The sequence below is a fragment of the Salvelinus fontinalis genome, chromosome 37 (assembly GCF_029448725.1).
Source record: "Salvelinus fontinalis isolate EN_2023a chromosome 37, ASM2944872v1, whole genome shotgun sequence".
NCBI classification, from domain to species: Eukaryota; Metazoa; Chordata; class Actinopteri; order Salmoniformes; family Salmonidae; genus Salvelinus; species Salvelinus fontinalis.
The window spans coordinates 19450002-19555658 of record NC_074701.1 but is presented as its reverse complement, the minus strand read 5'-3'; the positions used below and the strand labels follow the sequence as shown (position 1 = coordinate 19555658).

The following is a 105657-nucleotide window of genomic DNA, read 5'->3' as shown; positions in this document are numbered from 1 at the left end:
GTCAATTTGTTGAGGTAATCTGAAGAGATTTCACCCCATGCTTCCTGAAGCACCTCCCACAAGTTGGATTGGCTTGATGGGCACTTCTTACGTACCATATGGTCAAGCTGCTCCCACAACAGCTCAATAGGGTTGAGATCTAGTGACTGCTGGCCACTCCATTATAGACAGAATCCCAGCTGACTGCTTCTTCCCTAAATAGTTCTTGCATAGTTTGGAGCTGTGCTTTGGGTCATTGTCCTGTTGTAGGAGGAATTGCCTCCAATTAAGCGCCATCCACAGGGTATGGCATGGCATTGCAAAATGGAGTCATTGCCTTCCTTCTTCAAGATCCATTTTACCCTGTAAATATCTCCCACTTTACCACCACCAAAGCACCCCAAGACCATCACATTGCCTCCACCATGCTTGACAGATGGCGTCAAGCACTCCTCCAGCATCTTTTAATTTTTTCTGAATCTCACGAATGTTCTTCTTTGTGATCCGAACACCTCAAACTTAGATTTGTTTGTCCATAACACGTTTTTCCAATCTTCCTCTGTCCAGTGTCTGTGTTCTTTTCCCCATCTTAATCTTTTCTTCTTATTGGCCAGTCTGAGATATGGCTTTTTCTTTGCAACTATGCCTAAAAGGCCAGCATCCTGGAGTCGCCTCTTCACTGTTGACGTTCAGACTGGTGTTTTGCGGGTACTATTTAATGAAGCTGCCAGTTGAGGCCTTGTGAGGCGTCTGTTTCTCAAACTAGACACTCTAATGTACTTGTCCTCTTGCTCAGTTGTGCACAGGGGCCTCCCACTCCTCTTTCTATTCTGGTTAGAGACAGTTTGTGCTGTTCTGTGAAGGGAGTAGTACACAGCGTTGTACGAGATCTTCAGTTTCTTGGCAATTTCTCGTATGGAATAGCCTTCATTTCTCAGAACAAGAATAGACTGACGAGTTTCAAAAGAAAGTTTTTTGTTTATGGCCATTTTGAGCCTGTAACCGAACCCACAAATGCTGATGCTCCAGATACTAAAGAAGACCAGTTTTATTGCTTCTTTAAATCAGCACAACATTTTTCAGCTGTGCTAACATAATTGCAAAGGGGTTTTCTAATGACCAATTAGCCTTTTAAAATGATAAACTTGGATTAGCTAACACAACGTGCCATTGGAAAAACAGGAGTGATGGTTGCTGATAATGGACCTCCGTACGCCTATGTAGATATTCCATTAAAAAATAGCCGTTTCCAGCTACAATAGCTACAATTTACAACATTAACAATTTCTACACTGTATTTCTGATCAATTTGATGTTGTTTAAATGGACAAAAAAAAGTTATTTAAAAAACAAGGACATTTCTAAGTGACCCCAAACTTTTGAACAGTATTATATATAACAAACATAAAAAAGGAAACGCTGATACATTTAACCTCTGTTTGACAAGTGATTTTGAAAGGTCAGGAAATTACCTTTCAAATGATATATAATATCACCAACTTTGAAAACTTTGTCTAAAAATAACATTGTGCCATTGACAATAGAATGTTGGTACACTATATATACAAAAGTATGTGTACACCACTCAAATCAGTGGATTCGGCTATTTCAGCCACAGCTATTGCTGACAGGTGTGTAAAATCGATCACACAGCCATGCAATCTCCAAACGTTGGCAGTAGAATGGCCTTACTGAAGAGCTGTGACTTTCAACGTGGCACCGTCATAGGATGCCACCTTTCTAACAAATCAGTTCGGCAAATTTCTTCCCTGTTAGAGCTGCCACGGTCAACTGTAAGTGCTGTTATTGTAGAGTAGAAAAGTCTAGGAGCAATAACTTCTCAGCCGTGTAGTGGTAGGCCACACAAGCTCACAGAACGGGACACCGAGTGCTGTAGTACGTAATGTGTAAAAATCGTCTGTCCTCGGTTGCAACACTCACTAACGAGGTCCAAACTGCCTCTAGAAGCAACGTCAGCACAAGAACTGTTCCTTCGGGAGCTTCATTAAATCGGTTTTCATGGCCAAGCAGCCGCACACAAGCCTAAGATCACCATGAGCAATGCCAAAGCGTAAGCTGGAGTGGTGTAAAGTTCGCTGTTGTTGGACTCTGGAGCAGTGGAAACGCGTTCTTCACGCTTCACCATCTGAAGTTCGATGGACAAATCTGAGTTTGGTGGATGCCAGGAGAATGCTACCTGCCTGAATGCACAGTGGCAACTGTAACGTTTAGTGGAGGAGGAAAAATGGTCTGAGGTTGTTTTTCATGGTCAGGGCCAGGCCTCTTAGTTCCAGTGAAGGGAAATCTTAACGCTACAGCATACAATGACATTGAGGCAACAGTTCGGGGGAAGGCCCTTTCCTGTTTCAGCATGACAATGCCCCATGCACAAAGCAAGGTCAATACAGAAATTGTTTGTCAAGATCAGTGTGGAAGAACTTGACTGGTCTGCTCAGAGCCCTAACCTGGGGCAGCTATGTTTTTGGATTGTAACTTTGGTTATAGAGGCACCACATTTCACACACAGCTAGAACAGGATTTAAAAAATATTTGTAGATATAGGGCATCACAGGATATACATATTAACCCCACAGAAACGTTTTCCAATATTACCACCAAACAACTCAATGGCGTCTTATTGGATCAATTTAGCTTGACCATACCTGTATGAAATATAATTGTAGTAGGCTCAATGATGTCTTAAGATGTTCATGGTGATGTAGAATACACAACCAAATGAGCCAGGTGTGTCAGATATGTAAAGATGATAAATTATTCACATCATTTAATCAATCTTCAAACATTAAATGTATTTGTACATTTAAATAGTCATGGATGTGGGCAGATTAAAATGATAATCAATGTTATCCTTTAACTGTTTTCATCATGGGGACTATAAACATGCCCCATACATTCAATTACAATGTAGTAAAATGCAACGTTGGGACTGTTGAGGCCAATTATATTTCTTTTTGTATTCTAGTAACCGGCCCGTGGTAAAAATACATCTTAAATAAGACTAATTGTGTGTAATGGTTTGCTGCTCTTATTAAGATATTAGGTTAAAAGTATTGTCATTCTTATGGAATTTTACAAGTTTCTAGTCCTCTGTTTTATGAAAACAGTTAACGGGATAACATTGAATACAATTTTTATCAGCTCACATCCATGACTATACTCTTGTACATATCCATTTCACATGTTTAAGATGAGGCCCGAGTCCCCGACTTGGAATTCCGAGTTGGATGACCGTTCAAAACGACTTTCCCAATCAGAGTTACATTTTTTTCCATAGTTCCCAGTTGTCTTGAACGCACTGAAGTCGGAGGTCTGAGATTTTCAAGTTCCCAGTTGTTTTGAACGCGGCAAAATATGCAGTCAACCCGTAGGAAATTATTGTTTTGTTGGTGCTATTGGGAAATGTAGTTATTCTGGCCTTCCCAACGAGGAGGCTCGATTAATCTGGCCCGTAGTACACCAAGCTATGGCCCGGCACGTCATCAAGCCTTCTCAAATTGAACAGTAATCTGCGCAGTTTGATAATGTTGTCAACAAGGCAGCATGGTGCATTGTCCAGAAACATACAATTATTGTATAAAATATGTTTGAATTTTCAAACTAGTTTTAATTGGAAATGCCACTAAAGCAATCACTTTAACATGCGAAAACACAGTATCTTATTCATTACTATACGATTTTAATTACATCACTTTTGTTTTGAGCCGACTACGCCGTCGGACAAAACGGGGCACCTGGCTCACGCCCGAGAGGAAACCCTGTTCCAAATCGAATGCAATCAACTTTCAGCCGCAACACGGGCGCCCGAGTGAGATTAATCGAACTCCCTCAATGTTCTCGCAACATTACTGTGACGTTGTTGCAACGTGATATCGTGCTCTGGCTGTGGACTGTTTGATAACCACTTCCGTTTTTCCCTCACTAGTCCACATTTGCGTTTACCTTGAACGATAGAAAGACATTGTAGAAAGGTTTTTGTTGGTTTAAACTAAAGTTTAGGAGGTCGACTGTTTGAGGAATTTTATGGAGCATAATAATGGAGATACTTCTAGCTGGGCGATGCAGCGACGTATGGAAGGTTTGGTCAACAAACACATGGCAGACATAGCTCTAGAAACACTCCAGCAGAGACTTTCAGCTGTGTCCGACGAAATGAACAATCTTGCGGAACATGTCTCGAGACGCTCGGAGGATATTCCCAAAGATGATATTTCAAGACGACCTGATGTCAACTTTGACGTTGAGTCGCTGAGTGCGACGTTTAGCACGGGTGGTGTTGGGGAAAAGTTGTTGATGCCTGGCACCTCGTCATCAGCAGGTAACGTTTTACCCTGATTAAATGTAGTTCTAATATTACCGAATTCTTCACTTTGTTTTGTATCTAGCCTACTTGGAAGTAACAAGCAGCGAAAAAAAACGAATAATTACATACATTTTTCAGCTGTGTGACCAATCAGATTCGCAGGATTAATCAAATCGATCTCAGGCTAAATGTTTTAATTGCTACAGTTTGTACGCCAGAATGTGATATAACCAAAGATGTTTGTTGTCCAGTACTGGACGTTACAGGTTTGCCTATACAAAACGTCGCCATCGATTTTTCAACTAATCTGGTGTTGCCGACACTCAATTCTCGATTCTGGAAAACATTAGTCTTATAAATGTCCAGTTGCAGGTGGTTCTACAAACGCCAGATAACTCTGAAAGATAATAAGTCCATGTTTTGAACCGCGCAAAGAGGTTCCTGACATTAACTGCTGCACTTCTAGCATTTCCCAGCATCTTTGCAGGAACTAGTCGTAGCAACAAAAGAAAAGTTGAATGAAGAGTAAGCTACAGTAGCCAATGACGCTTACACTCTGTTTTAGATTGATGGGGGAAATGACTAACAACACCAGCTCTGTTACTGTTCTAAAATGTGACACAATATGAAAAATCAACAAACTAACTGACCAACACAACTTTTTGGGGCCCCTACCTTGACCCTGGTGTCATCCCAAATCCGTTCCTGTCCACTGTTCCTCAGAGACGGCTGCCCAGCGTAAGATCATCTCCTTGCTGGTGGAGATCAAGGAGGAGCAGCAGAGACAGTGGTCAGTGTTGAGGGAGCTGCAGGCCAGGGTTCAGGGCCAGAGCTTTACGGAGGCAGAGGAGGAGGTGGAGGCTCTAGACATCGACATCCCGCTGAGGACCATGGAGCAGCTAGATGACACAGAGAGGCACCTGGAGGATGCCGGAGCACAGAAGAGAATGGTAGGTGGACCGAGTGACCCGATAGGGCTTGAACCAGCAACAAGCACACTACCTACTGTGGTATAATACTGTTACATAATGGTAAGTGATTGTGTTATTAATGGCGTGTGTGTGTATATATATATATATATGACAGGTGTCTCACCTGTCACGGATGGGCGGGGCCACAGTGGATGATGCGGTGCGAAGGCTCATGCAGGCTGTGCTATCTTTCGCTGTGGGCTCTGAGCTCAACTGGGTGGGCCGCGGCCAGAAAAGGAGCTTCAGAAACACCCGCCTCCAAGGGGTTCTCTTCCGTAAGACCCTATAAAAGATATATGTACACTACCGCTCAAAAGTTTGGGGTCGCTTAGAAATGTCTTTGTTTTTAAAGAAAAGCAACAAAAAAATGTCAATTTAAAAATAACATCAAATTGATCAGAAATACAGTGTAGACATTGTTGATGTTGTAAATGACTATTGTAGCTGGAAACTGCAGACTTTTAATGGAATATCTGCATAGGCGTACGGAGGCCCATTATCAGCAACCATCACTCCTGTGTTCCAATGGCACGTTGTGTTAGCTAATCCAAGTTTATCATTTTAAAAGGCTAATTGATCATTAGGAAACCCTTTTGCAATTATGTTAGCACAACTGAAAACTGTTGTTCTGATTTAAAGAAGCAATAAAACTAGCCTTTAGACTAGTTGAGTATCTGGAGCATCAGCATTTGGGGGTTGGGTTACAGGCTCAAAATGGACAGAAACAAAAAACTTTCTTTTGAAACTCGTCAGTTTATTCTTGTTCTGAGAAATTAAGGCTATTCCATACGAGAAATCGCAGAGAAACTGAAGATCTCGTACAACGCTGTGTACTACTCCCTTCACAGAACAGCGCAAACTGTCTCTAACCAGAATAGATAGGAGTGGGAGGACCCGGTGCACAACTGAGCAAGAGAACTGAGCAAGTACATTGGTGTCTAGTTTGAGAAACAGACATCTCACAAGTCCTCAACTGGCAGCTTCATTAAATAGTACCCGCAAAACACCAGTCTTAATGTCAACAGTGAAGAAGTGACTCCGGGATGCTGGCCGCTCTAGGCAGAGTTCCTCTGTCCAGTGTCTGTGTTTTTTTGCCCATCATAATGTTTTCTTTTTATTGGCCAGTCTGAGAGATGGCTTTTTCTTTCCAACTCTGTCTCGAAGGCCAGCATCCCGGAGTCACGTTTTGTTGACGTTGAGACTTGTGTTTTGCAGTCACTATTTAAACGAAGCTGCAGTTTCCAGCTACAATAGTCATTTACAACATTAACAATGTCTATTTCTGATCAATTAGATTTTTTAATCAACTTTTCTTTTTTTTTCTTTTTTTCAAAAACAAGGACATTTCTAAGTGACCCCAAACCTTTGAACGGTAGTGTGTGTGTACCTTACCCATACTGGGAGGGATGCATGGATAGATGGATGGATCATTAGAAGGATTCCGACCAGTCTCCATACAGACAAAAAGAGACATTTGGAAAGTAAACCTCGGAAGTTAATTTGGATGCAGCACTGACCTCTACTTCTGTCACTTTAGGTGCCCTGAAAAGAACCCCTGTGGGCAAAGAGGCCACACATCATCAGTTTGCAGATGTGGTGAAGAAATGGCTGCGGTACACCCCGTTCAGACAGGGAGGGAGTGGTCGACGGCTTTACAAACCACCTGTTGACTTCCTGTGTCCAAATGAATGTGTAGGTCTGCCTACACATCTGCCTACACATCCACAGTAACGCTCAACCAGCTTACCGTAAAACTTCAATTACATAGCCCGGGCATTTATTTGCTTAAATCATTGAACACAACAGGTGCTTATTAGAGACAGGCATTTATTTCCTTAATGCATACAGAGTAAAAAAAAAAAAAAAAGTTTACCCTTTTATTTAACTAGGCAAATCATTTTTTACAACGACGCCCTACCCCGGCCAAACCCGGACGACGTTGGGCCAATTGTGCGCCACCCTATGGGACTCCCAATCACGGCCGGATGTGATACAGCCTGGAATCGAACCAGGGACTGTAGTGATGCCTCTTGCACTGAGACGCAGTGCCTTAGACCGCTGCGCCACTCTGGATCCCAACAAGCAGTTTCTTATTTACATAGTTAATTGTTTAATTTCAGCTTTAATTTCCATCTGAATAAATTTCGGTATTTCCTGCACTGTTATCATTTACACACGTCATGTTTTTTTGTCTTAGTATACCTCTATTTTGGGGGGAGGGGGAATTTTCCTTGACCGAATACAGTCGTGGCCAAAAGTTTTGAGAATGACAAAAATATTAATTTCCACAAAGTTTTCTGCTTCAGTATCTTTAGATATTTTTGTCAGATGTTACTATGGAATACTGAAGTATAATGACAAGCATTTCATACGTGTCAATGTTATTGACAATTACATCAAGTTGATGCAAAGATGCAATTTGCAGTGTTGACCCTTCTTTTTCAAGACCTCTGCAATCTGCCCTGGCATGCTGTCAATTAACTTCTGGGCCACATCCTGACTGATGGCAGCCCATTCTTGCATAATCAATGCTTAAAGTTTGTCAGAATTTGTGGGGTTTTTGTTTGTCCACCCGACTCTTGAGGATTGACCACAAGTTCTTAATGGGATTAGGGTCTGGGGAGTTTCCTGGCCATGGACCCAAAATATTGATGTTTTGTTCCCCGAGCCACTTAGTTATCACTTTTGCCTTATGGCAAGGTGCTCCATCATGCTGGAAAAGGCATTGTTCGTCACCAAACTGTTCCTGGATGGTTGGAAGAAGTTGCTCTCGGAGGATGTGTTGGTACCATTCTTTATTCATGGCTGTGTTCTTAGGCAAAATTGTGAGTGAGCCCACCCCACACATGAATGGTCTCAGGATGCTTTACTGTTGGCATGACACAGGACTGATGGTAGCGCTCACCTTCTCTTCTCCGGACAGGCTTTTTTTCCGGATGCCACAAACAATCGGAAAGGGGATTCATCAAAGAAAATGACTTTACCCCAGTCCTCAGCAGTCCAATCCCTGTACCTTTTGCAGAATATCAGTCTGTCCCTGATGTTTTTCCTGGAGAGAAGTGGCTTCTTTGCTGCCCTTCTTGACACCAGGCCATTCTCCAAAAGTCTTTGCCTCACTGTGTGTGCAGATGCACTCACACCTGCCTGCTGCTATTCCTGAGCAAGCTCTGTACTGGTGGTGCCCCGATCCCGCAGCTGAATCAACTTTAGGAGATGGTCCTGGCTCTTGCTGGGCTTTCTTGGGCGCCCTGAAGCCGCCTTCACAACAATTGTACCGCTCTCCTTGGAAGTTCTTGATGAGCCGATAAATGGTTGATTTAGGTGCAAACTTACTGGCAGCAATATACTTGCCTGTGAAGCCCTTTTTGTGCAAAGCAATGATGACGGCCCGTGTTTCCTTGCAGGTAACCATGGTTGGCAGAGGAAGAACAATGATTCCAAGCACCACCCTCCTTTTGAAGCTTCCAGTCTGTTATTTGAACTCAATTAGCATGACAGAGTGATCTCCAGCCTTGTCCTCGTCAACACTCACACCTGTGTTAACGAGAGAATCACTGACATGATGTCAGCTGGTCCTTTTGTGGCAGGGCTGAAATGCAATGAATTTGTTTGGGGGGATTCAGTTCATTGCATGGCAAAGAGGGACTTTGCAGTTAATTGCAATTTATCTGATCACTCTTCATAACATTCTGGAGTATATGCAAATTGCCATCATACAAACTGAGGCAGCAGACTTAGTGAAAATTAATATTTGTGTCATTCTCAACTTTTGGCCACGACTGTAATTATTCTCCTCTGATTGCATTTTCAGTTCTTACTTTCGCCACTAGAGGGCAACCAACATTTCTGGAGGTCTACTCCTGAAGTTGACTGTTTTTGTGCTTGCCAGTTAGCTAGCAGCTGTTACTTACCAGCGATTAAAAATGTATGATTACTGTTTTTAAAAGTCATTAAACAATGATGTAATGTAACAAATCCAACGAATCCTCGTAAACAATTCATGGTAACCTCCATAAACAGGTGAAACAGGTGTTTATTTGCTGAAATGTGTCTTTGCCCTGCTATTAAAAGGAACATGCGGCTATTTGATACTCAGCTTTTAATTGAAGTTTTACGGTATTTAAATATATTCCAGTGTTTAAAATTGATGTATTTTCTTTAAGTTTGTTACATTTTGTAAAATAAGACCTAAATGAATACATGCAGGTTGGCCCATATTACTTCATACAGGGCCGAACCTGTGATCTACTTAAGTAACTTGGACCCGGCCTCCCGGGTGGCGCAGTGGTCTAGGGCACTGCATCGCAGTGCTAACTGCGCCACCAGAGTCTCTGGGTTCGCGCCCAGGCTCTGTCGCAGCCGGCCGCGACCGGGAGGTCCGTGGGGCGACGCACAATTGGGCTAGCGTCGTCCGGGTTAGGGTGGGTTTGGCCGGTAGGGATATCCTTGTCTCATCGCGCTCCAGCGACTCCTGTGGCGGGCCGGGCGCAGTGCGCGCTAACCAAGGGGGACAGGTACACGGTGTTTCCTCCGACACATTGGTGCGGCTGCCTTCCGGGTTGGAGGCGCGCTGTGTTAAAGAAGCAGTGCGGCTAGGTTGGGTTGTGCTTCGGAGGACGCATGGCTTTCGACCTTCGTCTCTCCCGAGCCCGTACGGGAGTTGTAGCGATGAGACAAGATAGTAATTACTAGCGATTGGATACCACGAAAATTGGGGAGAAAAGGGGAGAAAAATTAAAATAAAATAAAAATAAATAAAAAAAGTAACTTGGACCCCTGCATGAATCATGCATTGATATAAATTGAGGATTTCTACTCAAAGTCCAGTTTCTCACACAGTTCTCAAAATTCTGCCCACTATGCACCGTCTCCAATAGACACACCCTATGAAGCTCCTCACCATCACAGATCTGTCCGGTGTGGTGTGCTATCTCTGTTAATACCTGTGTAATTAATTCAAACCAAATATGCTGCAAAACCTGTTGATAAAAGTTGTATTGCATTTAATGCTTTGAAGGTACTGATTAGGAAGCTTTCCTGCAGATTTGGCCTAATTCTTCTAATGAGAGTATTGGCAAATATATAGTTAACCCATTTGGCCTGCATAGCTCATAATATGCCATGGACGTTACAGTTTGTAGTAGGCATATGTTTTCATCATGAAAACCCAGGCTTCCAGGTTATTCAAATCACCACCTTTCTGCACATTGTCACTCAGTGTTATGATTGAATGTCAGAGCAAATTACTATGTTAGTCATATAAATGTCCATATAAGCTTTCTTGTAACAGACATAATACATTGTAAATGTCCATAAATACATTTTTGAAAATACATATTTCTCATTCATTCCTGTTTCCTTGTTTTTGTAATGAAAACGTGGGTCTTTTGCTAGAATACAATACAATCCCAACAAAGTGGGGTGAATGACCCTGGCCAGAACATTGGCATTAGCAAAAAAAATGTTTCTGTTGGTAAGAATGAGTGGACGAAGGTGATAAAGAATAATGGAGCTAAAAGTTGGAAATTAACATCAGTTTATTGTTGGAGTGCGGTTCATCAAACTTTTTTGGGCTGACCTGTATGGAGTGAGATTTGTTTATTTGCCAAGTATGTCTTCCAAGATCTGTGTGTATATTCAAGATAACTCACAAATACATTAACGATTCAACAACGCACAAATAAAACTACAATTTTATCGATTTGTGAGCAAATGATCAGAAATCCCTAACATTTACACCTGGAACGTGCATTTGCACATTCAAAAAGTGCTTATACATTTGTATTCTACAGAATTGTGGAAAAAGTACTCAATTGTCATACTTGAGTAAAAGTAAAAATACATTAATAGAAAATGACTCAAGTGAAAGTCACCCAGTAAAATACTACTTCAGTTAAAGTTTAAAAGTATTTGGGTTTTAAATATACTTAAGTATCAAAATAAAATGGAATTGCTAAAATGTACTTAAGTATCAAAAGTAAAAGTATTAATAATTAAAAATTCCTTATTAAGCAAACCAGATTGCACAATTTTAATTTTTTATTAACGATAGCCAGGGTCACACTACAACACTCAGACATAATTTACAAACTAAGCATTTGTGTTAAGTGAGTCCGCCGAGTCAGAGACAGTAGGGATGACCAGGGATGTTCTCTTGATAAGTATGTGAATTGGAGCATTTCCCTGTCAAAATGTTACGAGTACTTTTGGGTATCAGGGAAAATGTATGGAGTAAAAAGTACATCATTTTCTTTAGGAATGTAGTGAAGTGACAGTAAAAGTTTCCAAAAATGTAAATAGTAAAGTACAGATACCCCCAAAAAATGACTTAAGTAATACTTTAAAGGATTTTTTGTTCAATTTAGTTAAATATTTTTAGTTAAAGTTTACACGACTGCCTGTCAATGTTTAATGAACTAAAATATTAACTCAACGTGCAACAATTTGAAAGATTTTACTTAGTCACAGTTCATATAAGGAAATCAGTCAATTTAAATAAATTCATTAGGCTCTAATCTATGGATTTCACAAGACTGGGAATGCAGATATGCATCTGTTGGTCACAGATACAGTTGAAGTCGGAAGTTTAAATGCATTTGGCTAAGGTGTATGTAAACTCAGTTTTTAACAATTCCTGACATTTAATCCTAGTAAAAAATCCCTGTTTTAGGTCAGTTAGGATCACCACTTTTTTTTAAGAATTTGAAATGTCAGAATAATAGAGAGAAGGATTTATTTCAGCTTTTATTTCTTTCACATTCCCAGTGGGTCAGAAGTTTACATACACTAAATTAGTATTTTATAGCTTTGCCTTTAAATTGTTTAACTTGGGTAAAACATTTCGGGTAGCCTTCCGCAAGCTTCCCACAATAAGTTGGGTGAATCTTGGCCCATTCCTCCTGACAGAGCTGGTGTAACTGAGTCAGGTTTGTAGGCCTCCTTGCCTGCACACGCTTTTTCAGTTCAGCCCACAAATTTTCTATAGGTTTGAGGTTAGGGCTTTGTGATGGCCACTCCAATACCTTGACATTGTTGTCCTTAAGCCATTTTGCCACAACTTTGGAAATATGCTTGGGGTCATTGTCCATTTGGAAGACCCATTTGCGACCAAGCTTTAACTGCCTGACTGATGTCTTGAGATAATGCTTCAATATATCCACATAATTGTCCATCCTCATGATGCCATCAATTTTGTGAGGTGCACCAGTCCCTCCTGCAGCAAAGCACCCTCACAACATGATGCTGCCACCCCCGTGCTTCACGGTTGGGATGGTGTTCTTCAGCTTGCAAGCATCCCCCTTTTTCCTCCAAACATAACGATGGTCATTATGGCCAAACAGTTCTATTTTTGTTTCATCAGACCAGAGGACATTTCTCCAAAAAGTACGATCTTTGTCCCCAGTGCAGTTGCAAAGCGTAGTCTGGCGTTTTTATGGCGGGTTTGGAGCAGTGGCTTCTTCCTTGCTGAGCGGCCTTTCAGGTTATGTCGATATAGGACTCGTTTTACTGTGGATATAGATAATTTTGTACCTGTTTCCTACACTATCTTCACAAGGTCCTTTGCTGCTGTTCTGGGATTGATTTGCACTTTTCGCACCAAAGCACGTTCTTCTCTATGAGATAGAACGCGTGTCCTTCCTGAGCGGTATGACGGCTGCGTGAACCCATGGTGTTTATACTTGCATACTATTGTTTGTACAGATGAACGTTCAGGCGTTTGGAAATTGCTCCCAAGGATGAACCAGACCCAGGTCTACAATTCTTTTCTGAATTCTTGGCTGATTTCTTTTGATTTCACCATGATGTCAAGCAATTGACCCAAATTATGTCAATTAGCCTATCAGAAGCTTCTAAAGCCATGACATAATTTCTTGAATTGTCCAAGCTGTTTAAAGGTTAGTGTATGTTAACTTCTGACCCACTGGAATTGTGATGCAGTGAATTATAAGTGAAATAATCTGTCTGTAAACAATTGTTGGAAAAATTACTAGTCATGCGCAAAGTAGATGTCCTAACCGACTTGCCAAAACTATAGTATGTTAACAAGTAATTTGTGGAGAGGTTGAAAAACTAGTTTTAATGACTCCAACCTAAGTGTATGTAAACTTCCGACAACTGTACCTTACCATGATAAAACATGAGGTGATGGCGGCGGATGATTGGCACGACAATGGTCCTCAGGATTTCGTCACGGTATCTCTGCATTCAAATTGCCATCGATAAAATGCAATTGTGTTTGTGTCCATAGCTTATGCCTGCTCATACCATAACCTCACCGCGATCACCAGCCCACAGGACTGCCACTGACTACACCCCTCAAACTCAACTGTGGACCTCGAAGCCAGTTCCACTGATTTATACCTGGGACACTATGTGGGTGCCGTTAATTATCAGGTAGAAATGAAAACCAGCAGGCTCCGGACCTCATAGAATAAGATTTGAATAACCCTGCCCTAGACATTGTTGTGCATGAAAAGGGGAGCCATTTCTGAGATACTGGATCCGGTGTGCCTGGCAATGACGATCATACCACGCTCAAAGTCGCATTGAACAGTAACTGTATGTAATCGAACAGTAACTGAATGCCTCGATGCCTGTCTGCCTGCTTTATTTAGCAAGCTACTGCCATGTGACTCTGTCTGTATGAGCGATACATTTTCTTGAACAGGGTAGTGTACCTAATAAACTGTCTGGTGAGTGTATATACAGTGCATTCGGAAAGTATTCAGACCCCTTCACTTTTTCCTCATTTTGTTACATTACAAATGTTATTGGTCACACACACATGGTTAGCAGATATTATTGAAAGTGTAGAAAAATGCTTGTGCTTCTAGTTCCGACAGTGCAGAAATATCTAACATGTAATCTAACAATTCCACAACAAATACTTAATACACACAAATCTAAGTAAAAAAAGAATGGAATAAGAATATATACATATAAATATATGGATAGGCAATGACAGCGCGCATAGGCAAGATGCAAAAGATGGTATAAAATAAAGTATATACATATGAGATGAGTAATGCAAGATCTGTAAACATTATTAAAGTGGTATTATTAAAGTGACTAGTGATCCATTTACTAAAGTGGCCAATGATTTCAAGTCTATATGTAGGCAGCAGCCTCTCTGTGTTAGTGATGGCTGTTTAACAGTCTGGTGGCCTTGAGATAGAAGCTATTTTTCAGTCTTTCGGTCCCAGCTTTGATGCACCTGTACTGACCTCGCCTTCTGGATGGTAGCGGGGTGAACAGGCAGTGGCTCAGGTGGTTGATGTCCTTGATGATCTTTTTGTCCTTCCTGTGACATCGGGTGTTGTAGGTGTCATGGAGGGCAGGTAGTTTGCCCCCGTTGATGTGTTGTGCAGACCGCACCAACCTCTGGAGAGCTCTGCGGTTGTGGGCGGTGCAGTTACCGTACCAGGTGGTGATACAGCTCGACAGGATGCTCTCAATTTTTTATTTTACCGTTATTTTACCAGGTAAGTTGACTGAGAACACGTTCTCATTTGCAGCAACGACCTGGGGAATAGTTACAGGGGAGAGGAGGGGGATGAATGAGCCAATTGTAAACTGGGGATTATTAAGTGACCATGATGGTTTGAGGGCCAGATTGGGAATTTAGCCAGGACACCGGGGTTAACACCCCTACTCTTACGATAAGTGCCATGGGATCTTTAATGACCTCAGAGAGTCAGGACACCCGTTTAACGTCCCATCCGAAAGACGGCACCCTACACAGGGCAGTGTCCCCAATCACTGCCCTGGGGCATTGGGATATTTTTTAGACCAGAGGAAAGAGTGCCTCCTACTGGCCCTCCAACACCACTTCCAGCAGCATCTGGTCTCCCATCCAGGGACTGACCAGGACCAACCCTGCTTAGCTTCAGAAGCAAGCCAGCAGTGGTATGCTGTGCATCTGTAAAAGTTTGTGAGGGTTTTAGGTGACAAGACAAATTTCTTCAGCCTCCTGAGGTTGAAGAGGCGCTGTTGCGCCTTCTTCACCACACTGTCTGAATGGCTGGACCATTTCAGTTTGTCTGTGATGTGTAGGCCGAGGAACTTAACTTTCCACCTTCTCCGATGTTGTTCTGTCGATGTGGATAGGGGGCCTGCTCCCTCTGCTGTTTCCTGAAGTCCACGAACATCTTCTTTGTTTTGTTTACGATGAGTGAGAAATTGTTTTCCTGACACCACACTCCGAGTGCCCTCATCTCCTCCCTGTAGGCTGTCTCGTCGTTGTAAGACCCAATTGTACAGGGCGGGGTTGAGACCCAAGGCCTCAAGCTTAATGATGAGCTTGGAGGGTACTATGGTATTGAATGCTGAGCTATCGTCAATGAACAGCATTCTTACATAGATATTCCTCTTGTCCAGATGGGATAGGGCAGTGTAATGGCGATTGCATCGTCTGTGGACTTATTGGGGCGCTAAGCAAATTGAAGTGGGTCTAGGGTGACAGGTCAGGTGGAGGTGATATGATCCTTGACTCGTCTCTCAAAGCACTTCGTGATGACAGAAGTGAGTACTATGGGGCGATAGTCATTTAGTTCAGTTACCTTTGCCTTCTTGAGTAAAGGAACAATGGTGGCCATCTTGAAGACTGTGGGGACAGCAGACTGGGATAGGGAGAGATTGAATATGTCCGTAAATACACCAGCCAATATATAGAATACTGCCTTATTCTAAAATGGATTAAATACTCTGTTTCCCTCATCAATCTACACACAAAACCCCATAATGACAAAATTGAAAAACTGTTTTTTAGAAATGTTTGCAAATAAATTTAAAACAGAAATACCTTATGTACATAAGTATTCAGACCCTTTACTCAGTACTTTGTTGAAGCACCTTTGGCAGCGGTTACAGCCTCGAGTAAGACGCTACAAGTTTGGCACACCTGTATTTGGGGAGTTTCTTCCATTATTCTCTGCAGATCCTCTCAAGCTCTGTCAGGTTAGATTGGGAGCGTCGCTGCACAGCTATTTTCAGGTCTGGGCTCTGACTGGGCCACTCAAGGACATTCAGAGACTTGTCCCGAAACCACTCCTGCATTGTCTTGGCTGTGTGCTTAGGGTTGTTGTCCTGTTGGAAGGAGAACCTTTGCCCCAGTCTGAAGTCCTGAGAGCTTTGGAGCAGATTTTCATCAAGGATCTCTCTGTACTTTGCTCCATTCATCTTTCCCTCGATCCTGACTAGTCTCCCAGTCCCTGCCACTGAACAACATCCCCACAGCATGATGCTGCCACCACCATGCTTCACCCTAGGGACGGTGACAGGTTTCCTCCAGACGTGACGCTTGGCATTCAGGTCAAAAAGTTCCATCTTGGTTTCATCAGACCAGATAATCTGGTTTCTCATGGTCTGAGAGTTCTTTAGGTGCCTTTTGGCATACTCCAAGCGGGCTGTCATGCTTTTTACTGAGGCGTCGCTTCTGTCTGGCCACTCCCATAAAGGCCTGATTGGTGGAGTGCTGCAGAGACCTTCTGGAAGGTTCTCCCATCTCTACTGAGGAACTCTGGAGCTCTGTCAGAGTGACCATCGGGTTCTTGGACACCTCCCACCTCCCTGATACATCTAAGTATTTTTTAAATATTCGATGAGGGTTGTTGACTTTAACAGCCTGTATTCAATTGAGAGAGATGCTATGCTACTAGCTTCATGCCATGGATATGCATAGCCATCTTGAGACAGCTCCGATATAAACGTTTTTTTCTTAAAGTTGCAGGGATGTCACGTGTCCTACTTATGTCAGTACACTCGTAACAACTTAAGCACTGCAAAAAATGTATTTGATCAAATTAACCTCACATAGCAAATAAGCCATACTTTTTTTGCTGACCAAATTTGACATTGTCTCATTGACGTCCATACAAAAATTCCTTGCTTGGTAGGCAAAACAATGAAAGATAACTTTTCTGCTGAGTTGGGCCTAACCCTCTTCCTCTTCTTCTCTGTCTGATTGAGGTATAAAATAACAAGTACCCCTGCCTAAGTAATTCCAGAACGTGGCTAGAATGGAAACAGCTTTTGTGAAATTAAAATCAAATCAAAGTTCGATTTATTTTTTGCATTTTACCTAACCGTAACCTAATTATGCTAACATGCTACAAAAAGTCAAATAGTCTGACAAAAACGATGTATTCCATCGAATAAAAACCGTAATTCCAGGTGAAGACGTGACGTGAAAGGCAACAGGGATTAAATTTTGGCCGTGCCTACGGATCATTGAGATATGCTACGATATGGAGTTTTCACATGACTGGGAATACAGATATGCATATGTTGGTCAGATACATTTTTTTTTTAAATGGGCCTCAGGACCCCTGTATATAGCCCCCGCTATTGTTATTTTACTGCTGCTTTTTAATTATTTGTTACTTTAAAAAAATATGGTTTTTGTATTTTTCTTAACTGCATTGTGGGTTAAGGGCTTGTAAGTAAGCATTTCACTGTAAGGCGCATGTTGTGGTCAGCGCATGTGACAAATACAATGTTGATTTGATTGGATCTCGTCACAGTATTTTTGTGCATTCAAATTGCTATTGATAAAATGCAATTGTGTTCGTTGTTGCTTATACCTTTCACCATGGGGTACTCTGTTCACAACATTGACATCAGAAAATTGCTCAACTCATACACGTGGTCTGCAGTTGTGTGGCCAGTTGGACGCACTGCCAAATTCTCTAAAACGATGTTGGATGTGGCTTATACTAGAGAAATTATCTGGCAACAGCTCTGGTGAACATTCCTGCAGTCAGCATGCCAATTGCATACTCCCTCAAAACTTGAGACATCTGTGGCATTGTGTTGTGTGACAAAACTACACATTTTAGTGGCCTTTTATTGTCCCCAGCACAAGGTGCACTTGTGTAATGATCATGTCGTGTAATTTGCTTCTTGATATGCGACACCTGTCAGGTGGATGGATTATCTTGGCAAAGGAGAAATTCTCACTAATATGGATGTTAACAAATTTGTACACAACATTTTAGAAAAATAAGCTTTTTGTGCATATGGAACATTTCTGGGATCTTTTATTTCATCTCAAGGGACCAACACTTTACATGTTGCGTTGATATTTTTGTTCAGTTTTTTTATGAAGTTACAACCTTCTCTTTCTGTCTGCTGTAACGCATATTGCAGTTACACAAGCAAAACACATTCCTTACACGGGGCAAAAACAACCAGCGTTTGGTCTGATGATGTAGGCCAGGGGTGTCAAACTCATTCCACGGAGGGCCTAGTGTCTGCAGGTTTTTGGTTTTTCCTTTCAATAAAGCCCTAGACAACCAGGTGTGGGGAGTTCCTAACTAATTAGTGATGTTAATTCATCAATCAAGTATAAGGGAGGAGCGAAAACCCGCAGACACTCGGCCCCCCGTGGAATGAGTTTGACACCTGTGATGTAGGCTAATCTTTATAGTTGTTGCCAAATTGTAGTTATCGTTGCCCAGTGCCATATTTATGCCATATACGTTGATATCATGGCAGAGTAAATAACTAACACAGCAGCTAAGAACATGAAATCAATAGACTGCCTGTTTGATTCGTGCTTATGTTTGCAATGCTGAGAACTGTTTGTACGAACATGTTGATAATGTATTTTGTGTAAAACATGTGAATAACTTATCCCCTCATGAAAAAAGAACATGAAATCGTTCTTATGCTTAATGAGGCATGGAATGAAATAGCTAAAAACAGTTTTGTGAACAACATTAAGTGTGTAGGAAATCGCACTTTGGCTTAGTAGCTTACTGAGGGAAGGCAATAGTTCGAACAGTTTAGTACAACATAAAGTTCTGTGACGAGACAAAGGCAATCAAGTACGTGGGCGGCAGCGGAGCACTAAGTACAGCAGCTACGTTAAAAAAAAAACATGCACATGCGCAGAAGTAGCGTTTGCAAATGAACATACAAAACTCCTTATCCTGCCACTCCGTCAGGCTTTTGTTTTGTTCTCCAGACGTTGATGCCTGGAGAGGTCGCTTGCGCGGTGGATGAAGGAAAGAAAATGGAAAGGCACTAGGGCAAATCTTGGACGGAGCCGACTCGGGAAAGGAGCCCAACTTTCTACGATGAACTACACCGTCATTTCAATGACACAGAAATAACTTTTTACTTATTTTTTAACTTCATAATGATAGGCTATTATATAGGCCTACTTACAGCAGGGTTGTCGGTTTAGGAATTCAGTTCTGCCGACTGGGCGTGCACCTATGAAAGAGGTAAGTTTTCAGTGTGTTGACAAATAGGGTTCAGCTCACACAACTTTTTTTCTCATTATTTCTCAATTTTCATGCTAACAAGCCTGTCTGCCAGTCTAAAAGTGCATGTTTTGACAGTAATAGGTTCGACTGCATTTGTTTGCCAGTATTGTCCCTGACAATCCTCCATCACGTATCTCTCTCTGAGGAATGGAAACTGAATATTTCCTCCGCTACTGTACTAAGCTACACTTGTCGCTCGAGACACTTACGAAATGGCGTGAAAGTGTGTTTATATATTTTACATATAAAAAAAAGGGTTTGTTGAAGCTGTAGGCTAGGACACAGTGGAGCGAGGCCGAGCAAGCCCCCCCCCCCCCCAAAAGCTAATCTCATACTATTTTGAAAGCGAATTTCATTCTATTCTACACATTTTGCAATGATGCGGAGATAGAATTTAGCAGTTTTAATTCTATTGTCCTGTAATTCGATAACGGCTAGGGTGTGGTAATTCACCACCAATTTATTGCCTGCGGTTTTAACTTCGATAGAGAGATACAATGTAGTGAGCGCTGAGAGACTTCGGTCAGGGATAGAGATATTGTAACTGTAAATTGAACAGTGGCCAACTTCATTTGCTCAATTACAGTGCCTTGGAAAAGCATTCAGACCCCTTGGGTGTCTTTATTTTTGATTGTGTTACAAAGTGGAATTAAAATGTATTTAATTGTCAACAATCTACGCAAAATACTCTAATGTAAAAGTGGAAGAAAAATGATGTAAAAATAAAAATGACTGACATGGTTGACATGATTTTTTATTAATGACTAAACCTTCCTCGGTCCCCCATACATGCAACATATATAATGTCACTCAGTCAATTATTGCATTTCAAGCACAAATTCGACTACAAAGACCAGGGAGATTTTTGAAAGCCTCATAAAGAAGGGCAGTGATTGGTAGATGGCTAACAATAACAAATCAGACATTGAATATATCTTTAACCATGGTCATTTTAATAATTATGCTGTCGATTAGGGCTGGGTGATATGGCCAAAGTCTCATATCCCGATATAGGTCATTTCATATCCCGATAATGATACATATCACGATGTAGCACATTTTCTGTGAATTCAATATATGAATAGTTTATATAAAATGACCACATGTAAAGGCCTTTTTCTTATTACATGTTGAATTATACTCAACAAATAAATGGTACTTACTCATTTAATTATTTCTCCTTTTATTTACAACCTTTGGGCAAATTTTCAATTAAGCATGTAACAAAATATAAATTATTAATGTATAAAAGATAAATAGAAGAAATTTCAACTATAGTTGCAAACAAAATAAATATAGGCCTAAAATATATATTTTTGGGGGCTTGCCTGTTTTGCATGTTATTTTTGCATTAAAACATCACACAGTTGAAGTCAGAAGTTTACATACACCTTAACCCCATACATTTAAACTCAGTTTTTCACAAGTCCTGACATTTAATCCTGTGTAAATTCCCTGTTTTAGGTCAGTTAGATCACCACTTTATTTGAAGAATGTGAATTGTCAGAATAATAGTAGAGAGAATGATTTATTTCAGCTTGTATTTCTTTCATCAAATTCCCAGTGGATCAGAAGTTTACATACTCAATTGGTATTTGGTAGCACTGCCTTTAAAGTGTTTAACTTGGGTCAAATGTTTCGGGTAGCCTTCCACAAGCTTCCCACAATAAGTTGGGTGAATCTTGGCCCATTCCTCCTGACATAGTTGGTGTAACTGAGTCAGGTTTGTAGGCCTCCTTGCTCGCACACTCTTTTTCAGTTCGGCCCACAAATGTTCTGTCGGATTGAGGTCAGGGCTTTGTGATGAGCGGTATGATGGCTGCGTTGTCCAATGGTGTTTATGCTTGCGTACTATTGTTTGTACAGATGAACGTGGTACCTTCAGGCATTTTTAAATTGATCCCAAGGATGAACCAGAGGTTTCTTTTGATTTCCCCATGATGTCAAGCAGAGGCACTGAGTTTGAAGGTAGGCTTTGAAATACATCCACAGGTACACCTCCAATTGACTCAAATTATGTCAAATAGCCTATCAGAAGCTTCTAAAGCCATGACATAATTTTCTGGAATTTTCCAAGCCGTTTAAAGGCACAGTCAACTTAGTGTATGTAAACTTCTGACCCACTGGAATTGTGATACAGTGAATTATAAGTGAAATAATCTGTCTGTAAACAATTGTTGGATAAATGACTTGTGTCATGCACAAAGTAGATGTCCTAACCAACTTGCCAAAACTATAGTTTGTTAACAAGACATTTGTGGAGTGGTTGTAAAATGAGTTTTAATAACTCCAACATAAGTGTACAGTCGTCGCCAAAAGTTTGGAGAATGACACAAATATTAGTTTTCACAAAGTCTGTTGCCTCATTTTGTATGATGGCAATTTGCATATACTCCAGAATGTTATGAAGAGTGATCAGATGATTTGCAATTAAATGCAAAGTCCCTCTTTGCCAGGCAATGACCTGAATCCCAAAAAAACATTTTCACTACATTTCAGCCCTGCCACAAAAGGACCAGCTGACATCATGTCAGTGATTCTCTCATTAACACAGGTATGAGTGTTGACGAGGACAAGGCTGGAGATCACTCTGTCATGCTGATTGAGTTCGAATAACAGACTGGAAGCTTCAAAAGGAAGGGAGTGCTTGGAATCATTGTTCTTCGTCTGTCAACCATGGTTACCTGCAAGGAGACACGTGCCGTCATCATTGCTTTGCACAAAAAAGGCTTCACAGGCAAGGATATTGCTGCCAGTAAGATTGCACCTAAATCAACCATTTATCGGATCATCAAGAACTTCAAGGAGAGCGGTTCAATTATTGTGAAGAACGCTTCAGGGCGCCCAAGAAAGTCCAGCAAGCGCCAGGACCGTCTCCTAAAGTTGATTCAGCTGCGGGATCGGGGCACCACCTGTACAGAGCTTGCTCAGGAATGGAAGTAGGCAGGTGTGAGTGCATCTGCACGCACAGTGAGGCAAAGACTTTTGGAGGATTGCCTGGTGTCAAGAAGGGTAGCAAAGAAGCCACTTCTCTCCAGGAAAAACATCAGGGACAGACTGATATTCTGCAAAAGGTACAGGGATTGGACTGCTGAGGACTGGGGTAAAGTCATTTTCTCTGAATCCCCTTTCCGATTGTTTGGTGCATCCGTAAAAAAGCTTGTCTGGAGAAGACAAGGTGAACGCTACCATCAGTCCTGTGCCATGCCAACAGTAAAGCATCCTGAGACCATTCATGTGTGGGGTTGCTTCTCAGCCAAGGGAGTGGGCTCACTCACAATTTTGCCTAAGAACACAGCCATGAATAAAGAATAGTACCAACACATCCTCCGAGAGCAACTTCTCCCAACCATCCATGAACAGTTTGGTGATGAACAATGCCTTTTTCCAGCATGATGGAGCACCTTTTCCATAGGCAAAGTGATAACTAAGTGGCTTGGGGAACAAAACATCGATATTTTGTGTCCACGGCCAGGAAACTCCCCATACCTTAATCCCATTGAGATCTTGTGGTCAATCCTCAAGAGGACAAACAAAACCCCACAAATTCTGACAAACTTTAAGCATTGATTATGCAAGAATGGGCTGCCATCAGTCAGGATGTGGCCCAGAAGTTAATTGACAGCATGCCAGGGCGGATTGCAGAGGTCTTGAAAAAGAAGGGTCAACACTGCAAATAATGACTCTTTGCATCAACTTTATGTAATTGTCAATAAAAGCCTTTGACACTTATGAAATGCTTGTAATTATACTTCAGTATTCCATAGTAACATCTGACAAAAATATCTAAAGACACTGAGGCAACAGACTTTGTGAAAATTAATATTTGTGTCATTCTCAAAACTTTTGGGCACGACTGTGTAAACTTCCGACTTCAACTGTATATCAATACCTTGGGTCGAGTGTTAGCACCAACTCATTAAATCCCTGTTTCTCGACGTGTAAATTGGGGCCATATCTTTGCAGATGTAAGTTGTAAAGGCAGCTGTTATCTCTTTCCATCTTTGATTCTTTGCCATATGGCGTGCTGCAGGCAAAAGCCTCTTGCAACGTCTGAGTCGGTGGTTTGTTTTGAGCACTCTACTGTACTTGTTTGGGTCTCATCTTAGAATCTCTCCGTACTGTTTCACATGATTCATGTGTAGGTGGTAAAAGAGGTTAGTGGTGTTTGAGGCTGTTGTCGGGACCGGCCTGCGGCATATTTTGCAGAGGACGATTTTCTGGTCTGTCAGACTTTTCATACCCAAACCACATCCATGCGACGGAAGTAGCCCCTCTTTTAGGTACGAGCTCTGTCTCCGTGCTCTGTGTCACTTTCACTCTCCTCCTTTTTTTGTTTTTTTTGTTGCAAATTGCCATGTGGAAGAACACGTGTCGTCCAATTGACAAAAAATATTGCCGTAAAGAGTGTGATTTGCGACACAACGAAATAAGCGATAGAGCATAATATGAAACGATAGATGTTTTTCTATCGTCACGCGATATATATCGTCGTATCGCCCAGCCCTACTGTGGATGATTTATTAAACCACCCAGACACATCAAAGATACAGTCATCCTTCTGAGCTGCAGGACAGGTATGAAACTGCTCGGGGATATTACTCCAAAACATGCATCTTGTATGCACCAAGGCACTAAAGTAATACTGCAAATTAATACACTTTTTGGGCTAAATGCAAAGCCTTATGTTTGGGGCAAACAGAAGACATCACTGCCTCTTTAAAAAAAAAAAAAAAAATTAAGCATGCTTGAGATCGGCAAATACTGGGGAGTTTTTCAGGATAAAAACAAACAGGATGGATCTAAACACAGGTGAAATCCTAGAAGAAAACCATTCCTCTGGGAGAGGAATTCATCTCTCAACTTACAACACAAGTCCAAATCTACACTGGAGTTGCTTACAAGAAGACTGTGAATGTCCCTGAGGGGCCAAGTTACAGTTCTGACTTAAATCTGCTTGAAAATCTATGGCAAGACTTGAACATTGCTGTCTAGCCGTGTTCCTCCAACATAATGACAGAGCTTGACTTTAAATATAACAAGTTGTAATGAGCAAATATTGCACAATCCAGGTGTGTAAAGCACTTATAGACTTACTCAAAAACACTCACAGCTGTAATCGATAGCAAAGGTGTGTCTAACATGTATTGACTCAGGGAGCTGAATACTTATGCAGCAACTATTTTAGCTATTTAATGTTTATGAATCTTTAAAAAAAAAAAAATCTTCCACTCTGACAGAGTATCTTCTGTAGATTGTTGACAAAAAATTACAATTAAATCTATTTGAATCCCACTTTAACACAATAAAATGTGAAGAAGTATGAAGACGTTTGCAATGCTGTGCAATTCACTCTAGGACTATGGACTGTCATTAATGTGCTACAGTAGAGGCACTAAGCAAAGTTCAAAATGGCAACAGGGGAATATTGTGTGAGTTGTTAAGCAAGGTGTGCTGCAATCAACAAGTGTAAACTGTACATTGGAATATTGAAGTAAGCCTACTGTAGTGGGCCTGATAAGATATATGAAGACATAGCCCCCAGAAGGCTATAACCAACTTTTACTAATAATATAAATAGAATATAGATATTGTGTGTACTTATCCCAATTTACGCTCACCACCCTCTAAATTGCCCCTAAGTGATCAGCGGTGTGTTATTTCACCCTGTGAATTTAGAGAAAGTATGGAGAATACAAAGGAGTTATACAGGTGGAACAAAGCTCATTGTGACTCGGTACTGGGAGGTTAGCTTTCTGTTCAGCTGGGTGAGTCATAAGAGGGAGTCACAGATAGACCTTCACTTGAATGTGTGATCTAAGGAGTGGTTCAATTTTTTACAGAGATTACTTCTGTTCTAATGTTCAACTATTACAGTTTCTGATAAAAAAAAGGTTTATCTAGAGTTGGTTGCTGTCACCCTATAGATTTCCAAACTAGACTGAAAACCTGTTTTCATTATTTTCCACAATCTTCTCAAACCTCTCACTTTCTCTGCAAAAGAGTTACCTTTTTTTTTTTGCCAATTACATACTTGCCAAGGTGCCTGTTTTCCAGTCTGCTCTAAAATATGTTAATATGCTTAAGCTTAGCTTTGGGGGAAAAACAGACTGGTTTTGTAGAACTTTCGTCACCGGTTAGGAATTTAAGAAGTGTGCTAAGACTGGCTGTTCGTTACTTAGAAAATAGTTTTTTACCCTCTCTCCTTTAGAGACTAGCAGGTTCCCTGTGTTCAAAGCTCCCTGCATGGGCAATTTGTTTTAAATCATGTGTTGTCAAGGTTACAGTGTAGCTTAGGAGCAGATTGTGTGAGCCAAAGTGTGTGCTCTCGGGTCTTCTCAGTTGGCCAATGGCAAGGCAAACTACATAACGTTTCAAATATTGGAATGCACTGAACATTTTACAAAAAACATAAAGTTTGGTAACATAATTATGGTTTCCAAACTTTGTATCTGCACAGAGACTTTGCATCTGCAGTTTTTCCAGCAAATGTTTTTTTGTCAATTGTTCAAAGTAGTCATTGTGCATAGAGTTGTATGTTTTTTGTTTTGACATACATTTTTAAAGTGAAAAATGCGAGTCTGTGTAAATCCATTAATGTGGAATTGCCCAACTGCATAACATAGCCAGCTGTCTCTACACATTGTTCCTGTCACTGTTGGACTGTTGCCCTATAACATTCTGACATATCTGCCCCTGGAACAGTTATTAGTGGTTATCTGCTCCTCCAAAACAGGCCACACATCTACGACAGTATTTCTCCCTATCACCATAGTGTAACTGGCTGTAGCTCTCGTTCCTTTGTCTAGCAGCCCCCCACCCCCCATCCCCATCAGTCTGCTGTGTTTGTGTGCAGATCACCAATAGAGAAGTGTGTTTGTCATCACTTGAGACTCCAACCACAGAAACCCTATGATATACTTTACAAAACACACGCTTTATGAGAGACTCGGTCAAAAGTTGGAGTTTCTCAATTTAGGATTCAGCCCTGAGAGAGGAAGAACGTTTCAACTTCTGAAAATAGTAGCCATAAATGCTGTCATAAGGGGTTTGGTTTAAAGCCTACCATAACAAGCTGTCACAACACTCACAGCTCATAAACCTGTGGTCTTTCACCTCACACATCTGTCTGCTTGCCCCAACTAAATATTACGGTAGATGTGCCAGTGCAGGAAATATGTTGCTATCAGAGCAAGAAAACCAGTCTGTTCACATTAGTTTGGGGTGTGGGTTGTTGGGGTGTGGGGAGAAGAGGGGTGGAGGGAGTTGGGTCTGGAGCTGAGATTTTAGGGTGTTACATGGGATGCTTTGATAGCTGAAAGAGTAATCGGAACTTTAGAACCGGGGGGGGGGGGGGCTCTACCGATAGCTAAAAATCCTAAGCTTTTGCGTCTACTCTTTCAGTTTCTGAAGGAAAAGACTACCCTGTTGAATTTCAGTGAAGAATGGAGAATGGTCCTCGTCTAGTTAGGTCAACGCTGAATCAATGTCTGCAAGATCACATAATGATAGTATTCTACATAACAGAACCAAATTAAATAGCATAGTATAACGCTACTGTAATTCTTCTCATGTGTCCAAAACTCAACAGCTCGCACCACTAGACAAAATGTATTTTGATTGAAAGAAAACAGTTATGCTACAGTCTGCTCTAAAAGTGTGTGTGTGTGTGATTCCTGTGAATCTCTTTGGCTGTGACCTCCCATGCAAGTAGGTACACACCCAACCCAAGTGATAAGAGGCTGAATGCGACTTTGAGGGAGACGCATTTGGCTAAAAGCTTTGACAACCCAACACACAATAATTATCAAACTGTTCCACATAGTTGCTTTATTTCTGTTTTTATTTATATAGTACATCGTATAGATTTAATGCTGAAGCACAGTGGTATTCAACCAGAGGGGTCTGCAAATATATACAGTACCAGTCAAAGGTTTGGACACACTTACTCATTCAAGGGTTTTTCTATATTTTTACTATTTTCTACATTCTACATAACCAACATTTGCCTTGATGACAGCTTTGCACACTCTTGGCATTCTCTCAACCAGCTTCACCTGGAATGCTTTTCCAACATTCTTCTTGGTAAGCAACTCCAGTGTAGATTTGGCCTTGTGTTTTAGGTTACTGTCCTGCTGAAATGTAAATGTATCTCCCAGTGTCTGGTGGAAAGCAGACTGGACCAGGTTTCCCTATAGGATTTTTCCTGTGCTTAGCTCCATTTGGTTATTTTTTTTATCCTGAAAAACTCCCCAGTCCTTAAGGATTACAAGCATACCCATAACATGGGTGGTAGGTAGCCTAGGCATTGGGCCAGTAACCAAAAGGTCGCTGGTTCGAATCCCCCGAGCCGTCTAGGTTAAAAATCTGTCTGTATAAGAGCGTCTGCTAAATTACTAAAATAAATAAAAATGATGCAGCCACCACTATGCTTGAAAATATGGAATGGTACTCAGTAATGTGTTGTATTGGATATTCCCCAAACATAACACTTTGTATTCAGAATAAAAAGTTAATTGCTTTGTTGTTTTACTTTAGTACTTTATTACAAACAGGATGCATGTTTTGGAATATTTATTTTTATTCTGTAAAGGTTTCCTTTTCACTCTGTCAATTGGATTAGACTTGTGGAGTAACTACAATGCTGTTGATCCATCCTTCCATTAGCCTCATGGTGAAATTCCTGAATGGTTTCCTTCCTCTCTGGCAACTGTATTGATACACCATCCAAAGTGTAATGGGTCCATTTAATTCATTTGTAAAAAATGACAAAAGTTATTCTACTTTGATATTATCGGTTATTGTGTATAGGCTATAGTGACCAAAAAAATCTAAATTCAATCCATTTTCAATTCAGGCTGTAATGCAACAAAATGTAGAAAAGTCAAGGGGTGTGAATTATTTCTGCAGGTACTGTACATCTCAATGATGAAGAAAAGACACAGCACCAACACACACTATCACATTATCAACCATATCGCTAACATGTTGTTCATTATTCCATTTTCTTATTCTTCCTAAATATTTTACATGAAATATTTAACTTGTTCAGTCACAATTACTTCAAAAATACAAATAAGCTCATAACATCAACAAGGTATAATCAAAATACTATATTTTCAAACGTTTAACATGTATGCAATGTCCATTAAAGATTTATACAAGATATATTTAATGTTGTAGAATTGAGACAGAACTCAACCAAAGCAGTGAAAACAAAAATACACCTCGGTGATAAAGGAAAGGCACAGCACCAACTGTGTGCATTTGCTTTTGTGCTGTGAGTCTTTTCTTTATCATTGAGATGTCTGTTTTGGTTGAGTTCTGTCTCAAGGTTAGGTTATGACTAGTCTTTGTAATCCCTGACCTTGGAGCAACAGCACAAGGTCTGGAGAGGGTGTTGGATTCTCTTGGGAGGCTTCAAACGACTTGCTACCAATTTTGTGTCTGGTGGTAGGCTAATGTTTACGGCAGGGCATGGACTGATTTCCTGCGCGAGTGTCATTTCCGCCTCCGGTCCAGCCGATGCATTGGCTACATTATGTTAGGCAACCTATCTGGCCAGTCTGTGACTGGTAGATCAATTAAGGGTATGATGGCCTCCCCTTTAATTGTGGTGCTTACTTTTCCCATCAAGGTAGGCATACTCTTAAATAAAATGTAAGGATGAACTTCTTGATTTAAAAAGCCCTTGTCTTGCCATTTCTGTAGAAGGCATTCTTTAAAAAAAAATGCATATTTATACTGAAATGCCAAGGATATAAACGCTTATCGAAAATAATAATAAACAAAACCATAAACAGATAAATGGGATACATGTAATATTACAACAACATTGAATCCAGTCACAGCCAGGGGGAAATGTGGAGGAATCACATGATAGGACATCAGAGTGGATGGAGAATACATGGATCCCTGAGTAGGGTGGTTTGATCAGAGGAAGCAGCCAGGTGGGTGGACTGGTGGTTGGATCCCTGACTGGGTGGCCCCACAACCGGGGGATAGTGAGACAGGAAGGGTGTTATGGAAGCAAGGATACAGAAAAAGAGTCAGTAGAAAGGCCTCTTTTTAGTTTTCAAAGTTTTCATAACTGTGGCCTTAATTGCCTACAGTCTGTAAGTTGTTAGTATCTTAACGACCGTTCCACAGGTGCATGTTCATTAATTGTTTATGGTTCATTGAACAAGCATGGGGAAACGGTGTTTAAATCCTTTACAATTAAGATCTGTGAAGTTATTTGGATTTTTACGAATGATCTTTGAAACACAGGGTCCAGAAAAAGGGACGTTTCTTTTTTTGCTGAGTTTAGTTGCGGAGAATCCCTGTAATCTTAGATTCAGATCATTCAGGCAAGACAAAAACATCACCCAGATAGGCCAGTCATGTGAAACTCCATCATGCAAGCAGTCAGACAAGTGAAAATGATGGTCAGTAAATTTAACTTTTAGCTCGTCTCTCAATTTAAAAAATGTGTCAATACTTTGCCCCTTGATACCCAGCACACTTATGTATGTTGTAAAAGCGTTACATGGTCGCTGCCCATATCATTGCATAATTCAGAAAATACACGAGAGTTCAGGAGACCTTGCTTTAACAAAGTTAACTATTTTCACTATAGTGTCCAAAACTTCCCTTGGCAGCAAGAGCCTCTCGGTGGATGCTGCAGTGTACCCATGTGGCGTCGGGAGCAACTGTGTGCATGCGCGTTACCAATCCACTATGTCTCCCTGTCATGGCTTTTGCGCCATCAGTTCAGATACCAATACATCTTGACCACAAGTCCATTTTGATGTCACAAAGCTGTCCAGTACTTTAAAAATATCCTCTCCTGTTGTCCTGGTTTCCAGTGGTTTGCAGAAGAGGATGTCTTCCTTAATTTACCCCCCATAAACGTAACGGACATATACCAGGAGCTGTGTCAGGCCCGCCACGTATGTTGACTCATCCAGCTGTACCGTATAGAATTCACTGGCTTGTATGCGAAGCAGTAATTGTTTCACAATATCTCCTGCCATGTCACTGATGCGTTGTGAAACAGTGTTGTTTGATGAAGGCATTGTCTCTCTAGTTTTTGGGGGGGCCTTTTCCCCCAGCATTGTCCCAGCCATATCTGCGGCAGCAGAAAGTATCAAGTCCTCCACAATAGTCTGAGGCTTGCCTGTCCTAGGTACTCGGTAGCTCACCATATAAGAAGCTTCTAGCCCCTTCTTATTAATGGTATCTGTTGCTTTTATAAATGTCTTACTACTCGAAAGTCGTCTTAATTCTCGCTCAAAACTCCCGTGGCTTATTTTTCCAAATTGGCATGTTTTGTTTATAAATGTCTGCGCAAGAGTGAAGGTTTCATCAAGTTGTGAGATAGTACTAATGCACATATAACACACTGTGGCTGAGGAAAGGCACTACTCCCAATATAAGTGAACCCCAAATCAAGGTAGTTCTCATCATATTTGCGCCTCTTCGATGTCCAACGTCCCTGTCTGTTGTTTGGTGCTTTCCAGGGTAAGGGGGCAGTAGCTCTTCGGCTGCATCAGATTCACAACTGTCAGTGTCCATGCTAGCTGAGCTAACAACAAATGTAGAATTACTGATGCTAGCTTTGGATGTGCTCGTGGAAGCAGAACAACTTGTCGTCGACAGGTGAAGGTGGAGTAGTGCTGGTAGTAGCAGTACTACCAGTAGAGCTGGTATGTGTCTCTATGGACGCGGGCCTTACTAAATGGACTGTTTGCAAATGTGAATAAAAAAATAAAAATAAAGCTTTTATTACAATCTTTTTCGTATTTAAAGAAACAAACATGTGAATCACATTTTTATTTGGCGTACCCCAGTTTGGGAATACCTGATATAGACAATTGGGCTGATGAATGGTGGTACAATGCTAAACAATAGAATTGTGATATGCTTCATACACCCTTGATGAGACAAGTGAAAGGACATAGTTTGCTCTAGTACCATAATAGTATGCAGGTTGCTCTGTAGATTATTGGCATCAGCTACAGTGAACATGAAGAAATAGAAGGGTACAAACAGTTTTGAACAAGATTTGGAGAGCCACTGCCCTGTGTGCCTCCAAGTACATGCATCCACAACAGAAGCAGTAGATTGTTATTGAAAGAGTCATGATTATAGTGGGAGGGCCATAGAGCAGTACCATTTCCATAGCACTGAAGCTCATAGCTCATGCTCTCACAATTCCAGGCTCACAGAGCAGCCCTGCAGTGGCTCTGTTAAAATGAATGCATCCTGTGGTTTGAGCAGGACAAGATGATTACTGCCAACACAGACACTCAGCACCCAGATTAGCCCCAAGGCAAGCTACACGTGCCTGGGAGTTTTGCTCCGGTAGTGGATTCTGTGGAAAAAAACACATATTTCTACTGCCATGAGATCCATAGTCATCAGCTCAAAAACACAGTAACCATAACAAAAGAATGTGCCGTGCACCATTCCCCTAAAATCACAGTACGTCTGAGCAGAAGATGGTAGATCACAGGGAACGCTATAACAAAGCTTTGCAAAAGACCACAGATCAATGAATTCTTAAACAATATGCAGGACTGCTGCCATCCTTTAAGTCTCACCAATCTAATGAGTAGGTAGCTGGTAACCGAGAGAGGAGAAAAATAATCAGAAAGTACAACGTTTCCCTGAAGCGATGTTCCAGAAAACACAGGCAGACAGATCAAGCTTGTCTTGACGAGTTGTCATGTTGAGATAGTGTGAGATGTTGAGAGGGCACACAATATTACGGTTGAGCTTTGTTGAAGTCCTAGTATAACTTGAAGTAAGGAATTTAAGAAGTGTGCTAAGACTGGCAGTTAATTACTTAGCTAATAGTTTTCCCCCTCTCTCCGATAGAGAATAGCAGGTTCCTTGTGTTCAAATCTTTCTGAATATTATTTAGAAGTAGAACTAGTCCTTGGATCTTGGAGCGATAGTTCAGATTGTCTGCTCCTCTAACTACAGTCCACAGTCTCAGATGTGTCATGTCTTATACTGTGTGCTGGCCAGTGGTGGGAGTTTACTCGTTCACAATTGGTTAACCACAATACTTATCAAAGCTTGTCCGCTCAGAGGAAATGCATGTTTATGACGAGGCTGCCCTCACATAGAGAAGGGACAAAAAGATACTGCAATTCTCCAGCCCTACCTTAACATTAGCATATGAATGGCTTGTTTTGTCTTTTCAGATGACATATTCCACCCATTTACTACTACTGCTACTACTGCTACTACTACTACTACTACTACTACTACTAAATGAGTACCTTTTGCGTCCCTTTGATATTTTAGGTAGAAATTGTGCACAAATATTGCATTTTAAAAGCCTGTTATATTAAATGAAGTGCTCTTTTAATAAAGGCTACATTCAAATTCAATTAATCAAATTTATCATATGAATAAAGACTTGGTAAAGTGCCAAAATTCAGCATTCCTTCATTTTAACATTTCTCCCAAGTTTTCACCATCATTGTAAAGCCATAGTTAATTTGTTGCTTTGAAAAGTAATTCCTGATGATTTATTTATTTAATGTGATTTTAAGGTAAAAAATATATATACAACCTGCCCCTCATTTTAAGGTCAACCCTGTTATGTGAACTGAACTCTTTTTAATATGGTAAAACTATTCCTTAAAAGAAAATGTCTAAATAAACATTGAACATCTAATAAAAGAGCTGATTCTACTCTTTGGCCATTTTCTGGTGTTTTGTTGTGGAAATCTGAGCAGGTCGAGCATAAGTCAACCCTGTTACCCTTAGATAGATAGGCTAGAAATATTTAACAATACATTTTTTTGAAAAGCTTGCGTTCATTTATCCCTCCCTGTTGCACACAACACGCTTCCATCCATTCCCCCTGTGACAAGGGTATTTATGTTGGATTTATGGCACTTTATGACAGAATGTAACATTTTTGTGAAATCAAAGTTTTTTTTCCAGCAAGTTACACTACTCAAACTTGTAGCAGGCCTAGAAAGACACCTGGGAAGAGTTTGGTTGAATATACTTTATCCCTGAATCAAACATCCGCTTTCTGCCAAGGGTGAAAGGCACCTAATTGGTGGAACGACCCAGCATTTTTTGCCTTTCGAGCAAAGGGTTTGTTTTGATGGATATAGTGCTCAGTACTTGCACTCAAATCATAAAAAGGAAAAAACAAGAAGCCTGAGATGCAAAAACAATAGAGCTGCAAGTGTAACCTTCTGCTTCTTACTCCTAACCAAGGCAACCAGTCAGCAGGCACGAACATGATGGTACTGGAGCTCATGTAATTATTTTCTTCTGCGATGATTGAGCACAACAGATACAGGGCTCGATATTATTGCATGTCCACTTGTCCGGGACAAGTAAAAAAATGGAAGGTAAAATAATCACACCATATCAATATCAAACACTTATACTCCAATCAGAATTGGACTATGTCCTATGGATGTGATGTATTGCTGTTCTCCCAATTTCTGCAGGGCGCTTCGAGGAAGACTGTAGGCTATTGCATCGACAGGCAGGAGCAGTCTTTCAATCATCGCCAGTTGCGAGCTTTTGAGATCACGTTATATATTATTGCACACAGTGAGTGCATGCAAGTTACTGTAACGACCCTGGGTTTATAAGCACGGAAATCAACTCTGCCGCACGAGCATGCTTTTGCGGCACAGCCGATAGCGCGCCGGACTTCGGGCTAGAAGGTTGAGGGTTCGAGACCTGCTCCCTGCTGTTTCATTACATTATTATATGACTTGTTAAGCACATTTTTACTCCTGAACTTATTTAGGCTTGCCTTAACAAAGGGGTTGAATACTTATTGACTCAAGACATTTAAGTGTAAAAGAATTCCACTTTCACATTATGGGATATTGTGTGTAGACACACTTTTTTTTAATCCTATTTAAATTCAGGCTGTAACATGTCAAAATGTGGAAAAAGTCTAGAGGTGTGAATACTATCTGAAGGTACTGTATGTGATCGTATCCCAATGTAATCCAGGTTTGAAATAATTCTGTTTTTGTCAAATACTATATCTGAAAAATCGTCTCATAACTGAATGTAATTGGGGACGCCTGAACTAGACAGTACTGGGCTGTACTGGAGGGCAGACACTAGCCTAACTGGATTTAAAATGTCACGACAGGCCTGATGGAAACAGCAAATTTACGGACATTCCAAATGTCGACAAAACAAAATACGCTAGGGTGCGATCTTTTTGTGTCGTTAAAATAAATCATGTGAAAAATAGAAATATTGATATAATAACCATCATATCGAAGTAAACTTGGAGTCTTGCGGTTCTCCCACTACGACTCGGGAAAGCGTGCAGTTTATTAGGCTACAGATGAAATATGTTATGATGAACTTCACTGGGTGGTGAAAGTGCACGGTGATGAGCTTGATGCTGCTGTCCAATAAATACAGAGGGTCTTATTCTGGTGACACGATGATCGATGCTTGACTGTCGTTTGACAATGAAAAATAATCTCAGTCTTTTGTCCTTACTCATCATGTAGGGTATAACTGCACTGCATCTGTGAGCTGTTGGCTAGATAGGGCACACTCGCTATTTAACGCAACATTTTTACAGACAAAACCACCAGTATAGTTGAAATTGCGATGGAAACCTGTTTTTAAACTTGTATTTTTTAAGTTATCTTTACATGCACTACGTCATCACGTGCATCCTTTCATCCGCAACACGTCAGTTTGATGTAAACACCCCGCCGATGGGAAAATTCAGATTTTAAATGATTTGAATGAAAATCTGTTGTCAATTGTATGGAAACAAACCCAGCTAATGACATTTTTCTCCCCCACAGAAACAAACACAGGCACGACGAAGGACAGGAGGATAGCATGTCAACAAGTACACTCATCCCACCCAGCCTGAGGGAGAAGAAAGGGAGCTTCTTCAAGGTATGGAGGGAGAGAAGATAAACAAAGGAGAAGATTAGGAGGGGGGTAGATAGGAGTCAACTTCCTGAAACTCCTTGTGGTTTGTTTTGTTCTGTCCTTAACGACCTGTTCTAGTTCTGTTTTGTCAAGTTACTCAACGACCTGTTCTAGTTCTGTTTTGTCAAGTTACTCAGTTGATACTTATTTGAGAGGAAGTTTGGGTTAGTTATGTTAACAATAGTCAGTCCCCATGTTCTTTCTTTTTCTCCTCTCAATGTCCATGCATCAGATTTATAAATACCCTCCATATGAAATGTGATGTCATAGGCTGAAGTGATTTAGTTGTAGTTTAGCAGGCCTTACCATAGAGTCACAAACTCACAGCTCAGAGACTAATCTCTCTGTAGTAATGACATCTACCACATTTAAGCTGTGAACTCAGTGAGAAGCTTCTCTTTCAATAAATCTGGTGGTTAAGTGCTGGGAACTTGCTGGGACTTTAGCTAGTGAGTCTCTTTAGCCTAAAAATGCTTCAGGAGGTCAAAGGCCTACTCAAGGACCCATATCCCCAGCCAGGCATATATTATGGCTGCGTTAACTGTGTAAACCCTGCTATCTCACTCGGGGGAGAAAGAGTAATTATAGACCTACACACTGCACCACCACACCACACCCCTTATTGCTGTGAAAAGGGGCAGAAGATCTACTGATTCCAATAAACACTCTATAGATCTTCACTCTGAATGGGCTTTCATGGGGTTGTGGCGTTCAATAGGAAATACAGTAAGGCTGCTGTAACAGCCTATCGTACATGTGATGCTTTAGCAGGGGAGGAGGGAAGAAAGGAAAGGGATGAGAGGTAAATGACAAAGAAAGAAAGAGGAGATAGTATAGTCTGGCTCGGGCAATTCTAACTAAGTGCTACCCTTCCACATATTAGCCTACTTAAGGCATCTGCATGCTAGGTTTGGTTTGCTCCTAGCAGATCTCGGCTAGGCGAAGTGAACATCTGTGCCTCGAATACTCCCTTAAAAGACCTTTGCTTGAAAAATGTGAAAAAAGCGGCAAAAGTACTTGTCCCTCGAGACACGGTGGCCAGTATACATTTCCTCAAAATAATCATAATTAATCTAAAATAACTAAAGAAATCATATACATTTTTCCAGGGATGTGTTTGGTGCAGTATTTATCAGGAGAAAAAATGTACATGAAAACAAGTCGTCTCTCGTTGAATGACGAGAAACACTTAATGGAAGAATCCCTACTGTTGACAAATCAGATGAAGGGGCGTAGACTTCAGCTACAGGACTTCGGCTAGCCTCAGGAAAAAATACAGTCTGCATGAACAGCCGTAAAAACCGCTTGCCGAAGACCAAAATGTTGTCATAATATACGCAAGAACTTTTTCAGTCAAGAAGCATGGGGGCACCTTTAATCATTGCTTTGAACTGCTGAATGGTCGGTACTTGTGGCTGTTACGAAACCAATAACTAGCCTGATAAAATTGTTGCACTCGCTAGGGGTCTTAGAACTAGTTAGCTGGTCTGTAACCTGATGTAAGATGGGTATCTATGTGAGAAATCAGCAGAATGCACCTAGGTGTTGAATGTAGATGTGCACCAGGGAGAGTGCAACCTTACCTTGGTCCAGTGCCAGCTACACTATATATACAGAAGTATGCGGACTCCCCTTCAAATTATTGGATTCGGCTATTCCAGCCACACACGTTGCTGACAGGTGTATAAAATCGAGCACACAGCCTTGCAATCTCCATAGACTAACATTGGCAGTAGAATGGCCTTACTGAAGAGATCAGTGACTTTCAACGTGGCACCGTCATGGGATGCCACCTTTCTAACAAATCAGTTTGTCAGATTTCTGCCCTGCTAGAGCTGCCCTGCTCAACTGTAAGTGCTGATATTGTGACGTGGAAACGTCTAGGAGCAACAATGGCTCAACCGCAAAGTGGTAGGCCACATCGCAAAGTGGTAGGCCACACAAGCTCACAGAACGGGACCGCTGAGTGCTTAAAAATCGTATGTCTTCGATTTGAACACTCACTGCCGAGCAGGAGCTACCTCTGGAAGCAACGTCTGCACAAGAACTGTTCGTCGGGAGCTTCATGAAATGGGTTTCCATGTCCGAGCAGGAGCCTAAGATCACCATGTGCAATGCCAAGTGCCGGCTGGAGTGGTGTAAAGCTCGCCAGCATTGTACCGTGGAGCAGTGGAACCGCGTTCTCTGGAGTGATGAATCACGCTTCACCATCGGTCAGTCCGACGGATAAATCTGGGTTTGGCGGATGCTAGGAGAACGCTACCTGCCTGAATACATGGTGCCAACTGTGAAGTTTGGTAGAGGAGGAATAATGGTCTGGGCCTGGTTCATAGTTCCAGTTGTATTTTAATTTGAGTTCACCTTTATTTAACGAGGTAGGCCAGTTCAGAACAAGTTCTCATTTACAACTGTGACCTGGCCAAGATTAAGCAAAGCAGTGCGACAATAACAACAGTTATATTAACAGATAAACAACGTACAGTCAATAACACAATAGAGAAATATATATACAGTGTGTGTGCAAATGTAGTTAGATTAGGGAGGTAAGGTAATAAATAGGCCATAGTGGCGAAATAATAACAATTTAGCATTAACACTTGAGTGATAGATGTGCAGATGATGATGTGCAAGTAGAGATACTGGGGTGCAAAAGAGCAACAAAAAACAAACAATATAGGGATGAGGTAGTTGGGTGGGCTATTTACAGATGGGCTGTGTACTGGGGCAGTGATATAAGTCTCCAGCTTCAGTGACTTTTGCAGTTCGTTCCAGTCATTGGCAGCAGAGAACTGGAAGGAAAGGCGGCCAAAAGGTGTTGGCTTTGGGGATGACCAGTGAAATATACCTGCTGGAGCGTGTGCTACGGCTGGGTGGTGCTATGGGAACCAGTGAGCTGAGATAAAGCGGGGCTATACCTAGCAAAGACTTATAGATGACCTGGAGCCAGTGGGTTTGGCAATGGATATGTAGCGAGGGCCAGCCAACGAAAGCATACAGGTCGCAGTGGTGGGTAGTATATGAAGATTTAGTGACAAAACGGATGGCACTGTGATAGACTACATCCAATTTGCTGAGTAGATTGTTGGAGGCTATTTTTTAAATGACTTCACCGAAGTCAAGGATCGGTAGGATAGTCCGTTTTATGAGGGTATGTTTGGCACCATGAGTGAAGGAGGCTTTGTTGCGAAATTGTAATTTTGGATTGGAGATGCTTAATGTGAGTTTGGAAGGACAGTTTACAGTCTAACCAGATACCTAAGAATATGTGGACAACTACAAATACCAAGTCAGAACCATCCAGAATAGTGATGCTAGTCGGGTGGGCGGGTGCGGGCAGCGATCGGTTGAAGAGCATGCATTTAGTTTTACTAGCATTTAAGAGCAGTTGGAGGCCACGGAGGATATGTTGAATGGCATTGAAGCTCGTTTGGAGGTTAGATAAGTGTCCAAAGAATTGCCAGAAGTATACAGAATGGTGTTGTCTGCGTAGAGGTGGATCAGAGAATCACCAGCAGCAAGAACAACATCATTGATATATACAGAGAAAAGAGAATTTAACCCTATGGCACCCCCATAGAGACTGCCAGAGGTCCGGACAATAGGCCCTCCGATTTGACACACTGAACTCTGTCTGAGAAGTAGTTGGTGAACCAGGCGAGGCAGTCATTTGAGAAACCAAGGCTATTGAGTCTGCCGATAAGAATGCGGTGATTGACAGTCGAAAGCCTTGGCCAGGTTGATGAAGACTGCTGCACAGTACTGCCTTTTATAGATGGCGGTTAGGATATTGTTTAGGACGAGCGTGGCTGAGGTGCACCCATGACCAGCTCGGAAACCAGATTTCATAGCGGAGAAGGTATGGTGGGATTCGAAATGGTCGTTGATCTGTTTGTTAACCTGGGCTGTATCACAACCGGCCGAGATCGGGAGTCCCATAGGGCAGCGCACAATTGGTCCAGCGGGTTAGGGTAGGGTTTGGCGGGGGGGGGGGGGGGGCGCTCATAGTGCTCTAGCTACTCCTGTGGCGGGCTGGGCGCCTGCAGGCTGACCTCGGTCGACAGGTGAAGGTGTTTCCTCCGGCACATTGGTGCGGCTGGCTTCCGGGTTAAGCCAACGGGTGCTAAGAAGCGCGGTTTGGCGGGACATGTTTTGGAGAACACATGACTAGACCTTCGCCTCCCGAGCGCGCTGGGGAGTTGCAGCGATGAAACAAGATCGTAATTGGGGAGAAAAAGGGGGTAAAAACAAACTTTTTTTTTTCTTAAATGAAAGAAACCAACACTCGATCCCTCTGTCAAACTATAGACCGGAATCCCCTCTTTCTTTTCTTTACTAAACACTTGAGCGTGCTGTCTCTGACCAACTATCTAGTTCTCTCTCAGAATGATCTGCATGGCCCTAATCAGTCAGGCTTCAAGATGGGTCAGTCTGTTGAGACTGCCTCTCTCCTCTGTTCTCATCTTCATAGATTTATCCCTCTCCTCTTTTCTCTATACACCAAGTCACTTGGCTCTGTCATGTTCTCTCCTGGTCTCTCCTATCATTGCTATGCAGATGACACTCAACTACTTTTTTCCTTCGCCCCTTCTGACACCAAGGGGGCGACACGCATCTCAGCTTGGATGTCGACCCACCACCTCAAGCTTAACCTCGACAAGACGGAGATGCTCTTCTTCCCGGGGAAGGCCTGCCTGCTCCATGACCTCTCCATCACAGTCGACAACTCCACTGTGTGCCCCTCCCAGAGAGCAAAGACTACTGCATCGCTCTGTTGGCTGGGGTCACCGCTTGTGCCATAAAATCCTGCAACGAACGTTGCAGCCCGTCTAGTATGCAATCTTTACCAGTTTTCCCATGTCAACCCACTGCTCCATACACTCCACTGGCTTCAGTCTAAACCCACTACAAGATCATGGTGCTCACCTACGGAGCAGCAATATGAACTGCCCCTCCCTACATTTAGGCAATGCTCAAACCCTACATCCCAACCTGAGCACTCCATTCTGCCACCTCTGGAACTGTTGGCCATCCAAACCCTTATGGGAAGTCAAATCTTGCTCAGCCCAGTCAAAGCTCTTCTCTGTCCAGGCACCTCAGTTTTGGAACCAGCTTCCCCTTGATGCTACGATAGAAGAGTCCCTGCCCATGTTCCGAAAACATCTGAAAACCTACATCTTCAAAGAGTATCTTAAATAAGACATATGTTTCACCCCCAAAGAATGTATTTAAAAAATAAGAATAAAAAACCTTGCACTTATCTTTTCGTACTGTCACTGACTTTGCTGTACTTACTACAACAGTGAATATAAGTGGTTGTTTCACCTATCTTAAGATGAATGCACTAACTGTAAGTCGCTCTGGATAAGCACGTCCTGTTAAATTATTAAAATGTAATAGAGAGGAGGATGAGGAAAGTGGAAAAAAGGGAAGTGTCACTAGGTCCACTCCAGACTGAAATTCCAGGAATCTGTCTGACTTCAACCTGAGTCTTATCAGTCCATTCAAATCAGTTCCTGTTCATGTGGCTTACCATACCAAGAGAAAGATGAAAGACTACACTGTATACTTTGGACAGTAAAGCAACATTTTTTATTTTGGCTCTGTACTCCAGCATTTTGGTTATACGATCAAATGATTACTATAAGGTGATAGGACAGAATGTCACTTTTTATTTGAGGGTATTTTCATTCAGATCTGTTTGAAGAAATCATACGTTTTTGGACAAATTCACTTAGTGTATTCAATTAGTCTAAAGTTTAGTATTTGTTTCATATCTCTTGCACGTAATGACTGTGAGTCATTGGGTGCATTTAAAAAATATATTTATTTACCTTTATTTAACTAGGCAAGTCGGTTAAGAACAAAATCTTAGTGTCAATGACGGCCTAGGAACAGTGGATTAACTGCCTTGTTCAGGGGCAGAACGACATATTTTTACCTTGTCAGCTCGGGGATTCGATTTTGCAACCTTTCGGTTACTAGTCCAATGCTCTAACCACTAGGCTACCTGCCGCCCAGTTTCTTGCCCAATAGTAACTGAATGATGTCAGGTGTAATTTTGTATTACATTTTTTGTAAGTGAGAATAGAAGATGTTTGAACTAGGGCTGTGAAACAATTAAAATAATGAATTGTGATTAATCAAATTATTTTGAATTTGATCAAATTTGATCCTAAAGAAAGATTTGTCCATTTTTAAAAAGCAGTGCATTGCAGGGACGGAAACAAAATTAATCTGCATCATAAACAAAATGCTCCCAATATTTAAGTAGGCCTACTCCACAGGAGGTTGGTGGCACCTTCATATTTTTATATATATATATTTTTGCCTTTATTTAACTAGGCAAGTCAGTTAAGAACAGATTCTTATTTTCAATGAAGGCCTAGGAACATTGGGGAGAACGGGCTCATGGTAGGGGCTGGAATGGTATCAAATACATAAAGCACATGGTAACCATGTGTTTGACGTCATTCCGTTTGCTCCGTTCCAGCCATTATTATGAGCACTTCTCCCCTCAGCAGCGACCTGTGACCTACTCCCTGTTATCAATGTTCTTGAAGGTTAACACTTGCGCACACACACACACGCGCGGCCGTAGCTACATATGAGGACCCCGAGGTCGGGACTTTGTATTTTTTTGTTTAGGAACTCCGTTGGCAGCTCAACTTGTTGATCATTAGAATAGTAGAATACACAAGGTGCAATTTCGAAACTTGGTTGTGTATCAGCAGTTTTCCGCTTGTTATATGTCACTCACTGACAGTCACTCAATTAGACAATGTCAGCTAAACATTTTTAGATTGTTAAATTAGTCTAGTTAGTCTAGCCAGCTATTTAAACTTGTAGTAAACATCGGCGAATTGGGCCTCCCGGGTGGCGCAGTGGTCTAGGGCACTGCATCGCAGTGCTAGCTGCGCCACCAGAGTCTCTGGGTTCGCCGGCCGCGACCGGGAGGTCCGTGGGGCGACGCACAATTGGCATAGCGTCGTCCGGGTTAGGGAGGGTTTGGCCGGTAGGGATATTCTTGTCTCATCGCGCTCCAGCGACTCCTGTGGCGGGCCGGGCGCAGTGCGCGCTAACCAAGGGGGACAGGTACACGGTGTTTCCTCCGACACATTGGTGTGGCTGGCTTCCGGGTTGGAGGCGCGCTGTGTTAAAGAAGCAGTGCGGCTTGGTTGGGTTGTGCTTCGGAGGACGCATGGCTTTCGACCTTCGTCTCTCCCGAGCCCGTACGGGAGTTGTAGCGATGAGACAAGATAGTAATTACTAGCGATTGGATACCACGAAAATTGGGGAGAAAATGGGATACCAAATTTATTATTATTATTATATATTTTTTTAAACATGGGCGAATTACCGACAGGGCATGTTCCCGGGGGCCCTAACTAACCCTAACTAACCCTGCGAGCCTGGTCGGTAATTCATGAGCGTTTACTCGGATGTCATATTAACATGGCATAAGTCATGGCATTTTGTGTAGAATTGCAGGAAATTAGCTTTTAAAACTGCAAAAATGTCTCCCCGCTCCAGACAAAATATGTAGAATTGCAGGAAATTAGCAGTAAATCTGAAAAATAAATATTTCAAGTAAATGTATTTGTTTACCATATGTTAATAATGTACCTTTTCTGCTAACTTTTCTGTACGTGTTAAATTATAGTTTTTAATCCGGTGATGAGTTAATGGGAATTCATGTAGCCGCTAATAGGCTATCTGTTTGTAGATTGGTTGCTGTAGCTTCTTCATTCACGCCAGCCAATGTGATAATGGCTGGGGTAATTTTTGTTTGTTTTTGAGATCTCCAAACAGCATTTTAGAGTTTTTAAATTGTGTAGAAATTGCTGTAAATGAGCGTCAACTTTCTTAGAATGTTATGGATGGGGGGGAACCATTGTGGAAAATTAGAGCTATATTAAGAGGCATTCAGCCATGGCATAGTAAACAATCTTTTGGTTAGCTAGATAGCTAATGTTAGCTTAACTAGCTAGCTACTTCTGTACAAATTGTTTTTGCTGTTCTCTAATGAAACGCCTGTGTTTATGGTTGAACTCTTAAGTTCTCCTTTAAAAATTGTTGCTCAAAACTGCACACAGTGGATTTTTAAGACGGAAGGTGCTACATAACAGCAGCTGTCATCGAGTGCAGTAACGTGCGTGTTAAGGTCAGTGCGGTGAAGAAATAGAGACGCGATTAATGGAGTCAAAAATATTTACAGCATTAAAAATGTAACACAATGCGTTTTAGTTTGTTAATTTTGACAGCCCTAGTTTGAACACATACATTCACTTGGATGCTGGTATGATTATGAAAAATCATGAATAATGACAACGTGATACCCCCAAAAATGCTAACCTTCCCTGGTAATGGTTAGAGGTTAGCATCTGTTGTTGTAGCCTATGTAACTTTATTAATTGTCTTAACTATTGCAGAATCAGGATGAATTTAGAAGTGTTCAGAAACATTGTCTCTGCTTTGTTAGAAAGAAAATTCCTCCAGACACCATTCACAAGACATGTCCCATAAACATCCCAAAACAAACAGCAAATGCACCCAACAGATTGACGTTTGTTGTCATTGGGTACAAGCAATATGGGACCAAATACTAACCTTACGCCGCAACTTTTTCAAATCATAGGTCTCACACCTCATGTAGCACGCCTCATGATAAGGTTTGTATCACAACTAAAGTGGCCAAATAACTTCTTAAAATGAAACACATTAATCCACTTTACATTGGATGTAGACCCTTACTGGCATACATATGCAGCGTGTGAGTTTCAATTTTGGGGAAGATAATTTACCATAAAAATACTCCTTTATAATAAAAAGCATTACGTGCATAATCGCATTTGTGGTCACTTTGAAGCGTGGTGGTTTCCTGCTAATGAAACATTCGCGATTATAGCCTACTTCCGTGTGCGCATTGCTGTGCTTATAATGTGAAGAAATAGCGTAATAGTTTATCAACATTTTAATCTAAATGTTCTTATCTTTGCATCAGACTCATTGCTTAAAACAGGTTTTTTGATGCTAGTGGTTGTATTAATTAATCTATCGCATCCCATAACTGTCGCAGACTATGTTTGGAATATTTATTTCTGGCACAGAAGAGAATAGGTCAACTTTTGTACTAAGGAATGTGCATGTGTCAGCATATGGTCTCACAAGGGGTCTGAGGATCTCATCTCGGTACCTAATGGCAGTCAGGCTACCTCTGGTGAGCACATGGAGGGCTGTGCGGCCCCACAAAGAAATGCCACCCCACACCATGACTGACCCATCGCCAAACCGGTCATGCTGGAGGATGTTGCAGGCAGCAGAACGTTCTCCACGGCGTCTCCAGACTCTGTCACGTCTGTCACATGTGCTCATGTGCTCAGTGTGAACCTGCTTTCATCTGTGAAGAGCACAGGGCGCCAATGGCGAATTTGCCAATCTTGGTGTTCTCTGGCAAATGCGAAACGTCCTGCACGGTGTTGGGCTGTAAGCACAACACCCACCTGTGGACGTCGGGCCCTCATACCACCCTCATGGAGTCTGTTTCTGACCGTTTGAGCAGACACATGCACATTTGTGGACTGCTGCAGGTCATTTTGCAGGGCTCTGGCAGTGCACCTCCTTGCACAAAGGCGGAGGTAGCGGTCCTGCTGCTGGGTTGTTGCCCTCCTGCGGCCTCCTCCACGTCTCCTGATGTACTGGCCTGTCTCCTGGTAGCGCCTGCATGCTCTGGATACTACTCTGACAGACACAGCAAACCTTTTTGCCACAGTTCGCATTGATGTGGCATCCTGGATGAACTGCACTACCTGAGCCACTTGTGTGGGTTGTAGACTCCGTCTCATGCTACCACTAGAGTGAGAGCACCGCCAGCATTCAAAAGTGACCAAAACATCAGCCAGGAAGCATAGGAACTGAGAAGTGGTCTGTGGTCACCACCTGCAGAATCACTCCTGTTTTGGGGGGTGTCTTGCTAATTGCCTATAATTTCCACCTTTTGTCTATTCCATTTGCACAACAGCATGTGAAATTTATTGTCAATCAGTGTTGCTTCCTAAGTGGACAGTTTGATTTCACAGAAGTGTGATTGACTTGGAGTTACATTGTGTTGTTTAAGTGTTCCCTTTATTTTTTTTAGCAGTGTATATTCAGCCCAAGGGCACGACGCCCACTGGCCGCAAAAGGCATTGCTTTTTAAGGGAGCATTACAGCCACACACGGGATGCAGCCGGGAAATTTGAGGTATTATCAAGTGCTTGTCAAACTGTGAATAAGAGACTGATGAAGTGTGTTCAGCCTTTCATGCAACTTTTTTCAAAATCATCGTTTTTTTGCATCATGTAGCCTTAGAATGTATTAAAAATCATAACATATAGCCCAACATTTGTATCACAACTAAAGTTACATAAATAACTCTAAATAAAGCATATAGGAGTACCTGTTTCTTTGTTAACCGCTCAACACAGAATAGAATGTGAGCATTCCCTCAAATCGTTTGGAGAAAATATCATTTCTAATTCATTCAGCTATTTAATTTTATTCTTCATACTATAAAAAAATGCCATGGAATTCTAAGCAAATCTTGTCTGCTAAATTAACTAGTGTAGCCCACAGCCATATGACATAGCCAGATCAGAGTATGCTATTCTGTTCTTCTGAAATAGACTACAAAGACAAACATGTCATGTTTCTTTAAACATGCCTAAAAAAAATAATGGATTTATTGTGTAGTATATATTACTTGGATTTATTAGACTTTTTAAAATGTAGATGTTCCATAGGTCTGCCTCAGTAGCTTGTAGGTTATGCGTGGAAGCCAGGAAATGCAAAATGTGTTTATGTTTATTACCGGTCAATTACCTTGAGACCGGCAGTTATTTGCTTGAAAATCACCGGCTGACAAAATGGCATAAACGCTTCAGCCCTAGGTAGGGATGTAACAAATAAAAAAAAAAACGTTCTTAATGTTTAAAAGATTTTTTTTAAATCTTAAAATTAAATGATGTGAATTCACAATGCAGATATGGTCCTGGTTATGACCGTGAGGTAACAGTGCAGTTCCATTTATCACAGTCATGGCTACCAGACGGAGCTGACCTTACTGCTGTCCCGCACACAATGCTGTTTTTAGGTTCTTTGCTGTGTGCCTCCTCCATGTTCTCAGTGGTCAGTACATGGGACTACATGTCCTACTTCTCAGCAATGTGATGGCTCGTTGCAATGATATGACGGCATGTTCATAGATGTTCAACAATCTGTTAACACCACGTATGCAGGGCTCTAAATGTATTTTTTCATTGGTAGCACTGATGTTCCTAACTTCAAAAAGTAAGGACCAGACTAAATGTTTTTTTCACCCTTTTTTTTACTGCAAATGACATTACTATCATTCTCAATTGTCATCAGTTGTTACCTTGAATGTGTAGAACACATCACTAGAGAGTGGGCAAGACATTAGTATAAAAACAACTTTTTATAATTTTATTCAAAAGTGCAACTGCAAACATATTTACATAGGTGATTTGTTTTGGATAAACATATGTAACATACAAAACATAACATTGATTGTATTCAAAAGTATAACAGAAAACTGAACTGTTATCCATTAGTGCATTTGGCTAACAGATGATGATGATGATAATAATAATGTTGTAACAAGGCAACATGCTGACTATGAACTCATACTTGGATAATGAAATAAATGTTTAGTCTCCTCTCACACTAACTAATCAATTTCTTTCCTCTAGAATATAGCTAATAAATAAATTTGCTTTTAGGTTTAGGGTAAGGACGTCAAGAATCCCAGATAGCACTAACCCGGTTACCGGATAGTGTCTGCGATGTTACCAATAACATTTGCGCAGGACACCATGCTTCCATATGTCGGGTTGATTTGTAATCCATTATTTTACTGGGTTGAGAAACATGGGCATGAATTTGGTAAAAAAACATCTCCTCTTTGGCAATGCAGTATTACATTTTATCTTTAGTTTTGCCTGTCAAATATATATCTGGTAGCTAGTAGACATAGTGATGTTGCTCCTGCCCCGATGCACTTGTCCTGGCACTCAATGTGCTTTTGGCTTAAGTTCATTTTTAGCAACTACTCGTGTTTTATGTTGTTGAACCCAGTGGCAAAAGAAGTCTTCCCTACTGCTATTACTCCACATTTTCGACAGTACACACAGAACATTGTGTCGCAAGTTTTGTCCCTCCTCAGCCACTTGAAATTGCGAAGCGACCCCTCTCGAAACATGTTCAACTTTTTCTGAGGAGGTGGATCTGTAGCAGCATCTCCGACACTACAATCATCATCTTCTTTTGGTTGTGGTTGATCATGTTCATTTGTTTTTTTGTAAAAGAAAAAGCTTCAATTACACCACATTTCATTGTTCTTGCTATCTAGCTACTACTTAGCTGACAAAAGAGCGGCACAGATCTGAGGGGAAATCTGCGTGAAATGGGATTGGTTGTGTGCCTGGCGTGTGATTGGTTTAATTAGCTACATTTAAACATTTGTAACAATACTTTGTTTTTCAGTTTTGTATTTTTTTCTAAATGTTAACGATCCCAATTTTTGTTTAACTTCAACACCTCTACTAAATGGTAAAACAGATATGTATGAAAATACCCTCAAATTAAAGGTGGCATTCTGTACTATCATGTAATTTTGCTAATTTGATCTCTAATCCAAAATACTGGAGTACATTCACGTTTACCTTCACTGTACACATACTGTACATATGGTGAGGACTGTATGCTAACATAAATAAGAATGATTTATAGGATGGTCATTATGACCAAACAGTTCTATTTTTGTTTCATCAGACCAGAGGATATTTCTCAAAAAAGTACGATCTTTGTCCCCATGTGCAGTTGCAAACCGTAGTCTGGCTTTTTTATGGCGGTTTTGGAGCAGTGGCTTCTTTCTTGCTGAGCGGCCTTTCAGGTTGTCAATATAGGACTCGTTTTACTGTGGATATAGATACTTTCGTACCTGTTTCCTCCAGGATCATCACAAGGTCCTTTGCTGTTGTTCTGGGATTGATTAGCACTTTTCGCACCAAAGTACGTTCATCTCTAGGAGACAGAATGTGTCTCCTTCCTGAGCGGTATGACGGCTGTATGGTCCCAAGGTGTTTATTTGCGTACTATTGTTTGTACAGATGAACGTGGGACCGTCAGACGTTTGGAAATTGCTCCCAAGGATGAACCAGACTTGTGGAGTTCTGCAAAAAAAATTCTGAGGTCTTGGCTGATTTCTTTTGATTTTCCCCAAATGTCAAGCAAAGAGGCACTGACTTTGAAGGTAGGCCTTGAAATACATCCACAGGTACACCCCCAATTGACTCAAATGAGGTCAATTAGCCTAACAGAAGCTTCTAAAGCTATGACATAATTTTCTGGAATTTTCCAAGCTGTTTAAAGGCACAGTCAACTTAGTGTATGTAAACTTCTGACCCATTGGAATTGTGATACCGTGAATAATAAGTGAAATAATCTGTCAGCCAATGATCAGAGATCATTTCCTTCTTCAAATTGGGTTTCCAGGAGCCAAGGCCAAGATTTATACCAGGATATTGGTCCCAAGAAAGACCCAGACCCAGTGAGTTGAGACCATGACAAATTAAAGACCGAATTTGTGGTCTTGAGTGGTCTCAATACCACTAGATCAAGAGTCAATGGGCCCTTTAATTGTAAGAATCTTAAGTACAGTAGAGTAGGGTACACTATAGTAGAGCACAGCGACAAATCTTATTTGTCACATACACATGGTTAGCAGATGTTAATGCGAGTGTAGCGAAATGCTTGTGCTTCTAGTTCCGACCATGCAGTAATATCTAACAAGTAATCTAACCTAACAATTTCACAACATCTACCTTATACACACAAGTGTAAAGGAATGAAGAAGAATATGTACATAAAAATATATGAATGAGTGATGGCCGAACGGCATAGGCAAGATGCAGTAGATGGCATAGAGTACAGTATATACATATGAGATGAGTCATGTACGGTATGTAAACATTATATAAAGTGGCATTGTTTAAAGTGGCTAGTGCTACATTTATTACATTTTTTTTGAGTTGAGTCAGTATGTTGGCAGCAGCCACTCAATGTTAGTGATGGCTGTTTAACAGTCTTATGGTCTTGAGATGGAAGCTGTTTTTCGGTCTCTCGGTCCCAGCTTTGATGCACCTGTACTGACCTCGCCTTTTGGATGATAGCGGGGTGAACAGGCAGTGGCTCGGGTGGTTGTCCTTGAGGATCTTTTTGGCCTTCCTATGACATCGGGTAGTATAGGTGTCCTGGAGGGCAGGTAGATTGCCCCCGGTGATGCATTGTACAGACCGCACTACCCTCTGGAGAGCCTTACGGTTGTGGGCGGAGCAGTTGCCGTAACAGGCGGTGATACAACCCAACAGGATGCTCTTGATTGTGCATCTGTAAAAGTTTGAATGTTTTTGTGACAATCCGAATTTCTTCAGCCTCCTGAGGTTGACGAGGCGCTGCTGAGCCTTCTTCACCACGCTGTCTGTGTGGGTGGACCATTTCAGTTTGTCCGTGATGTGTACGCCGAGGAACTTAAAACTTTCCACCCTCTCCACTACTGTCCCGTTGATGTGGATAGGGGGCTGCTCCCTCTGCTGTTTCCTGAAGTTCACGATCATCTCCTTTGTTTTGTTGACATTGAGTGTGAGGTTATTTTCCTGACACCACACTCCGAGGGCCCTCACGTCCTCCCTGTATGCCATCTCGTCGTTGTTGGTAAACAAGCCTACCACTGTAGTGTCGTCTGCAAACTTGATGATTGAGTTGGAGGCTTGCATGGCCACGCAGTCATGGATGAACAGGGAGTACAGGAGAGGGCTGAGAACACGCCCTTGTGGGGCCCCAGTGTTGAGGATCAGTGAGGTGGAGATGTTACCTACCCTCACCACCTGGGGACGGCCCATCAGGAAGTCCAGGACCCAGTTGCACAGGGCGGGGTCGAGACCCAGGGTCTCGAGCTTAATGACGAGTTTGGAGGGTACTATGGTGTTAAATGCTGAGCTGTAGTCGATGAACAGCATTCTTACATAGGTATTCCACTTGTCCAGATGGGTTAGGGTAGTGTGATTGTGATTGTGTCGTCTGTGGACCTATTGGGGCGATAAGCAAATTGGAGTGGGTCTAGGGTGTCAGGTAGGGTGGAGGTGATATGGTCCTTGACTAGTCTCTCAAAGCACTTCATGATGACAAGTGAGTGCCACGGGGCGGTAGTCATTTAGCTCAGTTACCTTAGCTTTCTTGGGAACAGGAACAATGGTGGCCCTCTTGAAGCATGTGGGAACAGCACACTGGGATAAGGATTGATTGAATATGTCCGTAAACACACCAGCCAGCTGGTCTGCGCGTGCTCTGAGGACGCGGCTGGGGATGCCGTCTGGGCCTGCAGCCTTGCGAGGGTTAACATGTTAACACAATGTTTAAATGTTTGCAATGGCTGCAGTGAAGGAGAGCCCGCAGCTTTTGGTAGCGGGCAGTGTCAGTGGCACTGTATTGTCCTCAAAGCTAGCAAAGAAGTTGTTTTAGTTTTTCTGGGAGCAAGACATCGTTGTCCGCGACGGGGCTGGTTTTTCTTTTGTAGTCCGTGATTGAGTGTAGACCCTGCCACATACCTCTCGTGTCTGAGCTGTTGAATTGCAACTCTACTTTGTTTCTATACTGATGCTTAGCTTGTTTGATTGCCTTGCGGAGGGAATAGCTACACTGTTTGTATGTCATGTTTGTTTGTTCTGTTTGTTCGGTCATGTTTCCAGTCACCTTGCCCTGATTAAAAGCAGTGGTTCGCGCTTTCGGTTTTGCGCGAATGCTGCCATCAATCCACAGTTTCTGGTTGGGGAATGTTTTAATAGACGCTGTGGGTACAACATCACCGAAGCACTTGCTAATAAACTCGCTCATCGAATCAGTGTATTCATCAATGTTGTTCGACGCTATGCGGAACATATCCCAGTCCACGTGATCGAAGCAATCTTGAAGCTTGGAATCCGATTGGTTGGACCAGCGTTGAACAGACCTGAGCACGGGTGCTTCCTGTTTTAGCTTCTGTCTATAGGCTGGGAGCAACAAAATGGAGTTGTTGTCAGCTTTTTCGAAAGGAGGGCGGGGGAGGACCTTATATGTGTCGCGTAAGTCAGAATAACAATGATCCAGGGTTTTGCCAGCCCGGGTCGGGCAATCAATAGGCTTATAAAATTTATGGAGCCTTGTTTTCAGATTAGCCTTGTTAAAATCCCCAGCTACAATAAATGCAGCCTCAGGATATGTGGTTTCCAGTTTACATAGTCAAATGAAGTTCGTTCAGGGCCGTCGATGTGTCTGCTTGGGGGGGAATATACACGACTGTGATTATGATTGAAGAGAATTTTCTTGGTAGATAATGCGGTCGGCATTTGATTGTGAGGAATTCTAAGTCAGTTGAACAAAAGGACTTGAGTTCCTGTATGTTATGATCACACCACGTCTCATTAATCATAAGGCATACAACCCCGCCCTTCTTCTTACCAGAGAGATGCTTGTTTCTGTCGGCGCGATGCGTGAAGAAACCAGGTGGATGTACCGACTCCGATAGCGTGTCTCGAGTGAGCCATGTTTCCTTGAAACAAAGAACGGTACAGTCTCTGTCTCTCTGGAAGGCAACCCTTCCAGAGAGGACATTGGCGAGTAGTATGCTCGGGAGCGGTGCGTGATGTGCCCTTCTACGGAGCCTGACCAGAAGACCGCTCCGTCTGCCCCTTCTGCGGCGCCGTTGTTTTGGGTCACCGGCTTGGATCCGATCCATTGTCCTGGGTGGTGGACCAAACAGAGGATTCGATTCGGGAAAGTCGTATTCCTGGTCGTAATGTTGACGTTGCTCTTATATCCAATAGTTCTTCCCGACTGAATGTAATAAAACCTAAGATTTCCTGGGGTAACAATGTAAGAAATAACACACACAAAAAAAAATAATACTGCATAGATTCCTAGGAACGTGAAGCGAGGCGGCCATCTCTGTCGGCGCCGGATGTTCATGAATAAAGGATGGTACCAACACATCCTCCGAGAGCAACTTCTCCCAACCAGCCAGGAACAGTTTGGTGATGAACAATGCCTTTACCAGCATGATGGAGGACCTTGCCATAAGGCAAAAGTGATAACTAAGTGGCTCGGGGAACTAAACATCGATATTTTGGGTCCATGGCCAGGAAACTCCCCAGACCTTAATCCCATTGAGATCTTGTGGTCAATCCTCAAGAGGCGGGTGGACAAACAAAACCCCACAAATTCTGACAAACTCGAAGCATTGATTATGCAAGAATGGGCATCCATCAGTCAGGATGTGGCCCAGAAGTTAATTGACAGCATGCCATGGCGGATTGCACAGGTCTTGAAAATATTGACACTCTGCATCAACTTCATGTAATTGTCAATAAAAGCCTTTGACACTTATGAAATGCTTGTAATTATTCTTCAGTATTCCATAGTAACATCTGGCACAAATATCTAAAGAACCTGAAGCAGCAAACTTTGTGGAAATTCATTTTTGTGTCATTCTCAAAACATTTGGCCATGACTGTACATCCCAGCAAACAGCCTATTTTAGTACCAAAACCGTACTTTACATATTTCTTGATATATTAGATGTTTTGGAGAAAATTAGTGGACTGCTCACCATGTGGCCATTGTTGAGAGGGGTGCAATCCCATCACCAGGTGATATTTGTAGGGGTGTGGCTTAAGACACATTCATTCTACAGTCTTTTAATGTGTGTGTTTTCAGTATTGACATCAGAAAGTGGGACATTTTTTTTAATGTTTAAAAATAAACAAAACGACTAATTAGAACGGTATCTTTCTTTCAATATAATAAGAATACTCTATGTTCTATTTGAAAATAATATATATATTTTTTAAATGCATTAATTGCTTTATTTTCAAACATGTTTAGTAGTCGGGGTTTGGGACAACCACCTTTTTAATAGAAATAGGTGTATAAACATTTACTTATTACTATATTAATTTAACAATATGTTTGCTATTGCCTTGGATTGAATTAGGTTTTTTAAAATAGTTTTTTGGGTGTGGGACTGTGGGACTACACCACTTCTTTAGAATCAACCATATACGTAATTGAGCAATACATTTGTCGCCTCCATATGAAATGAAAACACCCAGAGGTGATGGTTGTCAAACTGGGGTCTTTGTTCGGTGGTAGTGATGCTAGACCATTGCTTAATTTACCTAACTCACTTTCAAGGTAAGCAGAGATTTACACTAGATATTGTGAACTATTGCTAAAGGAAGTAATTCAGTATAGAAGCTGATGTCATTTAAGCATAGCTAATGTGGTTATTTAGGGAAGGTTGTATTGTCTAGATCTATTGGATTCTAGGATTAAGCATGTGTTAAAGCTTCCGTTTGCTCTTCTCCGGCTGTGTGTCTTGGCAGTGAACTGTAGTGGAGTGGGAGAGTAGCAGGCAGTGCGTGTGTGCGTGCATGTGCGTGTGTGTGTGTGGTTTGCTGACTGGTGTTCATTTATGGTTAGACTAACAAGGAGCAAGGAATGGCTGTAGAAGCATAGACTCTGAGGATGGGGTCTGGGAGAGTCCAGTCAGATTTCATAGTTGTGTGTGTGTGTGTGTGTGTGAACTCAGTTAATTTTGTGTTCATGTGTTTGAAACAGTGACCTATACTGGATATGACTGGTCTGTGGAAAAATTCAAAATTGAACTATTTGTTTTGCATGGCTGGATTTATTTATCTTGTAAAGTTCAGTATCAGCGTGAGATGTTTTAGGCTAGAGGATGTTATGTGAGTTTGGCGTCTCTTCTGGTTTGTTTTGTCTAGGAATGGCTTTTTTTCTCTTTCCTTGTAGTCTTGGCCAGTCAGTAAAGGGGAAGTGGCTCTTCTGAGGAGAGGATGGACACACACACACACTGGGAGGTGACTAACATTTTCCCAGTTCCTGAGTCTGCAGGAATGAGTGAAAAGTAGTCTCACGCAAATACAAGAAATGTACTCACACTCGGTTTCATTTTTTTCTCAACTTGGTTGCTTCTATCACTCTGCCTTTATCCCTCATCACTGATCATTCTCCCGTCTTTCTGTACTGTAGCTGATCGACTCATTTGCCTGGGAGATCGGGACTCTGAAGAGGGAGGTGGTGCAGAAGGCTGAGCCAGCAGAGAGGGACCCAGAGCCTGTCATACTACAGGGGTAAGTGTATGTGTTTAAAACAGACAGGCAAACTGACTAACAAAATTGTTCTTCCTGTACATCCGTTTACTCTAGTACCAGTATGATGAGCAGACTTGTTTCAGCCTCCTTCATGGGCTGATGTAGAACTAACGTTAGCTGTGCATGTAAGAGGGAGAGGAAACAGTGGAACACATTCAAACGGTGATTGTTTCCTTAAGGAAGGAGTAGAATATCCTTTCAGACCTCTGTTGCTTGTTCAAATGTAATAACAGTTGTTAAATTCATTGTTACTGGATGCTTGATAGGAATGATTGATGAGGATGATGATGATAACGAGGATGAGTGCCAGTTTGAGTAACGTTGACTAAAGTTCCACTGTAATTCCCTGTGTCCACCAGCAGGTGTGGATAGTGTACTCTGGTCATTCACGTAGTGGAGTTTCATCATGTTATTGTGTTGACAGGATGTCAGAGGGATCTGACAGTGGAAAGAGTATAAGAGTATAGGATTTTCAAAGTGAACACCAAGCATATTTGTGTAAATTAGATTATGGGTTACAAAAATGGGTTACAGGTTACCTGACATTAGGTACATAATAATGACATGTAGATTATAATCAAATATACCCAGTATCGGCTTCATTTTGTAGTTTGCTAAATATTAGTGTTGAGCGATTAGTGATTTTGAGGTCGTTTCGGCTCGATTATTGCGTTTTTCTTACTGTTGTGAGTGCATACATTTTCGTACTGGTCACCTGTGGGAATTGAACCCAGAACCCCGGCGTTGCAAGTGCCATGCTCTACCAACTTATTGTGTGGGTTGAATGCTGTAACAACACAGAATAAAATAACTAATAAAAGTCCCGTGATGGTGGTGCCTGCCCATTACTGCTTATCACTTATTAACCATAATTTATTCATATTACTTTACTTTACATATTACTTTAGTTATTGTGTAAATTACATTTGTTTTATTTGATGACTTTATTATTTCATCCAACTCATCTCTATAGAGCTGCTGTCTGACAAAGTCATTATTTAGTAGTTCTTCAAAGTAAATAAGGCATACTTTTATGACTGCTGAATACTAACTATCAGTCACTTAGATCAGGGATGGGCAACGCTGATGGGGGTTCGGGCCCCCCAAAAAACAAAACTCCTAATGAGGGGCCGCAGTGGCTCGTGGGTCTGCGTACCCAGCACCCATTTCTGAAGAAGTATGAGTGGTGAGGGATACAAGCCTCAGTATGCGTGCTTGCTTTGCGTCATTTCATTGTTAGATGTTGTTGGCTACATTTGTCCTTCTACACTGAAGTACTGTTCCTCCTGTGCCATTATGCTTTTCTCAGTATTGAAATCCATTTATAACTAAGATTCATCTCATTATTACTAGTTGACTCTCATGCTAATGTATTACATTCCAGTTTTTATTATTAGTCTGTGTGTATCTATTTGTGTATGTGCACTTGTGCATGCTTGCTTTTCTGTGTGCGTGTTCGTGTGGGTATTACTATCAGGAAACATAGGATTTGAAAGGTATACTTCTAATTGTATCTCTTCCTCTCCCCATCTCTCTCCCTCTCTCAGGCTGGATGGGGAAGTGGGAGGTCTGTTCCTACAGGCTCCTCCCTGTGTTGGTGTGGGGGCACGGCTGGCTGGAGCTAGAGATTCAGGCTACGACTCGTTGCGTAGAAGGATGAGTGTGCTGGACAGGCTGGTGCAGACGCACGTTGTGTGGCTGCAGCTGGGACTTAACCATGCAGACTCCACAAGCATACTGGAACCGCAGCCCACCGGGGTGAGACCAGATACACTCAGTCATTCTAATATTATTTATTTTTTTATTCTCAAAAAAATTGATTGTGAAACAGGAGTCACTCAAGTTTTACATGGAGTTTCCATGCATAAAGCTTACACTGTTTTACAAGATAATCAATGATACAATTCTAAACTACTGTGTATTTAGATGAGATGTATCTCACCACTCAACCATTACATTTTGATCACTTATTAAAAAAAATGTTGATCCTTTATTTAACCAGAGGTCACACTGTGATTTCCCTCTCTTTTTTAAAGCTGCATAGATAGTCAACACGACATAAAACATCTCACATAGATGTTCAACACAACATAAAATAGCTCACATAGATGGTCAACATAAAACAGCTCACATAGATGTTCAACATAAAACAGCTCACATAGATGTTCAACATAAAACACCTCACATAGATGTTCAACATAAAACAGCTCACACAGATGTTCAATATAAAACAGCTCACATAGATGTTCAACACAACATAAAACAGCTCACATAGATGTTCAACATAAAACAGCTCACATAGATGTTCAACATAAAACAGCTCACATAGATGTTCAACACAACATTAAACAGCTCACATAGATGGTCAACACAACATAAAACATCTCACATAGATGTTCAACACAACATTAAACAGCTCACATAGATGTTCAACATAAAACAGCTCACATAGATGGTCAACACAACATAAAACATCTCACATAGATGTTCAACACAACATAAAACATCTCACATAGATGGTCAACACAACATAAAACATCTCACATAGATGGTCAACACGACATAAAACATCTCACATAGATGGTCAACACAACATAAAACATCTCACATAGATGGTCAACACAACATAAAACATCTCACATAGATGGTCAACACGACAAAAAACATCTCACACGGCTGTTTCATTCCATTTTTAAAGAGCAGAGCCATTTATTTGACAGCCATTTCCGTGTAGGTAATAGGAGGAATACAGAAACAAGTTTTAGGTGCATCAGTTACTTGACCCTACCATTAAACTCCTATTCATGCAACAACAACCTCACAATACGCAAAGACACCTTGACAATCTCACACAATGGAGGACTAATGGAGACATATACTTTCGAAGTATCTGATATTCTGCATTTCAACTTTTTTATTGTTGTCTGTGTTTCTCAAGTTGCTTTTTTACCCTGGCTGCAGACGTTTCTGGTGAGGAAGTCGACTACCTTGCAGAGGAAGGTGATCTCTCTGCGTATGCATCAGGACTCTGAGACACCCGTCAAAGACTTCCCTGTGAAGGAGAGTCAATACAGTAAGCACCTGGCCTATTCATTCCCATCGACTATGGAGCTTTATCATCCAAATGTATCCTGCAAATACCTGTGGTTATTATAAGCTTATTCTCAACACAAAAAAAGAAAGAACAATTTCCCTCTGATCATTTGAATATTCTATTCTAATCTATTCCTTTTGCTCTGTGCATTTCCCCTTGGGTTTTTCACCCTCCTGAATCAACACCAGTGCTGAGTGTTGCTGTCACAGTTTACCGCTGTCTAGTACAATATGTGACGTCATCCTGGGCCTCAACATTCTCTTCTCTCTTTCTACTTACATGTGGAAGACATTTCAGTTTAATGCATTCAACTGACTAGGTATCCCCCTTTCACTTCACTTTCCCTACTCCGAGGTCAATGCCGAGAGCATTTGGAGTTTCCCAAAAACCTATTTCATAATACTTACCTAGTGAAAGTAGTTATGTAGTTAAGAGTCACACAAAAGCTAACCTTTAACAAGGCTTAATATAGCCACATCTTGTTGATGTTCTTGAAGTGAATAGAATAATCTTATTAGGCTATTTGTTGGGTGTGTTATCCCAGAAAATGTCTCACCAGGGATTTTTGCCTTTCTTTACTAATGCGATGTAGCCTGGTAAGTCTGATGGCCTGTTGCAGCTTGTAAATGCACCAAATGCCTACTAGGTGTAGGCACACCCACTCAGCCATGCCAGCATGCCAAGAAAACAGACTTACCCTTCTGCAAATATGTGAGCAACAGTTAGCTACTCTCATGATAATGCTAGTGGTGTGTGTGTATATAGTATGACATAGTAGTTCCCAAGTGAAAACATCACTCCAACTCCCTTCTCCCATCTAGGAATATTGCCATGCTTTTGTTCGGATTATGCAAGTACAGCCTTGCTCCTGATTTTGAAGTTCCCTAAATATAAATGTATCCCTTCACAGCATTCTCCTTGGAGGGATCGGGCCTCGGGTTCGCAGACCTGTTCCGTCTTGTGGCCTTCTGCTGTATCAGCAGGTACACACACACACACACACACACACACACACACACACACACACACACACACATACCTCAAGAAACACTACCTTTCTCATCCTAGTTATTAACCACATATTCCTTTTGAAGAGGAACACATGGACCCCAGAAGTTACTGAAAGAACCATGCTTCAGTTGAAGTACAGAGAATGGCATTTACTGGCTACCTCATCACTTCATGTTGTTGCACTGAGACTATTGCTCTGTTTTCTTAGAAAGCTAACCATGTCAGTCGAGTCTGAAGTATAACAATTCTAATTACAAATTGAACAAACTCAAGGCTTTTCAAACAATACTATTAAAGCTTGGCTAAAACTTGGAGGTTGAGCTTGATTGAAAACACATTCTTGTCTGGTGGTGGTGAATGGCACCATGTCAAGGTCACAAATCAATGGGGGTGGAAAGCAGGAAGTGTCGATGAGGAAGAAAACAGGCCTTGAACTGTCTGTAGCTTGTGTTTACGTATAGAGACTGGAACAAAACTGCAAACAAAACATAAGGGGTCAAAGATATCATGAACTTTGTACAGTATGATTTCAACTGAGTGCATGGCTCAAAGTTCTCAAATCGGTTCAGAATTTTTTGTATTTTATTAGGATCCCCATTTAGCTGTTGCAGAAGCTATCTTCCTAGGGTCCACACAATACATGAAACAGGACATAATACATCAAATGAATAGACAAGAACAACTCAAGGACAGAATTACATTTTTTTTTTTAATTAAAGGCACACGTAGCCTACATATCAATGCATACACACAAATTATCTAGGTCAAATAGGGGAGAGGCGTTGTGAGGTGTTGATTTATCTGTTTTTTTAAACCAGGTTTGTTGTTTATTTGAGCAATATGAGATGGAACGGAGTTCCATGCAATAATGGCTCTATATAATACTGTACGCTTTCTTGAATTTTTCTGGATTTGGGGACTGTGAAAAGACCCCTGGTAGCATGTCTGGTGGGGGGGGGGTGTGTGTGTGTGTGTGTGTGTGTGTGTGTGTGTGTGTGTGTGTGTGTGTGTGTGTGTGTGTGTGTGTGTGTGTGTGTGTGTGTCGGAGCTGTGTGTGTCGGAGCTGTGTGTGTCGGAGCTGTGTGTGTCGGAGCTGTGTGTGTCGGAGCTGTGTGTGTCGGAGCTGTGTGTGTCGGAGCTGTGTGTGTCGGAGCTGTGTGTGTCGGAGCTGTGTGTGTCGGAGCTGTGTGTGTCGGAGCTGTGTGTGTCGGAGCTGTGTGTGTCGGAGCTGTGTGTGTCGGAGCTGTGTGTGTCGGAGCTGTGTGTGTCGGAGCTGTGTGTGTCGGAGCTGTGTGTGTCGGAGCTGTGTGTGTCGGAGCTGTGTGTGTCGGAGCTGTGTGTGTCGGAGCTGTGTGTGTCGGAGCTGTGTGTGTCGGAGCTGTGTGTGTCGGAGCTGTGTGTGTCGGAGCTGTGTGTGTCGGAGCTGTGTGTGTCGGAGCTGTGTGTGTCGGAGCTGTGTGTGTCGGAGCTGTGTGTGTCGGAGCTGTGTGTGTCGGAGCTGTGTGTGTCGGAGCTGTGTGTGTCAGAGCTGTGTGTGTCAGAGCTGTGTGTGTCAGAGCTGTGTGTGTCAGAGCTGTGTGTAAGTTGCCTATGAAAACAATTTGGGATTCAACACATTAATGTTTCTTATGAAAAGAAGTGATGCAGTCAGTCTCTCCTCAACTCTTAGCCAAGAGAGACTGGCATGCATAGTATTTATATCAGCCCTCTGATTACATTGAAGAGCAAGATGTGCCGCTCTGTTCTGGGCCAGCTGCTGCTTAACTAGGTATTTCCTTGCAGCACTCGACCACATGACTGGACAATAATCAAGATTAGACAAAACTAGAGCCTGCAGAACTTGTTTTTTGGAGTGTGGTGTCAAAAAAGCAGAGCATCTCTTTATTACAGACAGACCTCTCCCCGTCTTTACAACCATTGAATCAATTTGTTTTGACCTTGACAGTTTACAATCTAAGGTAACACCAAGTAACTTGTTAAACAGCCATACCACCTATTACCAGATTCAGCTGAGGTCTAGAACTTATGGAATGATTTGTACCAAATACAATTCTCTTAGTTTTAAAGATGTTCAGGACCAGTTTATTATTGGCCACCCATTCCAAAACAGACTGCAACCCTTTGTTAAGGGTTTCAGTGACTTCATTAGCTGTGTTTGCTGATGCATACATGTGTATGGTTGAATCATCAGCATACATGGACACACATGCTTTGTTTAATGCCAGGTCATTAGTAAAAATAGAAAAGAGTAGAGGGCCTAGAGTGCTGCCCTGCGGTACACCACACTTTACATCTTTGACATTATAGAAGCTTCCATTAAAGAAAACCCTCAGTTCTATTAGATATATAGCTCTGAATCCACAATATGGCAGAGGTTGAAAAGCCATAACGCTTATGTTTTTTCAACAACAGGTTGTGGTCAATATCAAAGGCTGCACTGAAATCTAAAAGTACAGCTCCCACAATCTTATCAATTTCTTTCAATCATCAGTCATTTGTGTCAGTGCAGTGCATGTTGAGTACCCTTCTCTATAAGCATGCTGAAAGTATGTTGTTAATATGTTTACAGAGAAATAGCATTGTATTTGGTCAAACACCATTTTTTCCCCAACAGTTTGCTCAGAGCTAGCAGAAAGCTTATAGGTCTACTGTTACAACCAGTAAAGGCGCTTTACCACTCTTTGGTAGCGGAATTACTTTGGCTTCCCTTCAGGCCTGAGGATAAGGACTTTCCTTCTAGGCTCAGATTAAATATATGACAGCCTATGACAAAATAGCAGCCTTATTCTGCTCTTGGAATGATGTTGGTTACATTTTTTTCCCATGATAATGTAAATTAGAGCTTAGTAAATGTGCACTTCAGACGCATAAGTTATCTGAGACACAGGAAGAAACAGGGTGGGGTGCTGAGCCTCTTGGCCTGTGTGTCTGTCTGGCTCTCTATCTCTTGCTCTGTGTGTGTGTGTCCACTCCTTCTCTCTCCAGCCCAAGGAACCACACATGGGACAAACACTAGTTAGGGAAGGGCTGTTTGGTCACCCCAATTAAATGACTCACTGCAGTGACAGTGATTAATTTCCTATTTCTTACTCTCACTCCATTTTCTTTTTGTCTTTCTTTCTCACTCAATTTCATCTCACATATTGACTCTGTCTGCCTCTCTCTCTCTTAGGGATGTCTTGCCATTCACCCTAAAGCTTCCTGAAGCCATCTCTGCAGCCAGGACACCAACAGACTTGGAGGAGGTGGCCAAGCTAGGAGTAGGTGAGTGTCCACTAGACTGATACTGTGCGTTTGTATTGATAATGCATGTCTGAAGTATGCAGATTAAAAGTGTAGCCTAACTTTGTATCTGGATGGTCATTGACTGCCTGCTAGTTGACTGTAGTGGCTTTAGAAAAGTATTGTTACTACCTTAGGTCTAATCTGTTCTGTTTAAAACCAAGCTTTTTTTCCTCGGTGTTCTCGTAAATCACATTTAACCACATTCTCCAAGTTAAACTAGTAAAAGCCCAAAGTGACATGGCTCAATGAGTCACCCATAAGAACAATGCCTCTGAGCCCCAAATCAGTGCTGCTCAGCTGGGCACATAATCTGGAGAGCACTGGGACTCTGGAGCCCCTGAGTAGGCCTCACTGGGGTATTAAACCTCAGACTCTGTCATGAACCGCTCTCTGTGCCAAAGCCGTGATGTCACTTTGCCTGGCTGCATCTGAAAGAGTTGATATACAGTATAGGCATATACTAGCCTCTGCAAAGACACTGCTTTGATCACACCCCTCCTTTGGTGTGGTTTCGAGTGATCTTCACACACAACAGCCCCACTGTTTATTTTTCCCTATGATCAATGTTAGCAGACTGCATTGAGACTTGAACAATGATTGTGTGTGTGTGTGTGGACGTAGATGAGCGTCAGTGAAGGTTCACATGGATTTTAATGACATTCATATAGGTGACCATGCTGGAGATGAGCTGTCGCGTCACTGAAATGTGGCTTTGGACAGAACAAAAGACACCAGTGCTGAGTTCTGACGTCTGGAACGGTAACCGCACCTGTGACGTGGGTCTGATTCAATACAATGGGGATGTGTCCATCTATGCTTCAGAGAAAGTCAACTCTTTCATTCTGTCGGTTTCTATTCAACCCTTTGTCAGAAGATGAGGTTGATTGAAAAAGTACACAGTAGCTGGACGTACTAGCAAGGCTTGATAAAGAAGTTTTTTCAAGCAGCGAACCATTAGCTGAGATTTCTGTCTTTACCAAGAGGCTAAACTTTGGCCAAGAATGAATTCACTTTGTCTGTCATCTGTCTGAATTTCAGGTTTCCTCCCCTCATTGTCCTCAGCTCACCCTAGATTTTCCCAGCTGCCAGTTTTAGACAAAGACATTTCCCCCATTAGGCCACACCCTCAGTGTCTCAGGGCAGTGTTCAGGATGAAAAAATGTACTGCATCGTTCAATTAAATGTAAACAGTGATGTTCTGAACGACTAGTTGAAAAACTGGGAGGGGTTGTGGTTTGGGGAACACTCCGCTGCCCTTTAAATACCTCACTTATTGCTTCAATCCACACGTACCTCAGTCTGTTCAAGAACACTGAAGAATGTTTTGGGGAAACGTTCATTACAAACCAACAAGCAACATAGCAAATGTTTAATCAAACTGAACTCAACCCAGGTGTGTTACCTGGGATACAGGGTTTCTGTTGCAACCAGTTTAAGCCTTGCCTCCCCACATCCCACCACATCAAAGTTATTGTTAACACTTTGTGGATAAATGTGTGACATTTTGCTCCAAGACAAGTGATTTTGCCTCTATTATTTTATGTTTGGAACAGATAACTTTCAACAATAATATTTTCCAGAACCCAACAAATACCCCCGAGTGTCCTAAAATAGTGTGATGGTCCGTGTTATCACTCTTAAAGGCACAGCGGAGTCAAAATGTGATTTTCTTGTTTAGCTCCTGTTTTGAGCACATCATTTAAACATATGCTGAGGGTATGACACTAAATGTTCCAGGGCTAATGTTTTTATAATTGGTGTTTTGAGGGAACCAAATAAAATGTTGAAGGATATCATTACTTTTTTGACTTTTTGTCTCCATTTTCCCTGAATTAAGTCTTATGGGGCCAGGAGAGGCTGTCATCGCTTGTTTTGTTTCAAAAGCCACTGCTAGCTTGAGCTAGATTAACCACAAACCATAGGGATAGTGGCAAGCTCACCGTGTTCAAAATTGCAAAACAAATCAACTCAAATACTTAGTTTGAAGTTACTTAGAGGTGAATTGGCCACAACATTTGAACATGGCGAGCTTGCCCCTATCACTTCAATTGTTTTGTTTTTTTGGCTTATTGTTTTCTAAAGTTAGCTCAAGATAAGTGACTTTTGAAACAAGATATCCTGGAGTCATAGAAACATTAAATATTGTCTGGCTAATTAAGTTTGAAGACGTTTGCTATAGAGGGAGTCTTTGTACTTAACGTTTGCTCTTTTTTTTTTAAGCTGTAAATTTTGTTCAAGGTGCAACAAAATATTGATTATTGAATTACATTTGCTCTAGTTTAGTCTTATGAATCACTTAAATTGTGTAGAAATGCAGGTAATTAGCTTTAGGTGGAGAAAATCAATTCTGGGTGTGTACCCCCTAACAGGTTTGGTCTCCACCCCACCTATAAAACCAATGTTCACCCCAGAAAGTAACCGTGAAAAGTGCAAGAGCTGCCAAAATGGAAGAATAACAAAAACAGCAGAGGAAAAATAAGTCTTGAAGGAGGAATGGGGCAGGAAAAACTGACGGAGAGCTGGCGAGCGAGAAACGGGGGGAGGAGAGAGTGCTCTGTTGACAGTCCGCCCCCATGCACTCGTTATCATGTGTGAGTCATAACAGTCTGTGTGTGTGAGAGACATGACAACGAGGCTTCAGACTGGACGGCAGTGTGCTCTAGAGGTCTCTCACACTAGTAAACTAAAATCAGAGCTGGTCTTTGTCTGCTGATGTGAGAACAGTAAGTCCATGTTTCTCTGGTTTTACATTGTGATGTGACTTTGGCTGAATCTGGTACGGCTTTGTCTTTTATTGTTCTAGAGTCTCTGCGTTGGCTCTGTCTAGTACAGCTCTGTAGTATATGCTCTTCAGTTGGACCTGTCTCTTCTTGCAGTAGGTTAGTTCTGTCATATGCTGCTTTTCGACTGCAACACCAGTGTTACACTAGTGTATACGCCCTTATGTTATACTAGGGACATTGTGTTTCCGTAGCTAGGGCTGACTGTGAGGACTTTTGAAGGGCCGAATCAACAACCTCTGCATAATCAAAACCGTTGCTTTGTGAGAAGTTGTTCACAGTTAGCCTCTTATGAAAGCTGAAACCTACTAGTGGCCTGGCTTTGGCCCCAAGTAAGAGAAGGTCCGCCGGAGCCAATGTCCAGTGGTACTCGGGTCCTGGCCCGCGTAGATGGAACAGAAAATTCGGAGCCTTTTGAGTAAAACACTGGGGTAAATCCTGTATGGAAATGCACCAATAGTGTCTTTGGTTGGTACATGGCTTTGGTTGCTAAGTTGGTGGCTGTGTTGAGTAGTGACCAGCGCTGATCTTTCTAAGTCTTCTATGGTTATATCATACTGATTTGGAATGTTATTGTGTTGCTGTTATGTAGACTGGTATGGTTGTACTTATTTGCAACAATGTGTTAATATGCCTTTGTATTAATACTGTAATGTAGGCATTGGCAACGTGGTATGATGACAGTAGGTTAATTGACTCGATGGTCTAATGTCTGTGTATTGGCATTGTTTTATTAGCATACTTTTCAGTTACTACGTTGTTATTATCAGGTTATTGTAGCCTCTGTGTTAATGTAGAACATCACTGCATGTTACTTTGTACATTACAGTATTATGCTATCCTAATGTTGCTCTGTAGTGTAATATCAGAATGACTGACTCCTGCAGCATTTGACCAGTCATGTTATTGTGAGATAGGGCAATATTGAAATAATGTAGGCATAAAATTGGCATGATGTTAGTGTTATCTTACTATTGCTGAGCGATTTTAGGTTTTTAGACAACTAATTGAGCAACGTCAGTTCCATTATTTGAATTCCATTTCATTGTTTTTTTCAGTGAGCTCAATGCGCACATTGCACAGTTTCTCCACTCCAAAATACTCAGCAATTTACACACAATACCCCATAAAAACAAAGCGAAAACAGGTTTTAAGAAATGTATTAAAATTACAAATTAAATACATAACTATTCAGACCCTTTGCTATGAGTTTTGAAATTGAGCTCAGGTCCATCCTGTTTCCATTGATCATCCTTGATGTTTCTACAACTTGATTGGAGTCCACCTGTTGCAAATTCAATGGATTGGACATGATTTGGACACCACACACCTGTCCATATAAGGTCCCACAGTTGACAGTACATGTCAGAGCAAAAACCAAGACACGAGGTCGAAGGTATTGAATTGTCTGTAGAGCTCAGAGACAGGATTGTGTCGAGGCACAGATCTGGGGAAGGGTACCAAAAAATGTCTGCAGCATTGAAGGTTCCCAAGAACACAGTGGCCGCCATCATTCTTAAATGGAAGAAGTTTGGAACAACCATCTCTGCAACACTCCACCAATCAGGCCTTTATGGTAAAGTGGCCAGACCGAAGCCACTCCTCAGTAAAAAGCACATGACAGCTTGCTTGGAGTTTGCCAAAAGGCACATAAAGGACTCTGACCATGTGAAAGAAGATTATCTGGTCTGATGAAACCAAGATTGAACTCTTTGGTCTCAATGCCAAGCGTCACGTCTGAAGGAAACCTGGCACTCACAGCATTATTCTGCCACCACCATGCTTCACCGTAGGGATGTTTTTCAGCGGCAGGGACTGGGAAACTAGTTAGAATCGAGGAAAAGATGAACGAAGCAAAGTACAGAGAGATCCTTGATGAAAACCTGTTCCAGGGCGCCCAGGACCTCAAACTGGGGCAAAGGTTCACCTTCCAACAGGACAACGACCCTACGCACACAGCCAAGACAAAACAGGAGTGGCTTCGGGATAAGTCTCTGAATGCCCTTGAGTGGCCCAGCCAGAGCACGGACTTGAATCCGATCGAACATCTCTGGCGAGACCTGAAAAATAGCTGTGCAGAGACGCTCCCCATCCAACCTGCGAGGATCTGCAGAGAAGAATGGGAGAAACTCCCCAAATACAGGTGTGCCAAGTTTGTAGTGTCATACCCAAGAAGAGAGGCTGTAATCACTCCCTAAGGTGCTTCAACAAAGTAAAGAGTCTGAATGCTTATATAAATGTTATTTCAGGTTTTTTTTTAACTGTTTTTGCTTTGTCATTATGGGGTATTGTGTGTAGATTGAGAAAAGAAATCTGAATCCATTTTAGAATAAGATGTGCAATGTAGTAGGGAGTTATAGTTTCCAACAGGCCAATATTTTATATAATTCCCACAGAAAACGTGGTAATTAACTACAATGACCATAATCTATTGCGCTCCTACTTGTCTGTTTCTTTTATGCCTGCTACGTTAGATTAGTGTGTGGGGGGCAGACACGGAGAGGGAGAGAACAGAGAGAAGAATGCGCCACAGAGCAGCTGCTTCATTTCTCCCCGGGAAAATACATGATCTAAGTGATTGAATGTTGGTATAAAAGTATGCCTTATTTACTTTGAAGAACTACTAAATAGTGACTTTGTCAGACAGCAGCTCTATAGAGATGTTGAGTTGGATGAAATAATAGTCATCAAATAAAACAAATGTCATTTACACAATAACTGAAATATTTTATTAAAGTGATTTGAATAAATGATGGTTAAGTGATAAGCAGTAATGGGAAGCCACTACTATCATCTGATTTTTGTTAATTGTTTTAGTCTGTGTTACAGCATTCAACCCACATAATGCATAGTAGGCTTGTCTGGATACCAACATTTTACAAATGACACGATACCAGGCCAAGTATCACAATACCAAGTAGTTTCACATTGAATTTAACTTCACAGTTTTCAGTGTATAATAGAATACTGTACAGACTGGCTGATTTGCTCATATTTGCTAAGGCCTACCAGTTACTTGGCTGGAGGAATGGGAGGTAGGAATTGAAAGATTAGTGGAATCTGTGTGGGTAGCTGGACAGGTAGGATGACTGACAGTGAAGGTGAACAGGTGGTCACGTGTCAGGTGACAGAGGAATGGATGAGAATGAGGCAGGAATTCCTTTAACCATAAAGTGGTATATTTACTGAGTAGTCTGTGCTGCATAACAAAGGAAACAAAATAACATGTATCCAATCAAATTCATAATCACAAAGATCAAATCATAACAATCATTCATTATTAACATCATTTAGGGAATTCAACAATCCAGTTCATTAAGAAGTCAATAGTAATCACCTGTGAGTCATTTAGGCTCTTAACTATTTATCATAAATCATGAAAGAATACAAACAGTGAATGGTTATTCAATCTATAATCCCCTTTAGTTTGATATCAAAGTCGATCAGTTAGCGAACAATGATGTTTCTCATTTCACCCTTTCCATTGTCTTCATGTGTACATGTAATTCATTTCAGTACATATTAACCATATCGATTGCATAATTGGCCTATGATGATCCGTAGGGCTATGATCATTGACCATTCACATTACACAATATGTTTGAAGCTCCCCCCCTTAAGCCGCGCTCCGCGGTGATAACTATAAACAATAACTGATGGCCCACTCTCCCTATCGCAACAGATAGTTCAGATGAAAGGTAACAGAGTCGGTGGACTTACGTGGATTCATGGACGCACAGAACTTCTGGAGCAGACGGAGTTAAGGAAGAGAAAGCAGCGAGATCAGGCGATGCCGTTTTCCTCCTTTTATGTGGATGAGATCTGTCGGTCATTGCCACCTGACCTAACTAAAGCCGCCCCTGGCCCAGCTGAGTAAGTGGCCATGAATTAAAGGATTATTCCTCCAACTCCATGGGCCTTTTCTACAGCCACCTTGGAAATTTGTTAAATTCCACACTCCTCAAAAAGGCTCATTGCTCCCCGTCCTCTGTCATCTCAGGGAGAGGAACTAGTCGAGCAACTGGCCGGATATATGGCCGGTTCTTTACCTGGATCTCCACAGATCTAACGTGACTATCGGTCCCAGGCATGGTCTTAGTGATACATCCCACCGGCCAGGAGGCTCGAGGCAGCTGAGCTGAGGGTCTCCGCCATTTCTCTCTGTGCTGTAGACTTGGTAGGTAATCCCGAATGAATCGGGCCCAGAAATGGTCAGCCAAGATCTGGCTGTGTCGCCACCGGCGTCTGCCAACGAGATTGGTATCAACATACATTGCTTGAGGAAGTGACGCATCTCGGCGTCCCATCAAGAGCATATTCGGTGTAACCGGATCGGGGTCAGCGATATCTGCAGAGAGATATCCCAAGGGTTTGGAGTTCAATATCCCTTCCACCTCTATCAGGACGGTCCGCAAGACCGTTTCAGTGACAGTTTGGTCCCCCAGGACGACTCGTAAGGCCATCTTTACAGATTTGATCTTTCGCTCCCATGTTCCTCCAAAATGAGGAGCTCCTGGAGGGTTAAATTTGAATTAGATTTGTTGGTCCATCAGCTGATCCTGGAGGCTGGGTTCCATGGCTTGGAAAGCTTCCTCCAACCTGGCTTCTCCTGCCTTGAAGTTTGTGCCTCTGTCAGCCAGGATCTCGTAGGGTTTCCCCCGTCGGGAGATAAACCGCCGTAGGGCCATGAGGAAGGCTTCAGTATCCAAACTCTCCAGTAGGTCCAGGTGGACACACCTAGTTGTCAAACACTTGAATAGAATGCCCCAGCGCTTTTCCACTCGACGACCTAGCTTGATCGTCAAGGGGCCAAAGCAATCTACTCCTGTTAACCAAAAGGGTGGTTTGAGAAGGCGCAAGTGAGCAGGGGGTAAATCTGCCATTTTGGGCACAGTGGCTCCGGCCCGCCATCTGACATTCTACGCAGGCGTATTGGTGCTTACGAATGGCTCCTCGTCCTCCAAGTATCCAGTACTTCTGTCTCATCTCCCCATAGACCCTCTCTTGCCCTGGGTGGAGAAGCCTCTCATCATAACTCTTGATGAGGAGCATGGTAAAAGGGTGTCTGGAGTCAAGGATAATTGGGTGGATAGCAACGGGGTCCAAAACGGCAGATTTACCCCCTACTCGCTGTATACATGGATAATGATCTGCATGTCATTATATGCATGTATAAGGGGAAAACACTGCATCAAACCTTCTTTACTCTTCAGTTAACACACACACACTCTCTCCCTCACTCTCATATACACACACACCACTCTATCTCCCACCAATACATACACTGCTCCCAACTTTTAAAACGATAGGCTCAAAACAGAATTGAAGGAGCACCAGAAAGAAATAGATTTTTGGTTTAGTTTAGGCTTACATTCGGCCCATATGAATCCTACCTTTTGAAGCACATCAGATTCTTTTCCTTTCTTCCTGTCAATCAAATTTGCCTAAACCTACTGTCAAGTTACCCGGTTTTTAGCTAGAACAACATTGTTTGTTATCAAACCAGTAATTGGCGACCCGCGATTAGTTTAAAACGGCCCACGACATGGTTTGTGAAATTATGTAAAATGCGTGCGAATCACGGTAGGAGAAAAAAGGCATCTCCGGTAATATGGGTGATATTTGTTTTAACCGTTTAGACTAGACAAGTCGTTTTATTCGCTGTAAAGCTGCAAGCATGCCTTTCACGAAGCCGTGCTCCATTTCCCCTCTGACACTGAGGCTGCATCACGGGGGAACTTGCAAAGTCTCCTCAGACTGGTCTGTGCTCTTCGTTATAACAGACTCATCAGGGTCTGCATCCCCGCTCGCCATCAGTACTAAATTATATATTTTTAAAACTGATGGAGGAATCGACACAGATGGCTCCCGAGTGGCACAGCGGTCTAAGGCACTGCATCTCAGTGCAAGAGGTGTCCCTGGTTCGAATCCAGGCTGTATCATATCCGGCCGTGATTGGGAGTCCCATAGGGTGGCGCACAATTGGCCCAGCGTCGTCTGGGTTTGAACGGGGTAGGCCGTCGTTGTAAATAAGAATTTGTTCTTAACTGACTTGCCTAGTTAAATACAGGTTAAAAAAAGAGTGGACGGAGAGAAGCAGGTGAGTGAGGGCTGGTAGGGGATGGGGCTGGCTGATTACAGCTGCCATGTTATATGAACATTAAAGCGAAATGGATATTATTAGACCTGTGCATATTAGAGACTAATGGCTGTTGCTTAAATTCAACTGGATTTATAAACCAAACTGACTTTCTAAACATTTTATTACAGGCACCAGCGGGTTCTTTAGACTGGTAGGGCTGGAAAAAGTTGGTAGTATCATATGAAACGGTACTGCGGTATTCTAAAATGTTTGTATCATGACGTTTTGGTACCGTGATATTACCGTGGTACGGTTATACCGTGCAACACTAATGCATAGTGCATTTAATGTTTAAAAAACTTATGGAAATAGAAAACAGATTTTTTTTATATATATAAAAACAATTATAATCGAACCGACGTCAAAAAGCACTAATCCCTCAGCGCTATATCTTTCAGTAATGTTGCTGTTGTAGTGTCTGACTGTTCTGATTGTCTCTCTCCTGTCTCTGCCCTGCAGGCTTCTGGGACTCTGAGCATTGCTGCAGGAGCAAGAGTTCTGTCTCCCGGTTGTCCGGGACAACCATCCAGGACCAATCACCCAGCCCCCTGGTCACCCGCACCCCGTCCCAGCTTGAGTGTTCCCAGTCCAACGGGGCTCTCTGCTTCATCAACCCCCTCTTCCTGAAGATTCACAACCCAGAGGGGGGCAACCACACCACTCCCTCCTCCACCAGCCACTACAACAACCCCCACCACCTAAACAACAATAGTACTACAACAACTACAGCAACAACGGTACAAGTTCAACAGCACTGTACCAGCAACCCAGAGCAACTTATCAACTGCACAAACAGCTCTCAACCCCCTAGCAACAGCCCTCAGAGTCCTAGCCCTGGTAACATCCCCCAGCATCATAACAACAGTGTGAGCCAGGCTAAGAGCGTGTCCCGCCCACCACCGCCTCGCCCCCCACCTCCCCACTGTGCCCCACGTCGCCCTGCCCCTCCTCGACGCCAGTGCAGCATGCCTGAGAAGATATCCTGGATCAACCCCCCCAAAGAGAAGGACAGGGTGGGAGAGGAGAAGAAAGGAGGAGAAAGAGAGAAGGGCAGTAGCCTTCTCTCCCGCCTGGGCTCCTCTCTCAGCATCAGTCCATCCTCTTCTTTCCTCTTATCCTCCCCTCCTAAGAAGCTCAGCATCAGTGCCCCCATCTCTATCCCCTTGTCCCTCTCCTCCTCTCCAAGTAGGCCGAAACCCACGCCGCCAAGCGACGTCGACTGCCATCTTGCTCTCGATGACCAGACTATTGAGAACGCCATTTCTCTCAGTCTGGCTAAGCTGTCACTGAGAAACGCCACCACCCCTGACGACAACACAGAGGGAAACAGTCCGTCCACTCAAGACCCAGCCCCCTCCCGTCGAGAGGAAGGAAGAGGAGGAAGAGGGGACAGTGTGCAGCGCCTGAGCGACATGAGCCTTTCCACCGAATCCTCTGCCGACTCACTAGATTTTTCCCAGGGCTTCTTCCCCCCACTCCCTGAACCCAGCCCCCCCACCACCAACAACCTTGTCCTGCCCCCCCTCACCCACCCCTACAGCAGCATGGAGGAAGATGACGATGATGAAGACGAAGCAGACTTCGGCGGGAGCATGGAGAGCGACCAAGACCAGGACCTGACCATCACCCCTCCCGGGCTGCGCACCAAACGGCGAGCCAGCGCCGGGGCCATGGTCATCCAGCGGGCCCTCAGGGGCCACCTCCGTAAGATGAGTGGGGTGTTCAACTCGCTGATGACCCCAGAGAAACGGGCCATACGGAGAGTCCTGGAGCTGTCGAGGGATAAGGGCTCTTACTTCGGCTGCCTGGTGCAGGACTACTTGAGCTTCCTGCAGGAGGGAGGCGGCAGCCAGGCCTGGCAGTGCCACGCATCAGGACTGGAGTTGCTGCAGACGCTACGCCAGTTCATCACCCAGATGAAGAGCTACCTGCGGCAGAGCTCTGAGCTGGAGCCCCCCATCGAGTCACTCATCCCAGAGGACCAGATCGGTGAGTAGCAAGGGGTGTGTAAGAATGTGTGGGTTTTTACTGTTATACAACATTTGTGCATCTATTGGACATCACACCAGTCAATGTTGGTTAACCGTTGCATAAAAGTTGATCGTTTGCTAGATGTTACAGTAAAAATGTACGTTGAACTTGTTAGGAAGTTGTTCCATCGTCATCTCTGAAATGGTTCATATTTGACATTGAAACAACCAAATGACTAAAGAAAATCATAAACCGTCATATCTGAAAATATGCCAACTGGACAATACAATGTATGCCTATAGCCAGGGCGAGAGCAGCTCAGTATGCAAGTCTGTGTGTGAGGTGGCGGTTTTGGTCAGCATGATTACAGTTCTTTGGAATGCATCTCAGAATAGAGGTTGTGGTCGGTGAAGCACCAGGAGTTGAGTTACAGACAAACCGGTTAACCAATGGGATACAAGAGATTGTGATACTTTATTGCTAGTGAGACAACAGTGCTAGCATTTAGATAGGGTTATTTTTGGCCTTTATGACACACTGGCATGTCAAACACCTGCCCAGGGGAGGGGCTTAGAGAAAGGCCATGGTATTCATGTGTGGGAGTTATTGGGATTAGAAACTGGCCCAAATGTAAACAGTGAAAACACATGTTTCAGCCAGAGAGGATCCTTCTGTGAACTAACCTGTTCCCACTGGTCCTTTTCAAAGTTGGCAGAGGAAGAAGACAATATACCATAGAGCTGTGAGGCAGTAACACACATGGGAGTTGTATTTGATCCTTACAAAACCATTCTCCTGTTTTACTGTGTGTCAGGAGCAATCATCAAAGAGATGGCTCTCTTTAAGACAAAGACAACTAATCCAAGGATTTCATACATCACGATTCGTTTTCTTGCAGTGTTTGGTAATCGGAATTGTTACGCAATGTTTTTGTTGCAGCAGAAAGTGTTTTCAGTTTAGCTGAATTAATTGCCTCTCCAGATGTGCTTCAGTTGGCTGTTTGCCAAGTAAGCAAACTTCTCCCGCTCGACCATCACTTCTCTTCTCTTTCTATCCTTCTCCAACTCTCCCACTTCCAATCACAGACAGAGCCTTTGTTGCAAACCGCTAAATCTCTCCCTCTTTTTCTATCCCTTTCTGTGTTGACAGCATTTGCATTTGTCTGTGGGTGTATGAGGCAAGAGCATGGAGAGAGAGAGGGACGAAGAGGAAGGGGGGAGAATGGCACCCTTGTGTCTCCTTAAATTAACCCACTTGGCAGTTTTTCCTTCTTTTGGCTTCATTGCTATGCTCAGTGCCAAGTTGAGCAACAAGTTGTTTTGAAGCTCTGTTTATAGGCCTGTAAGGAGTTTGTGGAAGGGAGACTCTATTGCCCAATTCCGACTCCACCCCTAGACCCTAAGCACTTCATGTAGATCTGAAAGAATTGGACAGACATTTGCGATGGCTTGCTCCACATGGCCCTCTGTTAGGCTAGGTGGAAATTTCCCCATATGAACACCATTAATTTAGGACTCACAAGTACTATGTAGCGGCTAGGGGTACATTTTTCTATAGATAAAAAACAATAGGGACATGAAGGGGGAAGATTGGGGGCTGTTGGAAATGTACGAGGGTAGCCTATCTTCAGGCAGAGTACTCACGAGGAAGTAAACAGAGTCCATATCAGCTGCAGCCCTGAATTTGGCGACAGCTCAGATTGGATGACCTTGCCATACCTCTAGATTACAGGGCTATTTTTACACACTGTGACTTTTGGGGAAATGTGACAAGAATAGTGTGAGCTATTAGAGATCTATTCAAAGTTGTGTTGAGAGCTATAGTGAATATACTGTCAGGGGATTACTGTTTGCGCTGTGAGTGTGCACCCGTGTTTGCCTCTGTGACGCACATTGAGGCAATCTGTCACTATGTGGCGGCATGATGGCGCTGGAAAGGTGTGGGATGTGAGAATGGATTCACTTCTCGTCTGTCTGTCCCTTCCTCCACCCGGTTCACGTGCAAGCTCTGCAGGGAGGATGTGTTGAGTGAGATTGTGGGTGAGGGAGGTTGTTTTGATGAGGAGATGTGTATTTGAAGCGGAAGTGGCCCTCAGTACGTACCGTGAGTTTGCGTGTCTGTTAAGTGGCTTAATGGGAAATAAGTGTGTGACCATGGCTGATGAAAAGTCCCTCCTAAGTGGGATAGCTCCTCTGTGTCCCCTCTCACACCACTCATCAAACTCCCACTTACTCACATTGACCTCTGACTTTTCTAAAGACCACCTGCTCATCCAGCATGTACTCATCTAGCATGTGTTGTAAGCCATACAGTGAGTTTAACAACTGCATTCAGGGATGCAAACTAGTCACCTTTCGGCGAATTTCGCCGTTTTGAATCCAAAATAGGTGACCTACGTGATTCGGGTAGATCCGATGAGAAAAGTTGGGGGGATCACTACTGGCTGTAAGCAAACGAGTGATGGGCGTTTTGGAGCTATACTGGCTGTATCCAAGGCTCAGCCAATGGTTCACATAACAGAATGCAGCGCAGCAAGCGACTGAAGAGAGAAGTGACAACCAATTTGCTAGTTACAGCATCAGCATGCGCTCTGGAAAGACAGCAGAGAGTAGAAAGGCAGTTACAGCAGCGAGTCCCCTGAACAATAACGAAGAGGTAACGTTAGGTGCGAAGCCTGACCACGGAGACGGGGGTGAGAAGGTGATGAAGCGTACTTCATGAGCTGTAACCGAAAAATAACTGCCATTTGGAAAGTTTGAGGTGAGGGAGAAAGTGTGGTGGACAAGTATTAGCATTGTTAAGAATCTTGCTAGATAAGTTGGGTCGAATTCTCCGTTAGCTAGCCAGAGGAATGTTGAGCAACATTAGCCAACTCATCTGATCAAATAATTGAGTTTATGGTGTGAAAATTAGCTTGCTAATAAAGTCAGACAGCTAACGTTAGCTAGCTAGCTAACGTTACAACATCAGATGAGCAAACATTAGTAACCTAAACAATTCGCTATAGTAGTGTAACGACCCTGGGTTTATAAGCGCGGATATCGACTCTGCCACTTGAGCATGCTTTTGTGTCACAGTCGATAGAGCGCTGGACTTCAGGCTACAAGGTCGAGGGTTCGAGACCTGCTCCCTGCCTGTTTCATTACAGTATTAACTGGTATACGACCCCTTGCATTCAAGTTATAACGCGTTAGTTGCTTACTGGACCCTGGCAATCTGTGAAATGTTAACTAGCTAACGAATTAATCACCATGAACTAATGTTTCCCTCTACAGTAACTTATGTGGTTCATTTTCAGAATGAGAGAATTAGGTGAAAATGAGGCGTTGCTTGTTAAACAAGTGGATTCAGGGATCAAGTGTAACTGGGCCTGGCTTAAACTGGATGCCACTATAGAGGTGAAAGGAACACAACACACTTTCCCTCTTTCTCACTTTTGCTGGCACATTGTAGAACAGATGTCCTCAGGCAGAAAGTGTATAATGTGCAGTGTAGCCCAAAGATATTGTTTTTGTTGTGTTGAAATTGAACTTGACAGTAATGTGTGTGTGTGTGTGTGTGTGTGTGTGTGTGTGTGTGTGTGTGTGTGTGTGTGTGTGTGTGTGTGTGTGTGTGTGTGTGTGTGTGTGTGTGTGTGTGTGTGTGTGTGTGTGTGTGTGTGTGTGTGTGTGTGTGTGTGAGAGAGAGAGAATTTTTTTTTTTTACTCATTTTTTTGAACCCAAGTGCAGTATTTATGTGTGTGTTCTATTATAAAGGCTATCATGGCTAACTGTAATATTAGTGTATTGTTTTTTCCTCAAGACCTTGAGTGTCATTTGCAGTAAAGTCTAGGCAACAAATAACATTGGATTGCTTTCTTTAAAATTTTTAGCTGTGAGTTAGGTTCACATTAACCACCTTTTATTTTACACACAGACTGATCATGTAGATTATATTCTTTGTTTAACTTCACTAGGGTAGGGGGCAGCATTCTGAATTTTGGATGAAAAGCGTGCCCAAATTAAACTGCCTGCTACTCGGCCATAAAAGCTAGAATATGCATATAATTAGTATATTTGCATAGAAAACACTGTGTTTCTAAAACTGTTTGAATGATGTCTGTGAGTTTAACTTCTCTAGGATATGTGGGACGCTAACGTCCCACTTGGCCAAAAGCCAGTAAAAATGCAGAGCGCCAAATTCAAATATATTACTATAAAAATCAAACTTTCATGAAATCACACACAAAAGACACCAAATTAAAGCTACATTTGTTGTGAATCCAGCCAACATGTCTGATTTCAGAAAGGATTTACAGCGAAAGCACCAAAGCACACCAAACGATTATGTTAGGTCAGTACATAGCCACAGAAAAACACAGCCATTTTTCCAGCCAAAAAGAGGAGTGGCTGTGTGTTTCTGTGACCTTGGCTCTGACCTAACATAATCGTTTGGTGTGCATTCGTCGTAAAGCCTTTTTGAAATCGGACACTGTGGCTGGATTTACAACAAGTGTATCTTTAAAATGGTGTAAAATACCTGTATGTTTGAGGAATATTAATTATGAGATTTCTGTTGTTTTGAATTTGGCGCCCTGCAGTTTCACTGGCTGTTGACGAGGTGGGACGCTAGTACATACCCTAGTGAGGTTAACAAAAAATAAAAAAGTGTCATGCAAAAAACAAAGACCACGGGGGATTTGTATGGGTGCGTGTGTGTGTACATGTGTGCTCCCACTGGGAAACATGCACTGAGCCCAACCGCAGGCCTGAGGTCTTTTAGTGCTGGCACTGCATTCCAGGGCTTTTAACCGCTTTAACAGAACTACAAGGTACCAGGCTTGCTCTACCACAGTCCCCAGGTCCAGAACAGAGGCTGGTAAATGCACAGTATTAAATAGAGCCATGACTACATGGAACTCTCTGCAACCCCAGGTAACTCAAGCTGGCAATAATACCAGATTCAAAAAAACAGATTTACTGCACTTTACTGCACAAAGGGGACTGTGAACAGACACAGCCATTTTATATACACTGCTCAAAAAAATAAAGGGAACACTAAGATAACACATCCTAGATCTGAATGAATGAAATATTCTTATTAACTTTTTTTTTTTCTTCACATAGTTGAATGTGCTGACAACAAAATCACACTAAAATGATCAATGGAAATCAAATTTATCAACCCATGGAGGTCTGGATATGGAGTCACACTCAAAATTAAAGTGGAAAACCATACTACAGGCTGATCCAACTTTGATGTAATGTCCTTAAAACAAGTCAAAATGAGGCTCAGTTGTGTGTGTGGCCTCCACGTGCCTGTGTGACCTCCCTACAACGCCTGGGCATGCTCCTGATGAGGTGGCGGATGGTCTCCTGAGGGATCTCCTCTCAGACCTAGACTAAAGCATCCGCCAACTCCTGGACAGTCTGTGGTGCAACGTGGCGTTGGTGGATGGAGCGAGACATGATGTCCCAGATGTGCTCAATTGGATTCAGGTCTGGGGAACGGGCGGGCCAGTCCATAGCATCAATGCCTTCCTCTTGCAGGAACTGCTGACAGACTCCAGCCACATGAGGTCTAGCATTGTCTTGCATTAGGAGGAACCCAGGGCCAACCGCACCAGCATATGGTCTCACAAGGGGCCTGAGGATCTCATCTCGGTACCTAATGGCAGTCAGGCTACCTCTGGCGAGCACATGGTGGCCCCCCAAAGAAATGCCACCCCACACCATGACTGACCCACCGCCAAACCGGTCATGCTGGAGGAGGTTGCAGGCAGAACGTTCTCCACGGCGTCTCCAGACTCTGTCACGTCTGTCACGTGCTCAGTGTGAACCTGCTTTCATCTGTGAAGAGCACAGGGCGCCAGTGGCGAATTTGCCAATCTTGGTGTTCTCTGGCAAATGCCAAACGTCCTGCACGGTGTTGGGCTGTAAGCACAATCCCCACCTGTGGACTTCGGGCCCTCATACCACCCTCATGGAGTCTGTTTCTGACCGTTTGAGCAGACACATGCACATTTGTGGCCTGCTGGAGGTCATTTTGCAGGGCTCTGGCAGTGCTCCTCCTACTCCTCCTTGCACAAAGGCGGAGGTAGCGGTCCTGCTGCTGGGTTGATGGCCTCCTCCACGTCTCCTGATGTACTGGCCTGTCTCCTGGTAGCGCCTCCATGCTCTGGACACTACGCTGACAGACACAGCAAACCTTCTTGCCACAGCTCGCATTGATGTGCCATCCTGGATGAGCTGCACTACCTGAGCCACTTGTGTGGGTTCTAGACTCCGTCTCATGCTACCACTAGAGTGAAAGCACCGCCAGCATTCAAAAGTGACCAAAACATCAGCCAGGAAGCATAGGAACTGAGAAGTGGTCTGTGGTCACCACCTGCAGAACCACTCCTTTATTGGGGGTGTCTTGCTAATTGCCTATAATTTCCACCTGTTGTCTATTCCATTTGCACAACAGCATGTGAAATTTATTGTCAATCAGTGTTGCTTCCTAAGTGGACAGTTTGATTTCACAGAAGTGTGATTGACTTGGAGTTACATTGTGTTGTGTAAGTGTTCCCTTTATTTTTTTGAGCAGTGTATATTGTATTGTACTATGTATTAGACCTGGATATTGAGTGTATGTACTGATATGTAGACTGTGTGACGTTTTAAATGTATGTATTTGTCCTTGACTAATAATGTTCTGCACTAATGTATTATGTCATGTTTCATGTGGACCTGAGAAAGAGTAGCTGATGCTCTTGCAGTTCCTAGTGGGGATCCTAATAATTACAAAATACCAGGCTTGTTCATAGAAGATGACAAGTTGACTTTGATCAAATCTGACTAATTGCCAGTGAAGTGTCACAAGTCTAGTTTAACCTGTTGGTTATTCTGCTTACTGGAAGAATTATGTTTTGTAATACCAGTCTATTTTTAAACAATACTTTTGATAATGATACAGTGATGTAACACCTACAAGGAAGGAAATGTGTTGCTGATCTTGACTTACGAGGAAGAAAGACATATTTATATGCAGTACACACATTCTCAGATCAAATGGTTAGGCTACTTTGAGAAGTTTTGTCGCACCTGAACTACTGTCCAGTTTTGTGGTCAGGTGCGGTAAAGAAGGACATAGGCACATTGTAGTTGGTCCAATACAGAGCAGCATGTATTACACTTAATGTACAAGGAGGGCAAATGTCAATGACATGTATGTCAATCTCTCCTGGCTCAAAGTTGAGGAATGATTGACTTTGTCAATATTGGTCTTTGTGCGAGGTGTTGATGTGTTGAAGGTACTGAGCTGTCTGTTCAAGCAGTGGGCACACAGTTCGGACACTCTTCGGTATCACACAAGACATGCAACCAGAGGTCTGCCACCCCAGGCTACTCAAGCTAGCAATGAAACCAGATAACAAAAAACAATAAAAGAACACTCTATGGCACGACAGGGACTGTGAAGAGACACCAACATTTTTATGCATTGCATTATGTATGTGACACGTGGTTGGGGTACGACTGTGATGTGGTCGAGCCTAGCTGTTTTAAGATGAATGCTCTAGCTGTGGGTCACTGGATGGGAGCACCAGCTGAATGGCTAAATTGTAATGTAAATGTAGTGCTATGTATGTGATACGTGGTTGGGGTACGACTGAACAAAACATCTAAACGTAACATGCAACAATTTCAGCGATTTTACTGAGTTACAGTTCATATAAGGAAATCACTCAATTGAAATAAATTAATTAGGCCCTAATCTATGGATTTCACATGACTGGGCAGGGCGCAGCCATGGGTGGGCCTGGAAGAGCATAGGCCACCCACACAGAAGGGCTTTATTACAGACAGGACTACTCCTCAGTTTCATCAGCTGTCCGGGTGGCTGGTCTCAAACGAACCCGCAGGTGAAAAATCTGGATGTGCAGGTCCTGGGCTGGCGTTGTTACACGTGGTCTGTGGTTTTGAGGCCGGTTGGACGTACTGACAAATTCTCTAAAATGACATTGGTAGAGAAATGAACATTCAATTCTCTGGCAACAGCTCTGGTGGACATTCCCTCAGTCAGCATGCCAATTGCACGGTCCCTCAACTTGAGACATCTGTGGCATTGTGTTGTGTGAAATAAACTTTTATTGTCCCCAGCACAATGATCATGTTTAATCAGCTTCTTGATATGCCATACCTGTCAGGTGGATGGATTATCTTGGAAAAGGAGAAATGCTCACTAACAGGGATTTTAAACACATTTGAGCACAACATTTGGGAGAAATAAGCTTTTTGTGCATATAGAATATTTCGTTGTTTTTTTCAGCTCATTAAACATGGGGCCAACTATTTACATTTTGCATTTATATTTTTGTTCAGTAAATATTGTATTTTATTTGTTGTGTAGTTTCCTGTTTGGACCCCAGGAAGAGTAGCCTCGAAAGCAGCTAATCTGACACAGGAGAACGGAAAGAAAGAAAAGTGGGTCGAGACAATGTGGGAACGGGTTGAAAATGTTGTTGGAAGAAGCTGTTCCTCAGTCTGCAGATGTCTCCAGTATAATCCTGCTGAGTTTGCCCCATTCAACTGCACAGTCAGCTCTCTCTCTCTCTGCCTTATTCAGCTCTGTGGTTAGACTCCCACTCTGCATTCATCCTGTGTGTATTATGATATCATGGTTCCTATTAGTCGGTCTCTTTGAGAGTGCTTGTAAAACTTGAGGTCTGCATAATGTCTTGATGATATGGATTGAATCCCACTCCTACTACTACCAAGAATCTATTAAGACTTCCTGCAATGAATTCATACAGAGTGGATGGTGCCTATCAGTATTTGCTGTCAAAATAATAGTATTTCTCCCTCTTTCTCCCTCTTTCCCCAAATAGACTATGTCCTAGAGAAGGCCATGCATAAGATTGTCCTGAAGCCCCTTAAAGGTGTGGTGGGAGTGGCCCTCCAGGAGTTCCAGGTCCGCAGCGGGGCGTGGCAGGAGCTTAAGGAGAACCTCTCATTGGCCAAGGTCCGGCAGCCCCAGGAAATGGGCGTGACTGACGCCCTCCCTCCGGATCCAGTCGCCATAGAGAAGATCCGGCACAAGTTTCACACCATGTGTAAACTCTACTCCCCTGAGAAGAAAGTGACCATGCTGCTGCGCGTGTGTAAACTCATCTATACCATCATGGAGGACAACTCAGGTACATAGTGTACAGACACATGCATAGACAGGACCAATTACATATGTATGCACACACAAACACATCGACACCCTCTCTCTTTCTAATTGTAGTGTTGTGTGTGTCTCAGGTCGTCTGTACGGGGCAGATGACTTCCTGCCCATGCTGACTTATGTGTTGGCCCAGTGTGACATGCCTCAACTAGATAACGAGATCCTCTACATGATGGAGCTGCTGGACCCCTCTCTGCTCAATGGAGAAGGTACAGCACACACACACACACACATCTGCTTTATGTGTACTGTATGTCCTTCCTAATCTTCCCTTTCTTCTTCCATGTTATTGTAGATCGTAATGTTCAAGTAAACTCAACTAAATCTTGAGTGTCAATCATTGACCGCTGTTGCAGCAGTGTCAGGCTGCAGCGATGTTTGACACCCTCTCTCTCCTGTGTTGTTTCAGGTGGATACTACCTGACCAGTGCGTACGGAGCCATGTCCCTCATTAGGAACTTCCAAGAGGAGCAAGCAGCTCGTGTACTCAGTTCTGAAACACGCAACACACTCCACCAGTGGCACCGTCGCCGCACCACCCAGCGCACTGCACCCTCTGTAGACGACTTTCAGGTAACACACACACACACAAACGTAATTCTTAACTCTTAGTCCCTTTGACTAAATACATCTAAACAACCCTATCGTTTTCATTTACCTCAGAACTACCTGCGAGTGGCGCTCCAGGAGCTGGACAGCGGCTGCACGGCCAAAACCCTGCAGGTGCAGCCCTACGCCACCACAGAGGAAGTCTGCCAGATCTGTGCCTACAAATTCAAAATTCCCGACCCTGAGAATTACGCTCTGTTCCTGCTCACTGAGGGCTCGAGCCAGCAGCTAGCCCCTGACACATACCCCCAGAAGATCAAAGCTGAGCTCCACAGTCGACCCCAGGCTGCACCTTTTCACTTCGTCTTCCGTCGCGTGGCTAACCTCAATGAACTGGACGTGACCTCTCTTGAACCCCAGTCCATTCTCAATGACGTCAACCTTACCACGGACTCTGAGCCCAATCGCAATGATGTAGCCTTATCCCCTTCGGACCCCCAGCCCAACTTCAACCTGGGTCCCAGTCTCAGCCTCAGTCTACCCCCCAACCAGCAAAATGGCAACTCCATATCTATCTGAGGCTGCAGGGCTGGAAACCCCCCATCTGAACATTCTTTCTGTAACCCAACAAAACTGATCTGAGCTGTGTTTAACTGGATTGAACTGGGCCTAACTGGGTTAAGCTGAGCCATGCTGAGTTTAGCCAAAACAAACTTCCCCTTTTGGTGAATCTTCTGTCTAGCAGGGTGTCCTCAAAGCGGAAAGCTTTGTCTAAGTACAGGAGGAAAGGAGAGGAAGAGGGAAGGAAATGCGACAGATGGGGTTATTTTGCAGCTCTATTTGTGAACCTTTGTGACATGGCACGCAAGGAGCACACGTGAGGGCAAACCTTTGTGACATGGCACTCAAGGAGCACACGTGAGGGCAAACCTTTGTGACATGGCACTCAAGGAGCACACGTGAGGGCAAACCTTTGTGACATGGTACTCAATGAGCACAAGTGAGCGCAAACCTTTGTGACATGGCACTCAAGGGGCACACGTGAGGGCAAACCTTTGTGACATGGCACTCAAGGAGCACACGTGAGGGCAAACCTTTGTGACATGGCACTCAAGGAGCACACGTGAGGGCAAACCTTTGTGACATGGCACTCAAGGAGCACACGTGAGGGCAAACCTTTGTGACATGGCACTCAAGGAGCACACGTGTGAGGGCAAACCTTTGTGACATGGCACTCAAGGAGCACACGTGAGGGCAAACCTTTGACATGGCACTCAAGGAGCACACGTGAGGGCAAACCTTTGTGACATGGCACTCAAGGAGCACACGTGAGGGCAAACCTTTGGGAAATGGCACTCAAGGAGCACACGTGAGGGCAAACCTTTGGGACATGGTACTCAAGGAGCACAAGTGAGGGCAAACCTTTGTGACATGGTACTCAAGGAGCACACGTGTGAGGGCAAACCTTTGTGACATGGCACTCAAGGAGCACACGTGAGGGCAAACCTTTGTGACATGGCACTCAAGGAGCACACGTGAGGGCAAACCTTTGTGACATGGCACTCAAGGAGCACACGTGAGGGCAAACCTTTGTGACATGGCACTCAAGGAGCACACGTGAGGGCAAACCTTTGTGACATGGCACTCAAGGAGCACACGTGAGGGCAAACCTTTGTGACATGGCACTCAAGGAGCACACGTGAGGGCAAACCTTTGGGACATGGCACTCAAGGAGCACACGTGAGGGCAAACCTTTGGGACATGGCACTCAAGGAGCACACATGAGGGCAAACGCCACTCACATAAAGGATGGATAAGGATGGATAAAGGCTTTGGAATAGTTTTGGTACAGACACAGACAGACCATCTATACGGTCATACTGCAAAAGTGTCTGAAAGTTCAGATTCGTGGTCAGTTTTTGGTTTGTAACTCCTAGTGGTGAAGCAAAGGATAAGTCGAGGGAAAGATGATCTCAGATCTGTGGATAGGGGTAACTTTTGTCTGCAATGGTTCCATCTAGTGATGTACTCGTTCTGTCCATTCACTTTTTCTTCAGACAGAAAATAGCCTTTATATCAAATATACAGCAATTACTTTATCTGGGTGATAGCCTACATCTATTATGAATTACTTGTTGCAGTTGCTGGTAAAATTGCAGGATGTGTGTTTTTATGGAATATTGTTTTATCATTGCATGTTCTTTTCTTTGTTAAATGTTAGAAGCAGGCATGTCAGCCAGCGACGAAATAATGAACGTCCTTAATGGTATGATTATCCAGGAGATATGATACTGTACTACCCTCATAGCTAATCCTTAGTTAATAGAGGTCATCGCTGCCATAGTGATTGTGTGATATATGATTGACTGGCTTGGTCTATAGTACCGGCGTCAAATCTCAGACAAGGTCATGAAATATTGTACTACTGACAAATATTAAAAGTATGCTTAAATTGCCTTATGAAATTTGGTGTGTCAATTCTCAAGCTGGTCTGAGATTATGCACACACACACACACACACAAATGCACAAACTTGTGTGTGTTTTGGCTCTTGGCTGGTAAGATTTCGAGCATTGGGTATGAGGGCATGAGAGAGATTTGCAAGGATGCAGATTTGAGAAAAAATAAGAAACTTGCACACTGCTGTTGCTAGGTATCACTGCTCTTTTTTAAGCTTTGACAAAAGCCGTGAGGTCGATACGTAAAGCTCAATAAAGAGCAGTGATACTAGCAAGAGCAGTGTGCAGGTTACTTTTTCAATTGTTACCATGCACCTGCAACAAAGGTAGCTAAGATGTGAGAGTGCCTTTTGAATTTTGAAGGACACCGATTTAAAAGACGGAGAGCGAAAATGATGAGATGTGAAGTAGAACTGAATCATTAATAAAATAAGGCTCTGTTTCGTTAACTGAACACAAATCATGTTAAAACAAATTGCATTCTATTAATGTATCAGTACTTCAATGTTTACATTTTGAAATGTAGAGTTGAGCATTGCTGGTGCTGTAGAACGATAACAGAAAAGTGAGATGGTAAATGTGATTGAGGAAAGGTTGAGTAGGCAATAGCATTATTGTTAGAAACACTATGTAGCTTATAATGTTAGTTAAATATATTGAAATATGTCAAACTTTTTGGGGACTTAGGTGTTATCCTGTTTTGAATTTACTTATATTGTAATACAATTGCTACTCTAACAAGATATTTTAAATGATACACATTTTTGTATTTATATGTATCTGTGCTGGGATTTTTCACAGATTGCAATATAACAGATATGGAAAAAGCAGTCTTCCAAGATCAACAAGAAATTGACTTATGTTCCTATTCTAAAGACTCTCTGTACGTATCATTGAATGATATTATTTTGCACTCAATAAATTTTGGTCATGAATTTGACTGTGCATATGTGCGTGTGGTGTGTATGTTTGCCACTGAAGGGGCCACTTCCTTCCACATCCTTGGCCAACTTGAAATTCACCTACTGGGAATCACCTACCCCCGCAGGAAATGGTACACTCACCTGCAGTGGAGGCATACAGTCTTGTGTCTGTGTGAACTTGAATTGCTATTTTTAAAAGTGTTCAGTAGGACTGATTCAACAGAAAGGTGTAGTTACAGTATTTAATGCTGGCTTGGTCGTTTAGGGTCAACATCAGTTTCGAGCAAATAGGCTATTTAGAATTAAATGTAATTTGACATTTCTATTTTTATGATACTTTTCCAATTATTTTAATTTGAATGACCTCAACCAAATTTCCTCAAAGTTGTGATCTGATTTTATTTTTGACAGGAAATGAAGAATATCATGTGCCTACATCGCCATCCGGTGGATTAACTTGTCTCTTTCCTTTTCAAGTGCCATTCTGTTGTACAGTGTTTTCAGGCTCTATGTGGTAGCCAAAATTCAACTTGAAGTGGCAGGGTGGTGGAACATAGTTGGCTCCCAGCAGACTTTGTTGACATTCTGGCGGGTGGAATTCTTTCGTTGTGTTATATGCTGCACAGTAGTGGAAAAAGTTACCGATTTGTCATATGAGTAAAAGTCAAGATCCCTTAATAGAAAATGACAAGTAAAAGTGAGTCGCCCTGTAAAATACCACTTGAGTAAAAGTCTAAGTTTTTGGTTTTAAATATACTTAAGTATCAAAAGTAAATGTAATTGCCTAAATGTACTTAAGTAAAAATTATTTCACATGACTTATGTTAAGCAAACAGGACCCCACCATTTTCTTGTTTATTTATGGAGAGCCACTCCAACACTCAGACATAATTTACAAACGGAGCGTTTGTTTTTAGTGAATCCGCCAGATCAGAAGCTAGGGATGACTAGGGATGTTCTCTAAGTGTGTGAACGGGACCATTTTCCTGTACTGCTAGGCATTCCAAATGTAATGAGTACTTTTGGGTGTGAAGTAAAAATGTAAATGGTAAAGTACAGATACCCCAAAAAACGACATAAGTAGTACTTTAAAGTATTTTTACTTAAGTGCCAGGGGTGCTGTCTCTCTATTCATCTCACACCTCACTCCACCCATCCCCAGATGGCGCCAGAGAGACTGGGGTTCATTAACTTTGCCCCTCAAAATCCCAGTGCCCTCTGTGACCAGGTCACTGATAGGTTGCTAGGCTCAGGTTTCTAGGGGGCTGGACACTTGCCAGCCCTTCTGCCTGCTCAGATCAGAGCCTCCTCAGTCTCTCCAAGTGGACATGTTTGAGGGAGTGCATGGACAGAAGTGAGTGCTACTATTTTAACTGGCTTTGTTGTCAACATGCTCAGGAGCAGTCTCATTTATAAAGTCATTTGCTTAGAGATTGCTCTAGTTTACTATTCACTGTTTATGGGGCAACACAGTAAAAAATGAGATTTTCTTGTTTTTTAATATTTCCACACACTAGCAAGGTTTCCATCCAAATTGCGACAGATTTTCATGTGAATATTCTAAAATCTGTATAAATGTGACTTCCCACCAGAGATGTGTTTCCATCTAATTGATTTGTTGTGGATTAAAGGCTGGGCATGATGACATAGTGCACATACTTTTGCAGTTAAATTCCCATGTACCGAATAAAATTATTTGTTAAATGAATTTCCCTCGCATTTTTCAATTCTACTTATGATTTTGTCACAGAGCGAATGTGCCCGAATATGCCCTACATAGCGAATGTGCCCTCTCTGCGCCCCTCTTGATTCTACACATTTTGCCATGGGGCATAGAGAAAATGTGGCAGTTTTAAAGCAAGTTTGCTGCAATTCGACACATTTTGCCACAGCGGAGAAAAAAATAAATAATTATGACCCATTTCATGCAATTCTACTCATTTTGCCATGCGGTAGAGAGAAAAATCCTCAGAGCATGCGCAGACCAGCTGGGTGGTGTATTTACGGACATATTCAACCAGTCCCTGTCCCAGTCTGCTGTCCACACATACTTCAAGATGGCCACCATTGTTCCTGTACCAAGAAGGCAAAGATAACTTTCCAATTTGTAAGTCGCTCTGGATAAGAGCGTCTGCTAAATGACTTAAATGTAAATGTAATAACTGAACTAAATGACTATCGCCCCATAGCACTCACTTCTGTCATCATGAAGTGCTTTGAGAGATTATCACCTCCACCTTATCTGTCACCCTAGACCCACTTCAGTTTGCATACCGCCCCAACAGGTCCACAGATGATGCAATCGCCATCATGCTGCACACTGCCCTATCCCATTTGAACAAGAGAAATACCTATGTAAGTATACTTTTCATTGACTACAGCTCAGCATTCAACACAATAGTACCCTCCAAGCTCATCATCAAGCTGGAGGCCTGGGTCTCAACCCCGCCCTGTGCAATTGGGTCCTGGACTTTCTGACAGGCCACCCACAGGTGGTGAAGGTAGGAAACAACATCTCCACTTTGCTGACCCTCAACACTGTGGCACCACAAGGGTGCATGCTCAGCCCCCTCCTGTACTCCCTGTTCACTCACGACTGTGTGGCCATGCACGCCTCCAACTCAATCATCAAGTTTGCAGATGACAAAAAAGTAGTGGGCTTGATTACCAACAATGATGAGACAGCCTACAGGAAGGAGGTGAAGCATTCAGTGTGGTGTCAGGAAATCAACCTCTCACTCAACGTCAACAAAACAAAAGAGATGATCGTGGACTTCAGGAAACAGCAGAGGGAGCATGCCCCCTATCCACATCGAAGGGACAGCAGTGGAGAGGGTGGAAAGTTTTAAGTTCCTCGGCCTACACATCACAGACAAACTGAAATGGTCCAGCCATACAGACAGTGTGGTGAAGAAGGCACAATAGCGCCTCTTCAACCTCAGGAGGCTGAAGAAATTTAGCTTGTCACCCAAAACCCTGACAAACTTTTACAGATGCACAAACGAGAGCATCCTGTCGGGCTGTATCACAGCCTGGTACGGTAACTGCACCGCCCTCAACCGCAAGGCTCTCCAGGGTGTGGTGCGGTCTTTACAACGCATCACCGGGGACAAACTACCTGCCCTCCATGACACATCTCCATGACACCTACAGTAACCGATGTCACAGAAAGGCCAAAAAGATCATCAAGGACAATAACCACCCGAGCCACTGCCTGTTCACACCGTTACCATCCAGAAGGCGAGGTCAGTACAGGTGCATCAATGCTAGGACCGAGAGACTGAAAAACAGTTTCTATCTCAAGGCCATCAGACTGTTAAACAGCCATCACTAACTCAGAGAGGCTGCTGCCTACACTGAGACCCAATTACTGGCCACTTTAATAAATGGATCACTAGTCACTTTAAACAATGCCACTTTAACTAATGCCACATTAATAATGTTTCCATATCTTACATTACTCATATGTATATACTGTATTTTATACCATCTATCGCACCTTACCTATGCCGCTCGGCTACTGCTCTTTCATATATTTATTTATATGTACCTATTCTCATTCTCCCCTTTAGATGTGTGTGTATTAGGTACTTGTTGGGGAATTGTTAGATTACTTGTTAGATATTTCTGCACTGTCGGAACTAGAAGCACAAGAATTTCGCTACACTCGCATTAACATCGGCTTACCATGTGTATGTGACCAATATGATTTGATTTGATTTGAATTCTACACATGTTTGCAGTTTTTAATATAATATCTGATTATCAATGGGGGCGCTCCGGTTGGTAATTCAACCATGATTACTACAAGTTTAGACAGTCTAGAAGCAAGCTAACTCACCAATCTAAAAATGTTTTACTGACATTGAGTGACTGACATAAAAAGAGAAAAACTGCTGATGCACAACCAATTTTCGAAATTACAGATTGTGTATTTTACCTCTCAACATTAAGTTAATTTTTCATTATTATTATTGATCCGTAGACCGCCGCCAGTTGCCCATCCCTGATGTAGACTAATTAATTAACACTAATGCATTCTATTGGACTGAGACTTCAAAATTACTTTTAAATATATTAGCTGTAATGCGCAGGTTTGCTAGATCCTACACACTTCTATATGTTGCACTTTTTCTCTAACCGTCTGGAATAGACTACCAAATTAGAGCCTTGGTGTTCCATTAAATGAAAAAAGGGATAACATACATCTTCCAAAATTACCGAACATATGGGAGACAGAAGCATGCTATCATCTTTCTGGAATACCAAGAATCTATGACTAGGCCTGTACCCAGTTAAGCGTTCCCATTCCTGGAAAACGTTTGGTGGTGCCAGCATACTTAAAAGATTGCTTAGTAAAAGACTACCTAGCAGTTTACCTCAAGACATTATAGGATGTCACTGCTTTAAAAAGCATTATCAGTTGCATTCCCAGATGTCACTGCTTTAAAAAAGCATTATCAGTAGCATTCCCAGATGTCACTGCTTAAAAAAAAGAGCTACATTACTAGGCCTTACCATTTATCATACTGTTATTTACGTTAGTTCTATTACAACATAATACTGTATCTGTATGAAAAAACTATAATTGATAGTCTATAGATCTAACAGTGACTAGTTGACTACCAACCCTATTTATAAGCCATATCCAGTTTACATGTAATTCTCAAGGAGTCTATTCTACCCACAATTCATTTGTCACATTTTTGTCTGCTACACATGCAAATTCCTAACTTATCAAAACCAGAGCATTCTCTCTGGATAAGCCTTCTCTCTGGCTTTGATAAGTGAGGAATTTGCAGATGTAGTAGAATTGTTTGTCACTTATGATGTGCGGGTTGGATTAACTCCTTGAGAGGAGGAGTCTAAGAGGAGTTTTCTAACCGGAGCATAGAAGGCTTTGCTCAAAGCCATTGCTTATCATCTTGACTGATTCTGACATGGATCTCGTGCTGAACGTTGCCGACCACTATGTCCTCACCCCCTACGTGTACCCGTTGTCATGGCCCGAGGACACAGCGCTGCGCCAGATCATTAGCCTGTTGGTAGTCACCAACCTGGGGATCGCGGTACTCTACCTGGGCCTTGGCTGGCTGAGCTACCAATTCATCTTTGACCACAACCTCATGCAACATCCACAGTTTCTAAAGGTACGTCCTTCTTTATTATACTCAATACTTGTAGCCTTGTCCCAGATCTTGTTTAATGTCGCAATACCTGTAGGACAGCACAAACTGATCTGGGACCAGGCTACAATAGTTGTATGAAGTTGGTCTGCGACAAACAACTTAGGTTTATTAACATACTGTGAGGTTACTACTTGAGAGTTGGCATTTGCTTTTCGTTTACTATTCTTTCTTCCCAAGTGTTCTCTTGATGAAAATTGATCATATATCATTGTTGGTCCTCAGAACCAGGTGTGGCGGGAGATCAGACATGCCATGACCTCGCTACCCATTATTAGTATCCCCACCGTGGCGTTATTTTTCATTGAGGTCAAAGGATACAGTAAGCTCTATGACAACGTTGAAGAATCTCCCATGGGTAAGACAACGCTGCGTTTACTGACGCTCAGACGTTCTGGAATGTTTGTCAAACGGGATTGTCATTTTGATGCTAATGTTGGTTTGTTTTATCAGACTGGCCCTTTTTGCTTCTCAGCATGATTTCCTTTGTGTTATTCACGGATGGGTGCATCTATTGGATTCATCGGTTTCTTCACCACAGATGTATTTACAAGGTGGGCATTACAAAGTCTTGTTACCAATGGGAATGTGTGGTACTGGGTAGGTCCTTTCACTGTCAATTGGACATGGATTGTTGCTGTAGATGTGATGTTGGAGATGCCCAGTATTACAAATCAGTCCACCATGACAGACAAATACTGTATATTAAGTCAACTAATTATCTTACTGAGATTAAGGCCGTTGACATTGTCTTAAAGTTGGTTAACAATCTAACCGTTTTCCCTCCACGTCTTGGCATACATGTTGTTGCTAAGTTCTTGTGTATGTAATGTACAGAGGTAGAACAAAGCCAGTGCTATATCTTCGGTACAGTGTGTGTTATCGTCTGCTGGTCCTATCCTCAATAGCTGGCACACTTGAATGTGATCAAACACATCCATATACAGTAGGTTTTATGTTTTGTATGTTATCTATTCCTCAGCAAATGTTTTTTAAATACAGTTCCTTTTTTGAATCCCTTCACTTGAATGGATCATCTCTGTGACATGTTCCCTCCCCTCAGCACTTCCACAAGAAGCATCATGTGCTGAAGATCCCCACGCCGTTCGCCAGCCACGCCTTCCACCCGCTGGATGGCTTCCTGTCGAGCATGCCCTACCATGTCTACCCCTTCCTCTTCCCCCTGCACAAGGTGCTCTACCTGGTCCTCTACATCTTTGTCAACATCTGGACCGTGTCCATCCACGACGGCGACTACCGCATGCCCGGTCCACTGCAGGAGGTGGTCAACGGGGCGGCTCACCACACGGACCACCACCTCTTCTTCAATGTCAACTACGGCCAGTACTTCACCTTGTGGGACCGCATTGGTGGGTCTTACCAAAGCCCCTCGGTTCTCGAAGGGAAGGGCCCCCTCGACTGCATTCGTAGACTGACGGCCGAGGGGAAGATTAGCTCTAACGGGGCTAATGCCAATGGCCACACGAATAGGCATGATAATGAAAGCGGTACAAAGAGCAAGGAGGAGTAGCTGGTAGCAGCTAACCAAACTATTCTTTCAGAGAACCTCCCAGGCCATCAAGACCTATGCCTCACTCCATTGTGTGTTCGATAGCCAATGGGTTCTCAGCAAAGCTTTCACCGCCATGTCTGAGGAGAAGCGGTCTCCCCGCCGCATCCAAGCAGTAAAGTAGACAAATTCAGCCAGCTGCGATTGACTCATAGATAGCGAGCTAAACACCATTCTATATGTAATCTTCAAAAAATATAACTAACAAATTAGATAGGGGTAGAATTACAGGTTTTCAGACATAAAAATGATAGTCCTGCTGATGGACTACCTAGCTACAATGTAATGGTGTTGTCTAGTAGCTAGCTACACAGGACATTGTCCTCTCGGTCCTCCACTTTGTCTGTATATGCATTGTGCCCTGCTATCATACTGTATGTCCCAAAATACAATGATGTATATATGTTTAATCTTTGTTAACCCAGAAGGAAAGTCTCACGTAATTGGTCAGCTGCTCGATTAAATTCTGGGTCCATACGTGTTAAGAGAAGGGATTAAGAGAGCTCCACACTCTCTTTTTGCAAGTTACAGGCCAAATTTACATTTACATTTACATTTAAGTCATTTAGCAGACGCTCTTATCCAGAGCGACTTACAAATGCCCCCTCCCCTTCCGAAATTCAAAAGATGCTAACACCTGAGAAACCATGATTTGTCCAAATAATCAGTGATGAAAAACCCAAACAACGGAACTACTGCTGCTCGTTATCCCACGCATCCAATTCCTTCCCGACAGATTTTATGGTACAAGTTAATGTTTACGTAGAGAGATGAATCTATGTTAAATAAAGCTGAATTGTTGTTGATTGATAGGACTCTCGAGTTGTCGCTGTTATTACTACAAACGTTCTGGTATGGGAGTGCTGTCGGAGTTATTGGAAGTACGGAGTTCCAAAAATATATTTTCTCTTGAACGACCCTCCAAATTGTAATCACAAGTGGGAAACTCTGAGAAATTGTGTTACCTCAGTTGCCAAGTTGTGACATTTAACCACTGACCATTCCCATTTTCAACCCCAAAAAAATACAACAAATCAGTTTGACAATTACAAACTTATTGTGGCTTGTTACATTCCCCAGCAGGAAAACCAAATGTCACTCAAACAGAAGGGGGAACTAACAAAGAGTCACTGACAACAACCGACACGAAACAGGTTGGGTTTTAGGAGGGGTTCTGAAAGACACTCATGGGGGTGTCCACTGAAAGTTGCATAGCAACAACAATTGGAACCTAAAAGACCCCCACCATTAGTGCCCACATTAGTGCCCACAAATTTTCCCAACAACAGGCAAGCAAAATTGAAGCACACCAAACTTAAAAGACAGGAAGCAAACCAAAAATATGCAGTAAAACAAAATCAGTTTTTCTAGAAATCAAATAGGGAGGGCTAACTAATGTTGTTGACGCGCCACTTCTCTCACAACCAAAGTAGCACTGGGACAGCCACTCTTAAATAGCACCTGGGCCAGCACAGGTGGAACACCTTCCCACGAACAAGACGGCAACCAGCACAGGCGTAAAACATACTGATTAGGTGACACCAAACGAGGTGACAGCAATCGGTGCTCCCTAAGCGCTAACAAGCTATACTTGCTAAAGTCCAACCTCAAAACATAAATGGAAAAACCAAAGCCTGTAGGTGGTTGAGCATAATGTTGCCAATTCTAAGTCAGCTAGCTAACTGTATTATTCTCAACATTAGCTAGCTTATCTAGATAGATAAAAACTTATTGGTTGAAGAATTGTTCTGACTTTTAAAGCACTTGAACACAATCATGTTGGACTTACAACCTCCTTTTTGGGGACGTTTCCCGCTTCTGCTTCTGCTATGGTATAATGGCGTTCGCAGCAATTAAATGTGCATTCCGCCACCTACTGTGTGGGTGGATAATAAGGATCCCAAAAAACATTTGGGTAAAAATAAAGAAAATATCACACAAACTACCAAAATAGAAATTAGCTAAACAAAATCAACCTGCTTTTCTGTAAAAAAAAAACATTTTCTAATCAGGTTCCAACACAGTCTCATAAGCCTCTTGTGAGGGTGGAACATTTCCTAGCGACAAAAGTCCTTGTAGTGCTTCTGCTGTGAAGTCTTGGAGCCTCAAAAATGTCTCTGCTGCAGATATAATGATATCCAGGTTCTTGGACTTGTTAGACACTTGTGCTGTACAATGAATCACTGTGGCTATAAATGCCACAAAATCTACTTTCTTCACAATGAGTGTATCCAGATCACTCGATTGACTGAAAACACTAGCAACTGGTTGCAATGCATCTACCTCCATATCTTCAACACTGTTGGAGATCTGCAGCGCAGCCTGATCCTTGACCCCTCGACCTCCTTCACCCTAACAGGGCACTCAAGGAAGTCCAGAGTATGACCACAGTTACAACATTTTCCATTCACAGATTATTCAATATCATACTTCTCCCATCTGCAAACATTTGACACGTGACCATATCCTTTACAATTTCCACACTGTAATGGTTTGTACACAATTGATCCCATCGCATACCTCACATATCCAAGCTTCAAAAATTCAGGTAGAGTCTCCTCAAACAACAATAATATCAACAGGCTTTTCTCCTTCCTTTCATTTACCATACGGGTCAGGCGACGTGCACTGACCCGTATGGGATTTTCTGACTAAGGTACTCATCATCTATATCCAATACATGTTTCTTCTGACATGGACAATTTTGCCAGATCCAGTGAACGCTTCTTTTGTTCTTCGTCAACACAATTAACCAAAACAAGGCCACTTCTAGTCACCTTGATTGGATCTACCTTTCCCACTGCTTTCTTCACAGTCCTCAATATTACAAATGGATTTCCCAAATGAATCTCCTCGTCCTAAAAACGCAGCCCAATGAGAAATGCATTATTGGGCCGGTCCTTGTCTTCTTTCTACTACAACTTTTGCTTGTTTTGTTCTATTCTTTGATTTCACTATTTTCCATTCATTATCATACACATCACTTGCTGCACTTTCGGATTCAAGCACAGTCGCCTTTTCCTCCCACCCTGGTTTTTCATCCCTCCGACTGGAGCTTTGGCCACCAGAGGCAATTGGTGCACATGTGGCACATACATAGGACTTATTCAGGAGGGTGCAACGTTGTAAAATGTCCAAATAAAAACATATAGTAGAACATGGGCCATATGTATGAAGCTTCTCAGAGCCTATGAGTCAGGTTACTATAAATCAAATCAAATGTTATTTGTCACATGCCTTATAAACAACATGTGTAGACTAACAGTAAAATACTTCCTTACAGGTCCTTTTCTAACAATGCAGAAATAAAATATAAAGTAAAAAAATATTAAACAGAAATATAAATAGTGACACTAGGAATAAATATAGAGTGAATAACAGATAACAATAACTAGTAAGTAGGCTACTTTTGAGACAAATCAAATCCTTCCTTAAAGGGATAGTTCACCCAACTTACACAAAATTACATATTGGTTTCCTTACCCTGTAAGCAGTCAATGTACTCTGTATGGCATACAAGGTATGTTTCCAAGTGCTAACGTTTTCAGCATTTGTGGCATAAATCCCATGCAAGTCATGATACCTATATTAGCATTTTTCTCTCATTAAGTCCATGTCATCTGAGTGATGTTTCTGAGCTCCATAATCCAATTTAAGATACTTTAGGAGGATTTGGATATGATGCACAAAAAAGGCTAATATAGGTACCATGACTTGCATGGGATTTGTGCCACAAATGCTGAAACAATGGCATTTCAAAACAGTGCCAGTGAAACTAAACCAAAGCATGGAAAGCTGTCATATTTAGACTGCTTACATGGTAAGGAAACCAATATGTTAATTTGTAATTTGGGTGAACTATCCATTTAAAGTTGAGAGTCTGAGGTTAATATAAAGCTGCTGAAGAATAGGCAGAGGAGAGTGGATTTAATGCAGCATTCATGATATGTCGGAACTAGGAAACTCAACAATTTCCGACTTGGAAACTCATTGTAGAAAGACGATACCTGAGTTCCCCAATTGGACAGTATCTGAATCAACCAATATGAAGCTCTATGCAAATAAAGTATGTTCATTTTAACTCAGAAGTTCCGAGTTTCCAACTTGTCATGAATGCAGTGTTATTTTATTTTAGTGTTATTTTACTATAAGCCCATTGAAGATTCTTACTTACAAAGATAATCATTATTTTTAGAATATGTCTTTAACCTGCTTGCTTTACACTGTAATATGAAACAATTCAATTCTAATTCTAATTCTAATTCTATTTTGTCTTTCCCGCTCTTTCTCAGTCCCCACCCCTTTCCTTTTGTCTACCAAGCCGTCATATCGGCTTAGCCCACTAGGGACTTTTCTATCATTGTTAGTAACCAATATCTACTGTTTGTTTATGTATTTCTTTGATTATTTTCTTAGTTAGTAAATAAATAATTTACCAATTTCTATATTACTGATTCATTATGGAAACTAGGGTTCGTGCAGATAACCAAGAATTTTACAACTTTTGGAATGAGACTAATGAGGTAGCAATTAATAATCATTTAATGGAAGACTAATTGATAAGATATGAAAAAATCTGAAGAGTCGATTCGGGAATTAGAGACTCTATAAAAAAAATCTGTGGTGCCCCCACTTCCTAATTAAAGTTACATGATTAGTTTTAATCACGTAATAATAATTACACGTAGAGAATTGATTTGATAAACATAAATAACAGTCTTCACATTTAATGATAGTCACAGACACAACACCTGTGTTCCAATGACACGTTGTGTTAGCTAATCAAAGTTTATCATTTTAAAAGGATAATTGATCATTAGAAAACCCGTTTGCAATTATGTTAGCACAGCTGAAAACTGTTGTTCTGACTAAAGAAAAATAAAACTGGCCTTCTTTAGACTAGTTGAGTATCTGGAGAATCAGCATTTGTGGGTTCGATAACAGGCTCAAAATGGCCAGAAACAAAGAAGTTTCTTATGAAACTTGTCAGTTTATCCTTGTTCTGAGTATTGAAGGCTATTCCATGCGAGAAATTGCCAAGAAGCTGAAGATCTCGGACAACGTTGTGTACTACTCCCTTCACAGAACAGAGCAAACTGACTCTAACCACAATAGAAAGAGGAGTGGGAGGCCCCGGTGCACAACTGAGCAAGAGGACAAGAACATTATAGTGTCTAGTTTGAGAAACAGACACCTCACAAGTCCTCAACTGGCAGCTTCATTAAATAGTACCCGCAAAACACCAGTCTCAATGTCAACAGTGAAGAGGCGACTCCGGGATGCTTGCCTTCTAGGCAGTAGGAAAGGTGGAGTCGGTCAGAGTGACCAGAAGTGGTTTTCATTTCCTGTGTGTCGAAAGAGCAGAAGGAAAAGGCATTGTGGCTTAACAAGTTAACACTGAAGTCATCATGTGAATTATCATCATATGAAGTGGAGAGCCTTGATTTTCGGAGCAGGTGTAAAGTGTAATCTCTGGAGTCTCATTGGAAATTGAGGCAGATTTTCTCAGGCGGAACATTCCAGGAGCCGTGGATGCACATCACTTGACCCGAAAGGTGGATGGATAGAAGGAGGTAAGCCTATTGGTTTTATTGATGCTTGATGAGTTTCTCGTAAAGCTGGGGTATGTGAGATACACGGTAAGAGTGTTTTGTGTCCAAACCATTACAATATCGCTAGTGTAAAAAGTTTGGCCATGTGTCAAGGGTTTGGAGAAGGAATGAGTACGTTGTTGAAGAGTCTGACACCATGGCCAAACTTGATGCGTGCACGTAAAGTTATTTTATCCCCCCACACCAAACGCGATCACGACACGCAGGTTAAATCATCAAAACAAACTCTGAACCAATTATATTGATTTGGGGACAGGTCAAAAAGCATTAAACATTTATGGAAATTTAGCTAGTTAGCTTGCAGTTGCTAGCTAATTTGTCCTGAGATATAAACGTTGAGTTGTTATTTTACCTGAAATGCACAAGGTCCTCTACGCCGACAATTAATCCACACATACAACGGTCAACCGAATTGTTTCTAGTCATCTCTCCTCCTTCCAGGTTTTTCTTATTTGGACTTTATATGGTGCTTGGCATCTAACTTTCATAATAAGGTGAATTACCACAACCGACCGACCTCAGTTCATCTTTCAATCACCCATGTGGGTATAATCAATTGGGAGATGGCACGTGGGTATATGCTTCTATAAACCAATGAGGAGATGGGAGAGGCAGGACTTGCACCGCGTTCAGCGTCACAAATAGAACTGACTTCTATTTTAGCGCTTGGCAACGCAGGCGCTTGTTGGTGCACGCGAGCAGTGTGGGCAGTGTTGCCAACAAATTTTCAGGGGAAGTTGCTAGAGGCAGGTCGATTTGTTGCTAAAAGTTGCTAAATGACGTTGTGATGTCATTGTGTGATGACGTCATGACGCAATAACGTAAAACTGCGTCATTACGTTGTAACGCTTGTCGTCGTAAGGAAGAATGGACCAAAGCACAGCGTGGAAAGTGTTCATGATCTTTATTGTCAAGACTCACTCAAACAAAAATAACGAATACAAAAACGAAAGCGAACAGTTCCGTCAGGCACAGATACTAAACGGAAAACAACATGAAAATGACAACTATTATATGATCCCCAATCAGAGACAACGATAGACAGCTGCCTCTGATTGGGAACCACACTAGGCAAAAACAACAAAGAAATAGAAAACATAGATTCTCCCACCTGAGTCACACCCTGACCTAACCAAACATAGAGAATAAATAAGGATCTCTAAGGTCAGGGCGTGACATACGTAGAATACATAATAACGGTACTCAAATTGACTGGCCATCTCGGCGAAAAATATGATTTGACATTTGTTAGTTTAGATTTGTTTGTTTATTATCCTATATTTTTATTTGTAAAAGTAATAAAAGCACAACACATTTTATATGATCAGATATTTTTATTTTTAAACACAACACATTGAATTATTGAACAATTACACATTATTGAACAAATGCATTTGATTTATTTTCTTTTTAACTAGAAAACCTACACATTCTGAACAATTATAGTTTTAAGCAGTGTATTGGTAGTTAGTTAACATGCTACCTAACTGATCAGCAATTATAGGTACAAGCTAATAACACGGTATATATGCTATCTTATTGAACAAGCAACTTAACTCAAATAATGATGTGTGCTCTAGGCATCTCTCTCCAGCTCTCTCCAGGTTGTTGTGCTGCTTGGCTGGCTAGCTGCTCAATGGTTTCCTCCAGATATTGCCACTGTTCTCGCACACACTGCAGTACACACTGCCACCATCAGCGGTGTCTCCGCCAGTTGCAGAAAGTTCACTCCTTACATACGTACTGTAAATATGATGAATCATAGATTGGCAAGGAAATCCTCTTCATCTTTACTGTCCAACTGCATTGTCACGGAGCTGGAACCAGCAGTAGAGGATGGAGTGGCCTTAAAGCTGTATGCTGCTGTGGTGCCAAACTGCTGCAGAACTTCACTTAGTAGTTTATGCTGATAACAGGTATCACTAGCTAGCTTCAGTCCATACCGCACCAGGAGTATGGAGCTGAGAGTGTGCAGTGACATTCTATTTCTTAACTTTGACTTGACCACACTCATTTGGCTGAACAGCCGTTCAACCTCCGCATTTGAGTGTGGCAAGGAGAGGGCAGCGAGCGCAGCTTTGCACAGTTCTTCAAATGGATTTGACCTGGAAGAGTCCGTGTAGTTATTGACTTCACTCCAAAACTGGACTGTATTTTCAGTTGAGTCCCACCTAAACAAATGGATGTTTCTCCATTGGGAAACAATCGTATCAATTGTTTGGGGCTGGTACCCCAGTAGCTCAGCTACTTTAATCATTTCAGTGGTGCCTTTATTGTGCTTTAGCGTTTCCTTAACAATGAACAAGGCCATGTTTCACAAGGCTTCAAGGTTGTCTGGGAGTCTTGCTTGCAGCTCCTTAAAGCAACAATGTAGTTGATGCACTGTCTCCGAATGACCTTTTGTCCTCTGGCGCAAGACTGAGTTGGTATACCGTGCTCTCGAAAAGGTACCCAAGGTGTGGTGATGGACTGAGATGTCCATCAATGGCATCCTTCAGGACATACATTTTTGCCATAGGGTTGACTACTCTGCTGCAAATTGATGTTAAGAGGTGTACCAGATTGTCCAAAAGCTTGACAGGATCTGTTTGCTCTCCCTCAAATGACTTCACTGCAACTTGTACGTCGGACAGGATTGATTTCAAGAATGTCAGGTAGACATAGTTGGTCTTGTCCATGTACATGGCGTGGAGCACATCCGCCATGTAGCAATGCTCACTGGCCTTGGTCACCTCAAAGTGAAGTTTCAGTTCTTTCCGCAGGCTCAATCGATAGCCAACGTGTGGCACACACTTTGGTGATCTGCAGGGGTTTCTGGACACAATTAATGGTGGCATACACTGCTTTGTACGCCTCGCGCCGTTTTGGGGAAATCAAAAAACAGTTATAGGTTTCCCTGATTAAGTACTCAACACTCCTGGGGATGGTTTCTTTTAGATGCTGCACTGAGAGCCAATTGTAATGAATGGCACATACAGCGGATGAGTACCAAATTGGGCAATGCACATTCCTCCTTTAAAATGTTGTGCACCCAGTTGTGCACCCCAGTCATCACGGACGCATTATCAGTGCCAATACCCTGAAGATTCTCTTTTTTAAGGTTACACTTTTCAAGAAACTCAACTACCACCTTTGCTATTGATCTGGCATCGCCCCCCTCCAATTCAACCAGCCCAAGAAATGTGGACACAACGGTACTTTTTTAGCACTGAAATACCGAATCACCACACCCAGGTATTTCAAGACACTGACATCAGTGGACACATCCAGAAGGAGACTGAACTTCTCATCCCCCACATCTGATGTTACCCTTTTGAGAAAATAAGGAGCCACTACTCCTTTAATAATTTCTGTGCACTTGATGCGGTGCATTTGGTAGTTTGCTGCTGCCACAGAATCTGAAAAGGCAGTTTTGCAAGCCATACCTAATGGTGGCATGCTAGCAGCGAACAATGCTCCGCAATGGCCATTGCCATAGTAGCTTCTGCGCTTTTGCAGTTATCCACTTTCTTAACCAACTGTGGTAATGTAGACTGCGTTGCGGGGTTGTACGGTTTTGATTTATATGCTTATATGCTTTGCTGTAGCACAATGTTTTTTGATGTCATACATTTTTGCAAGCATATCTGATTTGCAGTACGTCAATCATCCCCAATTACTGGCTTCAGCCACCCTTTAAATGCAGGTACAGACTCCCACTCTTTTCTGTACTTCTGGCTGTACAATTTTGATTGAGGCATGTTGATTGTAAGTTCTGTTCAAGATCAAACATTCGTGACCAACTATATTCATTGGGTTTGTCTCGTCGAACGCATACTACTGCTGCTGCAGTCAGCTAACAATGATTTGCAATTTGCTGAAATTGCTGCTGGCCTGTTGCTGCCTGTGCATGAGCTGAGCGCCTGCTGCTGCCTGTGCACGAGCTGAGCGCCTGCTGCTGACTTCACTCACAATGCACTTTTGCAGCCAGGCAGTGTGTTGTGACTGAGTGTGTAACAGAGAAAATCGGTTTTGTGTCATTTAGAGGGAAAATGCATGCATTTTAGCCTTTGAGTGACTTTTCAAAAGTTGCTACAAATTCCAAATACATTTTTAAAAGTAGCTAACTTTGCTGCTAGGTGCTGTTTGAAAACAGTTGCCAGGGTACTATGAAAAGTTGCTAAATCTAGCAACAAAATTGCTAAGTTGGCATCACTGAGTGTGGGTGCAATGATTGAATAACATGTATGTGTACATTTATTTTGCAACGCTCGTGGTGCGAGCGGTGTGGTCAGCATGTGAGGATACATGGTAGTGATTGTCATTCAGAGTCTTTTTGGTTAGCTGGCTCATTTGGCTCCGTTCAGGTAAAAGAGTGGGCTCATTTGGCTCCTAAATGTCTCTTCGTTCAAAATGCTCACATGCGGAATACAACTGGTGTAGACTTTACCGTGACATGCTTGCTTACCAGCCCATCCCAATGATGCAGTTTAAAATTAATAATGCAAATAAAATAGTAACATTTAAGTCATTTAGCAGACTAAGAGCAACTTACAAATTGTAAAGTTCATACATATTCATCCTGGTCCCCCCGTGGGGAATGAACCCACAACCCTGGCGTTGCAAGCGCCATGCTCTACCAACTGAGCCACACGAGGACTAAAATAAAATACACAAGAATGGAGCTATATACAGGAAGTACCAGTACCAGATCAAGGTGCAGAGGTAGGAAGTATCTGAGGTAGATATGTACATGAAGGCAGCGTAAAGTGACTAGGCATCAGGATAGATAATAAGAGTAAAATAAAGAACAGAGTAGCAGCAGCAAATGGTGAGTGTAAAAGTGTGTGTGTGCGTATGTACAGTGCATTCAGAAAGTATTCAGACCCCTTTACTTTTCCAAATGTTGTTACCTTACAGCCTTATTCGAAAAATGTATTCAATTGTTTTTTTACTTATCAATTTTCACACTACCCTATATTGACAAAGCAAAAACAGGTTTTTAGATTTTTTTGCTAATTTATTAAAAATTAAAAACGGAAATAAGACATTTACGTAAGAATTCCGACCCTTTACTCAGTACTTTGTTGAGCACCTTTGGCAGCGATTACAGCCTCAAGTCTTATTGGGTATGATGCTACAAGCTTGGCACACCAGTATTTGAGGTGTTTCTCCCATTCTTCTCAGCAGATCCTCTCAAGGTTTGTCAGGTTGGATGGGGAGCGTCGCTGCACAGCTATTTTCAGGTCTCTCCAGAGATGTTCGATCAGGTTCAAGTCCGGGCTCTGGCTGGGCAACCCAAGGACATTCAGAGACTTAACTTCGAGCGGGCTGTAATGTGCCTTTGACTGAGGAGTGGCTTTCGTCTGTCCACTCTACCATAAAGGCCTGATTGGTGGAGTGCTGCAGAGATGGTTGTCCTTTTGAAAGGTCCTCCCATCTCCACAGAGGAAATTTGGAGCTCTGTCAGAGTGACCTTAAGGTTCTTGGTCACCTCCCTGACCAAGGCCTTTCTCCCCCAGGTGCTCAGTTTGGCCACACTGCTAAGTCTCTGACCTCCGTCCTATAGGCTGACTCATCGCCTTCAGCATACAATGACATTCTAGACCAAGGGGGGGCAAAGTACGGCCCGCCAGGCATTTCAATCCGGCCCGCGAGTCATATATATTTATTTATATATATATATATTATTATATATATTATATTTATTTTTAACGTATTTTATTTTATATCTTCTTTTTTTTTTACACCTTTTTTCTCCCCAATTTTGTTGCATCCAATTGGTTGTTGCAGTCTTGTCCCATCGCTGCAAGTCACGTAGGGACTCAGGAGAGGCGAAGGTCGAGAGCCGTGCGTCCTCCGAAACACGACCCAGACAAGCCGCACTGCTTCTTGACACAATGCCTGCTTAACCCGGAATCCAGCCTCACCAATGTGTCCGAGGAAACACTGTACACCTGGCGACCGTGTCAGAGTGCATACGCCGGCCACAGGAGTCTCTAGAGTGCGATGGGACAAGGGTCCGGATGACGCTTGCCAATTGTGCGCCGCCTCATGGGTCTCGCAGTCACGGCCAGCTGTGACACAGCCTGGGATCGAACCCGGGTCTGGAGTGACGCCTCAAGCACTGCGATGCAGTGCCTTAGACTGCTGCGCCACTCGGAAGCAAAAGCGAGGGCCATACAGAAATGGTTTGTCGAGATCGGTGTGTATGAACTTGATTGGCCTGTACAGAGCCCTGACCTCAACACCATTGAAAGACTTTGGGAATTGGAATGCCAACTGCGAGCCAGGCCTAATCGCCCAACGTCAGTGCCCAACCTCGCTAATGCTCTTGTGGCTGAATGGAAGCAAGTCCCCGCAGCAATGTTCCAACAACTAGTGAAAAGCCTTCCCAGAAGTGTGGAGGCTGTTATTGCAGCAAAAGGGGGGGGGGGGGGGGGAAACTCTATATTAATGCCCATGATTTTGGAATGCGATGTTTGACTTGCAGGTGTCTACATACTTTTGATAATTTAGTGTAGTTATTTCCCCTCTTGTCCAGGTGGGAGAGGGAAGTGTGAAGTGCAATAGAGATTGTGTCATCTGTGGATCTGTTGGGGTGGTATGTCAGTTGGAGTGGGTTCAGGGTTTCTGGGATGATGGTGTTCATGTGTGTCATGACCAACATTTCAAAGCACTTCATAATTACAGATGTGAGTGCTACAGGGCGATAGTCATTTGGGCAGGTTACCTTGGAGCTCTTTGGAACAGGGATAATGGTGGTCATCTTAAAAGATGTTGGGATTACAGACTGGGAGATATTTAAAATGTCTGTGAAGACACTTGCCAGCTGGTCTGCGCATGCTTTGAGAACGTGCCCTGGTATTCCGTCTGGCTCAGAGGCCTTGTGATTGTTAACCTGTTTTTCTCACAACGGCCACAGAGAGCAAGATCACACAGTCATCTAAAAAAGCAGGGGCTTTCACACAAGGCAAAATTTTCTATTCCTCGAAGCGAGCATAAAAGGCATTTAGCTCGTTTGAGAGTTCTTTATCGCTGGGCAACTCATGGCTGGGTTTTCCTTTGTAATCTGTTATTGTCTGCAAGCCCTGCCACATACGACAAGCGTCAGAGCCGGTGTAATATGATTCCACCTTCCTCCTATATTGTCCTTTTGCA

The 105657-nt window shown here is 42.4% G+C and overlaps 3 protein-coding genes and 1 non-coding gene across 5 annotated transcripts; all 4 read left to right on the top strand.

Annotated features, from left to right (window-relative positions):
- Nucleotides 1-3858: 3858 nt before the first annotated feature.
- si:dkey-187a12.4 (uncharacterized) lies at nt 3859-10619 on the top strand. Its single transcript, XM_055902352.1, has 4 exons — nt 3859-4315; nt 5024-5250; nt 5387-5546; nt 6809-10619. The coding sequence occupies exons 1-4, from the start codon at nt 4021-4023 to the stop codon at nt 7000-7002; spliced, it is 876 nt and encodes a 291-aa protein (XP_055758327.1). The 5' UTR covers nt 3859-4020; the 3' UTR covers nt 7003-10619.
- Nucleotides 10620-19177: 8558 nt separating this feature from the next.
- Nucleotides 19178-86175, top strand: rin2a (Ras and Rab interactor 2a). Of its 2 annotated transcripts, XM_055902350.1 has the most exons (12): nt 19178-19499; nt 35354-35450; nt 54624-54724; nt 56293-56503; nt 57707-57818; nt 58750-58822; nt 62023-62114; nt 71517-73046; nt 81878-82186; nt 82296-82427; nt 82628-82791; nt 82882-86175. In XM_055902350.1, the coding sequence occupies exons 2-12, from the start codon at nt 35391-35393 to the stop codon at nt 83344-83346; spliced, it is 3249 nt and encodes a 1082-aa protein (XP_055758325.1). In that variant the 5' UTR covers nt 19178-19499; nt 35354-35390; the 3' UTR covers nt 83347-86175. The 2 variants fall into 2 exon arrangements, with proteins under 2 accessions (XP_055758325.1, XP_055758326.1); XM_055902351.1 differs by lacking the exons at nt 19178-19499; nt 35354-35450 and adding an exon at nt 54353-54451.
- A 4914-nt stretch (nt 86176-91089) lies between these two features.
- On the top strand, nt 91090-92866 carry LOC129835897 (lathosterol oxidase-like). Its single transcript, XM_055901607.1, has 4 exons — nt 91090-91299; nt 91561-91693; nt 91789-91889; nt 92399-92866. Exons 1-4 carry the CDS (start codon nt 91090-91092, stop codon nt 92864-92866), a joined length of 912 nt encoding a protein of 303 aa, XP_055757582.1.
- On the top strand, nt 92118-92254 carry LOC129836543 (small nucleolar RNA SNORA57). Its single transcript, XR_008756670.1, has one exon. It is a non-coding gene; the product is annotated as a small nucleolar RNA SNORA57 (small nucleolar RNA).
- Nucleotides 92867-105657: the final 12791 nt, after the last annotated feature.

Excerpts from the sequence above, each read along its gene's own strand:
- si:dkey-187a12.4 (XM_055902352.1), top strand. The coding sequence starts at position 4,021 with ATGGAGCATAATAATGGAGATACTTCTAGCTGGGCGATGCAGCGACGT. Across the intron at positions 5,251-5,386 it reads CCGGAGCACAGAAGAGAATG|GTGTCTCACCTGTCACGGAT; the intron begins GTAGGTGGACCG and ends TATATATGACAG. Across the intron at positions 5,547-6,808 it reads CCTCCAAGGGGTTCTCTTCC|GTGCCCTGAAAAGAACCCCT; the intron begins GTAAGACCCTAT and ends CTGTCACTTTAG.
- rin2a (XM_055902350.1), top strand. The coding sequence starts at position 35,391 with ATGTCAACAAGTACACTCATCCCACCCAGCCTGAGGGAGAAGAAAGGG. Across the intron at positions 56,504-57,706 it reads TGGAACCGCAGCCCACCGGG|ACGTTTCTGGTGAGGAAGTC; the intron begins GTGAGACCAGAT and ends CCCTGGCTGCAG. Across the intron at positions 82,187-82,295 it reads CATCATGGAGGACAACTCAG|GTCGTCTGTACGGGGCAGAT; the intron begins GTACATAGTGTA and ends TGTGTGTCTCAG.
- LOC129835897 (XM_055901607.1), top strand. The coding sequence starts at position 91,090 with ATGGATCTCGTGCTGAACGTTGCCGACCACTATGTCCTCACCCCCTAC. Across the intron at positions 91,694-91,788 it reads CGTTGAAGAATCTCCCATGG|ACTGGCCCTTTTTGCTTCTC; the intron begins GTAAGACAACGC and ends TTGTTTTATCAG. Across the intron at positions 91,890-92,398 it reads ACCACAGATGTATTTACAAG|CACTTCCACAAGAAGCATCA; the intron begins GTGGGCATTACA and ends CCCTCCCCTCAG.